We start from the raw sequence: 144,179 nt of genomic DNA on the forward strand, positions 1-144,179 counted from the left end.
ACAATAATAATGTAGTTACTGTAACGCGTTCCTTAATAACGCGTTAGTCCCTACACTGCCTACAGCGTAGGAAGGAGTGCTACCGCAGGTCATTCTTACCAGCAGATGTTGCTGGCATGAATGGTTGTTTATGTATATAGGACCACTTTGTGTCTTCCTTCTATATTTCATAGTCCTCTTGCTATAAGAGCTGTGTAACACCCATATTTCTCATTAGTAGGATAATAAAGGTTTTCTATGCTATTCTATTCTATTGTAACTGAATCTCTCAGGCCTGAATGTGAAAAAAAGGAAGAAAACAACAACAAAAAAACTGGACAGTCTGGGCAATGAGCTGCGAGAGCTTTTTCTGGTAGAGTCATGCTGACAGATTTCAAATTATTAAGTATGTAACTTCCTTACACTGACAGAAAAGGGAGTGTTACTGGTCTGACCCATCAAATGAGTTTGACGCCACTGATCTATACTTCCCGTTTCCACAAAAAGCGAGGAAATGGGTCACATTCAAAGGTGTGAGATGTGTTATAATATTTACATATTAAATTGTATTTATATTTGTATTTATATTTACATTATTTGCTGCTTTATATACATATTGCTATATGACCATGTTTAACAGCAGACACGAGTTATCAAAGTTACTGTTATTAATTGGTAATCAAAAACAAATTTCTATATTGTAACAGAGTTCAAATTAATTTTATTGGAAACACACGAGGCCATATTAGCTTCAAAGATTAGAAAAGGCGGGGTGTCCAAGACTGAACCCATCTAGGGCAAAGGCCGTTAGGCCAATTATATTAATACTAATTCTACACCTTATACTACAACTGCTACACCACTAATAATGATAATATTAGCAATGGGATGCCTGATGTGAAGTAACACTTAAATAAAACCACTTAAAAAAAAACTATCAAATCCACTTTTTATTAAATGTAATATTCTTAAATTTAAGAATTTGGCTAAACTCAGAACTGCACAATCAATGTACAAAGCAGAAAAAAAATCTTTGCCTCACAATATTCAGAACTTGTTCCAAATAAGGCCAAATACTAATAACCCAAGAGGAATCTTTATGTTCAGCAAGCCAGTGGTATGGACAAATGTAAAATATCACAGACTTAGTGTGTGGAACACCTGTACAGATGAAGTTAATGATCATCAATACAAAAATTTGCACGAATATTTAAAAACAATAAATTGCAAGAATATAAGAAATTTTCCTCTCAGGGATTGAGCTGTCTCATTGTATTCTATTGAAGACTTGTCCTCATTTTGATGTATCGACTATATTATGTCAAATTCTGAATACTGACTTGTAAATAATGGAATTTGAAATAAGGGGGCAGGAACAGAAAAAGTGTATACTTCATCCTACTCTTTTTTGAGGATAAACATTTCGTAGACAGTTTTCTCTTCTTATTTGAGTTATATTTACATGTTCAAAATATATTATTCTAATTATCTTACAGCAATATATGTGTAATAAAATAAATAACACAACATTTACGCACAAGGAACAGTTTGTTTAAAAAAGTACACATGGCTTAAACCCCTCCAAAAACCACAGAGATAGGCATTCACAAAATTTAAATCTTTACACATTAGAATAATAATTTTTTATTCAGAGTTTCAAAAATCTACAATATTATAGCTGTAATATTAGCATTTATTCAGAGAGACGAAGTAAATCTCTAACATAAATACAGCCAAACAGCCTACCTTTGCATGTTGCTCAGTCCCTGTTAAAATGATTTTATGCGAAATGAGAATTCGGAGCCCACCTGATGTGACAAAAAGGCAAATGAGTAACCCTGAAGAGGTTTATAGGAAGTTGTTGACATGTAAATTATTTTTTGAATAAAAAAGAGGAAGCATAAGCTGACATAAACCTAAAAATACATATATATCTTCTTCCACTGGGTGTACAGCAAATACAGGCTAACATTAAACTACTGAAAAATATTACACTGAGTTCTAGACACTGTTCTGTTCACACATTAAGCACTAAGTTATCCTTTTATAAACTAGTTTATCCTGAATTTTAAAGAAATTTGTCATTAGAGGCTAAATTGTGGTATGTCACTGCTATGACCAACAGATAGAAGGGGCTTGAGCACTTTTCTCTGGGATGCGCCAAGTGCCCTTTTCTTGAGGCATTTTTTTTATGTGTGTTTTTTTAAGGAGTCCTGCCTGTGCCTGCCTATCTCATTTAACTATTAATCACAATGTTTTGGTTCTGTGTCATTTTTCCATCATTATTTAATTTTGGATTAGGTGTAAGAGTTGTTAAGTGTGGATAATTAAATAATAGATTGACGCAATAGCAAATTGTGCCTTGTTCTTAGATGGATAGCAAGTGGAGAATGATAGATAGAAGGAGAAAGAGATGCAAAGAGTGAGTCACAGGTAGAGCCTAGTTTATGTCTCACAGTTTTTTTAATCTGTTGCCTAATCTGTTTCCAAGTGCTGACATCAATCTTTGCATTTTATTGTTATCTCATAACACTTTAACCCTTTAAGACCTACTATAGAACCAAGGCCGCCAGAGCTTACTTTATATCTTTACATACTGTAGTGCCATTTTTGGGAGCATTTCAAGTTGCTACACAGCAATACAACTGTTATAGCCCATATTTTAATAATATGTATGCATTAAGTCCATAGTAACGACATAAATTGCAAAAAAGTGCAATAAACTACAAAAGAATTGAAAATCGTTTTTGTTTGATGCATGATGCAAATTTGCAAAGAAAACAGCATGTGCATGAAAAAAAACTATTTTAAGCAGTGCAATTTGAGTTCTAAGCATCCCAGCAACTATTCAGAAAAGCATAAAGTCAAACATCACTTATAAAAACACCAGTATGGACTTTTAAGGCCTACAAGTAAAAAACTACATTTCTGCGAAAATGACGTCACTTCCGGTTTCGGGCAGGTAATGGCGGACATGCGATCGTTGGCGCTGATGTGTTTCAATGTGGGAAGTGTTACGAACAGCTGATCGGATCAGCAAAGCGTGTTTCTTGAATATTATGTTTTTGTTGCTGCAAGCGCTTTTTATGCAATATTTGCAAAGCTATATGTGGAAGGAAACCGTGACCTAGGACAAGCTGATGGCATAAGATGTAAGTACAACTCCTCCGGTTTCATATGCAAAAAAAATATTGTGCTAGCTTACGTGGTTCCGGTTCTAGAGGGATTTAAAAATAGTTACGCAAAACGGAGCGTGCCCGCTCCGACCGGCTTTAAGGGGTTAATAAGCTGCCATCTCTTCCATGGACTTTTCAATGTCCACAGTTTCAGATCAACACAGCCCTGCACTCCAGCACTATCAGCAGCAGGAGCAGCAACAGTGTACCCTATCAGTAGTGCATGGTACAGAAATATTCATTCATTCATAAATATTAGAATAAATAGTTAAATATAGAGATATACTGTAGTTATAAATATACATATAAATGTAAAAGAACAAATATGTTTCCAAATATATGTCATGGTGTAAAAAAGTGACAGGGTGCGTAAAGATGTGATCATGATGTTCATGAAGTGGTTCGAACTTTGCCGCGAGATATGACAGCGATATAAACCCCTCAGACTTCATTCAAAATGTGGGTTTTTGATGGAGAGTTGCGGTTAGTGAGAGTTTGGAGGTTTATGAGAGTGAGGAGAGAAAGTCAGGAGAGAATGGAGCCAGCTAAGAAGAGGAGGATGTCCTCCCCTGTGTGGGAACATTTTGATCTTATATCTCCCAAAAAGGTATGTAAATTTCTACAGAAGATGTATTTTCATAATACTGATGGTGCAATACAATTCATGTTAAGCTGTCTTTACTTTTGTACAAGGTGAAGTGTTTGCTATGTGCCAGGGAGCTGGGATATAACAACAACACCTCATCCATGCTTAGGCACTACAGAGCTTTGCATGAGAATAAGGGGAACACCGATTGTTGAGCAAGACCAGGTGAGCCATCAAATGCCATGATAATATAGCATGCAGTAATGTTACTAAATGATATAACAATATTATACAACTGTAATAAGTTACGTGTATGACATTTATATTTGTGCTTTGTCTTTATTGTCTTTCCTCAGGAGAAGAATCTCAAATAGATGAAGACCTGGTTAGCATGGTGATTGAGGACTCCCAGCCATTTAGCATTGTGGAGGACAAAGGATTTAAAAGATTTGTTAAATCATTAAATCCTAGCTATGTTCTCCCCACTAAAAAGGCCATAAAAGCAGTGAAAATTTAGTTTTTACAGAATAAAATGTGAACAGGCAGTGTGTAGCTGTCCATACCTCAACGTTACAAAAGCACAACCACTGTCCACACCCCAACCACACCTCACCTCACAGTAAATGATCATTTCCATTTTAAGCATTTCCAAATAATCATTTTCCATACTGCCAGTATAAATATACAAAGTAGACTGCCATCGCTACAATATACATGTTTTACACACTCCTTTTGTTGTTGACATTTACAGGCTGTGTGCAAAAGGTCACACTTCAAATTCTTGCCAACTAATATTTTTACGTCCAGTAGGTGTCCTGCTAGAGCAAATGAAGCTTCAAGAAGCTTGGCGCTGGGGTGAACCAATTGGATGAAAAGCTTCAGTGCTTCATGAAGCTTCATCTGCCCATCACTACGTAACACTACCTACTAATTGGAAGGTTGGTGGTTCGATCCCTGGCTCCTCCAGTCTGCATGCCAAGTATCCTTGGGCAAGATATTAACCCCAAGTTGCTCTCCAATGCATCCATCAGAGTATGAATGTGTGTGTCAATGTGGTCTCTATGTTTAGAGAAAGTGCTTTTGAGAATGGGTGTGACTGGGTGAATTTGGCAAGTTGTATAGAGCAATTTGAGTACTCTGGGAGAGTAGGAAAGCACTATATCAGAATCAATCAGTCCTCACATAAAAGCAGTAAAACCAGCCTGCCTGACAACACACCTGAACAAGATTCAAATCAATTAACAAAAAGTGGAGGCAGAGGTGCACTGTAAAAAAACAAACTGTAGATTTTACGGTAAAACGCTGGCAGCTGTGGTTGCCAGAAATCTACCGTAAAATTACGGGTGGAACATTTTCTTCTTTAACGGTAAGAAGGTATTGTTATTGTTTATTTTACGGTTAAAAATAGTGCTAGGGTCAATATTTTACCGTAGAAGAAAATGTTTTAACTTGAAGAACAAATGTTTTTCCCTAGAATTAACATGAAAATAACATATAAAATAAAGTTTGTGCCAGAAAACACAACATTCTTTCCCTGTAAAATTAACTATCTAAATATAGAAAAAATACAATTTTATTCTGTAACCGTTTTTAGACTAGAGTGCTTTTAAGTCTTCTACTCTTTAAGTTTAATACACAAACCATGATTTTATTCAAATTACTAAATGTAACACAAAAATGTCCACCTTAAATTTCCAAAAAAGTATTTTATTTAACATCTTTGATGCTTTGAACATCAAACATTTATATTTTTACTCAACAAATCACAAATAGTTACTGGTTATCTCCATGACAGTAACAGTGAGGAATCACAGAATTCTTACAAGTTCTGTTCAAACTGTGCAAAACCAGTGCTGTAAGTTGAGCACACATTATACTTCACATTACCTTTTGCAGACAATTCAGACGCCATTAAGTGTGTTGGTGCTGTTCTCACTACATAAATGTCAGTACACGTAAAATCTTGACTTTTCAAATTATCCAAATACAAATATAGAGAATTAAAAAAATTTTCTATAATTGAAAGAAAGTCTGAATTGAAGAAATTACAGGAACAAGTTTACACCCACATATTTTGCACACAGAACTGAGTAGTAAAGCTGAAAATGTACATCTTAAAACTGCATCAGGTAACAAACGAAAACTTTACACTTGTTTTGAGAACGTCAACTGCAAATTTTTGGATAACTACAAAATGCCAGCAATGTACATGCAGCATACTTTTACACTATTGTAATACAAATATCTTTAAAACTGGGGAAATTAAAATCCAAGAAACAAAATCGCGGGTTTACCACATTTTCACCAGATACATTTTTCAGATATAAAACAGTGAATCAAAAGTAGAACATGTACTTTTACAAATTGTGTCTAGTAAAACTTCACATTGTTAAAAACTTCCCACTCACAATCAGAAATGTAACAATCGTTTCAAAAACATAACATCTGTAGAGTATGTAACATGGTATACCTTTATCACTTCGTCTCAAACAAGAGGGGTAGGACTAGATCCACTCATGGTCAGCAATGTCTGAGATGAGAGTGAGGACTCTGGGATTGACTGAGAACACTTTTTTCTTCTTGGATTCAACCTTGGTGCCTCTCTCAGGATTTATGGAAAAGAAACACCTTCATGAAAAAAGGGCAAGAGAGATTGAGGAAATTAACAACCTGAGGTGGGATATCAAATGGCCAAGTTTGATAAGCACAAAAATAAATCCATAATAAAAGAAATTTTACCGTTGATGGAACTCCAGTGTTGATCGTAGTTCCACAGGGTAGTGTATGTTAAAGCAGTAGTAACTGCCAAACATTAGGCAGATAGCAGAGGTGAAGGCTGTGATGCGGTCGTTGACAATCTTCTTGTCAATGCTCAACATGAATGTCTCAGCAGCGAAGCAGGAGGAATTAAAACAACAACAACAAATCAAAAACTTAAATAACAAGAGCTTTAATGTCAGTCATATATACAAATACAGAGATACTTGTTACATGGATCATAGGATGAGTTATGTTACTAGTTGAACTTACAGTATATGGTTGTGTTATCCAGTGTATTAGTGTGGAAGCAACAGAACATGAAACTAAACAAGTCAAGACTACAAGAACGTGGCAGTTACAACAGAAAAAAAAAGTTGAATTTTGCACTTTCGGCTTACCGCAAACAATGATGACGGGTGTTGGTGGCACTTTCTCCATCTGAACATCTTCTGCAAGGCTTGTCATCTCAACGCAGTGAAACAGAAGCTCTCCCTTCTCGTCAAAATGAGCCAGTAAAAGAAGCATCATCTCAATGACTTCTTGCAAGCAACCACTGGACTGCCCTCTTTCAGTCTGAAGTTTGAGAACAGCATTCAGGACTTGCTTGTGCTTTTGTGCATCAACATATTTGAGGAACTTTAACAGACGTGCACCCTTTTTGTCTACATTGGCAAGGAAGGTCTCCATCAGATTCACACCAGTCAGTTCTTGGAAATGTGCGGTCATACCAACTTCATTGAAGAGAAAGGGCCATTCCTGGCATAGTTTCTGGATGCTTGCCCCTTTGTTGATGTCTTTACGCTGCGTGTAATAGGTGCACTTGACTAGTTCTTTCACAACATCTGTACTGTAGTTATTCTTTTTAAACAGCTTCTTCATTTCTTCTTTTTTTTCAAGCTGACTCCACAGTCTCAGAGAGTGGCAAATGCTTTGGCTCCCAGCTAATACAGCCATATGTGTCTTGAACCCTTGCTTTTTGTTCAGCTGGTATTTCATCTGTGTCGTTGTCGTCATCTGATATTGCTTTGCGTTTTTTTACCTTTGGTGTGTCAGGTCGCTTGACATTTTCAACTCTTGCCTGAAGTTGCTGCAGTGACCTGCCCGTGAGCTCCGCCGGCAGCCAGCTGTGCCTGAGTGACCGAGCCCCAGGCCGAGAGGCCGGGGGCACCCCACCTCCGAAATGGCCCGAGCGAGCCCCAATAAGCGGCCGCCAAGGAGTGAGCCGGTGTGTACCCGGACGCCCACCCCCAGACACAAAGAACCACCAACGCACCGACACCTGAGGGAGTCCGCCACCGGCAGGGGAAGTGGTGGTGGGTGGAGATAGGCCCTCCAAGGTTTGGAGGCCTGAGATGTCCCCAGAGAGGTGGCGTCTGATACCCAACCTGACATATAGACACAGACATACAGGTACACACAGACACAAACATCCATTCCCACCCTCATGCTCTCATATGCACTTACACCACACTCAACCGACGTGGAGACAGACATAAAGAGACGCTGTATACACGATCACACTCCCCACGCGTACTCTACCAACCGGGTCTAGGTACCCTTGCCCCTGGAGGGGGGAACTGCACCCGGACCCAGGTGGTGTTACACTTTTCCCTGCAGTGGGGAGAGGCAGACCGCCCCGACTCCGCAGCAGCAGGGAGGCCCCACACCCCAGACCGCAGTCGGACGGCCAACTCCTCCTAGCCCCCCCGCTCCAGCAGGCCGCAGAGAACGGGGGTGAGAGAAGACTCCAAACCTCCCTCCACCCGCTCATTGTAGTGTTGATGCATGTGTGTTCTAAGGTGCAATTAAAACCCAGAAGGGCATGGAGCTACCTGCCAGAGAGCAGCAGGTAAGCGCATAGTCCCTCCTGCTAGCCCTCAATGTCTACGTAAAGAATTAAATACAGACCTGAACTTTATCCCCTGAACTTCTGACACGTCTTCTCTTTCCAGTTGTTCAGTGGCAGATCTATACGTTTCTGGGGTCCGCTGAGGTCCACACACTGCTGGATCAGCACCCTGAAATTCAGTTCGAGTTAACAGACAATATCTGCATAAGTACACTGATGAACTGAAATTTTCTGTAAAACCCCCAATACAATGAGAGCCCAGGTTGTCTCCAGCAATGCAGTAGAGCGCTCCTTTCACAACAGTTTTGTCTGCCATTGTTATCCCATTCTCCTCTAGGCAAGGCAAGTTTATTTGTATAGCACAATTCAACAACAAGGTGATTCAAAGTGCTTTACAGAGACATTAGAAACAAGAACAAATAAAAAGCATGATTTAAAATTGATTAAAACAAGCAAATAAACTAACTAACTAATTAACAAACAAACAAACAAACAAACAAACAAACAACAGTATATAAAATCAAAACAGATAAAATCAGAACAGTAGATAAAATCAGTAGTTAAATGTAAGTTTTGAAATTTAAGCTTAAAAGTGTGGATTTGGTGCTTTATTCAAATGCAGCTGAGAACAGGTGAGTCTTCAACCTGGATTTAAATAAACTGAGTGTTTCAGCTGATCTGAGGCTTTCTGGGAGTTTGTTCCAGATATAAGGAGCATAAAAGCTGAATGCAGCTTCTCCGTGTCTGGTTCTGACTCTGGGAACTGATAAAAGACCGGATCCAGATGACCTGAGGGATCTGGAAGGTTCATACTGAGTCAGGAGGTTATTGATGTATTTTGGTCCTAAACCATTCAGAGCTTTATAGACCAGCATCAGAACTTTAAAGTCTATCCTCTGACGGACAGGCAGCCAGTGTAAAGACCTCAGAGCTGGACTGATGTGGTCCACTTTTTTGGTCTTAGTGAGGACTCGAGCAGCAGAGTTCTGAATGAGCTGTAGTTGTCTGACTGATTTTTTCGGTAGACCTGTAAAGATGCTGTTACAGTAATCAAGCCTACTAAAGATGAATGCATGGACTAGTTTTTCCAGGTCCTGTTGAGACATCAGATCTTTTATCCTTGAAATATTCTTGAGGTGATAGTAAGCTGACTTTGTTATTGTCTTAATGTGTTTTTCTAAGTTTAGGTCTGCATCCATCACTACACCCAAATTTCTCGCCTGGTTTGTGGTTTTTAGATGTATAGATTGAAGTTCTCTGGTGACCTGTAATCGTTTTTCTTTGGCGCCAAAGACTATTACCTCAGTTTTGTTTTTGTTTAGCTGGAGAAAATTGTGGCACAACCAGTCATTGATTTCCTCAATGCATTTACCAAGAGCCTGCACAGGGCCTTGGTCTCCTGGTGACATTGTGATATATATTTGTGTGTCATCTGAATAGCTGTGATAGTTTATTTTGTTGTTGTTTATAATCTGTGCCAGTGGGAGCATGTAAATGTTAAACAGAAGGGGTCCCAAGATGGAACCTTGGGGAACTCCACATGTGATACTTGTCTGCTCAGATGTGAAGTTACCTATTGATACAAAGTATTTCCTGTTTTCTAAGTATGTTTTGAACCAGTTTAGTACAGTTCCTGAAAGACCTGTCCAGTTCTCCAGTCGTTTGAGTAATATGTTGTGGTCAACTGTATCAAATGCTGCACTGAGATCCAGTAAAACTAAGACTGACATTTTTCCACTGTCTGTATTCAGACATATGTCATTAAACACTTTGGTCAGAGCGGTTTCAGTGCTGTGGTTCTGTCTAAAACCTGACTGGAAGGCATCGTAGCAATTATTCTGTTTTAAGAAGTAATTGAGCTGTTGAGAAACTGCTTTTTCAATGATCTTACTTAAAAATGGGAGATTTGAGATCGGCCTGTAGTTGTTCATTTGTGTCTTGTCAAGATTGTCCTTTTTCAGTATAGGTTTTATTACAGCAGTTTTTAGTGATTCTGGAAACACACCTGATAATAAAGAAAAGTTGACGATCTGTAACAGGTCTGACTCTAAAGTCTTTGAGACCTTTTTGAAAAAACTTGTTGGCAGGACATCTAAACAGCAGGAGGAGGAGTTCAGTTGACCTAAGATGTCCTCCAGGTCTTTGCTGTTAATAGGTTTAAACTGTTTCATGGTATTTAAGCAGTTTTTTGGTGGACACAGTATATATCCTGGATCTGCTGTTGATGTACCAATTGCTTGTCTAATTTTTTGGATTTTATCTGTGAAGAATTTGGCAAAGTCATTGCAGGCCATGGTCGAATGAAGTTCAGCTGCCACTGACACAGGAGGGTTTGTTAGCCTGTCAACTGTAGAAAATAAGACCCGAGCATTATGGCTGTTTTTAGTGATTATGTCAGAGAAGTAGGACCTCCTTGCACTCCTCAGTTGTAAATTATAATTGTGAAGTTTCTCTTTATAGATGTCATAATGAACCTGGAGGTTTGTTTTTCTCCATCTGCGCTCAGCTTTCCTGCACTCTCTTTTTTCATTTTTCACCAGTGTGGAGTTTCTCCATGGAGACTTTTTCCTTCCAGAGATAACCTTCACCTTAATGGGAGCAATAGTGTCCATTACTTTTAACATGTTAGCATTGAAGCTATTGACGAGCTCATTGACTGACCCTCTGGGCAGGTCAGGTGTTAATGGGAAGACCTGGTTAAAAATTGCACTACTGTGTTCAGTTATACACCGTTTTGTGATCACTGTTGTTGATATATTTGTGTGGGCTGAGATTTTACTTTCAAAGAAAACACAGTAATGATCAGACAGGCCCACATCAGACACAGTAATCTTTGAAATGCTCAGGCCTTTGGAGATCAGTAGGTCAAGAGTGTGTCCTCTATTATGTGTGGCCTCTGTTACATGCTGAGTCAGCCCAAAGTTGCCCAGAGTGTTACTCAGGTCTTTAGTCCCTTTGTCCTGAGGGTTGTCCACATGAATGTTAAAATCCCCAGCAATAATTACACAGTCAAAATCAACACAGATCACAGACAACAGTTCACTGAGGTCATTAAAAAAGTCTGTGCAGTATTTGGGAGGCCTGTAAACATTAAGAAACACAACTTTGGATGGGGCCTTCAGCTGCAAAGCCACATATTCAAAAGACTGAAAACTTCCAGGAGATAGCTGCTTACATTGAAATGATTCATTAAATAAGACAGCAACCCCCCCTCCTCTCCTGCTCACCCTGGCCTCACTGATAAAACTGTAGTTAGGAGGGGTCGTCTTGATGAGAACAGCTCCACTGTTACTTTGGTCCAACCAAGTTTCAGTTAAAAACATAAAATCAAGGCTGTGCTCAGTGATTAAATCATTAATTAAAAATGTTTTCCCAGCTAAAGATCTAACGTTTAATAAAGCCAACTTAAGTGTTTTAGAGGTATTACTTGTCCCCTCGTGTTTGGGAGCAGTCTGTGGCACACAAGGTATGTTTACTATATTTAAAGATCTTTTAGAGCGCAGCTCTCTGTGTTTTGACCAGGCCACATGTCTCCTTCTGTCACCTAAAAGTACAGAGATTTTAAAACCTTCTAGTAAACAGGGTCCCAGCTTCTCCTGGGAAAAGTCACCACTGCCATAATCCTCACAGCCCGGACCCTTCACACATCACACATCAGACTGCGGAGACAGAGCATGAAGAGGAACTAAGGGGGGCGAGGCTGGGCAATGTGACTTCGATTGCTCTGTTGAGGGTGGGGCTCGATGGCGAACCTTTGGCCGCTCTGGTGGGGGGTTTATGGGGGACAAAAAGGGATTGGGACGGGGGGTAGATCTGAGCCCAGCATTGACCCGCTCCATCATCTCCTCAGTGAATTTCAGGTGTGGGGAGGAGGGAGAAAGGGAGGGGGAGGAGGGTGATGGCCTGTCAGGGGTTTTGGGGACTGGTCCCTTGTCCTGGTCGTTGGTGTTGTTGAGAGAGTTGGAGGCAAATAGGGACCCCTCTTCTTGCCTTAGATGTCTCTCCTTTCTGAGGCTCTTCCTCAGATGCCTTAGGTGTCTCTCCTTTCTGAGGCTCTTCCCGGGTGGGGGCAAATGGAGCTCCTCCTCAAGGTTTCTGCTGGGCTTTGTCTGTTCTTGGAGTACTGTTTCTTCCTCTTTATGAGATAACTCCTCGTTTATCTCAGCCTTGGCACCAAGCACAGATGGATGACGTATGGAATAAAACAAGTTGGAGGTGAACAGTTTCACCCCTGACTTGTTAAAATTAAATCCATTTGCTTTAAACAGATGCCTGCGTTCCCAAAAAATATTAAAGTTGTCGATAAAATGCACTGAGTGGTCGGCACATGCTGATATAAGCCATTTATTCAGTGTAAACAACCTGCTGAATCTCTCGTCTCCTCCTCTGACCAGCGGTACAGGTCCACTGATGAATACAGCTGCATTCAGAGAGTTTACAGTATTTAATAATCCAGTAAAGTCCCGCTTCAGAACCTCCGACTGTTGTTTGGACACATCGTTTGACCCTGTATGCAGAACAATGTTTGTCACAGTTGGATATTCATCTGCAATTTGAAGAATTCTCTCCTTCAGGTTGTTGACCATATCCTTAGAAAAGCAGAGGACTTTAGTGTTCTTACCGCACATCCTTTGTACATCCTTTACGGCAGAGTCACCCACAATCAGAGTTTCAGTACCTTCAAATCAGTCAGGAGTTCTGAAAAAACATTTTCATGGCCAAATTCTTTGAAATCCTTCTCCCTACACAGTAAGACGGTGGATGTTGAGTAGAGAGAAGTACACAGCCAAAACCTTGTGCTTCTTTTTGGCAGAACCAAGTGGGTTCACTACTTCAAATGCATCCTGGTATAGAACCAGCTTGAGGCAATGTGGATTTTCCTGAAAAAATTTGTTTGACACAAACACGTTACCATCACAACAGTCGCTGAGAACATCTGGGCCCTATTTCAGGAAGCCGGTTTAGTGCAAAGTCTGACTAAGTATACCCTGAGTTAACGAAAACTCTGGGTTTTCGGTTTCACAAAGCGAGTTTAGATTAATCCTGAGTGAGTCACTATGACGACACACTCCGTGAAGCTAACCTGCTCCCTAGCAGGTTTACTTCAACTAACCCTGACGTTCTCCACCTCTTTGTCAGAAACCTGACTGTAGGAAGTGTCAGACATGGCGTGCCCCTTCCTTGAAGAGCCAGTAGATGTTGAAGCCCAAATTCTCCGCAGAGCTCTCCGCCGGGAGAGAGTGATTAGAGCGCGTTTGGACATTTTATCATTTCCTGATGATTTTCTGTGTGAACGTTACCGTTTTTCAGCACAATCTATAATTTATTTGAATAACATCCTCAGGCCTAATATTGCTCATGTGACACATCGTGGACATTCTCTCAGTTCTGTACATATTATTTGTATTGCACTTCGGTTTTTTGCAAACGGGAGCTTTCTGTATAATATTGATGACGCTGAGCACGTTTCCAAGGCTACCGTCTGTCGGGCAGTCAGGAATGTTACAGTTGCACTGAAACGTCTCCTGTACTCGTCTGTGGTGTTCCCCGGTCATAGACCCACAAGATTTATCAAAGAGGGATTCCACAAAATTGCAGGTATCAGGATGAACAAAACTCAATTCATGATGTGGTGATACTTGAACTACTACTTAAATTTTACATTTATTTTCACGGTTCCCAGGCGTGATTGGCTGTATAGATGGCACTCACATTCCAATCATTGCTCCTTCAGTAAATGAAGGAGACTATGTGAACAGGAAGTCTTTCCACAGCATTAATGTACAGGTACATAGTTCCCTGTAGCATTTCAAACTAACAAATTATTTCATTACAGTAATGGATGCTAATTTGTGTTCTCTGCACTGTGAAGATCATATGTGATGCTGCCAACATTATCACAAATGTGGAAGCCAAGTGGCCAGGCTCTGTGAGTGGTGGTGGTGGAGGACCCCCACCTGTTTTTCGGGCCTCCGCTTTTTTTCTAGTGGCCATAACGGGTCACATTTGAGCATACAGAGTAAGCAAATATTTACTTGTAATGTGCTCAGATAATTTCAATAAGTGTTTACAGAAAGAAAATTAATGTAGCCTCTAACTGCAATTGATTTACATAGGACAAACAGACCAAGCACTATGGCTCATAATACAATTACACCTTACCTGTTTGGACTATATTTTTATATTTCATTTTTACTTGCTGCCAGGAACGTTTGGGGCCTGTTGGGTTGCACCTGCGCTCACATCACGTCACAAAATAAAATGTATAAAATAAAAAATGAAATATAATAAATAACGTGTTAAATGGGTGGAAATCCCTAGATCAATGTTTAGATTAACACTCACGCATTGACTCTGTCGGCTATGTTTTGCCATGCATGCTCCCTTTCTTTTGCAACTGAGGCTGTGTTACTTTTTTCCCGCAAAATTTGCATGTTATCGGCATATAACATGCAAACTCTGTCCTCTCACACCTGGACAACAACAACACCTACGCCAGAATGCTGTTTATAGACTTCAGTTCAGCATTCAACACAATCCACCCCTCACAACTCATCAGGAAACTGACAGACCTGGGCATCAGCTCCCTCATCTGCAAATGGTTACTGGACTTCCTGACCAACCGCCCCCAACATGTCCGGCTGGATAACCACTGCTCATCTACCATCACAATGAACACCGGTGTACCACAAGGCTGTGTGATGAGCCCTTTCCTCTACTCCCTCTTCACCCACGACTGCAGACCTGCTGATGGTTCCAACACCATCATTAAGTTTGCAGATGACACCACGGTGATTGGCCTCATCAGTGACAACGATGAGGCCGCCTACAGGGAGGAGGTGGATCGTCTGGCTGAGTGGTGCGACACAAACAACCTGCTGCTTAACACCGAGAAGACCAAGGAGCTCATCGTGGACTACAGGAGGAATGCTGACCCACATCCACCCATCCACATTAAGGGGACGGCTGTGGAGCGTGTGAGCAGCTTCAAGTTCCTGGGAGTCCACATCTCCGAGGATCTCACCTGGACGACCAACTGCTCCAAGCTGGTCAAGAAGGCTCACCAGCGCCTCTTCTTCTTGAGGACCCTGAGGAAGAACCACCTGTCCTCAGACATCCTGGTGAACTTCTATCGTTGCACCATCGAGAGCATCCTGACCAACTGTATAACAGTCTGGTACGGGAACTGCTCTGCCTCGGACCGGAAGGCGTTGCAGAGGGTCGTGAAAACTGCCCAGCGCATCGCCGGAGCACCACTTCCTGCCATAAAAGACATCTACAGGAAGCGGTGTCTGAAAAGGGCTGGGAAAATCATCAAAGACCCCAGTCACCCATCACATGGACTCTTCACCCTCCTGCCCTCTGGGAGGCGCCACAGGAGCCTCCGGACTAAGACCACCAGGTACCGGAACAGCTTCTTCCCCACAGCTGTCAGACTCCTGAACTCTGCCTCCTGACATCTGACCCACGTTAAACTCATGGACTGAACATACACACACCCACAATGGACAACTGTACCCTCAAACACACAATAATAACATGGAGTGAACCACCACTCACAACCACTAGCACTTTATATAGCCTCTGTAGAAACTATCTACACCCTCACTTATCTTAACTGCACTACTGTATAGCTCTGTGTAAATAATCATTCTGTACATTCGATAATCTTTAATCCTACAACTGTTTACAACTTGCATAGTTCCCATTTCTGTATAGCTGTATATCTCAGATTTCTGTTATTTATTTCATATTCTGTATAGTTTTTCATATTTATATCCTGTTCATAGCCTGTACATAGCTTGTACTCACTACAGCCTTTACATACTTAGTTATAGAATATTCACAACATACTTCATACCGTGTACATTATAACATACCATAATAGACCCATTTCTGTAGTATACTTACATATCTATACTATTGCTAATATATATTGTAATATATCTATATCACTAAAGCACTTCTGGATGGATGCAAACTGCATTTCGTTGCCCTGTACCTGTGCATGTGCAATGACAATAAAGTTGAATTCAATTCTATTCTATTCTATATGCTGCCATCAGAATTTCGGCCTCAAGCGCTGTAACATACATTGAAGGCGCCTTCTTTCCCTCCGTCTCCATGGTGACTCGCTTAATCTGTGCTCCACTAATCAGGGCTTTATGTATCCTCGTGCGCGCGCTTAACTTGGGGTTAAAGCAACTCCGCGTTGATTGAACTACTTGTTATCAGCTATTCTGAAACCGGATATTCCGAGTTGGACAGTTCGGGGTTACTCAACCCTGCGTATCATTTTTCACTCTGAGTTTTCTAAACCGGCTTCCTGAAATAGGGCCCTGGTCTTGAAACATTATTAGGATCCACTGATATGAGACCTTGCCAAAAACTTGATTCCAGCATACCCTTCAAAGTATTTAGCAGAGGAACATAATAGGCAAATCTCTCCATCCTGTTCTCGTCCCTGCCCAAAAACACTTTTCTGGGTTCAACATACTTGAACACATCTTTAAAGCACTGAACTCTTGAATAAGCAGTTCTCATGGGCCCTGTGTGACAAGCTGAGAACAAGTCAGATTGTTTTACTGTGTCACAGATTTTTATAATGTCTTCATCTGAAACTGACATACCTTTTAGAAGTGACCTTAGTCTATTCAGTGTATACATCTGTCCCAATTCATGTATATTTTGTATTTCTTCAACAATGGTTTGAATGGTAGATGCTGGCAGAAGATGTTGTCCCTGTAGTTTAATGTAAAACATACATACATTTCTGAGATACAGGTCACTGAAATTAGACCCATCCATTCCAGGGTCTTCTATATCTGATACACTGGCACCTTCCTGTATGGTGGCACTTGTAGATGGACTCTCTGACTGAGTATCTTTGTTTAAACCACAAATCACATTTTCCAAACGTTTGTGTTTTCTAGACATATGGGAGGTAAATGTAGATTTTACAGAGAACACACTTTGGCATCCTCTCACTGGACAAGTTACATGCCGTCCCTCTTCTATGTGTTCCTTTAAGTGAGCAATCAAAGCTTTAGTTCCCTCACATTGGCGTTCACAAAGTGAGACAGTGCAATTCAAACCCATTAAGGTAGCATTCTGAGAAACAGTTGCGGTACCAGTGTGGTGGCGGTAGAAGTGAGACTTTAAAGCAGCATATCCAGAAAACACCTGCTTACAACTTACTTCAACACATTTAAAAATACACCGGGGTTCATTACGATGCAGTCTGCAATGCAAAACATAAGCTTTCACGGACTGAACCGATTCTCCACATATGCTGCAAAAATACATAGTCAATATGACACAGCTGCGAGGCTAGCTAACTTAAAGCTTCAGCCGGATGTTAAACAAGGCGGGAAAATCCAGGCCGCATTTAGACAAAGCATTCAAATATAGCTATACTAATTAGACGGTTTCCATTAATACACCCGTCTCCAAAACACGTCTCAAAACGCGCACTGCTGGTTTTGCAAGGCTCTTTTCAGCCTGATGTAGCTAACACTAATGCTAGAAATTAGCTAAAGCTAACGTAAATTTATCATTTGCGCCTTCACTGCCTGCAACACAATGCTGTCGATAAATAAACCAAGTTGTAGTGATGGCCCGCTTGAAGCTGACGCTCCGGAGCGTGTGTCGAAAAAAACAACACACTGGTTCAGAAGCACTGTGTCGAGGCTTGCTTCGTTTGGCAAAAGTCACGTGACCAGTGACGTCCGAAGCTTCATTACGCACGTAACTGCTTCGGTACCTGATTCAAACGGATATAAGGAAGTGAATCATCCACGGGATTCGTGGAGTGTGTTGATGGTGACAGAGAGCGAAGAGGTGATCATTCCACTGACAGATATGGAGCCAGCGAGGAAGAGAGGACATTCTGGCGTGTGGGAATATTTTGAGTTGATTTTGCTCAATTCATTTTATCTGCCGAAGTGAAAAACTTGAAATGTCCAAAATCATGTTTTCATAATGTAAATATCATTACAGCATATGACTTTAGGAACACTTCCATGTGAATTAAAGCTAATGAAGACTACAACAATGTATTTGACACTATACGTACATTACATTGCTACAGTTTAGAAAATCATTTTGTTTATTGTTTTTAGGTGATAGTCTGCAGGACCCAGGAATACCTGCATATCTACCAGCTTGCAGTGTAGTTCCTGCACTCCACAGCCTCTTCTGTTCCATGCAAGTGGATTTTCTCCAGGGCAGGAGAAACTATTTCTAAGAAAAGAAACAGACTCAGCCAGCGCACAGTAACACTAATCCTCTTTTTAAATGTAAATAACAAAAGGGCTACCTGACATAGAGCATGTTTTTACTTTGCAAGTTCTTGATTAGGGGTGGGTTTTGATTATCGCCTTTCTGATTACAATCCATGCTAAATTGAATAAAGTGATATTGATTCATTAAAATCCCGTGTCGATTTGTAAATTAACGTTATTATGCCTGAAACGCCAGCATCTCAGGTTAAACCTCACAACATGTCGTCAAACACCATGCAGCTAAAACAGTAACTGGGAGCAGGTTTACGGATTCTGCATACAAACGTGAACACAGAGCGCGGACCCGACGCGTCAGAGTCAGATTTTGGTGCGTCGTCGGGTCCGCGCTGTGTTTGCCTCTTTTTTTTCCCGCTGGCTTCTGCAGCTGCAGGTTTCATAACTCTCTGTTTACATCTCTAATTAAGTCTCACATGTGTCAGCTTTCTTTTAATAGATACGAAATTATGGATATATACTGTTAAATGATCAGAATTGTAATATTTCTGACTGAGGCAAAACTTTCCAGATTCCAATCAAATTGAATCGGATCCTGTATCGAATCAAAAATGATTCTACAAATCAGTGACGATGCAGCCGTACTCAGCTCCCTAAGCATTTTCCCTTTCCAGTTCACAATGTTGTTGTGCCTGAAAATGAATAAATAAATGAAATGAAAATGAAATGAACAATCAATCCCACCCCTAGGTCAAAAATATGTATAGGACAATTGGCCTCATCTAATATTTTGTATGAACCTGTCCAGCTGTCCAGTGATTAAACGACAAGTAGATGGAGGCAGGACTTCACAGCAGGGGCATACTCCATAATGTGCTGTGCATTCTCATATGTATATTATATATATTGCTCACTTATTATATTTACCAACATCAAGGAGTTATGAGCAAAGAAAGGCCACACCATAGTGCATGTTTAAATAGGGAAAGTTTATTGATCAAAATGTATTACGCAGATACGCATTACATTTTTTTCAGCCCCCCAATCGAGAAAACAAAACCAATTACATGTTCAAAGCAACGGAACGGTGGCCCAATATCAGAGAGAACTCCACTCTTGAGTGAGCAGTGATAATTGAGCAGTCCGTTTTATTTTGCAGATTCAAGCTGCTCTTCAAAATTTTCACCACCAGATGTCACCGGAGAGGACTGTGTTGAAAAGCTTCGAGTAATGAACCGTTTTTCAATACAAGCTTCAGTGCTTCGGAAAGCTTCATTTGGCCATCACTACCAAGTTGGATTATTTTCTTACCGTAGTAACTGAAGATGAGCTGTGGCAGACGTTAAATTTAAAAAATGAGAAACAAGTCCACGAAAATGAAGATAGCGTGCTGCCGTAGTCCAAAGCAAAACTTGTGTGGAGCTGTACAGACGTTATCTGCGGTGGAGCCTGATGCAGTGCGCTGATTGGCCGGTTTGAAATCAGGCACCTTGATGTGAAACGGTGCTCTAAACATCAGGGGAAAACGCCTAGTTTTGGGAGGAGGTGCTTTTAAAATCTTTTTTCTTCATATGATAATTAACTATGAATAAATAGAATAGACAACAGATTATTGTTTTAACACTTTTGGGATTATATGAATTCACTCAATAATATAGTATGTCTATCATTAGCTGTAGGTCTCTCAAGTTGTTGTTAGCTTTTACATTTTAAACTCATGGTTTATTGAGTTCAACAGAATGTAGATTTAACAGCTACATCCCATATTCTTTACAAAAACTACATCCAAAAATTGCCCTAATACATTTCTAGTACAAAGATCTTGGGACATATGAATATGCTGTATTAAATGTGCAATGAATCAAGAATGGATTTAATGTAAAGTGCTTTGGGCTTCTTGAAAACCGCTATCTAATCCATTATTATTATTATGTGAAATTAATGCAAAAATCACAAAGTCATATTACAGCATGTATCCATTACTAGCACAACCATGCTTACATTCAGCAATTAAAACCTGTATTTTTTTCAATAAATAAATGTAAAAAAAAATTGTGTTTGACTGTTCTAAAGTTTATTGGAATCTTCTGTTAAAAAAAACTATGAAAGAGTGATTTACAGTAGGTTTATGTAATTTTTTCAGAGAAAAAATGTACATATTACGGTTTTTCTACATTTCTTTATTTACGGCAATTTCACATCAAATCAACAGTTTTAAACTGTTTTATAGTTAACAGGTTTTTCCTGTCGTATTTTTCCTGTCTTTCACTGTTAAATATACGGATCTTTTTTACAGTGTGATCCATCCCAGCTTCAAAATGTCCTCTTAACAGCAGTGTTGCAGCTCACTGAAATTTTTAATGACCAACACGTAGGACTAAAATGATGTCCTTTATGTTATCTAAAATGTACAAAATCTTCAATTTTACTTATTAACATTTTCTGGTCATTTCTAAATCAATTTTATCTATCCATTTTCTTATTCATCTTGGGGCTGTAGGGGTACTGGAACTTATTTTTCATGGGACAAGAGAAAGGGAACATAAAAATACAAAATGCTATCATAACTTTATACAACTTTTATTTTATGTACATTTTATTGTAAGTTACTCTTTTGCAGTATTTTCTTCTCACACCACTTTGTGAATCTATATACAGTAGGTATTTCATATTTAATCAACAAATTCAATTTCAATTCAATTTTATTTATATAGCGCCAAATCACAACAACAGTCGCCTCAAGGTGCTTTATATTGTACAGTAGATCCTACAATAATACATACAGAGGAAAAGCCAACAATTATATGACCCCCAATGAGAAAGCACTTTGGCGACAGTGGGAAGGAAAAACTCCCTTTTAAAAGGAAGAAACCTCCGGCAGAACCAGGCTCAGGGAGGGGCGGGGCCATCTGCTGGGACCGGTTGGGGTGAGAGAAGGAAGACAGGATAGAAGACATGCTGTGTGTAGTGAAGTAGATTTTGGGGTAGGATTTTACGTGATGTCCGCAAATGCAGCACTAACATCAACGCCTTCCCAGCTGATAATTAGCAGCCTTATAAGAAACAGCTGCGCTTCACTATCACATGGAGGCATTTGGCAGTCTTTTCCCATCCAAGGTGGCTGAGAGCGTTAGGCAGCTAAGCACTGCAGATCTCCTGAAGAAAGCTGCTCATTAGTATTGCCCTTTAGTAGTGATGGCCAAATGAAGCTTTGTGAAGCACTGAAGCTTGTATTGAAAAACGGTTCATTACTCGAAGCTTTTCAACACAGTCCTCTCTGGTGACATCTGGTGCTGTCCATAGACAGGGAAGTAGCGACAGTGACACTGGAAACAGCCAGAAAGCCCAACCCAGTGGCCGCAGAAACCCGACATGCTGGTAATACCCCAGACAGGGATCCATTGCTGTAGGCTCGAGAACTCACTAGCCGGCTGACATATCAGACACAGCGAGATCCAACTGGTGAGTAAACTGGCGAACCGCGGGCAATAGGCCAGGGGAACACAGCCTGCAGCAGCACAGCCACTGAAAGTGAAGGGCCAACTGGCCCTTCTCTACTTGTCAGATACACAGGATGCCAGTAATTTAATCTTTTACTCTGTGTAATAGACATGAAATTAAATAGAATTAAAAACCAAACGAAAACATGTACAGTTTTGCTATTTGAACTATGATATACAATTTAATAATGATACTGAACAAAACTGAGATCTGGGCTTTAGATTGCCAGTAACTATTCTACAAAAATATCAACCCAAAGGTTCTTTTTTTCCTGGAGTGACAGCTATTTTTTCAGTCATAAACTGGGTTAGCAAGAAAAAAATTGTTTGCAATAACGTCTTTATGATTAAACATTGAAAGGCAGCTATTACAATTATTATTGACACCACAGCCTTCAGTGATTCACAATGTTTTTAATATAAAATAAACCTCGAAACAGTCCAATTACAATAGAACATTAGAATGCTGTTCATGCAATTAACATAACAGCCTCCTAAAACACTAAACTAATGGCAGGTGAGTTTCATTTAAAACCTAGATTTGAGCTGGTATATAGAAATGTGAATGTGTGACTTAAGACAGAAAAATAAAAAGAGCAATTTTCTATTGTTATACCTCTGATCTCTGAAAGTGGGTGCAGAAGAGACACTTCATCTATCATCTGTCTTATTCTGGCCTTTCTTTCCTGCTTCGCTATTTCAATTTTTACTCTCAGAAGTGCTCCAAAAATGAAAAAGGCTCAAATGCGTTATCATCATATGTTACATGATCCGGTGGAACGTTAAACCCCTTGTCGCAAAGACTCTGTCTATTCTAATAACAAGAAAACTTCAAAATAAAGTGGAGCTGTTAAAATCTTCCCACTTAATACATTCATGTACATTTTTTAGTCTCAGTCACTGTCTTATCTGATACATTGTTTTATACATGAACTTAAGAAGAAAGAATGTTTCTAATTTATATTACTTTACACATTTTAAAAGGAAACACATAGGCACTTCTTGGGTTACTGGTAGTTGTGTGTGAGCTAGGTGCTGGTGCTACGTTGTTTCACTGCTTGTATTAGTAACTGAGGTTTTAGCCTTTCTCAGTGACATCATAAACCACAGGAAGATGAAGAAACCTGCATGGAACAAGAAAGAGAGAGAGATAAGCAAATGTTTAGACTTTGTACAGGAGATACAATGAGTATGCACATTTGAAAATAAAAGCAGTAAATCAATGCTCAGTCAGGATCTGCAGGATGGAGACGTGATTAGAGGAATGGAGATAGCTGGGGAGAACAAAACATGGCTGAGAAAAGAATCATAACAGACAAGAAAGGAAGAAGAACTCATGACAACAAACAAACACCACAAAAACAAGAATGAAATAAATACAAGGTGCTCGACACACAAGGAAGGGTACACAGAGGGTGATAGAAACTAACAAGAGGCTAAAAAAAACTAAAGAAGGAAAGCACCCAGGACTATAACCAGGAACAGAACTATATAGTAAAACTAGTAGGGTTCAAAATGCAGGATTACCATAAATGACACATTATAATAACACACTTTAATAACATTGCTGCTCATTATTGACACAATTTTAACTTGTCATTTAATATTTTACACATATGTTAATATTAAACAATCTTTAATCACAAAGACAGTTGCCTCGAAGTGCTTTATATTATAAGGCAAAGACCCTAGCATACTGTAATAGAAAGAAAACAGAGAAAACTCCAATCATATGATCCCCCTATGACCAAGCACTTTAGCAACAGTGGGAAGGGAAAACTCCCTTTTAAGAGGGAGAAACCTATCACATAATCCTGGCAGGTAGAATAGCACTAATATGAGCCCAGAACTGAGCCTAACACATAAAATAGTTATACGGACCTTGAAATGAGTTCAGGATACAGAAGAGGTAGAGGCCAACAGTGGTCAGGTAGCCAAAAGAGAAGAAGACCAGGCCCCAGGTAATGCCAAGCAGAGTCATGACTCCCAGCAGGGTACAAATGTCTTTCTTTGCTCTGTCACAGTTACTCTGCCCAAACTGATTGGCCAAATATACAATTACACACAGATAGATAAATGTGTTTGAAGAAACATTTTTACTTATCAAGGTATGTGTTGCTTTTCCTTTGTAAATAAATGACTACAAATATAATGCATTGCTCAAAATAATTAGAGGAACAACATAACAGCAACAATGGCAAAAGAACATCTCATTGGGAAAAAAATCAATGCTGAAATGGACTGGTTAATGTGTTAGACGCGAAAGGATGCCATGCTATTTGAATAAAAATAATATTATCGACCTACACAGGTCTAAATTCACAGTAAGCCCAAACAATAAATGGAAAAATGATGCAACAGGCTTATTAGTTTTGCTGAAACTTCATTTCAGCCCCTCAAAGTGGTTCTTAGTAGTTTGTAGGCTCCCATGTGCTTATACGTATGTCTGGCAACATGCACATGCTCCTAATGAGATGATGGATGTCTTTGGGGAAATCCTCCCAGATCACCAGGGAATCATTAAACACTTGGACAGTTGAGCTGCAAATTGGCAGCATCGGATGGACCAAAAACACAATGTCCCAGAGGTGTTCTGTTGAATTTAGGTCAGATGTGTGTGGGGGCAGTGAATATTATCAGTTCCTTCATCCGACAGTAACTGTTTGCACACTCTCATCACATGAGGCCAAAATTGTCATGTGCCAGGAGGATCCAAGGGCCCAATGCTCCAGTTTAGGGTTGACAATGGGGCCAAGGATTTCAGTTTTATTTGTCATATGCAAGTTAGCACAGGGTCAACATTGGGTCAACATTTTAATAATAAAATGTATTTGACAAGCAGCAGACAGTCCCTCAGCGACAGATAGAGATCTCTCATTCCTGTAGTGTGTGTGTGTACACCTAATGGCAGTCAGGGTTCCTGTTGTTAATTTCATTAATACAGACGTCGACAAAATTGTTGGTACCCTTCGGTCAATGAAAGAAAAACTCACAATGGTCACAGAAATAACTTTAATTTGCCAAAAGTAATTATCAATAAAAAAAAAATCTATAAATCTTAACCAATGAAAGCCAAACATTGCTTTTCAACCCTGCTTCAACTGAGTTATTTCAAAAATAAATGGATGAAACAGGCCTGGACAAAAATGATGGTACCCACAACTTTATATTTTGTTCCACAACCTTTTGAGGCAATCACTGCAATCAAATGATTCCTGTAACTGTCAATGAGACTTCTGCACCTCTCAACAGGTATTTTGTCCCACTCCTCATGAGCAAACTGCTCCAGTTGTTTCCAGTTTGAAGGGCACCTTTTCCAGATTGCATGTTTCAGCTCCTTCCAAAGATGATCAATAGGAATGAGGTCAGGGCTCATAGAAGGCCACTTTAAAATAGTCCAAAGTTTCCCTCTTAGCCATCCTTGGGTGTTTCTAGCTGTGTGTGTTGTCCCGTTGTAAGACCCATGACCTGCGACTGAGACCAAGCTTTCTGACACTGGCCAGCACATTTCTCTCCAGAAGCCAACCTTTGTGGCTTGTCAACATGTAGTTTGGCATATTCCAGCCTGACTTTTTTATGATTTGTTTTCAACAATTGTGTCCTCCTTGGTTGTCTCCCATGTAGCCCACTTTGGCTCAAACGACAGTGCGATCTGACACTGATGTTCTTTGAGCATGAAGTTCAGCTTGGTTCTCTTTAGAAGTCTTTCTGGGCTCTTTTACCATTCAGGTTATCCGTCTCTTGGACTTGTCATAAAATTTCCTCCTGCGGCCACGTCAAGGGAGGTTGGCTACAGTCGCATGGATCTTAAATTTCTGAATGACATGGGCAACTGTAGTCACAGGAACATCTAGCTGCTTGGAGATGGTCTTATAGTCTTTACCTTTAACATGCTTGTCTATGATTTACTTTCTAATCTCCTGAGACAACTCTTTCTTTTACTTCCTCTGGTCCATGTTGAGTGTGGTACACACCATGTCACCAAACAACACAGTGACAACCTGGAGTCATAGGCACACTGACTGATTACAAGATTGTAGACACCTGCGATGGTGATTAGTGGACACACCTTGGATTAACATGTCCCTTTGGTCACATCATTTTTATTCTTTCCTAGGAGTACCATCATTTTTATCCAGGCCTGTTTCATGCATTTATATGTTAAATAACTCAGTTGAAGCAGGGTTGAAAAGCAATGTTTGGCTTTCATTGGTTAAGATTTATAGATTTTTTTTTTTTATTGATAATTACTTTTGGCAAATTAAAGTTATTTCTGTGACCATTGTGAGTTTTTCTTTCATTGTCCGAAGGGTACCAACAATTTTGTCGACGTCTGTATCAAAGCAGTTGAAACTGATTAAGAACATTTAATAACTTCCTTTCCTACTTAAATGATCAGATCAATATTTTCATAGAATTTACTTTGACTTAAACGCTAACAGACAGCCCATCCTACAGTCTAACCTTTAAAAGGAAGCTATGCATATTAAATAAAAATTAATGGTGGTGACGAGGGATGGTCTTCATTTTTGTTGTTAAATAGACTAATTTCTTGTTGCGTTTTGAGATTTCACAGAACATATTGACATAGAAAACATCAATTTCAATAGCAACATAAAACTGCCTGTACCTCTGTGCTTTTGCGTAGAATCAAGACACGTCTGATTGTCGCTCCAAACATAAACATGTTAAAGAGGAACACCAAGCTGAACAGTCCCACTGTAGTTCCCATCTTTACATAGTTATTGGTTATATAGCATCTAAAAAAAAAAAAAAAGGGAGTGTAGGTGATCCGTGTTTTAGTCTCTTACTCTGTGAAATTAAAAAGTACATTTTGTACTTCATAGAGGTGTTATCGCAGATGATTTAGATACATGTGGTTAAATATACCAGAAACTTCTCAGTATTTTAATTTTGGTGAAACTGGGTTTGCTGCCTAATGTTTATGTTACATTTATGACAAAGGACTACAGTGTGAACATGCCAAGATACAGAAAGTATGATGCATATTTATTTTATGAATAAATATGAATTACATTGCAGTTTTGTTGGAGCTGTCCAGAGGGACTTGGCCATAAAAGCCTCTGTCAATGATCACCACCACTGACACAATGACTGCAGCAACACCTGAAACACAAGAACTGAACAGTTATACAATATAAAGCATCTTGAGGTGACTGTTGTTGTGATTTAGCGCTATATGAATAAAATTGAATTGAATTATTCTGATGATGATTATGATAAACAGCTTCATGCCTAAATTATTCCACTCACCCCATCCCACCACACTGAGTTTGAGCAGGTATCTCTTGATGTAGATGTTGAAGACTTTGACTAAGAGAAGGTAGAGGTGGAATCCCTCCAAGGCCATCCAGATGAAAGTGGCCAGCAGAGAGTAGTGAAGGGCAAGAGCCATGTATAAACAGAGCCCAGAGGAGGACACTGCTGCCGCTGCTTGATTGGGCAGGAAGTGTAGGTTGAGGAGGATAAGTGCAATCACGAGGCTGATGTGAACCCTCATAGAAACATCTTCTCTGACTTTTCTGGCAAATACAGGAGTTGTGATTCATGGTACGTGACAACTTTCAAGCAGATTATTTGGTCATATTTTGTTTGGGAAAAAAATGGAAAATCCAGTAAGGAAGAAAGAAGGAAAGAGAATAAAGACAATACAGATGAGAAACGATGGGATTAGAGGAAAAAGATTAAAATAATGCAAAAAAAAGACAAAAGGATAATTGACAATAAGTGAGAAAATGCTGAAGAGTTGATGGGAGCAGGAGAGGAGGATGCTATTAGAAATAGGGAGGATTAAGTTTTGAAGGATGTCATCAATCAGAAAACAGATAATTACCTATTTGTGATGAAGAGAAAAACAGTGATGACGAGGGTAAAAAGAGACAGACTACAGCCAATCAGAGTGATGTATGTTAAAATCTCCTGGTCTTTAGGTGATGGGGAAGCAGTGACCTGTGGAGAAAATGCACTTTCACATTATTTTGCAGCATCTCCATTGTGAGTTAAAATTCAAAACAAAAAGACACACAAAGTATAAAGAGCTGATGTATATTAGAGAAAAATTACACAGATAAGATGGGGACAAATCAATTAAACAATGAACATTGGATGAGTACAGATGGCACTAACAGAGGAATAAAGATTACAGTCATGAGTTGTAAAGTGAGCATTTGTAGCAGGAAAAGATGACTATGTGGAGATTTTTGTTTTGGCATCTAGTGGTAGTATCAGGAATGATACAGATCAAGGGCATCTTTCTATTTTGACAGAGTATCATTTTAAGCATGCAGTAATGTTAGTATCATGAAAGTCACCCCTCATTTCTTTGTATTTAGCTTCTAAGGATTCTTCTTATAATTTTATTTTAAACTAGTTTGTATCATTGTTACTAGCAGTTTGTTGGAAAACAACAGGTTTTTTTCCCATTTCTTCAGTTCATCCTATGAAAAATGGCAAAAGTAGCACAGGTTTAAGGGCATTGAATAATATATTTGCACCAACAAACTGATTCCAAACAAGCTTTTAGCAAATACACTATTCATGTTCCTAAAGTTAATCTAACTTTCAATTTATGTTTTTTTCCTATGGGTCCCAAACCATATAGTTCTGTGACCTTGATCTACAACATACAAATGAAAAGGAAAAAAGAGATTAGGATGGGTAACAGAAGTAAAGGAAGAAAAGTACTGTAATATCGTTAAAAACACTCCAGGGTTGAAATGTTGAATTTCCAAGTTTTTCAGTAAATGCTCTATAAATCATTAAAATAATCAAAGTTAGTTTAATTTAGGACGTGATTTCTTATGATGGTTAAACTTTGAATTAAAGGACTTAGGAACAGATTAAATTCAGTGAATGTCTTCCAGTGTTGGGCAAGTTACTTTGAAAAAGTAATTAATTATAGTTACTTCTTCAAAAAAGTAACTGAGTTAGTAACTGAGTTACAGTTTGCCTTGAAAAACTATTTACTTTGCCTTGTTTGGTATCATCCTTTTCAGCACAACCTCACGTGTCTGAATTTAAAGTTATGTTTTCATTTCGACATACTGTATTAACACAACTGATCTACAATCAGACAAAAAACAAAATCCGAATAGAAAAAGTTAAATTTTTTACTGTAACAACCACAAACATGTTTAATGAATCGTATTTCATAAATTTAAATGCAAATATAAATGGTCAATTTTAAAATCCTATGCACAAGTTTTGCAAACAACAAAGTTATTTGCAGCCATTTACCTTTTACCTTGATTTTTTTTATAACCATTTCAAACTATTAACATAACAATCAGGTGTTCTGCATTGAATAAGATGCCACACAAATTATTTGTGCCACTCCAAATATTTCTGTCCACTACAAAGGAGAACATCACAGCCTGATACCTGCAGGTCTGACAGCAGCAGGTATATCACTCCTGTTTTCTACCTATATCATTTTTGATTGGTCGACATGGTGCATTTTACACCAACACGAAAGGGCAGGTTTTTTTTTTTTTTTTTGGTAATAAGCAGAGAGTGCTTGCTAGCTCTGTCCTTAGACAGTAAATGTAACAAAACTATTGATGAAAAAAAACAAGCGTATATATTAGACTGTTAGTAACGCCGTTACTTGTAATGCCGTTATTCCCATCACTGATGTCTTCACAAAGACAGAGAAACACATCTGTGTTTTTATGTTTGCCTCTCCACACACACAGTGTCACTACTGGGGGAAAAAGTAACACAGACCAACTTTTTACCGAAGCATGAGAAACATATAGTTAAACTATGTCAAACTCAGCATGAACGTGCTGGATTATTAGTAACACACCTGCCAACTGAAGAAGATCAGAAAATGGTTGTTAAGATAAATGAAGAGAGATTTCACATTTTATTACTGAGGTGTTTGTCAATATTTTGTTGATGAAGTATTATTTAGTCTAAAGACACATAATTCTTGAATTAGACTTTTTATAATGAATATGTTGACTCCTACCAGGAGCACAGCAAAGTATGTGAGATGGTCACAGGAACAGGTGAGATGATTTTCACCACGTGTCCATAGGGTAATGCAGCCATCCTGACTGAAATCTGATAAGTCAAACAAAGAGATCAGTTATGCATAAGATGCTATTACATCCAGGTCATATCAGCGCATCTTTGTGATTTTGAGAAAAACCACAAACAACAATGACTCCGGTTTATAAAATAAATATTCATGTTAGACACTAATGATAATGTGAAGCTTGGTTACTCACTTTTTCTTGACAAGTTAAAGAAGTGGCACAAGGCGTTTTGGGTTTCCTATGTCACAGAAATATTACATGTTAACATGTTTTTTATTATACATACCTAATTTATGTGAATTTGTTGAATATAAAATGTATTTAATAATATAACGCTAACAGGCCAAAATAGAGTAAATGATAAAATTCAGAAGCAGTTACATTTATTTTCTTGGTAAGGTTGATGGTGATGTTGACACGCTGCTGTAGTCCTGATATGTTCTTGCCCTCCACACTCAGGCCAACCAGTGCTTGATCATACACTTCATATTGGGATCCTAAAATCCTCTACAATAAAACACAAATTCATCAGTTGGTTTTCACAAGAAAGATTAATCTAAGCTTTGTCTATTCAGAAATACATCTACTATTATTTGCATCATATTTAAAGGTGTTGTTGATTTTTCCCTTAGGCATAAACCTTCTTACATAAAACTGCATATTAAATTGTATTTACTGTAATCACATTTTATGCATTATTGCAAAGAGCTAAAGAGCATCTATTTCTGCACAGTTGGTTGAATGTGCCACATCCTGTTTTGTAAAATATTACGGCCTGTGTGAAAGCTGAACTCTTAATATCTCCATATTTAAAAACAAAATGTAAAAAAATAATGGTAAATGGATTTGTTCTTATATAGCAATTTTTTACTCTGAATACTTAACGTGCTTTATATTCGCACTTTCATTAATAATTATTTTCATTTACACTCATTAATACTCTGATGGATACATCAGAGAGCAACTTGTGGTTACTATGTGCCCAACGATATTTGGCTCACAGACTGGAGCAGACAGGGATCAAACTGCCAACCTTAGGAGGTGACCTGCTCTACCTCCTGAGCTACAGCCACTGGCCCTGTTGTGTGTTTCTTCTTATCACTAAAATTGGAGCGGCTCCCAAAGGGGTCTTTAAATTTATAAGCTCAACATTAGAAAAGTTTAGAAACTAATGCACTGTTACTCACATCATCAGCATTTTTAAAATAAATAAATGACTGCACTATTATATCACTAAATTAAACATTAAATTAATGTTCCTGTAGTGAAAACGTTGACATATTCCACGTTTTCACCACAGTTTACTTAAACATTAGCTCATTGAGTCATAAGGTATGATGTTGAAAACAAACTTATTATGTCATGAGGGTCCTCTATCTGCATGATTTACAAAAATTTTAAATTCAAAAAAAAAGAAAAAAACCCAAAACACACTGGATATAAAATATTCTGAATACACAGCATACTAAAGGATCAGTACAAAAACAGTTTCTGCACACTAACAATACAATACAGCACCTGTGAAGTTGACTGCAAGTTCATATTTAGAGTGATCATGTTACGTCTGGCATAGCAGACGTGTGGAGTTGGAGAATATGACCCAAGATGCAACTTCTGATGAGAGTGAGCTTTATTTTATAAAGTGTGTGAAAACAAACAGAAACGGCGAGGCGAGAATACAACCTAAACTGGAAAAACTAACAAAACAAACCTGAAACCAAAAACAGAGATGCAGGGAGCCACCGAGAGAAAACATGAGACGGCGGGAGATCACACAGACGAACCAGCAACACACACGAAAACACAGGGCTTAAATACACACAGGGCAATCAGGGAATGGGAAACGCGGCTGGGATTAGTTGGACATAACGAGACAAGGGGAAGCGAAACTAGAAACACTGACAAGAGGCACAGACCTTCAAAATAAAACAGGAACTCACACATGCAAAGCCACAGACTAAGAAACACGGACTTTACACAGAGGAATACACAGGAAGAAATGACTAAACACTAAACTGAGGAAGAACAGAACCAAAATACATCACAATAATAGAAAACACAAAACGCTGGGTCAAAAGACCCAGGATCATGACAGATTATGCAAAATGGAATTGTAACAGAAGTACTCCAAAAGAATTTTTAAGAACAGCATAGAAACTTTTTAAACTGAATTTCAAATTCAATTATTTTCGCACTCATAATAATTTGTTGTGTTTCTCTTACTAGTATGATGTGCAGAGATCAGAGCACAGTCCATTTGAATTCCTTGGTAAAATTATATGATCGTAACATGAAAATGATGACTCTGCTGCTCTACCAGTAATACTAATAACAACAATCCACTAATTTTCATATATTTCCAGGCAAGAGAACATACTCGTTACAGAATAAGATTGACGAACTGTGCGCTCTGAACAACCACAGACTATACCGTGAGTGCAGCTTGTTTATCTTCACGGAGACGTGGCTAACCGAGCTAATGCCGCAGGCTAACGTAGACCTATGCGGTTTCACATCCTTGAGAGCCGATAGGGACACGCAGGCCAGCGGAAAAAGCAGAGGTGGGGGACTCATTGTTTACGTTAACAACAGATACTGTAACCCTGGACACGTCTCCGTTAAAGTTTCGGTATGCCGTCCGGACCTGGAGCTGCTAGCTGTTAGCTTGCGGCCATATTATCTACCTCGGGAGTTCAGTCATGTGATCTGTGTGTGTGTTTACATCCCTCCGAGGGCCGACGCAACAGCTGCCTGTGAGAAAATACACACAGTCACAGCAAGACTTCAGACACAAAACCCCGAGGCTTTCATTATTATATCTGGAGACTTTAACCATGCCACACTGGACTCTACTCTGGCTGCTTTTCACCAGTTTGTGAATTGTCCCACAAGGAGCAACAGGACAATTGACCTACTGTATGCTAATGTGAGAGATGCATACAGAGCCACCCCCCTCCCCCCACTAGGGAAGTCAGACCACAACCTGGTTTACCTACAGCCACAATACACACCCCTCGTCCAAAGGCAGCCTGTCACAACGCGCTCCATCCGGAGATGGACCCCAGAAAAGGAGGATGCTCTGAGAGACTGCTATGACACCACAGACTGGGATGTGCTCCTGAGCCCACATGGTGAGGACATAGAGGGGGCGACACACTGTCTTACAGACTACCTCAACTTTTGTGTGGACACAGTCGCCCCTGCTAAGACGGTACGGTGTTATCCTAATAACAAACCGTGGGTAACACAGGAAGTCAAAGCTGTCCTCAACATGAAGAAGAAGGCTTTCAGGAGCAAAGTGAAGGAGGAGATGAAAGCAGCACAGCGGGAGGTGAAACGCTGCCTGAGGGAAGCAAAGGACACCTACAGGAGGAAGGTGGAGCAGAAGTTGGAGAGGAACAATATGAGGGAGGTCTGGAATGGTGTGAAAACCATCACAGGCCACAACACCAAGAAAAGCACAGTGGGGGGGACTGTGGAGAAGGCAAACGAACTCAACAACTTCTTCAACAGGTTTGACCAGCCCACAACCCCCCCACCCTCACCTTCACTACAGAGTCCTCTCCCCACTCTCCTGCCTCCCTCGCTTCCCCCCCTTCCTGACACCATGACACCCCCCTCCTCCAATCCCTCTCTCAGCAGCAAGACATCTCCCCCCCTCCCCTCCTCCCAAACATCTCACAGTGTCACAGTGGATCAGGTCAGGAGGCAACCGAGGAAGCTTCGCCCCAGAAAGGCAGCAGGCCCAGACAAGGTGTGTCCTAGGATGCTAAAGGCGTGTGCTGCTGAACTTGGGGAGCCGCTACAACGAGTCTTCAACCTCAGTCTGCGACTGGGGAGAGTGCCCGCCCTATGGAAGACATCCTGCATCGTCCCGGTCCCCAAAAAGAACCGGCCCAATGAGCTGAATGACTTCCGACCGGTGGCACTGACGTCACATCTTATGAAGACTCTAGAGCGGCTCTTCCTCAACTTCCTCCGACCACAGGTACAACATGCCCAGGACCCACTACAGTTTGCATACAAGGCGGGTGTCGGAGTGGAGGATGCCATCCTGTACCTCCTACACAGAGCCCACTCACACCTGGATGGGGGAAAAGGCACGGTCAGGATACTGTTTCTTGACTTTTCCAGTGCCTTTAATACCATCCGGCCCTGTATGCTTCAGGAAAAACTGAACAGGATGGAGGTGGACCCCTGCCTGGTGGCTTGGATCTCCGACTACCTCACCGACAGACCACAGTACGTCAGGCTGAAGGACATCACGTCTGGCACTGTGGTCAGCAGCACAGGAGCACCACAGGGAACTGTGCTGTCCCCTCTTCTCTTCACCCTGTACACCTCTGACTTCTGCTACAACTCTGAATTATGCCATATTCAGAAGTTTGCAGATGACACGGCCATCATGGGGTGTATCTGGGATGATCAGGAAGAGGAGTACAGAAGTCTGGTGAGGAACTTTGTCGCATGGAGTCACACAAACCACCTGCAACTCAACACCTCAAAGACTAAGGAACTGGTTGTGGACTTTGGGAGGTCCAGAGAAGGTCCACTGCCGGTTCAGATAGAGGGGGAGGAGGTGGAGGTGGTCAACAAGTACAAGTACCTCGGGCTGTGGGTGGACAATAAACTGGACTGGTCATGCAACACAGAGCACCTGTATAAAAAAGCCCAAAGCCGACTGTACTTCCTCAGGAGGCTGAGGTCTTTTAACATCTGCAGGAAGCGCCTGAGGATGTTTTACCAGTCGGTGGTTGCTGGAGTACTTTTCTATGCTGTGGTGTGCTGGGGGAGCAGCACAGCAAAGAGGGACTCATCCAGGCTGGAGAAACTGATCAGGAAGGCTAGCTCTGTGGTCAGCATGAAGCTGGACACTCTGGTGACAGTGGCAGAGAAAAGGACATTAAAGAAACTGATGGACATTATGAACAATGCCAGGCATCCTCTGCACACGGCCATAAACAATCAGAAGAGTCTGTTCAGTGACAGGTTGCTTCTCCCCAAGACAAGAACTAACAGACTTAAAAACTCCTTTGTCCCACACGCCATCAAACTGTTTAACTCCTCTCTGGAGGGGAGAGGGAGGGGAAACAGGAGGACAAAGGAGGGGGGAACAACTAAGCTGTAGTGCCTCTTCACCTCACTGTACAATACCTTGTGCAATACTTTTTGTAAATAGTCAACAGTGCAATAGACTCAATACTTGAAATGTGCAATTCACTTGTATTTTTATTTTTTATTCCTATTTATTCTATTTATCCCCTTTGTATATTTTATTTATATTTGTCTCTGTATTTATATGTGTGTGTGTGTATGTATGTGTGTGTGTATGTATGTGTGTGTGTGTGTGTGTGTGTGTGTGTATATGTGTATGTGTGTGTGTGTGTGTGTGTGTGTGTGTGTGTGTATATATATATATATATATATATATATATGTATATGTATATATATATATATATATATATATATATATATATATATATATATATATATATATATATATATATATGTATATATATGTATATATATGTATATATATATATATATATATATATATATATATAAATAAAAAACAATTCTGTAACTGTAACTTCGGTCGTTGCTGTGCTTTTTGGAAGTCGAATTTCCCAGAGGAACCCACCCGAGGGATTAATAAAGTTCTATCTTATCTTATCTTATCTCTCTTACTCCAATAAATAGCACTATTAAATCATTGAGACCTGAAGTGTCTACAATTTATTTCAATATAATGCAGAGATTTACTAGAAAACATTGGGGCCTGGCATTCATGTGGACTTGTTACTTGAGCACCTTGGTGTCACGGTCTGCGGAGGGTGGACCGTGTGTGGGAGTGGAAGGATCCAGGTGCAGACACAGACGAGGAGACTGTACTGAACTTGAAATGAAAAGCGAGCCTTAAACCAACCAACAATAAAACCCCAACAAGGACCCCAGACCAAACATGAGCAGAGAAAAAAAAAAAAGAAAAGAAAAAAGGTCAAGAAAGCATAACTTTGAAGGTTCAAGGTACGCAGTTCAAAACAAGATGGTTCTGGAGGTCGACCCAGAGGTCAGCAAGACAAGAGTCCATGAAGCTTCCATTCCAAAGGTCGACCCGACGGCTGACAACACAAGAGTCCAAAGCAAAACTGCTCCTGAGGCTGGCTGCACGAAAAGCACCGGCGACGGAGGCTCAGGAGGATGTCTATGACACCACAGATGGCCTGAAAAGTTGCTACCGACCGTGCGGTGCTGGTACGTGGCCGCCAACCGTGCGATGCTGGACTTGCATGGGCCAGATGGCGACGGATCAGGTGGTGTTGATGGTGGCACTGAGGGCTGAACGAGCCCCACAGACCCTCCAGCATTGGCAGATGGCTGGACAGGCCCCTTGGAACCTCCAGCTGGCGAAACATGAGGCTGGACAGGCCCCTCAGGCCCCCCAGCTGACTTGACCTGATGCTGGCTGGGTTCTCTGGCTGGAGCAGATGCAAGGCCAGACGGTGTGGAAACCTCTGGCTGAGGCGAAGTTAGCTGGATCTCTGTGAAATGGACAGCCAGCTCGGGTTGCCTTTCAGGCTCCGGCAACACATAGTCTATTGTGGGCTGGATTGGCTTGCCTGAGCCCTCGGTGAAAGTTGCTGCAGACTGTGGGGACAGCACGCACGAGGTCTCAGTAGAGACAGAACACTGAGACAGCCCAGCAGAGCTCCCAGGGGAAGCAGCTGAGGTGGGCTGAGAGAATTCAGTAGAGCTCTCAGGCGATAGAAAACGAAACGAGAAACGAGGCAGGCGACAGGTGGTCAGACCGAGACAGTGAGGGCGAGTGGCTGGCCCCTGGCGGAGACGTGGATTCAGAGGACTCCGGGTTGGAGTGCAGCCTCAGCAAGTCGACCCAAATCCCCTTGGGGCCGTGAGGCAGTGATGCTGAGCACTGAGGCAAGGCAGCGCCCCTGACAGCTTGAGCTAGCACGTGGGCACGGAGCCCCTCTTTTAGCGGGGCTAGAGAATCAAAAGTTTCCACAAGTTGCGTCATCTGGCTGAGGCGCGGCTCTTTTAGAGAGGTGGCGTCCGCAGCCACCAATCCAATGCTCACTGCCATAGGATCCCTGGACCCGCAGATGGAATCGCAGATGTGGCGGAGCCTCCCCAGCTCCTCCCCAACCTCCTTTGGATTGTCTACCGGAACTGACATGGTCGAGTCGTACTATCACGGTCTGCGGGAGGCGGGCCGGGTGTGGGAGTGTGAGGATCCAGGTGCAGACACAGACAAGGAGACAGTACTAAACTTGAAATGAAAAGTGAGCCTTGATTTTGGCTGATTAACGTGGCAAACAACAGAAAGCAGGCAAAACAAAACTAAAAGCTGAAATGGGAAAACTAAAAACTGACACAGGGAAGGCTAAGACAAGGTGACAATAATGAATATGACTGAGTCAGCTATAAACAGGACTCTGTGCTGGAACATGAAACCACTATGAAACGTATACATGAAAGCAACAGGACCAGCACGGAGTCCTGAAACCTGACATAACTTGGGGAAGTTAAATAGACGACTCAACCCTGACTGAAAGAAACACAAAGACTAAATACACACAAGGGATGATCAAGGGAAGTGGCCACACATGGGAGCACAGCTGAAACACATGAACCCAATGACAGGACAGCGGAAGTGAAACTAAATACAATGAACAAAGAACACTGGAGTCTTTCAAAATAGAACAGGAAACATGGAGATGTAAACATGACACATGGGGAACCTGATAAACCATGAACTAAACTGCAAACTACGCATGACCGAATAACTAGATAACTGAAAAGAAACTCGAATACAGATGAAATAACAAAATAACATGAAACTCAGAAACACTGGGTCACATGACCCAAGACCATGACACCAGTCATTGATCTAAGCCCACACATTAAAGTCACTGCGCCTCCTCAGCTGATACATTTCAACTGTAAGTTATTGTGATTCATGTTGTGTGGTAATGGAAAACTTGTGGAGAATAAGTTACTGCAGTGCAATTTTACTTTAATTATTTTATTAGTGGTTCAGCATTTAAGATAGTTGTATAGCATGACCCATGACAATTGTAAAATAAAAAATAAAAATGTAATGTTGAGGATAATGTGCACTCAAAGTCAGCATTTCTGGTGCATATGTCTAGTTCATATGGTCTGCAAACAAAGAAGTTGAGTTAGCATTGTGAAATCTATGTACATACACAAAATGTAAATTTTATAACACAAAATCATTTCCCTGACCTGTTTCTTTTCAGGCCACTTGAGCTTGAGGAACACAATCGTGTTGTTCAGTCCAGGATTCAGTTCTTTCGGCAGCTGAACACTAACTGTTCTGCTTGGAAGATGATCATATGATATTTCCTATATTATCAAACAAGAAGAGAAACATTCATTCATGTGAATGCCTGTAATAACACAATGAAACTCTCAACTAAGACTGATGGGTATGATTTCTTTGTTGCAAAAAAACTAAGATAATGTTCTGACAATGAATATTAGGAAAATAATTAAATATATTTAAGCATCTAATCTGGAACTACATAACACATCATTAAGATTCATACTCTTTGAAGCAGCACCAAATTTTAATCTATAAAGTAAATGTTGAGGTGCTACATAGCAAAAGTAATAATATACAACCTGTTTTGTTGCTTATGAAAAATGTAAGCAATATACATGTACACTGTTTGTATCCTATTGATTTCCCAATGTCAAACATTCCATCTTTTTTTTCTTCAGTGATAATAAATATTTTCATATAAAAAAAAATCATAACCAGAAAGTGAATGTATGTATGCACATCCTTTTAAAGCAAGTTAGTTACTGTCACAATCATTTTTAAATTAACATGAAATCAGATTTTTTTTAAATACCTTATCACTCGCATGAATATCAAAGCCGTTGAACATGTCATTGGGTTCATACTGGAGAGCAACAACATGGTCAGAAGTCATTGATAAATGGCTCCCGTTTATTTTTCCTTTCGCTATGAAATCTTCTAGTTCCTCAATTGCGCTTGTGGAAAAGGACAAGAAAATATTAGCGTGACTCATTTTGCTGTCTCTCATTAATTCTTATACTACATACATAAGGTATACTTAAGGTATATACTTAAGGTATATACATACTATATACCTTAAAATCTTAACTCTGTGTTGTACTCCTACGTACATAAAACTCCAAACAATTGAAATAAAAAAGTGTGCTGTGATTTGGAATGAGAGTGTTTACTTGATAGTGTCATCCATGCTTCCAGTTTCCAAAATGTTGTCTACATAGTTCATACAGCAGCAGGAATCATCTGTAAAATAACATCAATTTTCACATTTTTACTACATTCAATATATTAATTTAATATCTAAAAGTCCTACAGGAGTTCTCACATTTTCACCTGTAAACTCTGGTACATTTTTTATTTACTGTATTACCCAAGAACAAAGATGCGTGGGAGAGACACTTCAAACCTAAAGCATAGAAACAAGCATCTTAGTCACAGGTCAGTCACAAGCCCCGAGTTCTTTTTAAAATGTTTAATTCTGTGATTAACACCTGTGCCACTGTTCCCATGGAGACTTCCTCTGCACTTTATTAAAAGAATATCTGCTTTACGGTCTCCACATTCACAGGCAGTGTTTGACCTAGATCTTCTCTCTAAGCACTCAGCTCATTTTCATCAGTTTGAGCCTGTGACTTTTTCTGTCTTAACGGAAGTAATTGATCATTTAAGACCTTCTAATACCCCTCAGGATATTCTTCCTTCTCGCCTTTTCAAGGAAGCTCTTCACATTATTGGGCCTAATGTTTTACTCTTATTAAATTCCTTGTCATTAGGTTGTGTACCAGCTGCTTTCAACATGCTGTTGTGCAACCCATTATTAAGAAGAAAAATCATAATCCAAATGTTCTTTTTTAACTACAGGCCAGTTTCTAAACTCTCTTTTATGTCCAGAATTTTGGAAAAGGTAGTTTTTTAGCAACTTCAGACCTTTTTAGATGATCATGGCATTTGGGAAGGGTTCCAATCTGGTTCTCATCACAGTACTGAAATTGCACTTTTAAGAATTTTTAATGATCTTCTTTTAACTGTCGACACGCACAACGAGAGAGTAAACCTCAAGTAGTCTAAGGAGCTTGGAAAGAAAAGCATCTGGACTTCTTTAAGTTGCTTGAAGACGTTTCAAATGACATCCGAGAAGCTTCTTCAATTCTAAGGTCAAATGGTGGAGAGTTCCAGATTAAAGCCCTATGGGACTCTCCACCATTTGACCTTAGAATTGAAGAAGCTCCAGATGCTTTTCTTTCCAAGCTCCTCAGACTACAATGACCTGGATGACTGAGAACCTTCACAGACAAACCTCAAGTAGGCTACTTCTGAAAGTTTTGGTGTTTTTCTAGAAAGGCAGCTAATTTTGTGTTACTTTTCAAGTACCTTGATGATTTCAAGTGTTAATAATCAAAGACAGTATTTTGGCTGCTGCGTAGACTCACAACTTAGGAATAAAAAAAAATGCATACAGCAGACATAAATTTAATTTAAAAAATGTAATTTATTCAAATCCGACATCTGCGTTGAGATTTAGGTTGTGAGAGCGTCTGTGTTGAATGGAGAAGTTTACTCTGACGCCTCTGTCTTTTTAAATGGAGGGACAGTTACTGTGTTTGTATATGTAAGCATGTAAAAACTAGATTAACAGCAACAGCAATTTGTCTATATCCGCCATTGTAGAAATTAATCTCATGTAAACAATAACCTGGCGCACAGCATAACGTCAAAAAAGGCAAACACCTTTGATGTTGCGTGACTAAAGCGGTGTCTCAAATCAGGGGCTGCATCCTTTAGAGGACCTGGCCTTCGTGGTCTTCACGTGGGCCAGGTCCTCCAAAGACCAACAAGGCCGTAAGTGCGAATCTGTGAAATTGGACAGTGTAGCCTTCAGATTTACGTCACCGCTGTCTCAGCGGAATTTAATAAACTCAGCCATCTACTCCTTGCTATGTAAACTATAACAGGACACTGGAGTAAATTCTCTACCATCTCACACTTCTGTTTAATCAGTTTTCTGTTTGACGTTTATTCAACTGTGTGAAAACTATAACTTTAATCTCAGCCAAACCAGTTTATTCAGGAACAAATAAAATACTGAAAAAAGCTAAACAATAACATTTTTAAGTTATCTAAGTGACTTATATATCATGTTTAACCTGAGTAGCGAGTAGTCTGAAAACAATGTGCCGGGAGTCTGGGGTTCTCGCCTACTCTAGTGAGCCTTGACCTCCCGGTCAGCTATCGAGCTGGTGGGTAACAGATGTCTCCAAAATCGTCAGGGTACTTTTGCAAATATATGATGTCTTGATAAACAGAGCAGATATTTGAAGTTTACACAGCTACATTCTCGCCTGATGTTCAAAGTTTATTTTGTGACCCAGAAAGAGTAATATTTCAAACTTTTTAGTTGCGCTCCTCCGCTATTGCCGCATTTGAAAAGTATTTTTATATTATTGTCCAAATATTATAAATAATAGTTTAAATAATAAATTATTGAAAAGGGTAATACCAGTAATATTACAACTAAGTAGCTGCTGCCATTGTAGAAAGTGGAATTGGCTGGGCTGCGCTATGAATTCTGGAATAATTTGGGCCACGAAGGATACACCCGACTCATCCTTCAAATTTGGGGAAATGAAGGACGCATTTGTTGTCGCATTTGGAGAAGCCTTTGAATTGGGACAGCCTTCGTTGCATCGCTGTGACATAATCGGCCTTCAACTCCAGCCTCCAAAGGAGGCAGCCCTTGAATTGAGACACAGCCCAAATCTCTCACCTAAACACAAAAACTGAGTTTTCGCAAATCTCCACCATGGGAGGAGTTTTTAAAAATCTCCATTTTCAGTGATCGAAAACACAGTAAAACAATAAGACAGCAGTTATTGTTTTTGGAAGTTATGTCCCTTTGGATAAGTTAACTGATACCCTTGGTCCTCTTGGTCCATCATTCTCACACTGTAAGAAATCTCAGAGTGTTTTTAGATGGCTCTTTTAAATTAGAGAAGCAAGTGTCCACAGTTGTGGAAAACAGTTTTTACAAGTTACGTGAAATTGCCAAGCGAAGCCTTATCTTTCTCCTAAGGACCCTATTCATGCCTTCATCACCTCTAGACTGGATTACTGCAGTTCTCTCTATTTGGGTCTTCAACACTCACCTGTCCATTGCTTGCAGTTATTCCAAAATGCTGCTGCATGTCTTTTAACAGTTGTTAGATTGTATGAACACATTGCTCCAGTGAGCAACTTGACACTGGCTCCTTCTCTGTATTCGTATTGATTTTAAGATTCTTTTAAACATTTAAATGGCATGGCACCCAGTTATTTAAGCAAACTCCTCAACATATATAACCCCAAAAGAGCACTGAGATCATCTATCCAGATGCTCTTAGTACAGCTGATGTCTCGACTGAATCATAGAGGAGATCGGGCCTTCGTAGGTGCAGCATTTAGACTCTGGATTAAGTTTCCAGTCAATATTCATATTCAGAGTCTATACAGCCTTTCAGATCCCGTCTTAAAACTCACTTTTTTATGTTGGCTTTTAATTCAATTTAAGTTTGAGTACCATCAAACTTGTTTTATATTTGTTTGTTTTTTCTTATGTTAAATATATTGTCTTTTTCTGTATATGTTTTTCTATTGTTCTTCACTAATTGTGAAGCACTTTGGTCAATTTTGTTGCTTTTAAATGTGCCGCAGAAATACAAATGATATTGATATTGATTAAAACATCCTACCTATATTGTGACACCGATCCTTGCAGGAACCCTGACCTAATGAATTTTCATATTGCGCTGTGTTGCAGGGTGTTTTTGGAGGAGAATGCGTAGAAGTTTGTTGTGACAGAAAAAACACCAGCGACCAGAGAAGCCACCACTTCATCCTGTGAAGTAGAGAGAATTCATTTGAAAGTATCTGTGCTTTACAACCAATCATAAGCTATGTCATGGAAGAAGTTCACCCTTCATCAAAGCAACTTTGAATTTTTATAACTTTTATTAAGATATAGTGGAACATAAGACTTTTGGATTCAAGAGTGAAATTTGTCTGAAGTCTGTGGGTTCTTAGAGCTTTTAAGTCTATGAAGGATGCAGATACTAATACCGGTAGACTTTCTTTGAGGAAAAAACTCTTTATCCTCATCAATACTGATGTGGCAACACCAACAAAAATAATCGATAAATAACTCTTTTTCTGTCAGCTGCTCCCTTTGAGGGTCACCACAGTGGATCATCTTCCTTTAGCTCACCCAATCTGTAGCATCCTCCTTTGTCATACTAACAATCTGCATACCATACTACCGTCTTGTAAATCTTCCCTTATACTACCATCTGAGAGAGAACAAAGGACGCGACCCTAAGCGACGGCCTCGAGGTAAAAGAGCCGGCATCAGGAACAGGCTACGGGCTCGCGCACACCGCGCACACCGCGCACCCATGCCCAGTATCCTGCTAGCCAATGTTCAATCCATCGAGAACAAGCTTGATGACCCCAGAGCCAGAATCAAGTTCCAGAGAGACATTCGGGACTGCAACCTCCTCTGCTTCACCGAGACTTGGCTGAACCCAGCGATACCAGACCACGCCGTGCAGCCGACGGGGTTCTTTTCGGTTTACCGCATGGACAGGACAATGGAGTCGGGGAAGAAAAGAGGTGGTGGAGTGTGTTTGATGGTGAACAACAGATGGTGCGACAGCACAAACATCTCCCCACTCACACGCTCTTGCTCGCCCAATCTGGAGCTTTTGATCGTTAAGTGTCGCCCTTTCTATCTCCCTCGGGAATTCACTGCGGTCATTGCCTGCACTGTTTACATTCCGCCTCACGCGGACTCGGACACTGCCTTATGTGAGCTACATGAGGCTCTCACACATCAACAAACACTTCACCGAGATGCCGCACTCATTGTTATGGGAGATTTTAACAGAGTGAATCTCAAACGGACATTTCACAACCTTCACCAGCACATCAACTGCCCCACCCGGGGCACGAGGACATTAGACCACTGCTACACCCCGTTCAAGAACTGTTACAAGGCTCAACCCCTGCCGGCATTTGGAAAATCGGACCATTCCGCCATCTTCCTCATACCTGCTTACAAACAAAGGCTAAAGCAGCAACCACCAATCAGGAGGGAGGTCGCTCGCTGGACGGACCAATCAGTGGCCGCGCTGCAGGACGCACTGGATGACGCAGACTGGGACATGTTTCGGCGCAGCTCTGATGACATCAACATGTTTACGGAAGCGGTTGTGGGATTTATCGGGAAACTAGCGGACGACACAGCAGAAAGAACTATCATCCGAACGTTTCCCAACCAGAAGCCGTGGGTGGATAAAAACATCCGCGACGCTCTGAGATCACGCACCGCTGCCTACAATGAAGGGCTTGTCTCCGGTAATATGGACCTATACAAGGCTGCGTCCTACAACGTGCGCAGCGCGGTCCGAAAGGCAAAGCGGAGCTACGGGGAAAAACTAGAGTCACAGCTACGACAGTGCGACTCTAGGAGCCTGTGGAAAGGACTGCGGACTATAACGGACTATAAACGACCAGCTTCTTCAATGATGAATGCCGATGCTTCACTGGCTGATGAGCTGAACACGTTTTATGCTCGCTTCGACGCCGCAGCAATTAAAACAACAAACGGCTGTGCGCGCTCGGAGTGCACCAGTGAAGAAAATGCATTCGTCATCACAGAGCATGCCGTGAGGAACACCTTCAGGAGGGTGAACACCAGGAAGGCAGCAGGACCAGATGCAATCCCTGGCCGGGTCCTTAGAGCCTGCGCTGATCAACTAGCACCGGTGTTCACGGAGATCTTCAACCTCTCCCTGGCCCAAGCTGTGGTTCCCACGTGCTTCAAACGGTCCATTATTGTCCCTGTTCCAAAGAAACAACAGCCCACTTGCCACAATGACTACCGTCCAGTAGCACTGACTTCAATTGTGATGAAGTGTTTTGAAAGACTGATGAGAGATCACATCACTTCTTCACTTCCTCCCACCATCGACTCACTTCAGTTTGCTTACCGGACTAATCGTTCCACAGACGATGCCATATCTCACCTGCTCCACACATCCCTGAGTCACCTGGACACTGGCAGAGGGAATTATGTTAGGATGCTGTTCGTGGACTACAGTTCAGCATTCAACACAATAATTCCCTCTAAGCTTTTCACCAAGTTGACGGATCTAGGACTCAGCTCATCACTGTGTCAGTGGATCCTCAACTTCCTCACAGACAGACCCCAATCAGTGAGGGTGGGAAAACAAGTCTCCCCCTCCATCTCACTCAGCACTGGAGTGCCTCAGGGCTGTGTTTTAAGCCCCCTGCTGTACTCACTGTACACTTATGACTGTGTAGCCACATCCGACACCACCTCCATTGTCAAGTTTGCTGACGACACTGCTGTTGTGGGCCTGATCTCCGACAACATCAAGACGGCCTACCTGGAGGAGATTAGGAACCTGGAGACCTGGTGCCAGGAGAATAACCTCCTCCTAAACATCAGCAAGACTAAGGAGCTGATCGTGGACTTCACTACAAAGCAGGCGAGGAATTACAAACCCCTCATCATCAGTGGCACGCCAGTGGAGAGAGTGGACAGTTTCCGATACCTGGGTGTCCACATCACTCAGGACCTGTCATGGTCCTGTCACATCAACACCCTGGTTAAGAAAGCCCGTCAGCGTCTCTTCTTCCTCAGAAGACTTAGAGACTTCCATCTGCCACTGAAGGTGCTCAAGAACTTCTACTCCTGCACCATCGAGAGCGTCCTGACGGCAAACATCTGCACCTGGTTTGGGAACAGCACCAAGCAGGACAGACGAGATCTGCAAAGGGTGGTGCGCTCGGCAGAACGCATCATTCAATCAGAGCTCCCTGACCTGCTGTCCATCTACACCAAGCGGTGCAAGTCCAAAGCTAGGAAGATTATGATGGACCTCTCCCATCCCAACAATGGACTCTTCTCACTGTTGAGGTCTGGGAAGCGCTTCCGCTCCCTTAAGGCCAAAACAGAGCGAATGAAGAGGAGCTTCTTCCCCCAGGCTATTCGGGGCCTGAACCAGGTGTAGGACTGGACTCTCCCAAACACGTCACTATAAGACTGGACTCTCACACACGTCACCACACGCACCACCACACATTTCCTATAATCCTTATCTTTATAATCTCTTCTGCTATTTGCACATTCTTTACTGTAAATTCCTAAGTTAATTTGTAAATTTTTGTAGTAAATGTAAATATTGTAGAACTTTTCTTCTGTCATTTAATGGTCGGGCATTGTACAGCTACAAGCATTTCACCCCCATGTCATAGTGTGTGTGTGTGTGTGTGTGTGTGTGTGTGTGTGTGTGTGTGTGTGTGACAAATAAAATTTGAATTTGAATTTATCTTTCTGGAACATATCACCATGACCCTCAGCTCTTCCTACTCCATCACAGGTACAGTCTCTTTTTCACCTCTGTAGTGAATTGTCCATTGCTTTGAAAGGTTGAAGGTATTACCTTCACTACCTCATCTTCACTGTTACACCTGTCTCCCTCTCACACTGAAACTAAACCATAAAATATTAAAAAATTATTGAATTAGTTTTTGTTTCGGCCGTATCATTCTATTTTGTTGTATTAATCCGCGGAACGTTAAGGCCGTTCTGTGAAAATATTGTCTGACATTAAACCGTTCTGTGGCGCAAAAAGGTTGGGGACCGCTGATCTGAGTGGCTTATATATTATATGTTTAACCCGAGTAGTGAAAGACCACGGGGGTTTGAAAACGATGTGCCGGGAGCCGTGCTTTCACCACCCGGTCAGCTGGTGGGTAACAGGCATCTCCAAGAACGTTAGAGCACTTTTGCAAATATGTGATGTCTTGATTAATCGAGCAGATATTTGAAGTTTACACAGCACCATTCTCGCCTGAAAATATCTTAAAAGTTTATTTTGTGATCCAAAAAGAGTAATATTTCAAACTCCGCCACTCTGCGTTCCTCCAACACTGCCTCGTTTGAGTTTTGGACGAAATGCATTCTGGGATATTGAATTTCGTCATTTCGAGCTGACTGGAGACCAAAACAGCCAATCAAAATTTTTTGCATCCAAGCCTGTGATTGGTTGGTTTTGTGGCACAAATATAAGTGCCACAAATATAAGCAAACCGTTTGTACGTGTTTTGGAGTTCGTACATGTTTTGGAGTTTGTACGTGCTTTCTCTCTAGGGGCCACCGTAAATATATTTTTATTTATTCACTCCACATAAAATAAATCATATAATACAAAAACCAACTATTTACATTCAACTTTTAACTATTTACATTTTTTGCTTTTTCCTTTTAAACAAATTTAAAGTGAAACAACACTAAACACTGCAAACCACAACACAATTAAATAGAAATATGAAAAATGCACATTCTCTGTCATATGGGCCTGCATGAATAAACTTTCTAAATCCTTTAACAACCACATGTTAGGATGCTTGGGTCGTTGACCCAGGGTTTTTGAGTTTATTATATTATTTATTATTTCCAGTCTTTGGTTTCTTGGTTCTGTCTTATGGTTTATGTCTCTGTCTTCTCTAGTTGCTCTGTCTCCCCTGTCAGCTGTATCCCCTTGTCTAGTTCACGTCTCTGTGTATCCTTAGTTGCTATATCCCCGTGTCCAGTCAGTGTCTGTGTCTGCCCTGGTCCCACGTCTCTGTTCCCTCTGTTGTAGTGCCTGCATGTGAGTCTGTGTCTTTTGTTCAGTCTGTGTTATGGGTTTCCTGTTTTACTTTGAAAGTCCATGTCTGATGTCTGTCCATGTTTCGCTTCCCCTTGTCTCGTTAGGCCTGATTTGCCCCAGCTGTGTTTCCCTCCTGTTACCCATTCCCTGATTGCTCCCTCTGTGTATTTAAGCCCTGTGTTTCTCTGTGTCTGTGTCGTGATCTACCGTTTATTTAGCTGTGTGTGTTCTGTCAGTCCTCTGGTTTAAGTTTATTTTGATTTCTTCCAGTTATGTTATGTTACGTTTGAGTTCAGCATTAAAGCTATTTCAGTTTACGTTTGTCTCTGGAGTCTACACCTTGGGTCCTATTCCTGTCTGCACACAGCCGCCACACAACACCGCAACTGAAAATAGTTGTGGATGATTACTATACCTTTCTAATGTGACGCTGTTGTCCCTGGCTCTCTTTCTCTCTCTCTCTCTCTCTCCCTCCTGCTCTGTTCCTATGCTACTGCGAGTGTAACTACCGCCCCTCCCCCCCCACGGCTCGCATTGTTCACTTCAAAGAGAGTTTTAGCCAAATTACATTGGCTCCCTGTTAAATATCATATAGATTTTAAAATTCTTTTGTTCACTTTTAATATTTTGAATAATTTAGCGCCCAGTTATCTTTCTGATTTACTCCATTCATACAATCCCAACAGAGCACTTAGATCGTCCAACCACAGGCTCCTAGCACAACCTAGGACTCGAATGAAGTCGAGAGGCGACCGGGCCTTTGCATCCGTGGCACCCAGACTCTGGAATAACCTCCCTGTTCATATTCACACTGCTGAGTCTATCCAGTCTTTTAAATTACGTCTTAAAACTTATTTTTTTACTTTGGCTTTTGATTCTGTCTAGTTGGCTGTTTTAGCTTGTTGCGTTGTTACCTATTGTTTGTTGTCCTTTTATTGTTTGTTTTAACTGTCTCATGTTTTTATTGACTGTGAAGCACTATGGTCAACACTGTTGTTTTAATATGTGCTATATAAATAAATTTTGATTTGATTTGATTTGAAAGAGTCGGCTCTAAGAGCAGTTTCGTTCGCGACCGGCACATCAATACTAGAAAGAGGAGACCAGCGGATAAACAACAGCAGCACGTTTAAGCTTGATCAGCTGTTGTTAGAATTGATTTAATATTACTTTCTAGTAGCAGTTGATGTTTGTTGGAGCCACAGCTGTAAAAGCTGCTGGTCATGATATCGGTTTGGATATGTGGTGAGAGGGAAACATGAAGATGAAACCAGGAGATGTCCTTACTGAATCATCAGAGCTGAACAGGTGATGGAGAAACAGGTTTAACTTTCAGGTGACATGAATGAGTTGAAGGGAAGTTGTGAACTGTTTCTGAGAGACAAATAACACCAGGATCCTTTTTTAAGTAGCTGACAGCTGGTAACTGTGCAGGGGCGGGTCTAGCAAAGTGTTGCCAGGGGGCCACGCAGGGCATTAGCAGAGAAAGGGGGGGCACAAAAAATACTTTACTTTGTTATTTCATTTAAAATGACTAACTTTTAATAGTTATCTGAATCTTACAACTAAAGTGGTCATCTGACTAAATGTATAGAAATCCATTATTGTATCTGGTAACTATGAAGTCTAACATATAACCCAGTAAGCTATACTACTTTTTCCTTTGGGAAGGCACCATCTGTACAGTCTGCAATTCTGTTGAATAGAGAGTCTATTTAATTATTGTAGAAAAATAATTGATTTCTGGGCATTAGTTTTACACGTGCATTAAATTAAAGTTGATTACGTTAAGCATCGTGAGGGTGGGGGGTGGTTCCCTAATATTTCTGCTGGGAGTTGGCAACCCTATTAGTTAGGTTGCTTAATATTTCTGCTAAGTACTCTTTAAAATACCAGAATAGGGAGGATGGTGCAGGTTTAAGTTTATTAGATTGATCAGTGTTGCTGAACTATAAAATATTTTGGGTGTAGGGTATTTTTTGCATACAGGTATAACAAAGTAGCTTTAGTGTTTTGTTTTTTAAAACTGGAGTATGAACTTATATAAAATGCAGCAAGATATTTATAAAAAACATTTTTATTGATTACAAAACACACTATATCGGATTCATATTGGTATCGGCAGATATCCAAATTTATGATATCGGTATCGGACATAAAAAAGTGGTATCGTGCCATCTCTAGTTTATATATTTTCTAACTGAGAGTTTGTGTCAAATAGCTGGGTTAAAAAGAAGTTTGAATTATTCTGAATGAGTTTTGGGTCACAAAATTGCTTACACAAGTCTGCACATTTTACATCATTTGAAAGAAATAATATGAAGCCTTAATATGTTGTTGAATGCTGAAGCAGCTGATCAGAGCACTGCTGATATTATCTCCATATGCTTCATCGTCCATGATTCATCATGACTGAACCAAAACTGGTAACCTAACAAATTTTATGTGATCTTTGCATCTCTCCATTAAAAAAAAATTAAAGTCTAGACTTTATTTCAGCTTTTCAGCTTTTAGAATCTGACCTCATACAGTGACAACAGACAAAGAATCCTATATGCCCACTGTTTATACTAAATTAATTTATTTGTTTTATTATTGGAGTAAATTTATAATAATTCCCACATTAACTGGGGACATTCTTCCATGGTCACATCCAAGCACATGCACAAACAACCTCCTGTGAGTCAACCATGGGTGACACACAACAGGATGTTATATGTTATTTACATATTATTTGCATAATGTTCCTAGAAAGAGCATTATGGGAATCAGCAGACCTGCCTCTCTATAATATCGACCTCATTGCTGTTAATAATCATTCAAAAAACATTTCTAAATAGTAATAGGGTCGAGAGTTCTTGTCTTAGTGGAAACACATGAAGAAATATTAGTTCCAAAGAATAGATACAGCAGGAAATACAACTACAACAAGACATCTCAGGAAGCTAACCTTCAAAGTAAGGCCTAAAAAAAGCCAAATTTTATAGACTGTGTCCACTTGTGCTACATCTCTTACACTACCACTACTAAAGATTAGAATATTAATTAATGGAATACCTGATGTTAAACATTAACACAATAAATGGACTGGTTCTTATATAACACTTTTCTACTCTCACAAAGCACTGAAAACACACAACATGCCTCATTCATGCAAGCCCTTTTTATATGCCTGCGTGTTGTCTATTGAACAATCAAACTCTGATGGATTCCTCAGAAAGCAACATGGCATTAGTATCTTGCCCAAGGACACTTAGTATGCAGACGTAGCAGCCAGGGATTGAACCACCAACCAAACTTAGCAGATGGCCTCCTCTACCTCCTGAGCTACAGTATTTACATTTATATGTCTTCATATTACCAATTTTTTCTGCAAGAAAAGGACGAAAACCTGAATTAGATCTGTAACATAAAGACAGCCAAAGCATAGCCTACCTTTGCATGTTGCAGAGTCCGTTTTATCTGAGCAGAATCAGGAGCAGAGCTGATGTGCCAGCAGAGAAAAAACAAATGAGTAACTCTGAAAAGATTGTTTGGATCTTGCTGACATTTCATGTAAATTACTTTTAGAATAAAAAAGAGGAAGCATCAGCTGACAGAAAACTAAAAATATATTCATCTCTTCTTCCACAGATGCAGCAGTGTCGAGCAAATACAGGCTTACATTAAATTAGTGAAACTTGCACTTCAAATTGCACTTAGTACTGGACACTGTATTTACATTCTTTAGAAACATTCAACACTAAGTTTTCTTTTTAGATGATAATTTTAATTTGATTTAATTTGAACCAATTTGTCATAAGAGGCCAAGTGTTGTATTTCACTGCTGCGACCCACACCCCTCCTAAAACAGCCAAAAAACCAAACTGAACATAAACTATGAAATTTCCAGTTTTGTGTGTATTGTGATTTTCTTAAGATAAGTATGAAAAAATATTTTGTTTTATTTTATTTTTTACATTGTAAATGATGAATAATAACAAGACACAGACAGATATGTGAGATATATGAGCCTCGTATGAGCCTGTTATCATATAAACTTGAATTCAAGCCACTGTGTCAAATCAGATGTAGATGTATAGACCAACCATAGATTTACTGACTGTTTGTTTGTTACTTCAAGCCCTGTGTCAGGATGGTGACCTGTCCAGGGTGTACCTGACCTCTCGCTCTATGGTAGCTGGGATAGCACCCCCATGTTTAAAATACAGAGGTGATTCTGCGTGGTCCGTGGGAGGTATTTCTTTTAAACAAACATTCTTTATGGGGGCAACATAATGACTGTTTTAACTTTAGCATCAGTCTGCTCTAAACTAGTTGTGTTAACAGGAATATTATTACATCTGAACAACAAACAAAGCAAATTTTTTAGGTTTTATGCAGTTTTTATGAATTAGCAAAGGATTTAGAAATGCATGTAGAAGGTAATAGGTAACCCTTCACTGTTTTGTAAGCTTTAGAAGCATTATATTACAGTTGTTTTGTGCACATAGACACGGCAGTTTTGTGCCTCAGTTTTATACAGTATAATGGCCATTAAGCTAACGGCAGGAGCTACAACCATTTTGTCAGGAAACCTGTTCAGGTATATGTATAGAAAGCACTTTATCATTTTGGTTTATTATTTAGCTTTTCCTTCCACCATGTGACATTAAGCAGTACAGAATGTGAAATATTTATGTTCATTTTGATTGCAATAAACAACTGCATGAGAGAAGCATGTCAAAATCACTCTTGTAATTCTTTTCCCCCTGTTTTCAGGGGTGTAACATGCGCACGTTAACTAGTGACTTTTTGGGCAAATTATGGTTTGCCCATGTTGCATATGATCAGAAGTTTACCTTAACTTTGTTGAAAGGCTAATCCTCATAAGTCCCTTCAACAGAAACACACATAGTGGCAGACTGTACAGACCTTGCAGTGAGTTCAGGATGCAGAAGAGGTACAGGCCAGCAGTGGACAGCTGTCCAAATGAGAAGGAGACCAGGCCCCAGGGAAGGTTAAGCAGAATGCCTACTCCCAGAAGGGGACACATGCTGTGCATGGCTCTATTGCATTCAGTCTGTCCAAAAATGATTTAACAAATATAGAAAGAAACATAATACAGCAGGCTATAGATGACCTGCAGAGTCCTTGAAAAGAAAACTTTCAGTTTGTTTGAAATTTCGTTCTCTTAACAGACGGCTGTTTACTCATACAGTGTGTGTGTAATGGAAACGAAATTTTAAGTCGTGATGGTAAAATATTACAAGTACATAAAATTTTATTTAAAAAAGCCAAATTAGACAACCCATTGTAGAGTATTTTTATCAAGTAAAAAGAGGATAGAAATTTAAAAAAGGTGAATGATCTTGATTGATTGATTGATTGAACGTTATTAATCCCTAAGGAAATTATGGGTTAAAGGCTGCCTTCACTCCTACACCATCTTGATAATATCGGACTTATCTTCAAGATCGTTTTAAAAAGATGAAAAAAATTACCTCTCTGCTTTGGCCAACAGTGAAAACACATCTGATTGTCACCGCAAACTTAATCATGTTAAAGAGAAACACAATGACGAACGGTCCCACTGTAGTCACCATTTTCACTATGCCTTGGGTAATATAGCACCTACAAAGAAAGGAAATAGATGATGATAAAAAATGTTACACATTGAAAAGCAATTAAGGCATTCTGTTACAAATATGTAGGTGAGTCAGTGTATCAACCAAAACAAATTGTATTCTTTTTTCTTCTAACAATGCAAGTAAACAGAAATTCTGATGCACATACAAAAAAGTTAATAAATAAAAATTAGTTAAGATTTTGCATCCAAATTTGTTTCTTAGATTGCAGTTTCATGGAAGCTGGAGATACTGCCAAAAACTGAATGTAAAATATTTCACGAGTTTTTACATGCTGGCAAATTCATTCCTTACATTGCATTTTCATTGGTCTGCCTGATAAAGACGATAATCTGATAAAGAGAACTTCCTGTTTGGAGTACTCGACTCCACCCCATTCCACCACGCTGAGTTTGAGCAGGTATCTGCTGACATTGATGTAAAAGATTTGGACAAAGTAAAGGTAGAGGTGGAATCCCTCCAAAGCCATCCAGCTGAAAGTGGCCAGCAGGGAGTAGTGAAGAGCAAGAGCCATGTGGACCTTCATAGAGACACGTTCTCTGACTTTTCTGGCAAATACAGGAGATGTTATTCATGGTAAGTCACAACTTTCACATAGATTATTTGGTCATATCCTGTTTGGTCAAAATCCAGTCAGAGAAGAAAGAATGTATAATATAAATATAGAAGAAAATCTGAAATTTCTTGCAAGATGAAAAGAGACGATGGGATAAGGAAAAAAGGATAATTAACTGATAAAACATCAGAAGCAGATGCTGGAGAAATCATGGGACCAGGACAGGAGGATGCTACTAAAAATGTGGAGGAAAGGAGGGTTAAAGTTTAAAGAATGTCATCAAGCAAAAAATAATAATAATTACCTATTTGTGATGAAGAGCAAAACAGTGATGATGAGGGCAAAAAGAGAGCGACTGCAGCCAATCAGAGAAATGTATGTTAAAATCTTCTGGTCTGTAGAGAAGAAGGACTCAGTGCCATTTGTGTCAGAGCCAGAAACAGGCACCTGTGGAGAAAATACACTTTCATTTTATTTTGCAGCATTTCCATTAACGGTGGTTTAAATTAAAAACAAAAAAGGAAGTGCATGGCAAAGTCCAGTTTAATAGACCATAATAAGCAGGAGACAGACAGGTGATTGAGGAAACACTGCACTGGTCAAATATTCCAGTTTTTCCATGTTTAATATTTTTTACAGATCATCAGCTGATCTTTGGCAGCAGAAACTTTAAATGAAAACAGACTAAAAAATTTTCAAGTGAGCAACACGAGCGATGTAAAGACCAGATGTAGATTAAAATGGAACATTTAATATGGGCACAAGTTAATGAACCAATGAACATTGAGTGAGAGCAGATGGCAGAACATAGCATGTCCAGCTGAAGAGCTCGGATAACATCCTGAGCAGCACAGGGGTGCCTCGGGGTACTGTCATATCATCCTTCCTCTTCCCCCTCTATACGTCTAACTAAAATAGGAAAATAGGAACATAAACAGTGCCATCATTGCCAGACCTGGCCTACATCTGGTTGACATACACCCTGCCATGACACCAGTCAGCCAGAAGTGGCTTGATGCCGGATCTGGCCCAGACCTGTTTTCTATGAGTCAGGGCCACATAAACCAAACCACAATCTGGCCAGATGTAGCATGCCATCACATAAACAGTGCCATCTATGCCAGACCTGGCCCAAATCTGGATGACATACCACTTACCATGCCAGAAGTCAGCCACCAGTGCTGGTGATACACCAGAGCCGGGCCAGACCTGTCTGCTATGTGGGCATGAGGTTAACTGCACAGCCTCCAGGAGGCACGAGACAGCTGTATCGGTCAACCAGCAAACTTTCTAATGTTAGGTTTTCTACCCTTTTGATGCCCTCTGCTGAGGCAAGCCCACCACAGGTTGATCAATCCTGTGTGTGTATCTCTGGGTTAGTTGACGGCCTTAGCTGCCCAGTTGATGTCAGCCCTTTTTATCCATAGCCAGTGACTGGTCCTCTCAGCATTGTTAGCTAATTCTCTTATAGCCTGCCATAGTGCCTGTCCTCTGATCCCAATCTCTCTAAGCAGTTTCACTGTTGTACTGGCAACAAAGCCCCTGGACCCCACTTCCACCGAGCGCATCTTGATCTTCCAGCCTCTGTCCTCTGCCTCAGCTGCTAAGTTGGCATACTGCAGCTTCTTACGCTCAAATGCTTCCTCAATTGCATCATCCCATGGTACCGTCAGCTCAGTGATGTATGCAAGTTTTTGGGAGTTAGCCCAAAGGACAAGGTCTAGTCGCAGAGTAGTCGTTATGATCTCTGTGGGAAAAATTAGCCTCTGATCCAAGTCCACTTGCATCTGCCAATCCCTGGCAACCTTCAGCGGGCCCAGTTCCAGGGTTGAAGAGCTAGTCCTCAGCTTGTCCCCTTCCCGGACAAATGCTGATGAAAACTGACAGACCTGGTTGTGTCTCCATGTGTATCTGCCCTGAGTAAGGCTAGTCCTATAACCAACCAAGATGTGCTTGAGTGTTGCTGGGACTGTACACAGAGGGCAGGATGGGTCCTTTCCAAACCACAGCTGCAGATTTATTGGGGAATTACATGGGAATCCATTACTGCTGTTTAGACATTTTAATCAAAACGATGTCAAATTTGTGGAATTAGATGACAAGTTATCAAGATTCTTAGATTCCTAAATGTGAAACAGCATCAACTTTAATGCATAAATGTTGTGGTTAAAACAAGGAAACAAGGAATGTTGAGTAAGTAATATACAACATTTTGCGTTGATTAGGGAAAATCAGAGCAAAGGTAATCAAAATACATGTACATTAACAATCCATCTTGTTTTCTTAACAGTGATAGAATAAAAATGTCATCATTTTTTAACCAAATCTATGGATGTCATTTTAAAGCAAGTCATCCAGTGTCATGGTCTTTTGACCCAGTGTTTTCAGTTTTCTTGTGTTTTTTGTCATTTTGTATTATGTTTAAGTCCACTTGTTATTCTTAAAGTTTATATTCTGTTTAGCTTTTGTGATTTAGATTCCTCCTTGTGTGGTTGCCCTCTGTCTCCCTCTGTGCATCTGGGTTTATGTTTCCCCGGCCCGTCATTTTGGCTCTCTCTCCCCCGTGTTCCCTCGCTCCCTCTCGTCTGCCTCTCCTCCACTTCTGCATCATGTTCCTCTGTTTCCTGTCTTATTGTGAAGGTCTCGTGTTTCCATGTTCATTCTGTTCGGTCTTGCTTCCCGCATCTCGTTATGGTTATTTGTGTCAGGTGTGTTCCCCATGTGTTCTCACTTCCTGGTTATCCCTCTGTGTATTTATGTCAGTGTCTTCCAGTGTCTTCCTCAGTTCCATGAGGAACTCCCTTATTGCTGTGTACCTCTCTATGTGTTCCCCTGTGTAAATTATTATTAGATTTTTCCAGTTTAGTTTTGTATTGTTTTGCATCCAGCAATAAAGCTGTGATTTTTGAATTCACGTCCTGCCTTTCAGTCTGCATTTGGATCCTTTTCCTGTCTGCACACAGCCACATTCATGACAATCCAGTAGTTGCCAAGACATTTCAGTCTGGACCAAAATGGTATACAAAACTGATATTTCCAGTTCTGCTTCTTAAAAATGATTAGCAAGTTAAAATATCAGTGTCACAGTAATTCTGAATTACTCTGAAATCATATTTTTTAAAAATACCTCATTATAGCTGGCATAAATGTCGAGGCCTTCAAAGGAACCACTGGGTTTATACACGTTGGTAACAACATTGTCAGAACTCATTGATGAAACAGTTCCTTTTATTTGATCTTCTAGTGGAAACTCTTCCAGCTGCATAATTGCTCTTGTGAAAAAGGACAAGAAAATATTAGGTTGTTGTAAAGACTTTCATTATTTTCATACCACAAACAGTCTTAAATACCTTAAAATCTCAACTCTCTGTCGTTCACTCTTACATACATATTTGATCAAAGAGTTTTCAAAAGTATTAAACTCCAAAAGGGTAAAAACAATCAAAAAAACGATGCTATGATTTGGAACGAATGAGTTTACTTGATAGCGTCATCAAGGCTTCCCTTTTTAAGAATGTTGTCTACATGGTTCATACAGCAACAGGAATCATCTGTAAAATAAAAGAATTAAAATATATGCACATTTTCACTAAATTCAAGTTGATTGAGTCCTACAGAATCTGTCACATTTCCACCTGAAAACTTTGGTACATTCTGATTTACTTGTGTTACAGAAGAACAAAGGTGTAGGTGCGACATTTCACCCTGAAGCATGGAAACAACAGCCTTCGGACAAAATGAAAGCAGCCTACCTTTCTGACACTGATCCTCGCAGGAACCCTGACCTCCTGAACTTTGATCTTCCATTGTGTTCAGTCTGTTTTTGGGGGAGGACATGCAGAGGGTTGGTGTGACACAAAAAACACCAGCCACCAGAGAAGCCAGCACTTCATCCTGTATAGTGGACAGAAATGATTCGAAAAAATTAAAATGGTAGATGATGCCTGATGAGGTTTAAGTTTTATTGAGCTATAATAGAACATAAAACCTTTTAATTTAAGAGACAAATTTGTGGAAGGTCTGTGGGCTTTAAGACCACTCTAAACTCTATGATGCATGCCTCCCCTGAGGTCTTCTTCTTTACTCTCTCCCTAGCAGCTCCATGTTCAACATCCTTTGTGTAACATATCCACTATCCCTCCACATGGCCAAAGTATCCCATCCTTGCCTCTCTAACTTTGTCTCCAAACAGCTCACACTGATCTGTCCCACTGATAGATCTGTTTTTAATCTTGTCTATTCTGGTCACTCCCAATGAAAATCGTAACAGCTTCAGTTTCACTTGGTGCAATCGATCTATCACAAATCCCCCCCTGACAATCTTCCGCACCCATCACTGGACAAAAAAAGAAATAAATAAAAATTGGCCCTGACATTTCTAGTTGGTTAAAACAGCATATGGTCCAGTTAAGTGTGCACACTATTTGTGCAACAAAAAAAATAATTCCATACACATAATATGTATATTGATACTAAAACAGTATTTCTTTCTAATCATGCTGGTACACCTGTTGGGTTAGGACATCTCAGTTTCACTGCAGTGCAGCATGTGACACTTGAAAACTGCACACTTGCTATTAATTTTATTTCCCTTCTTTCTTAGTTATGTCCATATTAATTATACCTTGCCCCGCTGCACTGTTTCTGGGGCTGCTTTCCCTCCTAGAGTACTTCTTGGTAGCACTAGAAACAGCACCCTCTTGTGTCCGCAGGGCTTACTTGGCACATTTTTCTTTGACTATTTCTTTTTTCTTTTTCTATTTCTCTTTCAACATTTTAGCTTTTCTTTGTCCATCTGTCAACCACTTCAATACTAAACGTTGTTCTACAAGGTGCACAAACAAATAGGGAAGGTATGGGAGGGGCCCGTTACATTAAGAGATTTGATTGGACAGTGTCAGCAATGGAAATTAACAAATGGTCTGCTGTCACCGCTCACAGGGCCTGTGTAATAATATTGACAACGAAAAAGAAATATTGGCATATCGGCCCACAGGTACATTAGCAGCCCTCAAGAGTACTGGAAACCTGAGGCCATACATACCACCAGCAACTGCACGTCTATCCCAGCAGAAGTAGGGAGGCCCAAGAAGAAGTCCAAGCAACCCTGGACCACCACCCTGTAATCAAAAAACACTTCTTTGACCACGGGTAAAATATTTTTTGTCATTCTATCTCAGGAATACTTCCTAATACCAATCAGGATACCGATTAACACTGATTTCTATCGGTCACAGTGAAAAGACTTGAACAAACAGCCTGTTGTGAATCAACAAGTGGTTACTTACAACAATAAATTAACATAACATCATGTTATGTTAAAATATAACATATACAATATAATATGTATGTGTAATAAAATGTTTAACAACATACTTTTCACAAACAATGCACAAAAGTATGTTGTTTTAAAAAGTACCTATGGCGGAAAAAAGAAGACTAACACCTACAACATTTACATCTGAACATATTAACAATTATTTTTTAAATGCAGAGTAAAAAGAAAACAACAATAATATTACAGCTGTAATAGGAACTTGTTGCCATTTCATGTAAATTATTTTTTAAATAAAAACGTGCTGTTAGAGATCTATCTATCTATCTATCTGTTTACACATTCAGCACTAAGTTATCTTTTTAGATGCTAATTTATTCTGAAATTTAAGGCAATTTATCGTCACAGGCCAATTGCAGTATGTCACCGCTATGACCAACAGATGGCAGTAGTGCATCAAAACAACCTTAAAAACAACTTCAGCTGGTTGTTTTTCTTTTTCTTTTTTTTATATATTTTTTATACTAAATATTATGAACTTTTTTCATAAATATACAAATGAGTGAACACATCCCACTTTTTCCACTGTGACAACAAAGTTCCTGAGTCTGATGCCAGGCCACAGACGAGGTTGTGAGAGATGCATGAACCTGGTATTGTTATTATATGAAGTAGAATTAAAGCCACCAACTCAAGTCTAATGTAGATTTAGAGGCCATCTATATGTTTGTGTATTTGTGGCACTTCATGTTAGTCTGTTGGCAGCTGTACTGGCTCATCATGCAGGTCTCCATTCTGGCAGGTGGCCCTCACATTATAGAAACGATGAAAAACACTAAAGTGGAATAAACATGATCATACTGAATAAACCAGACTGTTTCTAGACATTTACATTTTACATATACACTGTGTACATTGAGGTCTTACAAGTGCATGTATGGTACGCATATGATGATATATAACCTGTTTTTATTACTGGACTACAGTAAATAGAATAACAGAATTACGCATTCCAGTGTTTCTGATAAATTTCTGTAATCTATACAATAGCATAGCACAAAATAATACATATCCAATACACTATTAGTATGTATTGCAGTGCTTATATGAGCTATTGTGTTTTGCATGATTTCCCTTTTCTTGTTGAGATACAAATGCTGCCCGTAAAATATGGATTTTGTGTGTTTGGTTAGTTGATGTGAACATAGCTCACCTTCAGTCTGTAATGTAAGCAGTATCTAATGGCTGCTCACCTGGAGGAAGATCAAAACCAAAAAAACCAAAAAAAAAGTTGTGATAACACAAAATTTCTATTTGTAAAATCAGAAAAGAGAACTACAAACCATATTAATGTGGATATTCCCAAGATGTGAAATTCCTATTTGTCAAAACATGTTTACTGATTTGCTGTCGCTTATGCTTTTTTTAATTTTTCACAAAGCTGGATGAAAATTCTTTAGCACTAGTTAACCTTTCCCCAAACTTCAATAAAGCGCTTAAGTCTAACAGAGTAAGTTTTTTCAAACACTGTGTTTATTTAAAAAATTTGAAGTACTTGTGCTTTATTTTAGATTATGAATGATGAAACTCTCCTGAGTGGAACTGCTCCAATTTAAATTCACAAACAACAACAACAATAATGTTGTCACAGTTATATAGTTTATCCCAGTGTGTCGATTACATTACTTTTTCTTTTTAATTTATGTGTGTATAAACTGATGTATAAGGTCAAAGAAATCATGCAAAGCCCCTAATTACCACTAATGCCCATGATGAGTGTATGTACTTATGACCACAACTGTAAATACTCAACACACACATGCAACACAGTTTACAATAAAAAGTGTTTGGAACAGTCGACTTTGAATGTACTATATGCTGATTTGTATGTGCTGACATTCAAGTTCTGAAGAAATAATTCTTTACAAACACTGTGCAAACTGATTGAAAACATCACCTCTTCCCAATGACAGACTTCTAGCTCTCGGTTATGGGCAAAAGACCTTTAACTGACAAATAAAGGCTATCTCATCATCGCATCATCATCATCATCATCATCAGCTAAAAGTTCACTGAACTGTTTTGCTGCACTATCCTGCAATATCAAGCACTGCATACATGACATATTCTTAAAACATCAAGACCCCATTAACCCTTATGTTTGGATTTGGAAGCAGTTAAAGGGTTTTATTGTTAAACTGGAGACATTCAGCAGGGAGGTGTTTCCTCTTGTCTTAGATTAGATCCACTGATAGGGACATCTCTGTCTAAGCAACCTCTCTGACTGATGACAAGTGCTTTCATCTCACCCTAATCCATGCTGACTGCCTATCAGCCACCTTCTTAGTTTCTAAACAAAACAAAGTTTGTTCTTTTTTGTTAACTTATAACAATAGCAGAAATTCTGTGGAACAATATTCAAGGAATGTTACTCAAGGGATCTTACAATATCAATGATGTCAAATTGATGACTGAGTTTATAGAAGTATACTCACCTTATACATCGCATATCTTATAATTAGTAGTGTGTGTGTGTGTGTGTGTGTGTGTGTGTGTGTGTGTGTGTGTGTGTGTGTGTGTGTGTGTGTGTGTGTGTGTGTCCAATGTAGTCGATTATCTCGTTTTGGTGGAAAACCACATCGGTCCGACTAATAAAAGCGTCAATTTTGAATCAGATAAGCTAATACCGGAAGTGCATTGCCTTCAAAATATAAAAAAAATCATGTATAGCTATCATTAATAGAAGATAGTGGAGTTATGCTACACTTTCGTTGATGCCTATATCAAATGCTTATCAAGTTTATCAAATAAGTGCACCTTAAAAAAAAGTATTTCCTTACCCAGCAGCACACTTTCTCACTCTTTCACTGCTTAAAACTGAATTCCGTATTTTTATGGACCCAAGTTCTCATGTTAATTAATGTGTGCTATTTGTGCTCCTTTTGGATAAGCCAAAACATTATTTCATCACTTTCCTTCTTAATATTCTTTTTGGTGGTGAGATGAAATATTATAATGAAAATAAATGAGAAAATCTGGAGAATATAAGTTTTGCATCCTCTTTGACTCCTCCCCACAATCAAGCCCGACTATGTGTTTATTTTGAAAGGCACTGCAGGAAAACGCCGTTAGCGTGATCCAGGTGCAGTAACAGCAGGATCCGAGGACCATTGTCCGTCCCGGTCCCGGAGGGTGACAACACGGGACCTGTTTCAGGACAGGACTGAACGCAACTAACAAAGTACCGGGCTCCCGAGAACATTTCCTCCGAGAACAGGGAAAACTGGATATTTAAAGGGCAAAGAAACCGTCTAATATGTGTTTTTAAAGGACAGGTCCCGATCTGAAACATTCATATTCGACTGTTTACTTCTTGCAACTGCTGCTGAAGGAATCGGTCAAGTGTGCTGAACTTTGGACTTTGCAACTTTGCTGCTCTGGTTAAATTCAGCTGCACTATTTTGGGCATTATGATCACGAGACGCGGTTATTAGCTCACCGGATCTGGACATGATCGCAGTAAAATTAATGTCAAGCTTTCCCGTGGTAAACGCAGTTTCCTGATAATGGTCATTGCTGGTTCTTTTTTTGAAGTGCACGTTGGAGGTTACTAATTAAGGAGCGATTTTGATTTAAATTAAATGCGTGCGCTCTCGTGGGCAACTCCCGCTTCTGTTAAGAGCTCAGTCCGCGAAGGAAGGTGACACTCGCTGCCAGCGGAGTAAAAAAGAAAACGAGTGAAGCTGTGTGCACTCACGGGAACATTTTGCTTACTTTTATGTAGAAATTGTAACTGTATCAGGGATGGAGCTGTTTGGCAGTTAGCAGATGCGCTCTTGAAGATTGCTGCAGACTGTAGGGACTAGTTTACTAAAGTTTGGGTTCTTTTTACGGCACAAACCAGCGAGTAAAACACGACTGAGAGATCTTATTTAACCCTTGGGATCGAACTACAACGAAGGAGGTCCCCTCGAGCCCGCACCATGGCCACTAGCTCGCGGGACAGCTGCTTCTGGTTGCTCTGGAGACGCACCCTCCTCGCGCTTTGGCTGTGCGCTGTAGGAGCGCGTGCAGCGGAAGAGAGCGCGTTTAACACAGAGGTAAGACGGCACAGAAGATGTGAGAGGCTTCGGGCGCCTTTAGGCATCGCAAATGATCGAAATGCTTTATTTTAAGCAGTCAACACAAAGCAGGGATTCTCCACTGTTTTGCCATAAAGAATTCTGTTTGACTTGGGTGTATATTTCTATAATATCACGTTAATTAAATTAACCATAGTTGTGCTAAATGTTACTCATCTGTTAAACGGCGTACTGACTTGATAGTTATTCTTGGAAGCGCAATATGTCCATGCCTATCAAAAATAAGGCAGAGCACACGATCCATTTACCGCCTGTTACACGATGATGTTGGTTTTGTATGAGTATTTCGAGGGAACACCTTGAACATTTGACGGTCCATCCCCAGCAAATGTGCATCAGACACTTAATTTTGCTTTTCTCCTCTTTTTAATACTCGTATTTCTGCATTTTTCACAGTTTGAAAACTCTAGCACAGTCGGCGATAATTTGATACTGGAGTGATATATTGGAACACGATTTTGTTTCGCTTTCAAACAAAAATATATCGTTTATTTCTTTCATTTAATCTTAGTGTTTCCCCGCTGAGTTAACACAGATTTAGGCATGGTTTCCTTTTGTGCTCTTTTTTCTGTTTGCTTGGGTGCAGATGTGAGAGTCAAGAGTGCAACAAGCCACTATGTCTATTATCAGGTTTGGGAAAGTCACCTGCTTACATGCGCATGTGTCACCTGTTGATTACAGGTTAATTACACACACTGTAGACTTTTGATAGCAGATAAATGTTTCTGTACACATTTAAAACTTTTCCCTCCATTAAACACACATCACATATATCTGCATATATCTGTGTGCGAAGAGTGGGTGGCAACAACAACAACACTTGGCAATAGTAGTTCTATGTTGTAATTAAAACTTTCTCACAAATAATGTTTTTAGACATTTTGTGAAAAAAAAAAAAGTCCTAGTATTGGACCTCCTCCATGGTTCACCTGGAGTGCACACAGTGCTGGGCAGCTGATGGCTCAGAAATTATGCATCTTTTAGTAAATGTATATATCGTAGTTTTTCTGTTTTTGTTGTCCTCCTTTAATGAGCGCTATGCCTGAATGTAGGAGTGCTGCCAGTTAACTTAAGTAAATGGTTAATCTTATGTACACACATGCAAAGATGCTTTGTGACTAATCATTACCTGAAGAGCCAAAGTTTCATAAACTGTTTTGGAAGCGAGCTCATTTCTCAAATATCCACTGGCTATTTCTTTTTTTGTAGGTTTCGCTTCCTTGTAACCAGTGAAACCATTGGTACACATTTATTCCATGTGTACTTAGGTGTGTCAGTAAATGCCAGAGTATCAAGTTGGAACTTGAACCACTGCTTCTTGTACCCTTACTTCACCAGTCCAGCAGTTCATCCATCACACTTGTTTGTTTTGAGAGACAAAAACAGATAAGAGTTGACAAAAAGTTGACCAGTGCTGGAGTTTCTGTTGTGTGTAGATTGAGAAAGAGAAAGAGACAGACTGACAGACACTGAGACCTCCCAATCATTAGAGGTGAGCTTGCATTACCAAACTCACTGACCTTGGTGTGGGGGTGTTGCTGTCTGGTTGTCGGTCAGTTTACAACATTTCCTGATTAGCTGTTAACATAGTTGTGGTGAATGTGTGTGTGTGTCTGTGTGTGTGCAGGTGTGTGCTTATGCACAAAGGCAGACAAAGAGTTTCCACATTGTGTGGACTGATGAGAAATTCCTAGCCGCTTGTTGCTAAATGTGCATGTGTGTTTGTAACAATTGAACCCATGTTGTCAGTTTAACCTTAGGAGTGCTCCATACATGCAGAGGTTGGTGGTCGGTGCATCCTGGGAACTGTGCTTTTCTAATTTGTTGAGGCACATACGGTTTGAGTATCTGGAGAAATGCTTGACCGCTTCCAACTTAGGATATTTTAAAAAAGAAAAAAAAAACATGGCTCAGAAAAAATTAATATGTATGAAAATCAGGACAGAGATGAGTACTGTTACCCTCCAAATGTTAGGATGCCTGGGTCGTTGACCCAGGGTTTTTGAGTTTATTATATTATTTATACTTTCTAGTCTTTGGTTTCTTTGAGTTCTGTCTTATGGTTTATGTCTCTGTCTTCTCTAGTTGCTCTGTCTCCCCTGTCACCTGTATCCCCTTGTCTAGTTCGCATCTCTGTGTATCCTTAGTTGCTATATCCCCGTGTCCAGTCAGTGTCTGTGTCTGCCCTGGTCCCACGTCTCTGTTCCCTCTGTTGCAGTGCGTGCGAGTCTGTGTCTTTAGTTCAGTCTGTGTCATGTTTCCTGTTTTATTTTGAAGGTCCTTGTCTGAGGTTAATGCATCTGGTTTCGCTTCCCCTTGTCTCGTTAGGCCTGATTTGCCCCAGCTGTGTTTCCCTCCTGTTACCCATTCCCTGATTGCGCCCTCTGTGTATTTAAGCCCTGTGTTTCTCTGTATCTGTGTTGCGATCTACTGGTTACCTAGCTGTGTGTTCTGTCAGTCCACTGGTGTAAGTTTATTTTGATTTTTTCCAGTTATGTTATATTTGAGTTTAACATTAAAGCTGTTTTGAGTTCACATCTGTCTCCGGAGTCTGCACCTTGGGTCCTATTCCTGTCTGCACACAGCCGCTCATAACACCAAGCATATATATATATATTATACAGCTTTCTTGGGCATGATAAAATAACTGCACTTTTGAAGTTGATAAGTTTTAGTGTAATATGTAGACAATTAGAATTATATGAATAATAATAAATTATTGAGAAATCTGCCATTTGATGTAATAACAGCTAATATAGTAAACAGAAATTGCATGTTTATTTGTGGTGTGCAGCACTTACTGAAGAATGACACTATATTTATATAGTCATTTATATATAAACTGGAGTTTCTCTAACAGAGTTGCTCTTGATAGGCAAATAAATGTCACTGATGATCACCACAAATGTGACCTGGTGGGTCTGCTGTCAAGAACTTGGAGATTACCCATTACTTATGTGATCATGCAGTTCTCTCAAACGACTAAAAAAAATATTCCACCCTTTACTTGGCTTTGCCCGCCCAATTAAAGTCAGTATGCAGAAAACAATTGTGCTATGCCATAGGCGCTATGATTCATTTTGCAAATATACAAATGCTGCCTTAAAGTAAATTATAATAGGCACCTGTAGCATCCATCTTTCCACTTGACCAGCTAAGATAATCTTAGTGTTTCGCAGCAACACAAAAAACTGATCGCTTAGTCTAAAAATCAGAAATTGTTCAGTAAATCTTGCAGAGTGGAGACTGTCAGATTACAGTATGTTATTTGACAACCTTAGAAGAAGAGCTGTTGTTTGTTGATGACTCAGCTAATTTTTCACACAATTTAATGGGAGGCAAGAACTTGCTTTAGTGAATAAATGAAGTCTAAGAGCATTCCCCATCACTCACTATAGATTTATGTTTTGGTATTTTCAATGTGTGAGTGCAAAATATGCTTGAATTTCAGTAGTAATAACAGAAGAAAGAAGAAATGAGTGTATATTGTGCAACGTAATCAACATAGAAAATTAAATAATATATATTTTGGTTTGTTTTAAAGAAGCCAATCTGTGTTGTATTGTGTTAAAATTAAATTAAATACCTGTTTTGAAATCTATACACATATTGAAGTACTCTATCTGGAAGTCTGATCCTCTCTTCAGGCTGTGTTTTTAGAATGTGGCCCCAACTCCTACTCTGTCTGGACAAAAAGGATGAAGTGGGAGGTTAAAAGAAAAGAGGGAAAAAGAGAGGGATTATTAGTGTGTGTGACAAGAATCTGAGATATTTTGATTAGCAGAAGGGAAACACAGAGGGGAATTGGATAGATTTGTTTATAAAAGAGGGAAGGAGGGACAAAGATGGAGGGAGTTGATGGGGAAGGTAGCGCTCTGTCTCAGCTGTGCGGCATGTGATGGCTGAATGTGACAGCTGTTCTCTAACTGGGACACACACACACACACACACTGTGCAAATGCATGCTGGGCCTGGGACTCCAGGGCATGTCAGGAAATACAATGGACCCTCTTGTCTGAGGAGAGGGAACTGTGAGCGAAAAGTTTTGAATAAGAGGGAGAGAGAGCGGATGAGGGAGTGCAGACATGGACATGATAAGAAAAGCTTGGTTTATAGAGAGAATGCAAAATGTGTTCAGCAACAATTTGTAGCTGAAACAGTGAGAGTGGTAAGAGGAGGGGGTAATAGGTGACTTATTGCAGCACACAAGTAGACTGCTATTCTCTTTGCAGCCATCCAATCTGCAAACTTCCATCTCTTCAGGTTCTGCACACTGTCCCTCCACTTCCTTGTGATTGACTATCATATTCACACATATATACTACAATGACGGTTGGGGATGTGATGGAAGGGGAATGATATTTCTTATCGTGCATTAGAGACATTGTGCTCTTGTGTATATGTGTTTTTGTGTTTACAAGTATTTGAATATGATAAACGACAGCGACAGCCGTTAATTCTGTGCTATTTTCCACAAGAAGTGTCAAAAATAGTGACGCAACTGTGGACTACTGTAGGCTAAAATAATCAAGGTTTACCTATCATGTGTTTCAATGGTGAGAGAAACCAGTGCAAACTTGTAGATAGTTTGTACGCTTCATTACTCTGAGGTAAAAATGCTAAACATCAGATCATTGCATGATTGACTCCACTGTGGATTAATCTAAACTTTTTATTGCTGTTATTATTTGTCATGTGAACAGCGGGTAATGTTGCTCAGCACTGGACACTCCTTTGAACTGCAGCGCAAGCTTGTCAGTTTTTTATGATTCAAACCACAAGTGTTTAGATCAGCTCACAAAAAGAGAGAAACAGAGAAGTCTAAATGAAATGCAAGTCTTAAGAGTTGACTGCTGAATCCACACCGACGCCACAACAGCTTCTGTCCGACCTCAGCTTTGCTATTGTGTGAGATATGTCTTGGGCTGAATCTAGCCCATAACACTTCTAGCAGCATGAAATAATTTAAAAATTACAATTACATGTCTGGATGTAAAATCAGAGTGTGGTTCATACCTTGATTTTTGATTGAGAATTTCAGTTTGTATTTTTGATCTGGATGGAAGAACGCTGATAACAAGACAAGAAATTCTTAATTATTAAAGCATAGGTGAGAATGAATTAGTTCATATTAACTAGCTAGTTATTGAGCATTGAGCCAACGGTAGTTTGTTTAAGGTCATTACAAGCAGCTGTGATAAGACTAATGTTATGGTTAGAGTTACATCATTTTTCTTTTTAAATCACATAACTTATTTCCATTATGTGTTAAATGAAGCCCCACTGATAGACTGCACTGCTGTACTTCTTGCATTTCTGATCCCTCCAAATTAAACAAATACAAATCTCTTCTGTTTCCTCCTCCTCTGTCGGTCTCACTTTCTCTAACACTTCTCATTTACTTATCCATCCTCTTGGTAGGACGTCAGAAGGTAAAAGATGGCAGCAGACCAAGCCTCGGAATAAAAGCTGTTAGTATCTTGGCTGACATTGTGGTGGGCACACACAAATGCTCTCTCACTTCCACACACACACACACTGCCAGGTTTTACAACTCCCTGTATATCGCTGGGTCTGGTTTTGGCAGGTAAGCTCAAGGACTCTTTGAAAGACCATTTAATAGACGAGGCCCAACGTGTACGCACACACATACACACACGAGGCCTCTCCTATTCCTTACGTTTTGTATTCAGCTCAGCTGACGAGGGAAAGTGAGCAGCCAGGCAGAAGTACTTTACTACTTTAGACGATGGAGGTGAGGGTTCATAAGCCCCCATACGTCTTCCTAATAGCACTGAAACTCTGCCCTTGTACCTGACAACAGCCTGTTGTAAATATACATAGATTTAAAAGCAATGGGACAGAGAAAACACATGTAGAGACAACAGCAGATGCCTTCCACAAAAACACTGAACATAAAGGCATGAAGTAGAGCTGGGCGATATAAGATTTTTTCATATCACGATATGTTTTTTTCATTTCAGGCGATAACGATATCTATCACGATATAAGCCAAATAACTATATTTGTAAGATTTAAATGTGCCGTTGCTCACAAGTAAAATGTGAAATAATCAGCAGCTTGTTTTTATTTAAATATTTATTTCCCATAATAAGTTCAACAGGGTAGATGTACTTAAGGAACATGAGACTTTTTCAGATAAATAAAGGCAAATATTGCAAACTACACAAAAGGCAGCCACTAAAGCGTTTAAGTTTCAAAATAGAACAAACGAATCAGACTCCTAAATTGTCAATTCCACTTAGAAACAAAATATTAATTCTAAAAATAAATCTTAGTTTGTTTTACAGAAGAACAGACAAAATTGACTAACTTTTGTCAATATCAAATAAACTGAGAACTAAAAGGAAATTCTCTATCTCTCCTTGTTGTATAGCTGAGCTTTTCAAACAGTTTTAACAGTTACTTTAGTCTGACAAAAGCCGAATGACGAATTAGCGCTTCCAGTCAGAGACTGAGGCTACGTCCACACGTACACGGGTATTTTTGAAAACGGAGATTTTCCGTTTTCGTTTTAAAAAATAATCCCGTCCACACATAAAGGCAGAAATGAAGGAATGCTATGAACATGCCAAAGCAGCAGGTGGCGCTAGATTCCTAACCGTGCAAAAATGTTGGCCAATCAGAAGTCTAGAAGCCTCGGTGGGAAAAAGTAAACAAAGCTGGGGCATAGAAGCAGAACCCAGTCGTATGTGTGGACGGACAGTAACTGTGTGTATATGTAAGCATTTAAACACTGCAGAGAGTAGAATTAACAGTATTGTAGAAATTCATTTCACCGAAACAATAACGTGGCGCACAGTGTAACGTCAAAAAATGTGCACACCTTTGACGCTGCGTTTTCTCAGTTTTTCTAGTCCACACGTAAATGCAAAAACGGAGTTTTTAAAAATCTTCGTTTTCAGTGACCAAAAACGCCGTTTACGTGTGGACGAAAGGTGCAAACGCATAGAAAAATCTGCGTTTACAAAAATACCCGGGTACGTGTGGACGTAGCGCATGCACCAGTTTATTGTATTTCCAGACTAGCTTTCGGCACAATTTACAGTGCACGCTACTCTGTTTTTTGTCAGACTTGAAATAGCCAAAATACCTTCACACTACGGAACTTCTCTGGCTCTTCCGTTCGACAATCTCTCCGGCATTGGAACCATCATCTGTTTTCTCTTCGGTAACCTTCGGTCACGCTCGGTTGATTTCTCTAGTCGGCTCACTCTTTTCCTTAATTACCCGGGCAGTACGGTGGCTGGCTGCTTCCCAAACAAATACACATGTGCGGCTTGGCACTTACGCTGTACGTAACAAGTCACGTGACGTGACGCTGCGGCTGTGATTGGTTCGGCTCTGCGCTACTTAATTTGGATTGGCTGTTCTTTTTTCTTTTTTTTTAAGAGGACAAGAGGCGAGGTCTATCGCGATAGTTTAATTTTTCTATCGAGAAAGTTATATCGCGATACATATCGTTATCGTTCTATCGCCCAGCTCTAGCATGAAGGCAATTACTGTTTTTATCAGGTATTATTACAGCAACCATGTGGAGATGCTGATCACAGAGGAGAAAAGCAAGTGGCTGACATGACAAAAGATTCTTTAGAAGGCAGACTTTTCTTTGCATTGCAGAGTTTCTATCAGTGCATTGTGCACTCAGTGGGCAGCCTCAGTTAAATCTGGCTGGGCTTAGGCAGCATAGATATGGTAAACTGTTCTGTGATATACAGTGCTGTGAAAAAAATATCTGCCCCTTCCTGGTTTCTTAATTTTTTGCATATTTATCGTCGTTAAATGTCACAAGCAAAAAACGAAGAAATCAGGAAAGCAGCAAATACTTTTTCACAGCACTGTATGTGATGTTACCTGTGATTCAGTCTTCTGCATAGAGGGAAATAAACTCAGGGTCTTTCTCGGCTCACCCACTCTGTGTGTGTGTGTGTGTGTGTGTGTGTGTGTGTGTGTGTGTGTGTGTGTGTGTGTGTGTGTGTGTGTGTGTGTGCATGCTTTTATAGAAATTGATATTTCTCTCCACTGCTCCTTCCTCTGTGCCTGCTCTGGTCAATTGTCCATTGGTTGCTCTATTACAGTGTTGCAAACTGCTTGGTTTGCTTTGATGGGCAGTAGGAAATGTGAAGAGCATTTGCTGAGATGAAGTGAAAAGTAATTCTTTTTACAGATTCTCTGTCATTTGGGTGATGTGTTTTTGACATTTAACATTTAAAAATTGAGAAGTGAAACGTGCAGTCTGGTGTGCATTCTCTAATGGCAACATTTTTTCCGATCTTTGAGTAACTGCAGCTGTAGAAAGTATAAGAGGGGTGTCTGTCTTTGTTAAATAGTAAAAACATACATGCTAAAGTTAATTGAAAGGAAAAGAGCGCCTTTTCAACAACAACACCTGTTTTCTTTGCCTTGACTTTGTAAGAGAGAGAGAGAGTCCTTAGATAAGTCTTTCAGGAAATGTAAGTTAGTTTGTATGTGTGTGTTTGCAACCTCCTTATCTTAAGTCAGAGGTGGGTCAGGGTCACATCCAGTTGACCTCTCTACACTTCTTCCTGCTCCAAAACACGAACGCACACATATGCACACTTAATCACAGTGCTAACAAATGACTCTACTGCCAGAAAAGCTTTTGTTCTGAGGTTTTCTTACCAATGCAAACAAACAACAATGTTATTAGTGTGTAAATGGCAAGTATTAGATCACATAACCTTTGGTTAAAACCTGTAAGGTGGTGAATGAAGAAGCTCCTGGGCCAAAGTGCTTCACTGGCTTAGAGCTGAAATGCGTTGGTTTTTCATGCTTGAACTTCAGCTGGTGATTGAATAGACCGCAGTGTAAATACAAAGCTCTCAGGTGCTGTATAATGATCTGTTTGCCTCACTGTACTTTACCTTTGTGTTACTTGTGTTTTCACTGGGAACCTTTTCATTTGAAAGACCCAGACCAAGCACAGAAATACTGGAGCTTGTGAGGTTTTGGGGAAACTAACTGTGTTTTACTAAAAGATAATCTTTTTTTGGAAGATGAGTTTTCTAAATGATCTGCAGCTGTATAACGTTGGTGAAGCACCTAATAATATGTAGTTTTTTTAACGAAACAAACCTGTTGGCTTCAGGTAAATAGATAGAAGGTGCTGATCCAACAAACACCATAAGTTAAAGGGTGACAGGAGTCATTCACTACCTTAATTGAGCTCATGAAATGCCATGAGAACCTGGAGTGAATAATCAGTCAGGCGTTATGTTCCCTTTATGGTAGTTCATCTCATCTAATCATAGAAGAACACAAACAGGCAAAGTATTTCTTGTTTTGTCCACTGTGAAGTAGTAGCATTTGCCCTTATGGCTTGTTTATTACCATCATCCACTAATCCATCATTCGGTTTTCTTCCCCTTATCCAGCTCAAGCTGCAGGGGGAGGGGTAACAAGCCTATCATGGTTATAAGATGAATGTGAGACAAAAAGAAAAAAACATTGAAAAGGACGAGTCAGTTTATGCCTCTGAAGGAGTGGTCAAGTAAATAAAGGCCTTTATCAGGTAGCATTTTGCATTGTGAAAGATGGGTGTGATCTTGAGAGCTGAGAACAGAGATGTAGCTATAGCACATGCGTTACCAAACGTGCAGACACACGCACACAGTAACAAGTCCCTGAACTACCCCTGGGAATGTGACTATGTGTATGAGTGTCAGTATCACAGACTACCCCAATATGGAGGGGTTTTTCTGTGTGTGCATGTGTGTGCATGTTTGCATGTGTGAGTGTGTGTGCACAAACGCGTGTGATATTGGGTTTCTACATAACAGGTGGAATAGTCTTTGCGTCATCTATGATTGAGACAAGTATCATGTTTTCTCCCTCAAGTCTGTCATTAACCCCCACCCTCCACACTACTGGGCTCATGCTCCACTAATACATCACATGCTGAAGGCCCCACTAAGTTTTCTTCAGTTTGTATACCAAGCATTAAATACAGCACAACTCACAGCAGAATACGTTTTGAAAGAGCAATTTACTTTTTTAAGAGGCAGGGTTTACACAGTAAAAGTTATTAGATCAGGCGGAGAGAAGAGGGAAACAGACACACAGGGGAGTGTACTACCAACTTCCAGCATGGCCTACACAAGCACACTCAGTCACATTTAACCCTGTTTACATACAGTGATGAATGTGTTTAACCTACTTTGAATAGGTGACATAAGTGGACAGTTATCATGTGAACAGGTAAAACAGTACGAGGTATAGCAAATGCCTTTGAGACATTTTTATGCACAGAAACAGGAAAAGTAAGCTAAGAAAATATATTAATTAACACACTTAACCAAAAATATGGTGGGTCAGCTCAGGCTTGGTGGGAAACCAGGATTGTACACTTGCAGAAATAATAAATATGAGCAGCTTTCCCACAAAGATCAAGGCAACATGTCAACATGTTACAGAAGCCAAGTAGAAGTCAGACGTTATGGTTTTTAGCTCTTCAGTGCTTTAACTGCTAATATGCTTATAAAACAGCTGTTGCTGTGTTCTTCTTAAAAGTCTCTTGTTCCACAGGCTCGTCTGTGTAGACTAAGCTGTTAAAATGAAAAGTATGCTATTTTTGATAATATTTAGTTCTTTCTAATGAGCTTAAATTCAAATAAACATGCTCCAGATGATACAGTTTTTGTAATGTTGATTATAGGCATGGCTGAGGATGTACGGTTACCTGCCCCAGGCTAGCAGACAGATGTCAACCATGCGATCAGCTCAGATCCTGTCCGACGCTATCAGCGACATGCAGCGATTCTACGATTTGGAGGTCACTGGACAGATCGACGCTCAAACTCTAAGGTCAGCATGACTTAACTGTAGTGTTTTAGTACAGTATATCCATTAATGAGGCCCAAATAAACTGGCAGTACACACGAGTCCTAAATTTTAACTAAACAATCCATTTTAATCCTTTATTCATTGATTTGTCTCAGAATGCTGGTAAAAAAAAATCCTCTGTAGTGTGAAAGAATAGACAGCTGCTTCAGACAAACTGCTCACGAAAATATAGCAGGACAAGAAGGTTTAATGTAATGCTCCCCTTCATCTCTTCTCTTGGTTGCTTCATCCTCCCAACATAAACACACACACACACCACTTCTTTCATCTCCTACAGTGCTATGAAGAGACCCCGCTGCGGTGTGCCTGACAAGTTTGGAGGCCAGATCAAAACCAACGTTCGGCGGAAACGTTATGCCCTCACTGGACATAAATGGAACAAAAAGCACCTCACTTACAGGTAACAACAAAGATGAGCCGATCTGCCACAAATGTACAGTACAGAGAGGAAGTGAATGTAATCTCTGTCTGTTTGAGGCTTGAGTAAAGTCGGCTTTTATATGTTGCTTTTTTTTTTGTTTTTTGTATTAAGTATACATTTGCCGCAGTGTGCTAGAACTCAAACTTGCCTCGTCTGAAGAACTTTGCTCTCATCTTCTTCAAACTTTCCAGACACTGACAATTTCTAACAGCATATAAATGAAAAACATTAATGCTTAATACATTTTACTTCAAACTTATATTGGCCACTCTCCTTTTTCTATTTCTCTCTTTTTCCCCATAGTATTCAGAACTACACTCCAAAAATTGGAGAGTATAACTCGTTTGAGGCCATCAGGCGGGCCTTTAAAGTCTGGGAGAGGGTCACCCCACTGAGCTTTGACGAAATCCCCTACCAGGACATCAAATATGGACGCCGTAAGGAGCCCGACATCATGATCTTCTTCGCTTCAGGTTTTCATGGAGACAGCTCTCCTTTTGATGGGGAGGGGGGCTTTCTGGCTCATGCCTACTTCCCTGGACCTGGAATGGGTGGAGACACGCATTTTGACTCTGATGAACCATGGACCATAGGGAACCATAATGTACAAGGTAAAAGATTTCTGTCAATCTGTTACATTATGGATTTTATTATTTTTTAGACTTTAAAAATCATCTTGGCTGATAATATAGGAGAACGTTTTATTGCCAAGAGACAGATTGTTTTGTGGCTTTTGTCTTAAGGGTTTGGATATCAACAGTGTGTTATTTGGTTAAATTCTTTGTAGAAGTGGATGATTGAGGCGTTTTTGTGGAGGCCCAGCTGATGAGCAGTTTTCATCACTGGTCGTGTCATGTTGTGCCGGTTGTAATGGATCTATATAACAGCTGTCCCCGTGGATTTCCCCCACAGCTAACTGGAGTTGGCAAGGCTCAGCCACTTACATCATCTCTCATTTGTCAGGCTCGGCTGCTCCACTTACCTTTAAAAGTGGACTCCCTGTGACATCTCTCAGTCTTTATCCTAATGAACTCCCTATAAATTTGAAATATACCCCAGGTGATAATGTTAACATCTTTGTCCTGACTAGAGCCATAGCCATGACTCTCCCCTAAAAACAAAAATCCTTAAAATTCTAAAATAAATTCTCAAAATGTCTTAAAAACGCATTTACTATTAGAAGGTCTTAAAAAAATCAAAACTGTTCATAATTTAACTTGGATCATAAATGTTTTTAGTCATGTAGCCACATTGGTAAACCCATCTGGACAATGTTCTTACACTGAGTCAAAAACTCATAATTTGCCTCACTGTTAAATTTGAGCCAGTACTAGTATGCTTACTTGGAAGGGGTATATTGTCTTTTTATTTAAAATCCCATACAAAAAAGGTTGAATTCTAACTTCCTCATACCTGAAAAGACCCTGAGGTGACCTGCCAAACTTTAAGATAAATTATTACTCACCCTAAAAAGCTACAAAGTATATTTACCCATTCTGTCTTAGTCATTTGTATACTGAATGATTACAACAGATGCAGAACAGATCAGGATGGTGCCGCCCATTTTTATGTGATTTTGAAAATAATACTGTATCAAGAAGTGATCCCATTAGAGGATTCACTAAGGACCGACTTAAACAGGCGTTATGTCCGGAGGAAAAACTATTCTATAAGTCACCATAATGTAATAATTCTGGGTTAATGAGAGAAGAAGCTTCGTTTCTAGCTTGGTCTGGGTGTAGATGCTGCTTCTAGCAGTTATTGGCTTTAAAGACAAATTATTAGACGGATCATATCGAAGTAAGTCAAATATTTTATGCTCATATTTACGCCCTCAGGCATCCTTTGGTAGGATGAGCCCATGTTGACCAGTTAAAAACCTTAACAACAGTGACAAGCACTAAGCTAGTTATATGCAGAAGTGAAGAATGACAAAAATGCTGTTGCTGATTAAATGGGGACTTTACTTTTCAACAAAAGCCTTTTTTGGCCTGTCTGTTATCTGCATATCCAGCTGACACACACAGCTAAGTATTGTGTGTGTGTGCATGTACAAGCCTGTATCTGTGTGATCAGTTGTGTGTGGGATGTGTTGCAGGATCACAGGGATGGATGGAATGCCACTCTAAGTGGGAGTGTGTTCCACTTGGGAGATGTGGAGACTGGTCTTTTTGCTGCACCATGCTACTTACACCGCTTGAAAGCAAAGTGCCGCTAAATTTCATTGTGGTCTTCACTTTAGTTGCCGCGTCTAAGTAGTCAGTCTTGTCAAAAATGTAGCCTTTTATGTGACATGCAAGTTTTTCTTTGTTATTTTCTTTCGGAGGACAGAGGTCATGCAGATTGGTCTAGTACAGGGGTGGTGGAACTCCAGGCCTCAAGGGCCAGTGTCCTGCAGGTTTTAGATGTGTCCTTGATCCAGCATAGCTGATTTAAAGGGTAAATTACCTCCTCAACATGTCTAAAAGATCTCCAGAGGCCTGGCAATGAACTGATCATTTGATTCAGGTGTGTTGACCCAGGGTGAGCTCTAAAACTCGCAAGACACCAGCCCTTGAGGCCTGGAGTTCCCCACCCCTGGTCTAGTATGTGCCTGATGGAGTGACAATTGAAAGTCACAAGTATTTATTTTTAACAGCAACAATTTTCTTTCTCAGTTTTTTAAACCTTTAAATATCATATATGTAGTCCACCCATTTTCTTCCACTTTCAATTGAAGTTCATGTTGGATGGTTAGCAGTCAAAATTGTATAATTTTAATTGTAACTATAATGGATAAATAATAACCGGTTAAAATAGAAATACAATTACAAATACAGGTTTCTAACAATTGAATGGATAGCTGTATGGATAAACCAATTGAATTTTTTTGCATAAGAAAATAATTGAGGCATAATAGTTTCAACTTTTTTTCAAAAAAAAAACGGTCAAAAAATATGTGGATTAGCTGTTAGTAGTAACTAAAGTCAGTGGACTGAAAAAAGGCTGAAATAATAAATCAGTTTGTCTGGTCCCATTTTAGGACGAGTTCAAATGAACACAATGAAACAAAGAAATGATGTTGATGAAGACTTTTAGTCAACATAACAGGGGTTATTTGTCTAACGTGCAGAAAGAAGATTATTCTTAGAGCAGCAGATGTGCTGAAAGAAAAAGCGAGACTTGAAGAGTGACGTTAAAGCCTTAGTCAGCATATGCTTTGCTGAAGGGTCCTCAGAACAAAATGAGCTCTCACCTCTGACCTCTTTTTGAGTTGTATCAGACAAACCAACCCGTTCTCACTCCCAAAGCGTAACATTTTACGCTAGGTGACAAATCGTCACCATATTACGTTTTCGGCTACCCACCACGTTCCTAGATGACGACCTCGGAAAAAAGAGGAAATATGAGAACCGTCTGGACTGAATCTACACATGTTTGCTCTTTTTCTTCAAATCACTTAGAAACACGCTATTTAACATCATTAAAGTCCTGGTTAAGGTCAAGAATAAGGTTATGGTTAGGGCTAGGGATAAGGTTAGGTTTAGGGCTGGAATACAGGGCTGGAACGTCTATTACCGCGGGAGCGTCATTGCACTGGATTCCAGCCATAACCCGCCGCGTACCATAAGAACGCCGAAGGTCTCCTTTCGCGTTCCTCAGGAACGCCGCGGGACGTGACAAAACGTCGACATGTTACACCTCGGGAGTGAGAACGCTCTGGACAAACACAGCTTAGCAATCAATAGAAAAATTATAGACAGCAGCTGACGATAAAGCACAAATGCATTTGATCCACTCATCATGGTGTTTTCTTTCCCTTTCCTTGACCTCAGCTTCAGAAAGAGCTCTTTTACTAGGCTAAAGAGTTTTGGTGTGAACCTTGTGACGCACAGTGTGATTAATCAGGCTTTCTGGCAGGGAAAACAAAAACAGCTTTTACACGTTATCCACAAAACTCAAACACCTTTCGCTCAGATAAAATGTGGTAAGCTGGTAACGGGAAAAGGTCAGAAGCTTTTGTGGTCAGATGAGACTGATGATGATGAGTAAGTTTCTGGCAAAAGGCAGAGCAAACTTGGGTAGTGGATTTTGGTTGTCTAGGTGGTGCTTTAGTCTGCCCTTTTTTACACTGATAGTCTCCCTGTGGCAGATGAATGAGGTGTGAGGCATGATAAACAAGGGAACAAAGCTTTAGGGAGTTGAAATAGGTCAAATGTATGTGTGTGAATTAGCAGTAGAGGAACCGGCTGAACCTAACCAGGCTAAAGCATTTGAAGTGCAATCTTGCTTTTCTCTTTCAAACTGGTAGTCACAGTTACCTCACAAAGGGCTCTTTATCTCTCTTCATTCATCCTGAGCTATCTCTACCACTCTGTCTTACCCTCTTCTATTTTCTCCCCTCGAGTGTTAGCTGGCGCTTAGCATGCCGTGAGGACATTCATGTGACTCTGGACTTACAAGATGAACTGTGTGCATCCTGTGTGTGTTTCAAAGAGGAAATGAGGAGATGCACAAAATAAGGAATCTACAGCACCCCCCCCCCCCCCCCCCCTTCTGTTCCACGTACAGCAGTGACATCACCAGTACACCCAACAGCATGATGTCACTGGCACCAATCTGACCAATCTGTATGGCCAATTATAGGGTGAACAAAATGGGTAGGAAGTTCAAAGGTCGCTCAGGCCGGAGCCTAGGGTGAAAAGCAACAAAGAGGTATTGACTGGAAGGGAAGTACCCAGCTGTGTGCTGGCTTCGCTTTAGAGATGAACTTATAGAATATGACATGAAAAATGTAAACCTGGTTTCTCTCTATTTTTCTTTAAAAAAAAATCTCAAAGTAGTCTTTTGTTCTGAGAGGATGTTGGTCTGCAGTGGTCACTACGTCACAGCTGCACAGAGTGATATTATTGCAGTGGCAGTGGATAACAGGATGTCTTGGTGGGTTAAACGGGACAGAAATGCATACAGATTCATATCCGCAGTCATTAGCATGCCTGTGTGTGATTAATGTTTTAGATCTAAGGAGATTTTTGTGTGATAAATAGAAAAGAATGAACAGACGTTCCTATTCGTTTTATCTGATATGTTACAGATACGTAGACTTGTTATACGTTGTTCTGTCATGTATGTGTAAGATGCTCAAGAATGCATGTTGAATTTTCCATCATTCTGTACAAAGTTATACATCCCCAGTTTTTTCATGAACTTTGATCATCCCTGTATGTCTGTAAACCAACAGTTTTTATGTATTGTTTAATATTTTGGGATTTATTTGGGATTTTTCATCTGTCAAAGACAATGATCAGTTTACCACCAGACAGTCCCCTTGCTCTTAGTTTGAAAGTTGTTAATCACCTACCACAGTACTTCCTTTCTCGTGTTTTGCTGTGGGCTCGCTGGTCAGGTCACAATGTTGTGGCCCTTGATGTCTCTCAGCTTCCTTGATTCTCTTATGGTCTCCTGTGGTCGAACAAACTCCAATTCCACCATCTTGGATTGCAGTTGGATGGATTACTCGAAAGATCGACTGCATGTTTGAGGGTCAATGTTAATAGAACTTGCTGCAAGTTGAAAATTACACTTGGTTGCAGATAAGGATGGGCGGTATGAACGGTATATGGTAGAAACGATACAAATCTGGCGAACGGTAGAGATTTTGACTATACCGCTCTACTGCGATAGCACATGTTGATGGTGTCATCAAGCTGCGCCTGTTTTGGTTGAAAGCATGGCAGCGGCTATAAGCAATATCTTCTGCAAATTATGCCGGGCGACAGTAATAACAAAGAGAAGGAGCACTTTTATCGAGTGGAAAAACGTTAGCGTTCATCCTCCAGCTTCACTGTTTATATTATGCTAATATTATGCTAAGATAGCTGTGTCACTAGCGATCAAGTAGGACACAATTATATACCAGCTAGTCCAACTTCAGTAACCCTACAAAAGTCACTGCTGTTTAGTTTTCTGTCTTCATTTATGTTGGAAGTGATAGCAGCTTTATGTTTTAATGTTTTTTAGAAATCTCTCAGTCAGAACATGGCATATCATGTTTAGGTGGAAACCTGCTTCCTGCTAACTGGATTTAATAAATTCTGTTTTCATGAATGCCTGGATGTTAAACTTAATTGTTACACCTGGTAAAGCAGCAATGCTGATCATTTTATTAAAGATGAAAGAATTTAGCATTAGTTTTTAACTCTCAGTGATGCTGCAGTGTTCGTTTGACTTTGGGACCTGAAGCAGACAGAGTTTTGGACCCAAATTACTCCGCAGGGCTCCTGATTACGGCAGCCGTAATGCTCCGACAATCCAACAAGTGGTGCGGCTTCGTAGCTTACCAAAGTCGTACTAAAACATTTTTGCCAGATTTCTGTGCACTGTATACCACATGAAATCGGTTCAAGGTTAGTAAGCACAACCAGAATTCATAGATAAGGCACATTAAAGGATTTTAAGTGCCCCTTATAATATGGAAAATACGTTATACAGAAGAAAAGAATATATGGCGATATATATCGTTACCCCACATGCTTCAAATTATACCGCGATATGGCTTTTAGACCATATCGCCCAGCCCTAGTTGCAGATGTGCTTGCGAATGCTGTGGAAACTACACATTCTGCCTGGAGGATGTGAAGATGTGTGCACAGCTGGTGCACTGAAGTGTAGTGACTGTGGAGACAAGCTGAGTTTACGACACAGAACTCTGTAAAGAGTGTTGTGTTTACACTTTGATAACAACATTTTCATGACTCTAACAATGACTGAACTCTACAACACCTACACCCCAAGCAAACTGAGCGTTCTGTGAATTTGAGAATCTTGATACATCCACATAATCCAAGAAACTAAAGATCCAGACATCTTTGTTCTTCATGACAAGAAATAAAACCGTCACAACAGGAAAATCTCTATCTTAAAGGCTATTGTGTCTGATATTACCAATTTGTTAAATCCTCTGCCTATAAAAATCTCTCTATGTTTAGGGATAGGGATTGTGGAAACTTTGAGACCGGATTGAACCCACTAAGCAAGCACTGGGTGTGGTTTACTTTGTTGGGGGTTTCCATCTTGCATTTTGTACTGCAGTGCAACTTGAACTCGGTTAGCTTTTGTGAGCCCTTTATTTGTTTGCCTCTCTCCCCTTTTATTCTAACTTATCTCTCATTCATACAGGTAATGACCTCTTCCTGGTAGCAGTCCACGAGCTGGGACACGCCCTGGGCTTAGAGCATTCCAACAATCCTCTAGCCATCATGGCTCCCTTCTACCAGTGGATGGAAACTGAGAACTTCCAGTTGCCAGAGGATGACCGGCGGGGGATACAACAGATCTATGGTAGGAGTTTATTTTTCATCCTCACACGTATCTTTTAAATGATGCAGACATGAAATCTTATTCTTGATATTAAATTGTGACCAGTTATCCACTCAGTTTAAAGTATTGTGTCTGTGACTTCCTGAAGGTCCTCCTGACAGCAGTCCCACCCAGGCCTTGCCTACAGTTGCACCACGTCGCCCAGAGCCCAGACCACCTCAAACACCTCCTCGGCAACCTGATAGGCCCAGGACCACCGAAAGGCCAGATCATTATGGACCCAATATCTGTGAGGGAAACTTTGACACTGTTGCTATGCTCCGAGGAGAGATGTTTGTCTTCAAGGTAAATGGTTTGCGGATTAAGAAATTGAGAGTCTTTGTAAAGTGGTGAACATTAAATTCAATTAAATTCAATTTTATGCATATAACGCCAAATCATAGCAGCTGCTTCAGGGTGCTTCATTAAGCAATACATGGAAAAGTTCTGCCACCATGAGTTTATTTCCAAGTATGACCTTCCTTGGAAATTAAGTCATCTTCCAGGAAAGGAGCTTTCATGACAACTCCACCGTTTCAATATATTAGTTATTATTTTCCTGAGAAACGAGTTACGACAAATGGCGTGTACGCAGCCAACAAGGGGTCTGTTTTCAATCAGGTGCTTGTGGATTGTAAACCCACGGAGCTGGTGTTCTTTTATGAGACTGAGAACAGTTAAAAGGGTTTGAGGGTTGGTCAGGTGTTTAAAGAGCCTCTGGGCCCACACAAAACATTAGCTGCGGCAGCAGTTAGATATTAACTGAGTCTTAACCTTTATGAGATTTGTCTTGTAGATGCTAGTATTTAAACTGATCATGTTATTGGCTGCAGCTCCTCTCTCATTATTTATTATATGGGTATTTTGATATTATTTAATCAGCTTTTCCAGTACTTTTTCACTGTGCAGGTGCTGTGTGTTCAATTGAATTTATTGAACTTTCAGCAGCAAGTAGGGCTCCATTTCCTCCCATCCATTTCAGATCTTCTTTTTGCTGGCGTTGGTTTATACATAGTGCAGCTCTGCAAAGATAAGTAATTACGTGTTTCCATGGGAGAGGCCAGAAAAGGTGTCCAGTGTTGATAGCATTGACTAGTGAAGAGAGCTGCAGATATTATACTGAGTGGGGCAGGGGACATGCAGGCTTTACTTTAAAGAAGCCTCAGTTTCACCTCCAGAAATGTTGCTCTGCTGTTTTGACGTCTGACATTGAACTGAAGCATTAGGGCTCACAGCAGCTGTAGATAGCAAACTTGATCTGGGGTGTTTGCAGAGCTGAAAAAACACACAGATGTGAATATTTCTTGCTTGTGGGATCTTTCATTTGCTTTGTAGTCCACACAGCAGACCACTGCACCCCCCCTCCCTCCCCAAGTACTCAGATCAGTCTATGAATAGCTCCTGTCTTGGACTCTTAAGTGTGTGCGACACTGACCAGTCATTACACACTCTGAAATCTGACTGGCTGGACATATGCTACACATGGTCAAGCAGTTATATTTGTACTCTTGGGTTTCATCGCAGACGTTAATGTCTGTCTTCATGGGTTTCATTAACGTCATGAGACATTATTATTCATTGTCCAAAATTAACCAGTTCTTAATCAGCTTCAAAAATAGAAATTACCTGATCAGAGCAAATGCAGACAAAAAGCAATAAATATATATTCATGGTTAGATTAATGCATGTGGTTATATCAAGGTTTGTTGATTTTGAGCTGTAATTATCATTTATTCAAATTTCTCTCTATCACTCCTCCCCAGCTTGGCCTGAAAGTTAATTGCAAGGTTGTAATATTATAATACAGTCGTCTTTATTTCTTCATTTTTAGCCGAGGACAGTGTGGCTTTATGCGTGGAAACATTTGTCTGTCGGTCAGCTTTCGTCCAAATTCAAATAAATTATATGACATTGGTTTTCTCTGCTATTATTCTGCACAGACAAAATTGCTCCCTGAATGAGTAGGAGTAATTCGGAGCACACCAGTTCCACTCTTTTCTCTATGGAGTCCTGTTCATTAAAGGAAAAAAGGTGCTGTCATTCTTCAGGAAAAGTTTCTTTCTTTTGTCCACTTCACAGCAGAAGGTCTCGACATAAAGAGAGCCAGCACACTGAGCAGTTCTCAGTAATGAAACTCCCACACTGAGATCTGCTCTAATATGGTTAATTCTGTAGGAAAGGAGCTGTCCGACCAGACAAACGGTTGAGCATCCAGTTGGATTCAGCCCTGTTCTGTCTCACTCACCAACACATCTCCAGTGTGTTCTGTTCTGTGCCGCGCCGTGCTGTCTGCGAGTGTGTCCTGCATGAAGGACAAAACTAGCAGTGCTTGCCAGAAAGAAGCAGCACCCAGCATTTTACTGTTATAGCATCCAGGACAAGCAGGGCTACTGACTCACCAGTTATGAATGAGTCGAGGGGCTGCTGGTTAAACTCTGTCTGCTGCTTGTTTGCAGTAGATATGAGTGTTCACTAACCAAAGTGTCATGAAGGGTAAAAATATGCATTTTCTTTTTCTTTGTTTTGTGTCACTGACGTGACGAACAAACACCACAGTTCTTTATTAAAGTGCATCTCATGGCAGACTGATCAACAGAGAGACTGCAGTGAGGGAACATGATAAAACCAGCAGAGCAGAGACTGACTATTATTAGCCTGCTAGTGTTCTGCTATTGTTAGTTTATTGTACATTCTGGACTAATTATCCTGCAGAGCTCAGTTTGCTTGGCATAGAGGACAAAAAAGCAACAGTGTATGTGACCTCAGCTGGGGTGACTGCATGGATGACTTGAGAAAATATTTCTTATTGTGTCTTTTTGCATGTTCTCTGAATAGAATTGTTTTTAAAGCTAAGGATGTGATATGAAGCTTTTCCCCTCCTGCACTCCTGTCATCGATTTACTTCGCAGTCATTGTATTTCCTTGAGTCTCAGCTAGGAGCGAGTTCTTAAAACTAACTGAAAAGATAAGAAACTAAGCCAAACTTTCGTACTGTGTCCCCTCAGGGCCGCTGGTTCTGGCGTGTGCGTAGGAACAGGGTTCTGGATAACTACCCCATGCCAATCGGTCACTTTTGGAGGGGTCTCCCTGGCGACATTGATGCTGCATATGAGAGACATGATGGCAGGTTCGTCTTCTTTAAAGGTAAGCAGATAATACTGGTGCACATACCGATGGATGCATGCTTCCTATTCTGTAAATGATGACTATGATGACTTGTCTTGCACACTCATGCTGTTACTATTCTTACATGTATTCTCTTTTTGTAAAGGATTTATGTCACCTTGATACCAAATATGAGAAGTCAAATGGGATTAATTCAGTTTATTGCTTAGTAACTGTAAAGAAAAATGCATATTAGTGGATGTAAGCTTGCAGTTTTCAGCCTCCAACAATCAGTGGAAACAGCGGAGATGACTGATTAGATTTTGGTAAAAAGAGGTCAAAGGTCAGGGTCCCTTTGACCGCACATCCATCCCAATCACGAATGTGCTAATGAATGACTGGAGGAATTTATTTATTTATTTAATTTGGCACAACCATTCACTTAGACTCAAGGCTGAACTGATCAGATTGTAGAGGTCAAAGGTTAAGGTCAAAATTCATAATAAAAGAATTCATGCATTGGGCATTTATAACAAGGCATCCAGGCTTGAGAAAGTAATTCCAGGTTATGCAGTTTAAAAAATAAAAAGATAAAAGTTAGATAAAGAAGATAAGCGATGTGAGATAAACACATCTGTATCTAGTGTGTAGGTCCAGGTGTTATCATAAATCAGTCTGTCTTGCTAATGTCAAAGTTGAAATATTCTATTTGTTTCACCTTTATAGATCAGGTATTTACTTTTTCTGGACATATGGACCATAAATATATCTCACATAAACATGTGCACTCTCGTGCATAGAAAACAAAAAAACCCTCACATCTGGTTTCTTTTTTACAACCCGAGTACAGTTTCAATCCATCATATGAGCAGTAAAACTGACTGCAGCTTTTTCTATCTTCTACAGATAATGTTGAAGATATCCTTAGTCCCACTTCCTTAAGAAAGCAACAGTACATAATGTGTTCACCATGCTGAGTATTAATCTTTTTTAGAACAGCTCATTATTTTGGCACAGACTCTGAGAGCAGCTTGTCTTTTACAACAGCGAATAAAGTTGAATGAAAAAAGAAGAACTCGGCTGCTTGATTCTGGGTGCTTCGGGCTTTCAGGCAGCTGTTGATAATGAGGAGAATGATGTCATCGGCAAGACTCTGCATGACATTTGGCGAGAAGCCATTAAGCAAAGGAAGAGTGAGACAAAGGAAGAGGAAAGAGGGAGGGAAGAAAGGAAACTGGCAGAGTATAAGATTAAGGGGGACAAGCACAACAATAGGATGCCTATTATGAACACCTGTATTTAAACCCATCGCATCAGTCAATGCATTTACTTTCTCTGGTGGTGACTAAAGCAATCACTCATCACTGTTGTGCACAAGTTCTTGCAGACTTGTGAAATAGAGTTTTCAATCATGGGCCAAGAAACAAGCACAGCTTCAGGCACAACCAGCTGATCTTAAGACAAGCCCACATCAGCTGATACCATTCAACACCTCCAAGTTCCAAACCTCATATTGCCTGCGCTCTTTATGGTGCATCTGCAAGCCACTTCTCAACCCACCTCAACTCAATCCTAAGTTTTCATGATACTTTGACTCAGTGACATATCTTTGTGATTAATGAGCAATATTATGTGCTACTACTTTGAATTGAAATACTAAAACAGGTTTCACTTAAATTGTGTGTCAATGCTGATGAATTTTGTGGCTCCAGCTAAGACATGTTTTGTTATAAACTCTGGATTATAGTAGTCTCGACCGTTGTAGCTACAAATAATGGCCCAAAAGGATTTTCTTCCTTTGGTGATTTTGGGATCTGAAATGTGGTTTTGAGTAATAGTTATGGCAACTGTTTTAATTCAGACACCAAATATTAACACTGTACATGTTTTTACATTAGCAATAAACTGAACTGTTTTTTGTTTATTATTTTATATCCAAACTAGAAACTAGAAGCACAGAAAAGCCAACCTGACAAATCAAACTAAAGCACAATGGAGACAGTAAAGAAACCCTGACACACAGTCTAGAGATCTGCTCATGCAGAAAAATTGCTGTTTCTACCGCTCCACCAGCCCTTCAATCAACCTGTAAGGCTCCTGGGTATATTTTTTCATCACTGCCCAGTTTCTACATTCGAGCTCATCGCTTAAGCCAAAACACAAAGTCTTACGATATTCTGCTGTTGTACAAATATCCTGCATCTGTGCATTCTCTGAAATACAGTAATACATGGATGAATTGATGTTTGTATTGTACTGATTTACTGTAGTGCGGTAAAGTAAATCTTTACTGTAAGCCAGTTGCACAGCTGTTGTGTTACCCAGAGGTTTCCCTGCTGCTCTGGTCCAAAACAAGGCCAGCTGTAATAGAAACAACATTGTTCATCCCTGTAGAAAAAGATTTCCAGGGGAAAAAAAGGCATCGGATTTTTATGTCACTGAAGTGCTCTGGCATTGCCTTGAAAAGCTGTGGAGTAAGTCATGGGATTTTACATGAGGGCTGTGCACCGCAGGAACCCTGGGAAGCATTGCGTCAACCTCTTGTACTATCCAGATGCTGAGTGTAGAGCTTTCTTTTTAAATGAGGAGCAAGGGGCCAGAAGTGGGTGGATGGATGGGCGGGTGAGGGAAAGGCAGAATGAAGCCAAAAGGAGATGTAATGGTGAAACACAGTCCCCCTGTCAGATACTGTGAGAAACAATAAAACGTTGCCTTCAGCAACAAAATGTGCTTTAGCCTGACATGAGACAAGCCACTCCTTGTGCATAATTACAGGCCAAACCCAAACTCTGTAGTCAGGGATGTCGTACTCACATCTGCTGAGTTTTTTTTTGATTGCTTGCCAATAATCCATTATTGCATTCTTATTATTTACAAGTGTGTGTAAATGCTGGCTTGGTTTGTGGGACTGTTCTTATCCGTAATTGCTAGTAAATTAAACATGTGTGCATGAGCATTCTCGAAGGTTTATGATGTGTGGGTAACCATATATATGTCATATACAATGTGATTGTGTGTGGTAACATTTTCCATATAAGGGTAAGAGTGGATAGGGGAATGCTCCAATGTATACATCAGAAAGCATCACATAAAATTTCTCTCCTCTCCTCAGGAAACAGATTCTGGCTTTTCAGAGAGGCTAACCTGGAACCAGGCTACCCACTTGAGCTAGTCGATTATGGTATAGATATTCCCTACGACCGAATAGATACAGCCATCTGGTGGGAGCCATCCGGCTACACTTACTTCTTTCAAGGAGACAGGTAATATAGCCCTATACTCTGTCTGAGTGACACTGAACTGTGAGTATATTGCATTAAAAGGATATCAGTAGTTTGGTTGCTTTTGGCAAGTTCTTGCAGGGTCACTTGACAAATCAAATGTTTAATCTAAGGAGTGTTAAACACAATAGGGTCATGTTTATCACTGTGTAGCATCTCCTTTGTTTAACAACAGTCCACAAATGTGTGGGAACCGACGTTTACAGACTCATGAGAGACCGCTTGCTGAAATTTTCAGAGAGGAATATCGTCCCACTCTTGTGTGACGTGGGATATGAGCTGCTCAACAGTCCTGGGCCTTCTGTGTTGTACTGTTGGTTTCATGATGTGCCAAATGTTTTTAGCTGGTGACTGCAGGCAGCCCAGTTCAACACCCAGACACTTCTACTACAAAACCTCCCTTTGTAAGAGATGCAGTATGCAGTTTAACATTGTCTTCTTGAAATATATAATTTCTTCCCTTAAAAAACAAAAAAAGGGCATCTGGTGGGAACATTTGTTTCTGTAAAAACTGTAGAAAACTTTCAGTGCTAATGGTGCCTTTTGATGCCTTTAGAGGCTCTCCTGGTACACAGTCATGTTACCAATCTGTTGTCCGTTAGCCTAATTAGTTGCTTCACCTGTTTTTTCTTAGTCCTACTTGCATTTCCAGCCCTTTGTTGCTCTCGCTGCATTTTTTCCGAGATATATTAATGTCCTCAAATTCAAAATTTGCTTTTTCATGAAACAGTGAAATGTGTCAATTTAAGAATTTGATACTTTGTGTTCTGTTGTTAATAAAATTAGTGTTTATGAGCAAATTATTGCATTCTGTTTTTATTGAGGGCAGCAATGTCTTGAAAAACCTAGTGATCAACTTGCACTCGTCCCAGCTACAAAGGTCAACAGCAATTTGTTGATTGGTCCAGCTTTGTTCCAGACTGGAATATCTCACCAGTTAGATGCTAAATTGCTACGACATCTAGTACAGACCGTCATGCTCCATAAATGATGAATCTTACTCATTTTGGCAGTCCACAGACTTTTCCTCTGTCACTATCATGATATCAGTATCATGATTGTAGTGAATTCACTCTCATCCTGGCTGATGTGAGATGGATTTCAGACATTGACTCCCTAGATTTTATGACCAAATACCAGCAGAAATAAAACTGTAAGAACAGCCTTTTTTTCACTCATCTGTTTTTATTCTATATAGAATAAAAATCTACTCCTTTTGGAAATCATGTTTCAGTTACTCAGAAGCCATCCATAAACCTTGTTGTGAGCTGATTGATGTAGGAACTATTTTTAACTGAACTACAGCCCGTAACCGTACCACTGTGCAGAAAAGCTCATGTCAAACATACTTTATTTTCACTACCATGAAGTGAGTGGTTTGACTTTGGTGCATGAAAATACACGCCCTGAAGGTTTATGTGTACAGAACGCTCACAGCATATTAACTCACAGAACTACAAGTATTCTGTGGAAGCGGTACTGTGATATGCACTCTGTGCAGACCCAGCATGTAGTGTACTGAGGAAGACGTCTGCTCTGTTCTTGTTTAGACAGTTGATAAACAGTATCAACCTTCTCCCGCTTTCTGTCTTCAGGTACTGGCGCTTCAACGAGCAGTCTCGCTCAGCTGACAGAGGCTACCCGAAGTCAATCAGTGTCTGGGGAACGTCAGTGCCCTCTAATCCCAAGGGGGCCTTCCTCAGCGATGATGGAGGTGAGCGGTGTGGTTTCTGTGTATGTGTTTGTGTTTGGAAAGGGGAGAAGAGGGTTTGTGGCAGACTGAGACATGCCTGAAACAAAGAATCAGGGTGTGGTCAGTCATCAGGAGATGGGGGAGGGTGTGGGTGTGATTTTGAACTGACATGTGAAATGCTTCTGGCTTTACTGTGCATTATTGGAGAGGAGTGATTCAGTGTCTTGACTCCTAGGGACGCAAATTTATAGTTTATGAGTTTCATGTAATTGAATTATTTTGAATTCTATTCTTGTCAATTTGAATTATTTTTTGCTCACTATTTGTTTAACTTGGTAGCTGACTTCTATTAAGAGTTGTTGTGCACACTCTTGTTGAGATAATTTATGAAATCACTGATTTCATAAAACGTGCTGTCTTTAGTGGCTGTTCTTCAGTTGAATGGTGTTCAAAAGCAACATCAATTCATAAATAATAGATGAAAACTAGACCAAAACTGCATACTTTTATAGCATACAGTTTGTACTTCCACCTCTTTGTTGATTAAGAGAGTGCAAACAGGGATTCTTCATCTGATTGCCTCATTGAAGTCCCTCAGCTTGTTAGTTTTATTGATTTTAATACTATAATAATCCAAAAAAGGTGATTTTGAGCTTTGCTATGATTGGATTTATTGAACATTCTGGGTGGGGAGTTCTTTTTCTTTGCAGATATGTTAGAAATAAGCAATTATTGGACTGACAGTAGCCACTTGAGTAATTTTAATTGCCTCAACTGAACACAGAGAGAATTTAGAGTAAAATATTGAAGTTATTAAAGCAACAGTTTGACTTTTTGATAAATATATTAATCTTATTTTTTTGCCAAGAGGCTCAATATAATTTAGATTTTTTTTTTAAATGATCATGTTAGCGTAGCTCAGTATAAACCTTCAAATTATGGAGAAACCACCTACTTCTCTCTAATGGGGAACAAATACAGACTGTTATTCTCTCTAAGATGTACAAATATCTTGTTTAATCACGTACAGCTGTCAGTTATCTGGTAACTCTTTAAAGATCTCTCAAAAACTCTAATTATTCTTTTAGTCATGCTTTAACATTCTTTGTGGGCTCATGTTTTCTCCATTTATATTTCAGCATACACCTACTTCTATAAGGGTTCCAAGTACTGGAAGTTTGACAACCACCGTATGAAAAGCGAACCGGGCTATCCAAAATCCATCCTGAGAGATTTCATGGGCTGCAGCGTGGACCTGGATCCCGACAGAGACACGGACACAGACTCGGGCCGCAAATACCCAGACGTAAGCCGCCCGCCATTTAACCCCGACGCAGGACGTGACGGCGACAAGGGCAAAGACCGGGACGGAACAGATCGCGGGGGAACGGACAAAGACAAAGGCTCAGACGGTGACAAAGATCAAGACTCTCGCGAGGGACGTGAGGAGAAGACCAATGAGGTGGATGTGGTACTGAAGGTGGACGACAGCCAAGAGCGGACCATGAGCATCCTGATGGTAACCATCCCACTGGTCCTGGTGCTGTGCATCCTGGGACTGATCTATGCCATCATCAACACGCTGCAGAGCAAAGGGGCACCACGCCTGCTGGTGCACTGCAAACGCTCACTTCAGGACTGGGTCTGACCCCTGATGTTAGGTCTTTGAACGCTGAACTTGATTTAAACCTTAGATGCCCCCTCCTCCTCTAATCTAGCCCTCTTCCCAGTGATCCATCTGTCTCCAGTCTCTGTGCTCAGTGGCTCCTGCAGCTCTGTGGTAGTAGATCCATGCAAATACTGTAATGATACATACACACAAACTAGACGCGAGCGTAACTTATGTCTTACATTTTCAAACACACACACAGACACACACCTCTCTAACCTCCTCCTGTCTCCCATGGTGCTCTACAATGCAGTGACTGTAGTCTATTTATATGAGAGAAGTTTGCACATAGTTTTGTTCTTTTTGTTTTGGTTCATTTTATGTGACTTTTTTGTTGTTGTTGTTATTATTACTTCTAAAGCAGGAAGGCCGGTCTATTCTCTCTCACATCTCTGCTCCGCCCTCCTCCTTCCCCTAATCTCCGTAGGGGCTTTTTCCTCGCTAATAACCTGACATCAGCTTATGCTATCTCAGTTGCCACAAAAGGAAGAAATTTAAAGCATTAAAAAGATTTGTAGACAGGCCACAGTGCTTCAAGTGGGGTCCAGAAGGGTTCTTTCCTTCCTCTCATCAGCTCCATGTTTCTTGTCTTTCCTTTTCTCTGCAGGAGAATCTGTGAAGAGGTGTTTTGGGACCTGCAACGAGCTCAGATATTATTCTCTTTGACTCTTGTTGATGGTGATTAGGGTGTGATTGTAAGTCTGAAGGTTAATTCAGAGTTCAGATTGTTAGTCAGAGGAGGGCAGGTTTGTTTTTAAACCATTAAATCTTATTGTTGCAGTCTCTCCTATTTATGTTAATAATAACTCTGTATTCACTGTGAGATCTGAGAAGGTTACATGTATATCAGTCAAACAGGGTTTAAACAAACAAGATAATAAAGCCAGAGCTGTGCGGCTATTACATACTTTTAATTTCTTGTAACCTTCTGGTGAACATATTATTTATTTAGACAATGCAAAGTAGTGAAAAAAGACATTTTGCTAGGTATATGATACAGTAGCCTAAGACTGACAATTGGCTGTTTAACTTCATTGACAAACAAATCGATGCACTCTGCAGACACCCAGTGTTGCTCTGTCTATGTCTATATCCACTTTTGTCTCCGGAAAAGATTTAGTTTTCCAGTCCGGCAGCTATAAAAGCTTTTAAGCTTTTCAACCTCACTCATGTTTTTTATGCCAGTAGACAGAATTAACTAGCAACACAGTCACATAATTCTATAGATAATTCTAGATAGAAACACTGGCACTGCAAATAAATTAACCCTTTAAGGTCAGATGACTAATGCCTTCCATATCTTGTGTTCACACTGATGGACAGTAGGTCTGCCTTCTTTCTTTCCCTTATTTGGAAGCTTGTCTTGTTAAAGAGCTCTCTGGCTGAAAGGATAAATAGACTATAAAGGGGACCTCTTCCTTTAGTTCTCAACTGTGGGGCTAATTCTCAGAGATCCTCTTTTATGTCAAAAATAAGACCTGTCCTTTGTGCCGTGAAGGAGACGGACTAATAGTTAATGAACAAAGTCAGCTCACTGTGAAATAACACAGGAGGGAGAGCATCTGGGTGTGCGAGAGACATAAAAGGGGGAAACAAAGCTAAGGCTGTTACAGAGCATTCACGGAGTGCAGCTCGTCTACCATGCAGTACATAATGCATCTTTTACTGCTAGTATTTTTTAAAGAGACTTCTGGGATGATATGCAGTCTTACTGTAAGCACCAGGGTGGGCTCAGGCCATGAGGGCTTATGTGAACACAGACTAATCCTCCTCATCAAATAACAGCAGGTGTGCGCAAATGCCGTTAACCTCTAAACTAAACTTTGACCTTACTGAGTCAAAACAGTCGGCTTTCGTTTCATCTCTCAAGAAGGCATGCACAGAAAATTGCCTCTTTATTACACGGAGTTCTCAGTCTTTGTCAGTGCATTCAGACACACACTGGAAAATTGGTGTAAAACGGTGACTACGCTGATAAAGAGTCATGAAAGGCTAAAACCAGGTGTGGTGACCTTTTAAAGTCAACATTTTTCTTAATGGCAGCAATTTATCTCATCGTGATGAGTTTATGCCTGAAGATAAGGCATAAAATGAGTGTGTGAGTGAAAGTGTTTAGAAGTTTGATTTCAGACATAAATTGGAGGAAGGTTTATCTGAAGTAGCATTTAGAACTAAGCTGCCACTCTGACCTGGGGGGTGGGGGGTTGGCTCAGCTCACCCAGCTCAGGTTACACAAATGGGGAGGGTATCGAGAGTCTGAATTTCTTGCAGCTGAGAAAAGGAAAGGGGGAAGGAGGACTGAGGGAACACGCCTGACCTCGGCTCCCTGAGCTTGCAAAGTTTAGATCTCAGGAATAAGGAAGGGTGGGAAGAAGGAGGAGACAAAGAGAAGAGGGAGAGAGAGTTGGCAACAACCCATGTGACCCAGATTCCCTTGCAAGTTCAGCAGCAGTGCTGGCCAAAGAGGAAACTTTCGCTTAGAGTAGGTGACAGGCCTCGTTTAAGAAAGCTTGTCAAAGTGTTTCACTTGTAGTTTTGTATAAGCACATGCATGCTTTAGAGCCTCCTTATTGGCAGAATTCATACTTATTTTCCATGGATCCAGTGCTCATGTCAGTGCAGGTGCAAAGCCATTTCTGCCTCGGTGCCTTTTAATAAAGCCCACATTTCCACAGGTGAAGAATCAAATATTCTAAAAGATTTTGAATAGTAGTTGGGGTCATTTCTGTGTTGCGGATATTATGGCAGACAGTCATGGGAGAATTTTTCTGTAGAGCATTGTCATATCCAAAACAATGTTTGGTGCCAGCTTTTTGCAGTTCTTGTCATTTTTTGGCTGAAATACATTAAACTTCTAAACTGGACACCAGCACTCTGTCCATGGATAAAGGTGTAAGTGCATTGGCCTAACCTGATACTGCTGTTCTGCTAGGCCTCCCACTAAGAGAAGATAGGGCAAAGTGAGACACCTAAGTAGTCAGACCTGAAGTTAACAGGATACCCATACTGAAAGGAGGAAAAGGAAGAGCAAACTCAGCCGTCACCAGAAGTCTGGAGATTGATCTGAGGCAGGTCGATAGCAGTTGCCAGGAAACGGTGTCCCGTGTCCATCCCTCATCTCCTCATCATGAAGCTTTTGTGGGGAAGGAGGGGTTGGCGGACGCAGCTAATCAGCTTTAAAAGCACTCCCTCCCCCTCTCCTCTACTGTCCTGCTCTTCCATTTGGTCCTTCAGGCACATCAATGAGCGTTCAGACAGCCCAGTGTCTGGACAGGCTCAGAAAGTGCCTACTCATTGCGCTAGACACCCAGTTGTTTATGGAGTTCTTCTTTATTAAGCCTCCTATTCTCCTCTATAACCTCCAAACAGAGAGCCCACAGGGAGTTAACCACTTCAAAGCTAAAGTAACCACTTCAAAAGTCTGAAAGAGAGGTCCAGTGCACCTGAGTTTGCCTCACGCAGAAACACAGTTTTGGTGATTCAGCAGTTTGAGCGATTTTCTGTGAGGGGACACTGGCGGGTTTAATACAGTTTATTTGTCTCAGGACACCAAGCAGAAGAGAAGTATTGAAAGGTTAGGAAAGAGATCTGTAAGATTGATTGATGCCTGTTTGTGTGCATGTAGAGGTGTTGAGTTAATCAGCCCTCCTCTCTATAAGCTAGGCCTGTGTTCTGACTGTAAATCTCCCACACGCCACGTCTCTCCACGCTCGGCCCAGCCCTCAAAGCCCGAGGGGATCATAATAAAAACAATGGCCTTCTCTCTCACTCTCTTTGTCCTCCCCCTATTTTCTGTCTCTCTAATACATACACACTAACACATTATTGTCACACACAACAAAGCTTGCTAGTAGATCCACCTACTTGTTCAGCAACTTTTAACACGATTTGCTTTGATTTTTGTTGATGTCACATTCAGATTCAAAGCTTGCAAAAGCTGAAGTTCATTTTGAAGTGCATACCCTTAATGCAAATTTTAGGTAAGGTTAGGATATGCTGATCTCAGTCTGAGCTTTCATCTCTCTCAGGATGTGTTTCTGTAAAGACTGCACGTTAAGCATTTCTCATTCAACCCTGATGTTTTGTTCTTTTTAATGAACATCTGTTAAAATCTCCACAATCGGTCTGAAGCCAGGTTGTATTGTAGCCGTGTCTTCTCTCTCCACACAGTGTGCTTTTTAGCTTGCAGCTTCCCACTGTCACAGTGTATCTCTGCCCTGCCTAATCACTGCAAGCTTCAAAAAGTCGTTGCATCAGCCCTGTGCAAAACCCAAACTCTAGGAGAAAAAACAGATTAATAAATAACGAACTAAAAAAGATTAAAACAAAATCTGTTGGACTTGACAGACTGTTTTCCTGTTTCAGTTTGTCTTGGGTTAACTTTGTGGCTTACAGTGACCCCAGCCAAGGGGATTGTGGGTTGTCCAGATGCTTCTCTCTTTTCCCAGAGTGCATCTCAGCTTGCTCTCTGAGCCCATCCACTCTGAAACCACTCATCTGAAATCACCACTCGGCAAACCCGACCGCTCAGCTCGGGAATGAAACAAAAACAGCACCTGACAAATGACTTTCAGCATCCGTCTGCAGCGGATCAGCTCTCGTCGTGCTTCAAACAGACACTGAAACTGTTGAGTAACTTAGGAAAACTGTTTCCATCCACTAACTGCAGCTACTATAGAGAAGAGTATATTTTGAAGGATTCAGTCACTTCTGTGCTGACCATCGATAATGAACCATGGCATCTCACAGCATCTCTTTTCATTACTGCCGGAGTAATGTTTCAGTGATTTTCTGAAAAAAAGAAAGAAAAAAAAAAACAAACAGAAAAAAAAACCTTCAACCCTGCGTGGGACTAGATGGAAAAAAAAACTCTGTTTGTCTTTGATCATTTGTCTTATTTTGATTTGATTTGTGCATATTTTTCTCTCCAAACTTGATTTGTTTCTGTTAATAACATTCCAATTATTTTAATTTTGGGGGGTTTGGTTGTGTTTTTATTTTCTTTAGAAAATGTAAGATTTTATACATTTGTGTTGTGTGTTCACCTCTAGTAGAGTGTGTTAACAAGCCATGCTGGACATGTACACATTAAAATTTTCCTCTGAAAATATACAAATTTGTGTCTTTGTTCAGTTTGTGTAGTGACTGCGGCAGCACAACCTACAATCCTGCACAACTGCATACAGTACACACACCCTCTACTTTCTTCCTGCGGTGAGGTCACTGTCCATAGGGCCTTGCTTCCTGTCTCACACGGGACAGGCAGCACAACGGCCTTATGGACCCAGGGAAGGGAGGATGAGAGAGGGGAGGGGGGCATGGCAGATTGCCAGGAAACCATGTGAGCAAGAAGGAAGTTAGCAAGCAGTTTTTAGAGGCCTTATGAAGCAGCACAGGCAATGTTGTCATCACACAGAGAGGAAATTTCATTGTTCAAAGCACCACAACACAAACAGCAGAACTGCAGCCTGACAGCAAACTTTAATGAGATATTTCTGTGCAAGCAAGTTGTCTGCAAGACTAAATAAAGTGACACCTACTCTCATTCATGCAGGTGTAATTGCCCCAAATTCTTGCTACACTCAGAAAATAAAGCACCTTATTGTACCTTTAGGGTTACAAAAGTTTGCCACAGAAGCGGTACTCCCTAAAGGATTGCCATTGTACCTAATGGCAACTTCCAGAGCTGAAAAATAAAACCAACTGTCAAAATCTGCAGTTTCTGGCATTTGACTTGAGTCAGTCCCAACAGACTAAAACACCCAACTAAACAGTATCAAATAGCAAGTTTACGGCCTGTTACAAAGAACATTTGACCTGTATGGATAGTTTCCCACTTTATATCAAATGTGCTATCAACCTTTTGCTATCAACAGTACATTCAATGATGATTAACTTCTTTGTAACTGCTTTGATTAACAGGTGTCCCAAAACAACGAGCTGTACAATAACTTATTGACTATTTGATGGCCCATTGGGAGTTTTTTAAAGGGGAGGTTTGTACTTCAGACAGGGCTGGACCGGGACAAAAGATCAGCCCGGGCATTTTGACTAGAGACCGGCCCACCAGGTATTAAAGCCATAATGACTTTTAATGAAAACAAACGCTGTTGTGACAGTGATGCACAGTCTTGTTGGTATATATATGATTTCTGTACATTTTACATCAGATAAAAACTTTGGTTGTAAGATTCAGATAATTATTTATTAAAAGCTAGAAATTTTAAATGAGAAAAAGAAAGAAAAGTATTTATTTGTGCCCCCCTTTTCCCTACATGGACCCCTGGCAACACTTTGCTAGACCCGCCCCTGCACAGTTACCAGCTGTCAGCTACGTAGAAACAGGATCCTGGTGTTATTTGTCTCTCAGAAACAGTTCATAACTTCCCTTCAACTCATTCATGTCACCTAAAAGGTAAACCTGTTTCTCCATCACCTGTTCAGCTCTGATGATTCAGTAAGGACATCTCCTGGTTTCATCTTCATGTTTCCCTCTCACCACATATCCAAACCGACATCATGACCAGCAGCTTTTACAGCTGTGGCTCCAGCAAACATCAGCTGATACTAGAAATTAATATTAAAAAAATTCTAACAACAGCTGATCGAGCTTAAATGTGCTGCTGTTGTTTAGCGCGACATCCACTGGTTTCCTCTTTCTGGCGCAAAGTGGGCAATAAACAAACAAGAGAGAAAAGCCGATCAGCTGATCATTGATCAGTTTCATGATTGAAGTAGCAACAGGAGAGGGAGGGGAGAGAATGAGAGAAGAAGAGGCAGCTGACAGCGTAAACACACAGAATAACTCCAGCTTTGTGTCTTTTTCATTCTAGCTGAAGTTCGGGACAAACTGTGTTCCTTTTCAGCTCAATACGAACTGCATAATATTTTCTCTGAGTATGGACATTCCTTTTTTACCGGATGGTTGGCAACTCTACTAACCTAATGAATCAAGTTCACTATCAGTAACATCATAGCACCCAGTAAAAAGTCAGCACAACAAAATTAAACTACACCTAAACTTGGTTTACATCTGACCCAGACAGACTGCAGGTCATAACTTCTTACTTGAAGTTCAGTTCACCTGATACTCGGACTGGCAGCCACCTCGGGTCTCTGCTCCTCCTGCCTCCCCTTTCCCTCAACCAGCTCCGCCATATCCACCACCAAACAACTGAGTTATTTTTACATTTTACACATGGACTAGCATCTGGCCAATCCATGACTTTTCGTTGTTTATGCCGTTTGAAAAAAGAAGAAGAAGAAAAAAAAAGACAAAGGCCTATAAAAACAAAAAATCCCCATCGGCCCACCAGGCAAATGCCCGGTATGCCCGATGGCCAGTCCAGCTATGTTCGTACCCTTAACATGACATACTATTTTAACTCTTGTACTTCTAACAAACTACAAGTGTAGGAACCTTTTTGTCATAATTTTGTACCTTAATGTACAAAAAAAAGAGAACCTACTAAAACAGGTAAGTATTTATTCATTCAAACACGAATGAAGTGTTACTGAAATGGGACACTCTTCTCAATTAAAGTTTTATTTATCTCACATCTGTACATAAGAATTTAACCTGACCAATCGACATATTTGCTGTGTTAATTTCTGCACCATTGTGCTTCCAGCATACACAATAGAGCTTACAGTATGCATGAATAAACAAGAAAGCTATAAATTCTAAAAATCGAAGAGTAAATTTGAAATTTTACTAAATTTCTTCTTGGATTTGAAGTTTCTTTAGTTATTTTATCCTAAAATATTGAAGACGTGTCACGGTTGATGCTGGCCAACCGTGGGGGTGTGAGGAAGGAGGACCCAAATGCTGGACTCTTTAATGAAGACAGTGCGTTTATTTACAGTGAAGTAAATAACCAGCACACCCCGTGCGTGCTGTCCTCTTCTGCTCCACGCTCCTCCTGCAGGGAAACAACAGCCGTCAAACACAACTCCCGCGGGCCTGCACGACACTACACTAGACACACACTAACTTGGAGTGTAACTCAATGATCCCGCGTCAAGGAGCTCTCAGCTACACCCCTATGTAGCTCCCCCGACGAACCAGATCAGCTGCAGGTGTGTGAGGTCCTTAGGCGTGGCCAGCCACCTGGCAGGACACACCCACCAGGCATGAAGACTCCTGTAGACCAGTGCTCAGCACACACACACATCCACACACACGAACAAACCCACAAACCAGGAAGTCGAGGAACATCAGCACCAAAAATACATATGTCCATCACTCCTCAGGTACCCTGGGTCGCTCAGTAAGCAGTGTAAATAGGCTATTCAGCTTTCAGTACTGGGTAACGTACATGTGCATTTTCATACTTGAAAAATGACACAGATTGACGTCCTGATCGGTTAGTCAAGGAGGTGTTAGTCAAGATGTTTCAGGTGAACACTGTGTCTCATACAGTAATCCAGAGTGAAAAATCTATCCAACTGTTGGATGTAATGTTACAAATGTGTAAAGATGACATTAAATCCTAAAGGATATAACCAATAAATCACCAAAATATATATCAACATTAGTGTGTATTGTTTGCTTCCCTGTCCTATTATTCTGCACCTGTTTTTCCCTCCTTTGTTGATATAGGCTGTGTTTTCTCCTTAGTGCCATTGTCCACGTACTCAGCACTCCATAGCATAGCACAGTTTCCTCGTAATAGGCTTCTATGACCTTGTTTTCTTGTTATTATTATTATTATTATTATTATTGATTTTCTTCCTCTGTCTGTTTTTTCTGCTTTAGCATGCCAGCCAACTGACTAGTTGTGTAGCAAACCTTGAAATCCTAATGGACCTATTCTGTGACAGATGTTATTTTCCCTGGTCTCCTGAGTTGGGCAGAGTAATTTTTTCTGTGTGAAATGTTTAAAAAAGAAAGGTCACAAATGGGTCCTTTAATTTGTGAAAATGCCAACAAATTCAGTGGAGATGAACACTAGTCTCTACTTTTAAATGGTATATCTACTGAAGTTATCAAACACTCAGACACGCCAGCAGAAAATCAAACAAAAAGTTCCTTTGCACACCCAGACCACAGTGGCTTCATTTGCAGTCATTCTGGCCGCCTGACCGATGCAAAGCTGTAACCGTGTGTGAGAATACAATGTAGTTAGATGTGACAGCCACACTCTTTTCATCGTCAGCTCGCTTCCACAAAGTCTGTGTGATGTCCGATTGCGCCTACATGAAAGCAGAGCGAGTCACTGTCAAAGTGAGGTTATAGGTTGCTCCATCTACTGCACGCTGGATCCAGCAGAACACTCTTTCTTGTGTGCTCCATGTGTCAAAGAGCAACTGTGGAAAAGACTCGGGCCTGATTCATGTGTAAAATCAACTCATTTCAATGCTGAGTGAAATATCTGGCTCTCTAGCTGGTTGTAAGGTCCCTTTTGGTTTTGGAGCATTTTTGATGCATGTTGATCACTGCCTTTAAAAAACAAGGTTGTGGGCAAAGCAAGCTGAAACATATTTTAAAAAATGTGAATAATTTAGTAAGACATCACTTTGTAAACAAGCAGCTTTATTTGTGCATGTCCCGTGTGTACATCATATTTGAGTGTGGCTTGCTTTCTGCTGTGTTTACATGCTTTTAATGCTTTCCTGCTGCGTACATAAAGTCCAAGGATTGCTTGTTAAATCTGTCTGCCACAGTTATCACCTGGTACACCCTGCGGAGTGTCGTAATTACTTACAGTCATCTCTTTCCGCCAGGTGGAAATGTAACTTTCCTTCAGGCCCATGAGACACACATGCTTAAAGGACAGGAACTTAATCAGTAACAGCTACAGTTACTGGCTCTGCTGCAGGAGTCTGACGGTGGTGCCACCTGTTTAAGAGGACTTTTACTGGCATACACCTGTTGGGCATCCTGATCACATTGGCTCATCTGTGTGTCACTGGGCTTTAACAGATTCAAATGTAGTTTATAATTTCAATTATATATTATTTTCCTTAAAGAAAAGGAACATCGATGCTAAAGCAAACTTTTCACAGGGAAAAAAAGCACATTTTCAGCAGCATGACAGGTAAGTGTTTTTTAAGCTTATGCGTAAGTTCCGTGAGGAAGATCTGTAATCACTCTGCCTGCTTTCCTGGGTGTTGGGCTACTTTTCTTTTCTTTACATCACTAACACTTTCCCAAGTTGTCAGTCTCAATACTAACATGTAGTCCAATCACCTTCTCACCTGCCTTGTTTGAGCCGATCAGCCTCTGCTTCGCATGGTTTAAATCTATGCTCTCTGCCATTCACCCTTTCCAACTCTCTTTTATGAAACCCACCTCCTCCTCATCTTCCCCTCAGACACCTCAGCCCGAGCTCTACTTAAGCCTCAGTCTTCATCTTCACCACCACCAGCGTCTAGACTCTGGAGGGGGATTCGGTTCTGCCATGATGGGTCATCGGAGTCTAATCGCCAAACACATTAATTTCTCTACCTCATTAAATCATGTTCAGTTTTCAAAGTGATGTCTCCTTGTTGGAATCTCATCTGTCAGAAGTTTACTGAAGTTTATTGAAGCAACTGTTGTTAAGAGTTGGCACTGTAAAAATAAAACTGAATTGAACTTAAATCTAGGTTTTAGGTGTTTTTACTGGCAGGTGGATGCGGATACAGAGAGCTTTAGCCTCTCACCTCCTCTAAATCGAGTTGCTGAGCTGGACTTCTTGAAGGCTTGCCAGAGTTTTTAAAGGGGGACCTATCATGTCTACTATGCCCAGTTATATTTTTGCATTCTTTTCATTTATTTTCCAGTTTAAAATAATCTTTGTTAATTTGTCATAGATCTTAGTGCAGCCTCTGAGTGTAACCGCAGTCTGTAATGAGCAGGTTTAGCTCCACTTCCTTTTAGGGCCACACTCTCTTTGAGCCAGCTGTCCTCCTATTGGCTGCCCCTCTTAAACAGAATTCTTTAGTAGCAGGTGGGTTGGGCTTCTGACGTGCCATCCTGTCTTCTGATATCCACTCACTGACATGTCACTGATGATGCTTTAGTGTCATGGTCCTAAGGGTTTTCTGATAATTTTGGAGTTATTTGTATTTTTATTGAATATATTTGTGTCTATGATGATCTTAAGGTTTCAGAGTCATTTCAGTTTTGAATTTAGTTAATTACTATATACTTTTATTTCTTTTCTTCACATTTATCTGCACATTTCTTCACATTTATCCCAGGAAAGAAAAATCCTACTATACTCACATACAGCCCTTGTTGTAAAGTATTGTGAAGAAATGTAATATGGGTGTGTAATGCACTAAAAATCCAAAGAACAATGTACTTTGGCTTATTTCTTTAGGTGTGACATAACTTATTTAGATTAGCTGATTAAATAAGATGAAACTTTAATGAGGCTGGGGTAAATCTGCTGCGGTAGATAATGAGATACAGCAGGGGAAGATAAGAGCAGACTGGATGAGCGTCCATAAATTAAGTAAAGCCATTTAAGCAGGCTACAACAAAAGCATCGGGCATGTACAGTATGCAACCATATTAGGAAAACTCCCCCAATAAAATACATTAAGAGAAACACGAGATAGAAAAACACAGCATATGCAATTTCAAGCTAAATGAAGCCGAAAAGAGTTGTATTCATTTTGTTATGCCGAGAGCTTTTTCAGAACATCCACAAAGGATCTCTGTGCATGGATGTGTGATGTAGCAAAAAATGCTTCAGCACAAGAACAGCTTCCACTCCTGCCCTCTGTCACATCTCCTTCCCTTCTTCTCCTTTGATGTTTAACGGTGAAGTAATGTTGAGGTAACATCTGGAGCTGTGATACATCTCTGTGTAGTGTGTTTTGGTGCTGGCTTCACCGCAGGAAAAGGGTACAGAGATTCTGCCAACATTTTGGTCAGTGTGCTCCTGATGCTTGTAAAGCTCTGGTGGAGCGTGAGGTGCAGCTCATAGCTACAGTGTAGGAATGCATTTGAGTGAAAGTGTAAAACAAAAATGTGTTATCTGTTTCTTCTGTGTTGGTTTTTTGGGTTGTTGACACATGCGCAGCATTGAAACCTATCCACCAGACTTCTTCGAACTTCTTTCAGATAAACACAACTCCCTGGAGACACCTGGAGATTCCAGCTGTCACGGGCAGGTCACCATTCTATCACAGTGCCAACGCTGGCAGAGAGAGGCAATCATTAAAACTTTGAAATTACCAGTTAACCTAACATGCAGGTCAGTGTGCTGTGGAAGGAAGCCGTAGCACTCAGAAAGAACCCCATGCATGCTTTGACCTTCTTGTTCTGAGGCTACAGTGCTGCTGACTGCACTGCTAAAATGATGAAACACATTTTTGTTTTTCTTTGAATCATTTTCATTTTTAATAAAACACATTTTCTATCCAATATTCATGTTTTGCCCAACAAAGGCTGCCAACCTATTTCCACAGTGTGCTCTGCTGCCTCTCATCCTATCCCAGTCTTGTTACCATATCCTTTTATTTAATCCTTTTTTTCTCTGCCAGAAATGTTTGTAGCTGTTTTTTCTATTTATTTTTTTTAAAGTGTGTATATAATTTAAAAAAATACTGTACCAGGCCATTAAAAGGAAAACTGAGTATTTTACTCCTAATTTTACTACACATGCAGAAACTGTGGACTCCACCTGAAGGATGCTTACACAGTTGGCGTATTGCTATTTAGTGTCACGCAGATGAATCTGTGCAGTCACAAAATGAAATGAAACTTGGATTGCAATCAAACGGTGGCTCAAGCAGAACACTGGCGGAAGAGTTTAATCTTAAATGTAAACTTATTCAGGAAGCTACTTGGAAACCTATTTCAGTTGTACCTTCTATAACCTAATTATGCTATCAAACCAGTGTTTATTGCATTAAATTTAAAAAAGAAAAGCTTACTTGCCATAAGAGGATCTGTCCTGAATTATCTAAAGCTCGTGATTTTGTATGATTCCCCAAAGGAGTAGTCTGGGTCATATAATTACTGTAATTAAGCCAAAACTAGACTTTGAGCCTAAACTGAGACATTTACTCAGCATGTACCTGTGAAGGATTTTCTATTAAAGCTTTGTGCTTGACATGGTGTGGGGATTTGTCGCTTAGTTTGCTGCTGAGGGAGAACATCTGGACTCCTTCATGAGACCACATACAACACCTGGATGCGCTTATAAACAGGCAAAGAATGTGTGAATTAACATGCTCACACGCAGGTGAATGGGTATTTTAAAAGCACATTTAGCAAAGCAGAGCATGTGGTGTAATGATAGATAATTATACATTACTGATTTTTACTCCTCTATGTATGCCATTTGGGATTTTTTAGTGTAAGGCTACATTTTTCTTCACTGTCCATTACAGAACCATTTTCTCAGCTGTCATCTTCGCACAAAGAGATTATTAAACTAAATTATGACAACCAAAAAAAGATTACAGCCTGTGTTGTTGATGTGAAGTGACATAAAATGCAAGTTAGAATATGCAAAAAGTACATGAAAATCAAGAAAAAGTGAAAAACAATGAGCGTTAGAGATACTGAACATGTAGGTTTGTGTCTTGTGGTGCTGACACTGCTGCAGTTTTCCACAAGATTTCCACCGTTTGTCCATTTTCCTTTCCTGAGAGACATTTTTGACCTCATCTCCACACCAGATGAGTCCAGAAGACAGATGAGCTTCCCACAGTCTCTTGTGTTTTTAACTTTTTTTTAACCTGCACAGAATCAAAGCAGTGAAGAAGAAGAAGAAGCGAAGAAATGATGCTCACTTTAGACGACTAATTTCTTCATAATGACTTAATAGGACAATTAAACTTTGTTTAGATGAAAGAGTAAAATCTTGTGCCTTTCCCACAGGTCATTCTAGTTATTATGGACTTACATCATCGTGTCCTAGATAAACCACAATCTGTCACCCTGTAGGTTTCACTTACAGCTTTAAAAGGGGAGATATCTAACTTTCTACATTCAACTCATGCATAAAAATCCACTGGGAATTACAGCAACAGCCTTGGGAAGACTTACCTGGTCATTGCATTCTCCTGACTTTATATTACTGTCTTTATATAACTGTCAAAACTTTTTATTACATCCCGCATCAACTCTGCAGTGGCTGATGTGAAATTCTGTGCAGAGATGTGCTCTGTGAAGCTGAGATTGCAAAGAGGAGCCAGATGAGGTGGTGAGAGTTGAAGCAAACCTGCTCCTGTGTTTTACTGTGATCTGAAGTTTCCCCATCTGTATAATAAAAACTGCATCTGTGTGAGGATGTGCGCAGCTGATCTCTCTTATGCATAGCATTAGGAAGTGTATGCGGATAATGTGGATGCTATCATAACAACTGGCAGGAAAGCTCATATAATTAAGGAATGCAATAAAGTTAATGAGGAAAACATCACAGGGGAGACAGCCGTATACCTGTGTGAGCGATAGTGCAGCGTGCTTGTATCAAAGAGCAGTCTTCACAATACAAGAGAGGAGTGCTGATGATGAGCAGCAACACATTTCAGTTACATCTAGGGTCTGAAACGATTCATCAAAGCAGCAGTTAGTTTGGCTTCTGTGCTCAAAGCTCATCTCTCCCCACAAATATGATGCACATAGAAATTGGGGAGTGATGAGTACACATCCTCTAGAGCCTAAAAGTGGATGCTGGGGTGGTGGAGGGTTTGAAACAGCAGGCAGCGATGCGGAGCAGCTGCACCACTGAAGTGTGAGAGGAGAGATGGGAGATTCTGCAGCTTAAATAGACTGGGTACCGTGTACAACACAGTCTGTGTGTGTGTAGGTGTGTGTCTGTGCACACTGCTCCTACATTACCAACACTGACTGAGATTTGCTGCAGGCTGGCTTTAAGTCCCAAATCGGCCATGAGTGAGTATGTCTGAACCGGTGTTCTCAAAGTGCGGCCTGCGGGCCAAGGGCAGCCCCGAGTGACGCTTTGTGCAACTTGTGAGTGAATAAAAAATAACTACGTATTTCATTCATGGTTCCCTTCATTCATTCATTCGATTCAGCAATGCAGCATTGTAGATATTCATACATACTAATCTTTCTTATTCCTCAATACAGCTTACGTTACTTTTTTTTTACCCTGAATAAATTACTAGTTTGGGAATAGTTTTGTTTAATGTATGCATACTCAGAGTCAAAAGTGGTTTAATTGGTTCAAATGATCAGAGCAGCAATTTCCAAGTAATCAAATTGCAAAGTAATAAAATAAAAGAAACAACTAAAAAAACTTTTCAATAAAGAACTTTGCATTTTGGAATCTCTTCAGTGTTGGGGTGTAGTTCTAGATCCTTACACATTCAATGCATAAGACATGAGGTGTGAGCATAGCACATAAAATATATGAGTTTCAAGTTTCCCAGTTAATGAACTGGGACACGCAGATTCATACTTGTGGCTGCTTAAAGATCTCTTAACTAAGCTGTAAAGCTGAAACACAGTGGCAGGTTTTGGAACGTATTCACTTCTCTGACAGAAACAGGAACATGAATAGCATCTTTCTGCAATGTTGCTATAAAATACATGTATTAAGATCATTGCTCACTGGAAAATACACCGGATCGTTTTCTGACCCAATATCTATCTTTTTCGTTCTCTTCTTCTGTCTTGTTATTTTTGCGGGATGTTATGGTTAATATGGCTCGATGGGTTGATTGACAGAGTTGATGCCAGTTCACTAATCAATCTCTGTTCCTCAAAACCCAACATGCATGCCGTGCAGCAGTTATAGTCACACCAGGCTGTATGTATGTGAGTGTGAGTCACACAAGTGTTTGTTTAGCTTGTTGAGTCTGAATGTAGTGCAGAAATAAGCCAATCTGCTGTCTAAATTCAGGACTTCTCGACTGACTAGACCAAAGAGTAGCAGAACACCTGCTACACTTGTTTAGTTTTCAGAGTGTTACTGATGGAGTCCTTCTGAATTAATCATATGGGACTATTATCTGTCAGTGTGGAGTTTCCAGCATATCAACAAAAAACAGGTGCTTAATCACTCACTTCAGTTTAGTTGACTTTGAACAGCAGTTAATGTGGTAGGCCCTCCACACAAATGCTTAAACAAAAAGTGCAAAGGGGTCAGATGGGGACTGGGTTATTGAGTCATCCTGGAATACACAATTAACCGAAGAGCTCCAAAAACTATCTCCATCCATAGCCTTCAGAAATGTGTTCGGACCTCTGGATTTCTGTTATTACTCTTTGTTCTTCTGTTGTCACATTAAAACAGCAGCTTCCAATACAGACTGTAAATGCATGCTAGTGTTTGTTGTAAGGGTGTGTATTTATGGCAGCTTATTCAGCTGATATTGCAGAAAACACATTGATGTGGGCACACACAGATACGGTGAGCATCTGGACACAAGATTAGTTTAATGTTTTCTGGGCAGTCTAACAACTGTTAGGGTGGCACCCAGGCAAACACACGCATACACCTTTATCTGGAAAAACACTGCCGCCCATCAGGGCAGGGACATCTGGAGTTTGACGAGTCCATGTTAGTAGGCCACACAACAGGAGTGGGAACCCCTGGTCCTGGAAAGGTATTTGAGATGCTGTCATGTTTTCCAGGCAGCTGGAGCAGGAATAGTGAGGGAAACAAACAGATGCCAAAATGGAGAAAGTAATTAAAGGAGTTTGTAAAGGAGTTTGAGAAAGTCTAATGCACCAAGGAGAAAGGAACTCTGCTTGTTTTAGAAATTTACCAGTTTTTCAAAAATTATTTTCTCTATTTTTTAACTTTCTGGTTTAGGATTAGATGGTTAGATCATTACCCACCACTCAAATACATCTACATCTCTATATATGTATGAATCAACATGTCTCCTGTCTTTCTAATATGCCATTAATATATAGTATTAATGGCATATTTCTGTCAAAATGCTAAATGTAGCACCTGCAGCTATTTTGATCACGAAAGCTTTATTGCAGAGCCACTAACTCATAAAAGAATAGTTTTGTGAAATGTTAATGTTTCTGTTTAGATGAAATAATCAGTTTCATTGTCATTTCTGCATGTTGAGCTGCTGCGAGGCAGCGATTAGCATAGCGCCTGCATCTTTTTCAACCAGCTTGCTGTTTAGCATAAAGGCATCAAGTCTTTATGCTAAACAAAGCTAAGCTAACTGCCAGTGGCTCCAACTTTATACTCGGATTATGCACAAGTTGCTCCATTGGTCACTACTCTAGAAAAAAAACAATGCATCAGCCCAATTGCTCAAGGGGAGCGAGGGCTCAGAACCCATGCATGTCTATAGAGACATGAGCCTACACAACTAGAAATCATAATAATCAGTGATAATGTTACAGCTGTATTATGATACAGGATACGTGACAGCCAAAGACAAATTATTTGGCTCAAAATCTTTTTTTTCTTCAGTGCTTCTGCATATAAGATCTGTAGAAATCTCTATGCACTAAAGATCTGAACAATGCTGTGTACCTTCACTCTCTTCTGGGGCTGTAATTCATAAGTTTGACCTAGATTTCATGATCAAACTAGGTCACTTTATTGCCTCTAAACAGATTTAACGGATTGCACATAATTGAGGACTACTTATATGGTGACATAGCCACTGACAAATCAAATTTTCAATACCGATAATTGTTAAAATGGTACTTTAATTACAGAATGAATAGAGGATTTTGGTGCAGCACTGTGGCACAGAATATATTGCTATGCTGTCATGTTAGATATTAACTAGTGATGTATATATTATTATTATTATTATTAATTTATTTAGATGCATTTAATGGTTGTTTTCTTTCTTAGGATTTAGCTGATTAGACCATTAGCCTACCACTCACAGAGGTGGATCTGGAAGCCGCTAGCTCAGCTCAGTTTAGCATAACTTAAAGCAGGGCAACAAAGACGAACAAGCTTTATGTTAATTACCTCCTTGCAGCAACTCAACACACAGCAATGGCAGGAGTATTGATCTTCTCATCTATGCAGAAATAAGAATATTTCTTCAAACTAGCCTTGTACGAGTTAGCGCCATGCAATAAAGCTTTCACTATCTATAGCTGCAGGTGCTACATTTAGCATTTTGACAGCAATGCCCCATTAATCCAGAGACATGGGTAGACTGGAAACAAAAGAGACCCTTGAGGTGCAGAGTGTCATCAAGTGCCACGCTTGTCATTTCATGCTGTGACTTCCATTGTATCTGATGCTGCACAGTATGAGGCACGATTGCTTGAAGGCACGATAGGACGTACCGTACCTTCAGCAAAAATCCTCAAGAAGCAATCGTTTGGAGGGGATTCAGTTCTATTTTGAGTCACATTAGCATGAGCAATACTGTTTATCAAAACATGATAATGATTTGTTTATGGTAATTAATTAAGATATTAATTTAGAAAGTTAAAAACTTATCTATAAATTTTGTAAGTAAACTTAATCAGAGAATTTGGGCATGGATTTTTCTTTTTTTAAATGCTTTTATGAGATAGTGCTTTATATCATCCTAACAGAGATAGAATAAAACAGTTTGGGCCTCTACATCTCGGCTCCCATTCGCTCCCATTTTCATCTTTTTCAAGGCAGAATCACTTTTCTGCTCACTTCATCTCCCTGTGTGACTCTTGCACATTCATTGTGTGTGACTATTCTGTCTTCTTTTCAGCTTCTCCATCAGTTCCCGCCTCTGGTCAGAAGGATTCCTGTGATAGCATCCTCAAAGTTAAGATATGCCTGCACACTGAAACACATAACAGAGACAGAGTGAGACACTGACTCAGAAAGACCGGTTGAATTTCAGTTGTTGTGCACCTTCAATTTACCTGACTTCCAATTTTAAATTTAAACTTGCAAATTAACCAAACTGCTCCCTTTAAGTAATGTTCTTTTTGACTAGAAATGAAAAAGGAAAGCGGTAATGTAGTTTAGTTTGTGAATTTCAATCATGCTGAATTTTAGCTGAACAGAAAATATGTAGAGCCAGTGCCTCCCTAGCTGTGTTTGATGCCTGTAGCTTCGCTCATTTTCTCTGGGCAGCTGGTTATCAGTCTTTTCTCACCCCCTGCTTCTATTGGTCTAATAACTTCTGTGCCTTTTCGGTCATGTCTGCATCACTATAAAGCATTCTTGTGCAAAGGGAGTGCAGTCTGACTGACTCTTGCCTCTGCATGCATTCAAGCCTCAGGGCAATGGCTTGAGTCTGGATGTACTTCTGACTGGCTGAGTGGGCTGAGTAGGTGGCCGCTTGTCTGTCTGCAATCTGCCTACGACTTCTACCAGGCTAACAGTGTTGATAACCAGTCAAAGGTGGGCGTTATATAGAGCTGCTGAGTTTCTGACATTAAAGCACCATTTTCATTTAAAACATGCAGCGAGCAGGAATCATCCCTGAGTCTGGCCACCAGCAGAATGCATAAGTGTGGCCACAAACAGGAAGAACACAGCCCGGTTTACATTTGTTTCTCATTTTATGGATACATGATTATTGACCAACAACAAATCCTTTTCTGAGGAGTTTTGACGTTGTTTTTTCACAGAGCAAAGAAAGAGAGCAGAGAAATGGATTATCCTACAGTTGTCATGTATATCTCAGTAGCCTTTATACTTTTCTGGCAAGTGGAATCTTATTTGCTTTCATTATTATTATTTCACTGCAATTTGTTGTTACTGATTGATTAAATATATGGGGTGGATAAAGTGTATCATATGAGGTGTAAGCTTCTTTGTGTTCTATCAGGGATATGACAGACAAAGGACCAGGGTGCAGTATCTGCTGGTAAAATGTACTCATTAGAGTATTGTTGCATTGCTAAAAAATAAGCACCAATTTGCAGTTAGCTTGTTTATGTTCATTGTTCAGAGTGCGGTAAGCCTACTAAGTATAATGACTTAACCTAAGTGCATGGGGACTCAATGTTGCTAGCAATGTTGGAGTCGTTACTCAATAAGTAATCTTAAAAGTAAGAAGCACTTAAATGATTAAGTCCTTGCTTAATTACTCCAGCAGGTAAATAAGTCATGAGGACACATATACAATCTTTCTATTAGTGTTTACTTATGAACACAAAGCCGACAATTCAAAACAAAGATGAAAACCGGCCAAAAAGAGACTTGATGACCACAGCGATTCTACGTTAGAAACATCAACCGATAGAAATGGTGGCATCAAACACTTAGCTCAACACTAGTTACTAGCATCCTCTCAACCACATAGCCAGCAACAAGCACCTTTAGTGGAGTTTCTGAGCTGTAGCATCACCATCATTGTCCTCCCCAATGGGGAGTTGAACTGCATTAACGCTTTGCATGCTACAATGAAAATATAGTAAATTAATAACACTTTAACATAATATTAAATGTCTTAATATTAAAATTTTAGCCAATAGTTCAAATGCAAAACTAAAAAACCCCCCAAAAAATAGGATGAACCAAGAAACGCCACCATCTCCAGGAGAAAACATGAAATTTTCATTTTTGTTAAGCATCTAGTTTATAATTAAGCATATACAAAGATGTTTTTAAATCTTTAATATGGTGACATTTCTCCACTTCATGTTTTTGCTTGCTTGTTTATTTGGGGATTTGCAATAATAACAATAATAAGAAGAAATCCATGTACAAGCCAAGATAGATTAAATGTCTCTTCTTCAAATAAACCAACCTGGCACAATTTAGTTTTCATGGTTTAGCACTTAGAACCCCATTTACATTCTCACTGACTGTTTGACGTATAAGATGTCTGCCTAATCTATGTATATCTATACTTCTTTGTCCACTGATGTCAGTCTTTGTCTTCTGTGGTTTATGTAAATTGCATGGAAACATTGTTTATTGTGGACCAAGAGTTTGATTTGATCTTACTGGAATCTTTATGTTTTAATAAAAAAACAAACAAACATATGTTGTGTATTATATGATAAAAAATATATTTTAATAAAAAGTTTCAGTTAAATAACATCTTTCCACTCTTCAAATCTGGGCAAAACATTTTGTTTTCTTGCGTCACAGCCTAAAGCTACTGTATAAAGTCCCACTGTACTCTAACTCTTCTATTTCTGTTCTATTTCATTGGCTCTTTGGTGTTCATACATTTATCCATATTTGTACATATGTAAGTACAATGTGTGAGACGAAGTCTTTTAGTGGTAGGCAGTGTGACGCACTGTAATCCACATTTAGATATGACCACAAATTAAAACTCTCACAGTTATTCTTAGCCAGACTATCTGTGGGTTGAGAAGTCATACCTTCACTGTAGTATATTTGGAGCAGTGGTCTATTCTCAGAGGAAGTAAACAGAGTGATCAAATGCAGTGAAATACAGGTAATCAGAGGGCTTGGCATCACTGGCTGCTCTGGGTAAAAGTAAAACTTTTTAACATAATTACACTGTATTATGATTCTAGGCTGTAAGCCAGAGTTGTGGACCAGAAGCAGAAGTGAGACAAGTGAAAAAAAAGAAAAGAAAGGATGGACGGTGGGTGAATGCTGAATGAGATGCCACAATAAGTACATCTTTATATTCACTTCCACCCAGTTATTCTCTGTGGCATGGTGTGTGTTTGTATTGGTACTGTGTTGTCTTGTTATTGCGTCTGGCTCAGGAATGCAGACAGATAGCGAACTAGCAACCACCACTCATCCGACCACAAACTTACGTCCCCGGGGTGATGCAGACGCTCACATTCACACAGACAGTAGGTAGCTCAGTAGATTTACGGGGCTATTTATTGTGGCAGTCGGCTGTCTGTCTAGTCAACATTTATTCTTGTCATGCAGGTGCGTACGTGTAAATTAAACCTCTTTCTGGATGATGCTCCACGTGTAGATCTCTCTGAATGGAAATATATGCTCTCTAAATGTCTCTCAGACTTTATGAACTTTGTCATGTCACACATGCACATGCCAAAGCAGCTGGATACATTCTATGGGAAACTGTCTGTCTGGGGTCCCCTGGGGCCACAGTAGGTTGCAAGACACATATTGCACTGTCTGCTTTGTGACCTTTTCTGTGTGTCAACTTTTGTACCAACCCCCCAACTACTTTTTCTCCCACCATGTACAATCAAGTGCTGTGAAGCAGTTATCACCCAAAAACAGTTTTGTATTGAGCTCTGAAGCTCTTCCACCAAGTGTGACAGGTACAGCAATTTGCAATAAAGTAAGAGGAAGGATGCTGGAATGGACGATAACATGTTATTTCATCCTTACACTGCTTCAAAACAACTTTTAATGCAAAATGAGAGGGTTAGTTAAGAATGTTAAGAATGAGCCTTTAAATATAATGAAATGAGACCTCAACCACAAGCAGACAAGAAGTTAGGGGCTGATGGGGATACATATAAACAAAGCTAAGTTATAGGTCTCCTGTCTCATAAGGGCAATTACAGTGAGGCTTACATCCCTCGGGACATGAGATATTGTGAAGTGTACACAATGGTTTATGTTTGTGGGACTTGCTGCTTGTGCGGGTGTCTGCATCCTTGCAGAGCTTTGAGGTCTTGTGATGTTTTCCCCACTGGCTACAAGTCGCAGCTATCAGACGGTGACAGATATAGTGCCGCATGAACCAAAAAGTACTGGTGCGACATGTTTCTGACTTCTCTGTGAAACAAGAGACTTGAAGTTTTTGAAAGCAGTTCTTGGCAGTATGAATAGTCCTCCACATGAATAATTCTGTCTGTGTTTTCCTGTGTCTCTGTGTAAGGTAACTCACACTGACAAATGCAAGACATGGAAAGTTAGTTTTCTGGCTTTTTGCAGTTTCAATGAGCAGTCATAGAGGCCACTCTTCATGTCATGCTGCTGCAGATTACGTTGTTTTTGGGGTTTTTTTTAACAAAGTTTGAAATACTTGTTCAGCTTTAGTTGCCCATTTGTCACAATTCAGACATGTAATGAGGCTGCTTCAAACAGGCTGACAAAGACAATATCCCTAAAAATACTTGCGTGCATTTTCGTTTGCTCTTTTAACACAAGTATTTGGGGAATTGTGCATTGAGGCTCTAGGCAGCACTACCTCTCTGTACTCACTGAACATCAATACAGCCATATAGAGGCTGTAACTGTCATAGCAGCCATCAGCAACATGAAGCATTCTGGCATACTGCTGAAGAAATGTAGGCGTTGGTATGCAAAAATTACCCATGTATGCTTGACAATGGAAAAAAAGAGGGTTTTTTTTTATGAAGCACATATCGCTGTAGAACAGCATCCATATATTACTGGCACCAAATGAAAACCTTTGATGCTGAAATAATGATGCATTCAAAAACTGCAGTTACTCAAATAGCCACTTGAGGCTGGGTTCCATAGGGTTTAAAATGGCCAACTTTACATCTGAAATAAGCATATTTAAAATCTGGCCCAAAAAACACATTTTAATTTCTATACATAATTTTTCTTCACCACACCTAAATGTGGGCATTTTTATATAATTCCCTTGTTTAAATTAAATCAAAAGTCTTAAATACATGCCTAAAGGCAGATGAGTGCCCAACAGGCAGCTGTAGATGCTTTAGCTCTCTGCTGGGTGTGACCATGTGCACGTCTTGACATTTTTAATGCAATTATCGGATGAATAGGATGGTTTGCAGTCCAAGAAACCCAGATGTACACAGTCTGGATGCACTTTGCTAACAAAGAAAGCTAGTATTAGCTGATCACATAACACTTACACTGTTTTTCTCTGATATCTGAACTCTCTTTTTAGGTCATTATCAACTAATTTAGCTTTAAAATTGCTAAATGCCTCCATATCTAGGGAAACAGGGTGGGAGATGATCTGCTATGCCAACTCCTAAAAGGAGCAGCCAAAAAAAAAAAAAAAAAAAAGCCTCAAGGGTATCTAATCTTCAAGATCTAATGTCAGTTTTTTGGAGTGCAGATGCATGTCACCAAGGAGATACATTTCTTTTCTTTTTTAATAATTACATTATATGTGCAGAAATCATTTCCCTCCATTATTCAGACACAAAAATTTAATTTGAGCAAACAGTGAACTGATTAAGTCGAAATTGGATGCTCTTCTGAATTTGAGCCCTGGTTCTTGATTTAGGCATGAGTGGCTTTTTAGTTTAAAAAAATGCTTGGTGTGTTTTAAAACCCATTAGCTTCAAGTTAGATTGCTCTGTTTTCAGTTAGGTACATTTACAGATGAGCTGATGCCACAGGCTACGGTTCTTTTACACAACTGGATATTTAATAATAAGCTTTCTAACTTCCACTTTGCTGCTGTAACTAGATGCTTTGAAGACCATATTAGGAAGGGAAACTACAAAACCAGAAAGTACCGTCTCATTGGAACACCTTCTGTGGTTACGGACAGCCAGCTGACTTCATTCTGTGAAACAAAAATACCCTTGTAACTCCATTGCTGAGCCTCTGAAAATATCATCTCATGATCACACATGTAAAACTTTCTTTCCAATTTTTTGCTCCTTTATCCTTTATTTTCATCTCCATGTCCTCTTTGTCAGTTCAGATGTCGTGATTGTAACAATTTTTTGAACCCCTTATTTCTGTACACCTGCACTAAATTATAATTTATCTGTATTGTTTTCTTTGCTGTAAAGTATAATTATGTATATTTGTGTTTTGCATTTTGATAAAAATGATGTTTTAACCATCTTAATTCAGTTGAATTAGAAGGATGTTTTGGGCACTGTTGTTCTATGGATGCATTATCTTCTATCATCTTTTCTTTTTGCCTTCAACGAATAAGGTGCTTTTCTGTCTTTGATCTTTATTTTATGTTTATATTATACCAGCTCTATCCATGTTGTTTCATTCCTGATCATTAAACTGTGATTTGATAATGACAGTTAACAGAAACCTAAATTAGAGGTTTCTGTCAACTTGGATTTGCATGTACCAGGTGACCTGGGAAAATTTCTGAAAATTACTCCAAATTTCTCAAATCTGTCACAAGTCTTACTTAAAATGTCAGTGTTGTGTTCATAATAGCTCATTGTGGTGACATCTGGGTTTAAAGGCCAAGCACACTCACTGCAAACCTACAGGGGTCCTAATTATTTTTGGCTGATTAGTCCTTTTATAGTTTGCGTAAGCAGCTTGTGGTAAATTAACATATTTCTGGTTGTGATGATTATTTTGTTAGGGTGGGGAATTCAGACCTTCGTCATTGTTTGTTAATAAACTGATCTAGTGAGCTCAAGTGATGTCAATGCAAAGCTAACCAGCTCCCCACCTGAGCAGAAAGAGGCGTTTTATAATTCAGCAGTGTTGTTTGTGTGTACATGTTTAGGCATCTTTGTGAGGACAGACAACTGGAATAGCACTATACTTGTGGGGACGAACAGTCACTTATGGGGACAAAATGTCTGTCCCCACGAATTTGAAGGTATTTTTGAGGCTCAAAATGTGCTTTTAGTGTCAGGCTTACAATTAGGTTATGGTTAGGTTTAGGCTAATGGGGTGGGGTAGACATTAACTTTTGATGGGTAGGGTTAGGGTAAGCACTAAGATATGAAAATGAGTGTGTTTGTGTGTGTGTGTGTGTGTGTGTGTGTGTGTGTGTGTGTGTGTGTGTGTGTGTGAGAGAGAGAGCGAGTATGTGTGTTCTCTTAAAGGTTATTTTGTTTTATTATTTAAAAAAAAGGGTTTTGTTTTTTTCAGATTTCCAGAAAACGAGAGAATTTTCTATCATAGTTTCTGTGGAGGAAATGAAACGAGTCACATCATATATTTTTTTTATCAATTGCAGTTAAGCTGGTGAATCAAATAGTTGGTGTTTATTAGGAAGTAGACAGATCAATCTGAAAGATCAATTTGCAGTCGACTTCTTTAAACCCCTGCATACGAAAGCGGTCGTTTTTCCAAACTGCCGAATTTATCTGAGTCTCTGCAGCTTTCTTACCTTCAGTGTTCATATTAGTGCTTTAAGCCATGCAGTATGCTTGCACAACTAATTGCCTGTTTCCATCTAAAGGATTGTTTACTCTGAATATATGATTTAGCACCACTTGAGCAGTACTGCTGGTTGTGTTTGCCAGTGTGTGTGTGTGTGTGTGTGTGTGTGTGTGTGTGTGTGTGTGTGTGTGTGTGTGTGTGTGTGTGTGTGTGTGTGTGTGTTTGAGAAAGAGAGAGAGTCTGCCAAGTCATATAAGAAAAAGAGCGAGCCAATCCGCTGGCACAGATCATTGTGGATGTGAGCCAGAATATCGTCCTTCATGTAAAATGGATAGATATGTGCCTTTGTGAATGATTTTGTCCCTTGCTGCACTCTTTCCAGTAAAACAGACAGAGAGAAGAACTGGACATGATCTATGAGAGACTGGCAGCTTGGTCTTGACCTGCTTCTCACTGGAATGCTCTCTTTTCATGCTGATAGTTTGCAGATATCGCCTCATCTGTCAAGTCCTACTGTGTGAAAGTATTGTTGGCTTGTGACTTCTTCAGTCTCAGCTGACTGCAGGTTTCCCCAATCTTATAAACAGTACATTTGCATAATGTATGTGGAGGAAATAATATCTGTGTAAATGATTAAGATTACTTATTGATATGTGTATGTGGTGATCTGTATTATTCATGGTATGATTAGGTTTCATAATTTATTTTGGGGCAGCTCTGTCACCTCACAATAAAAAATGTCTTAATTTGAACAAGATTCCAAGTGTTACTGGAGCCCAAAGAAACGGCATCCAGAGTAAGTAGTTTTTAAGATTTTTAAGGTCAAGTACAATAACCCCAGTTTTATCTGAGTTTAAACGCAGGAAATTAGAAGTCATCCAAGTATTTATGGTGTGTGTTATCTGGCTTCATTGATAGATAGATAAATCTGGATATTATTTGCATATAAATGTATGTATTTGAATGATGGTGTCTAGGGGAAGCATATATAACGTAAACAGAATTGGTCCTAGGACAGAAACCTGTGGGACTCCATAATTCACCTTAGTGTGTGAAGAAAACTCCACGTTTTTAAATTTAGAAAGACATGATTCAAACCACAGCAGACACACCTTTAATACATTCAATTCAATTTTATTTATACAGCACCAAATCACAACAAAAGTCGCCTCAAACAACCTTTATTATTATAAGACAGACACTACAATAATACATACAGAGAAAACCCCACCAATCATATGACCCCCTATGAGCAAGCACTTTGGTGACAGTGGGAAGGAAAAACTCCCTTTTAACAGGAAAAAACCTCCAGGAGAACCAGGCTCAGGGAGGGGCCGGGCCATCTGCTGCGACCGGTTGGGGTGAGAGAAGGAAGACAGGATAGAAGACATGCTGTGGAAGAGAGACAGAGATTAATAACAAGCATGATTCAGTGCAGGGAGGTCTATTAACACATAGTGAGTGAGAAAGGTTACTAAAGAAGAAATACTCAATGCATCATGGGATGCAGCCTACACCTATTGCAACATAACTAAAGGAGGATTCAGGGTCAGACATATAGGGTCAGATGCTCTAATCTCTTTAATAAAACATTATGGTCAACAGTACTACTGAATGCTGACATCTAGCAGGATAAGGGCAGTGATGAGTTCACTGCGAAAGACCATAGGAAGATCGTTTGTAACCTTCACTAAAGGTGCTTCTGTACTGTGATGAGCTCTGAAACCTGACTGAACTCTTTAAATAAACCATTCCTCTCCAGATGATCAGTTAGCTGTTTTACAACTACTCTTTCTAGAGTTCGTGAGATAAAATGAAGGTTGGGGGATGGTCTACAATTATTTAAGACAGCTAGATCAAGTGATGGCTTTTTAAGTAATGATTTAATTACTCCCATCTTAAAGGCTGGTGGCACCCAGCCCATTAATTGACTGATCATATTTATTGGTGTATTAATTAATGGTAGAACTTCTTTGAGCAGTCTTGTAGGAATGGGGTATAACAGACATATTTTTGGTTTGAGCATCATCTTGCTGTGAGGAAAAAGTGCTAAGCTGTGCTGAGTGGTGTGCTAAGTTATCAACTAAAGTTAGAAAGCTAGCAACACACAGACACAGGTATTGATTATTGGTGCGAGGTAGCATACAAATAAAATACTACACTCATCAAAAACTTGTTTACACAGTTCTTGTACAGTTTGTACAATTAACAAGGCAGCAATTCGTTTTCAGATAAATTCAATAAAACATACTTCAAAAGCCACAAACAGCAGAAACACAATGGAGAGTGACTCTAAGCAGTAGAAGTGAAAACTGGCAGATGACTGCTGGTTTTGCCTCAGTCCATGGGGACTGACTCACATTTGGACCCAGCTTCATCCCAGATGTGCTGAAGGACTGCTGCCCAGGTCCAGAGTCCAGATAAGCAGCAAAAAATAGGTGGATTGATGGATGGATGACAACTTGAGGAACTTGTTTTGATACCTTTATATTGGTTTCATTTTTTAGGTTGTGTACAAGGTTGCACATAAATACTAATAAATGTTTAATTTCAATATGTCATGTTTATTTATTTATTAACTCCCATTTCCTCATTTAGTATCACTTCAATCTAGACAGAGGGCCAGACAGGGTTCATTATAGGAATCCCAAAGGAAACATTGGTGTACTCAAATCACCCAAGCAAGCTAACCAGGAAATGAGCCAGTGTTACCAAGGAGACCACCGGCAGAAGACTACTGCTCTACAAAGTAGTCTCTAAAGAGAATTAGGAAATAGTTGTTCTGTTACCAGTTTATGTGCCCTGTTACCAGATTTACAACTCTGTGAGTACTAACACAAATACCAACAAAGCCTCTCGGTACAAAATGGGCATTGCGGAGGAAGGTGTTCCTGGTCCTAACTCTCAATAGAGGTAGCTTCTTGCTAAATCACTACAGCATTTATGGCTTTTATATGGTTCTGTGCACAGTTTGCTATCGAGATATTCATTTATATTAAATGTCTGTAATTATTACATTGACCCTCTATTGGTGGATGTAGGATGCCATAGTTGCACATGTTAGGTGCTGTGATTTATTTTCCAAAAAACACTAACAAAATTATCATAAAAAGAAGAAAAATGAAGAAAAAATGCTGGACAGCTGTAGATTATAGTTGCTGTAGTAATTTTGAATAATATTGCTGACATAAATGTACCAGTGTTGCTAAGCTGCTTGTGAGTTTTAGACAGTATTTGGGTGAATGTCCATCACTCTTAGTTCATACTACCCACTCTCTTTCTTTGATCCCATAATCATCCCTCCATCTTGATCTCTATCTCTAGTGTAGGCCGGTAATTACTACCTCCTACTGTATCTCTTATACACAAACGCGCATACACACACATTCATGCACAAATCAGACAATAAACACAAGGCATTTCACAGCTCATTTTTATTCTTCCATGTCTGTCATCCCAATTTATGTAAATTACAGGGTTGCATCAGATTGAGTCTGCCTACCCTGCTCAACTGTGGCAATTCTCTTGTGTTTCAGAGGATTTCCATATGAGTTCGGTAATTACGTCTAGCTATTCATCCTACGTGTAGCAACTATGGGTGGTAGACTGACCACAGTTCTTTCAAAGGTCATCAAGTAAACAGTCGTATCGTCTTTCATACACTCCTACTGCTGCCTGCTCTTCTCATGGGTGTGTTTGATACTGTACCATGTGTTTGTGCATGTCGCAATGAAAAGTTGAGCTTTATTTTAAGCCATATTGAGGCACTTTTAAGAGGACTGATCAAATCCCAGGAGTCAAGTGAAGAGTGAAAGCCTTCATCATTGCAAGTGACCTTATGGTTTAATTCAACAGCTATTTCCTCTGGGAGGACCAATGACTCGATTTAGTCTGCATTTATCATTCAGTAAGTGAACTGCAGGAAGAAAGGCTGGCCTTGAGACCCAAAAGTACAGATAAGGAAGATTAGCTGGAAAGTGATGATATATTCAATTATTAGATGCAGTTATTCCTGTAGCGGTAAATAAAAGACGAGCAGATATTTTACCAATCAGTGAGCAATGTGACATTTTCATAAAAATGTATTCATTAGGATAGCGTGTACATGATATAGTGTCTTTTTTACATACCTTATTTCTATTTATTTATATTTAGTTGTGGCAGAGTCCATTAAAAATCTTTCTGTCTCTGTGTTGGCTGGCATCTTTGAAAGAGTGATGTCTTAGTCTCATCACAACAAAAATACCTAAGAAAGTGCTACCGTATGTATATCAGAGCTGTATAAACCAGGTCATCCATTTAAGTATCGATTGGCTTCACTTTAATTCTCATCACCTTTGGAATATCACTGGCTATAATAATCGCTGAGCTTCAGTTGGCTGTTGCTTACTACTGATTACTTTGTTTTTAATGGGCATTGTTATTGGCATATTTAAATAGATTTTTTTAAATTGATATTTAATAAAGAAGGATGGTCTCAATACTCTGACCACACTTCCCACTCTGACAGCCACAAAGGCAAAGAACAAAACCCTGATGGATTAGAGGGTCACAAAGGGAAGAAGCGCCTCGAGGAGATGGTTAGAAAGAGAAGGGAAAGAGGAGAGACCGTGGAGAGGGCGGAAGGGGAAGCAGTGGCTAATTATCCAACCACCATGGTTCCAGACCAGCAGTTTTCAAAGTGGAAGTCCTCCAGCAAAATGAGGAAAGTGTTCAATTAATGTAATGACTACCTATTTGGCGATATGCTCTGGTGATAATCTTTATCTCTGTCTTCTGTTTTGGACTTTATTTTCCTCGCCTTCTTGAAAATCCAGTACAACAGTGATGGATATCTTTTTGTTTGCAGCCCTTACAGCAATGACATCCAGATCTGGACTATTTGAGTTATGAACATGAAAATCTTTGGGCTAGTACAGTCTCGTGTTTCCCAAGAAGTCCAGGGGAGGTGGGGAAGGTAACAGATTATTAGCAGGATCAGAGATAGATGATTTTAATTCAACATGGTTACACGGAATAGGAAACCTATAGTATTACTTTTAATAACTTATGGTATTAAATACTGTGAGTATCTCAAATGTATCACAATGAGTCCAGCTCTCTTTTTTGTCCTGTCTTCCCCCCCTCACCCCCAACTGGTTACGAGAGGTTGCTGCCTCTGCCTGAACCTGGTTCTGCCAGAGGTTTCTTCCTGTTAAAAGGGAGATTTTCCTTCCAAGTGCTTGCTCCTAAAGGATCTGTATTCTCTGTATTATTGTAAGGTCTTTACCTTAAAGTGCCTTGAGGCAAATGTTGTTGTGATATGGCATTATATAAATAAACTGAGTTGAATCTTTTGCCACACTAAAAATAAGGCCATTTGACATTTTTCACATTGAATGAGCCTGTTGTCTTTCCCTTGGTGTGAAATACTAGCACCTTTTTAAAGACATTGGCATAATACAGATCAGTGACATGATGCAATGCATTATGGTAAAAGTGTGACAGGTCTCTACTCGTTGAAAAACACTGCAAAACTTTAAGATGCAGGGTTAAAGTTGCACGTGTATCTATTTTAACAAAAAACACAAGCATTTGGTGAATTTTTATGCAGGAATTTCTTTATGTTGTGCATCAGGGTTTTTTTTTATGTAGCGGAAAAACAATCAAATGAGGCAACACGCTGGAATACATAATGCAATGAGGCACTTTGATATTCGGTATTGATTTAAATAACTGCTGTCAACTTTTCTCATTTAACATTATGAGTCGACACAAGCCACACATATATGAGGTGACAGTTTTACCTGACATCAGCCTAATTTTCTGCCCTTCTGTCTGTGTATTTGTCACCTGTTTGTGAATAATTTATTTGTTTTAATATCTCAGATGCGTTTAACTGAGGTCTCAGCTCATGTTCAAATCTTCTGAACATTAAAAACAAATTTAAAAAGAAATCAGTCATTTCAAATGTGAGAAGTGTGACTGCAGTGAATCAAATGTTTCTATAGTGATATATTTTTCTGTCACACTTGTGGTTTTAGTATTTAGCTTCTGTTCAAATCCCAGAACTTATGCCGTGTCAAACCATTAAAAAGCAGTTTTATTTCATTTTATTTTTTAGCATGATGTAGTAAAAGTCTTTTCTGTAATGCAGTCCCTCCTGCTAAATGATTTAGCTGGCACAGAGACCCATGGGCATAACTCACTATCAGCTATTATAATGGAGGTCAAGGGTCATACTAATTCATCATAGAATTGTGGAGTGGACTAAATGATGGAGCAACACACATATATATGCACACACATACAAAGTGGCTGCTTGTTAATGACAAGCTTGCTCCCTCAGCAAGGAAACTGAATGGGAAATGCTACTTCATAATAATTTGTGACCTCAAAGTTCACACTATCAACGCTTTTATGGTTGGTGTATCTGGTTTTCATGTTATCAGATGATTTTCTTTCTTCTTTCCTCACTCAACATAGGTCATTCAACATAGGCTTAATTCCTTCCTTCCTTTCTTTCAGGAGCATTTTACACTTTTCCTTTACGTAACTACAGACATATCAGAAGAAGTGGTGGAAATGTGGAGCAGAGGTGGAGGAGGAAGAGACTTTGGTGACATCACCTCCTTCCTCTTACAACTACGTTTGTGACTACGTGCTCTTGTTGTGGGAAGTGGTGCTCGTGTGGGTGTGTTTGAGTGAGCGTGAGTGACAAAACGTCACAAAATTGATAGAACACTTTCAAATAAAACCTTTTTTTGCATTTTACATTCATTAAAAAAGTCATTTAAGAGTGTCAGACACACAGACAGAAAGAGACGAGCTCACCTAGAGCTGATGCCTGAGACAAACCTAAGCAAAGGGTTTGTGTGTGAATGGAGTGACTTGAGGATGGGCAGTGGTTAGACAGGATATTGGGCAACATTGCTGGTCACTATACTGCCTCCAGCATTTTCACACCTTTATGATGTCAGATACTGGAAACCACTGAGACGTAACCCCAGTGTCCAGTAAACGTATACTCCCATCAAGCCAAGTTCATGAGAACGTGCGTCATGTGACCAATTTTTTTTCTTGACCTTCTAATCAGTTATAGAGTTATTTAAGAAATAAAATAAATTGAGGTTATAGCGTCTTATTAGTATGTTAACTTGCACAGCTAACTAGCAGATATATGTATGTTCAGATTAGGATCTGTCAACTATAAAAGATAGAACTAAGTGTTTAGCATTTTTTGAAGTTTAGAGAACATTCAGGAATCAGTGAAAAAGTTCTTCCGTCCCTTTAAAAACACTCAGTTTCACATTTCTGGGTAATTTCCCAATCAAGTTTTTGCTTACATGGTTCACTGGCTGTTATTGACAAATAAAGCATCTTTCAAAGGAAGTAAACATATGAAAGAGGATATGAAACAGTTGTGAACGTCACACCACAGACTGCACAGATGGCAGTAGACGACAAGCCGTGCATGATCCCCTTCACCTGGTGCCTGTTTCTTTTCATTTATAATGTATTTGACAAACCTTTGATCCAGAAACCTGTCTCAGTGGTAGTTTGTATTAAAAGGCTAAGATTTACCCAGAAGAGATGCTAGTGAGAAGGAACGATTTTGTGCAGTGTGCTACATGTGAGAAAAGACAGGTGTGTAAGATATCACTTGATTCTCCCGCCTGCTTGGTGTTCCTGTGTTAAAACTAAAAGTTCCCTTTTCTTTACAGAGCCTGCTGTGATATCACTCTCTCCTGAACTGACCATGGCCATGTAAAACATATATCCTTCCTCCCACATGACCCCAGCTGTGTTTACTGTCCTCTGCTGTGTTTGATTCCCAGGACCTGTAGAGACATAAGACCCTGGGAGAATCAACACGCGCAAGCATATGTTGCAGTTTGAAGGCCTGAACACTGAAGGTCGCTTGATTGGTGCAGTGGTGACGATTATAAAGTCTTTGTGCTCTCTCAAACAGCGTACAACAGATTGTTTTGTAACAGTTGGAGAATAACATGTTCTCGCTTTGGGCATCAGCATAATGGAAGCAAAAATATTTAAGAGCCTTGGTGCCTTCAACAACAAAAGCAGTAAAATTTAGTAATTGATGTAATATAGGAAATATTATTCACAGCAGGTACATATTATGTTACTACACATTAACTGACCATTTTTAATACTTCCATCTAGACTGGTAATGATTTTCCTACGCATCGATTTCACAAACTGCTTTGGGAAACAACAGAAACTGAACAAACATTTCAGGTAATTGTAAGGGGGAAGGAGATTGCCTTCATTTTGCACATTTTGCATCTCTAAAATATTCAAAAAGCCTCTGTGATGTCGACCACCGGCTTTTTAACTGTGCACTTTTGAGCTTCCAGTTAAGCTTCATTGCCATTGCCACCTTGATTTTCCGGACCCTGGAAATATGTAAATATATAGCTCAAACTATGTGTGCTAAATTAGCAGCTAAAACTAAGTACCAACTGAAGCTGAAAAGTCAAGTACTGCAGTTCTGCTAATGGTCACTTAAGATTGTATCCAAAAGTGAATAAGAACCAATAAAAAAGAATGCTCAAATGGACAAAATCAATATAAATCACATTTTCCACCATGCGATGCAAAAAGATTTTGGCCTCTGATTTGTTCTTTCCAATTCTTTCCATAGAATTATTTTATCGTTACTCATCCAGTTGGATACTGGTAAAGTTCAGAGTACAGGGGTGCGGCTGCAGCGAAGCAAAACTTTAGCTGATCGCTGCGTGCCAACCTTGACCATCACTAATTCAAATTACTGAACTCAACCTTTCAATTTGTGATGCTTTTTAGAACTTTCACTTGATAATTCAGCTAAATGATCAAATAATATGGCTTAAATGCAGTACACACAATGTAAGAACTAAGCACTTTATTCTATACATATAGCTCACATCCATGGCTAGTTTACATTACCAGTTAACCCAACATGCATGTTGTTTGGAGGAAGCCAGAAAAGAACACAAAAGAAAGCACTCACAACTATGGAGTACATGCAAACTCCACATGGAAAGACCCCAGATAGGATTTGAACAAGGAACTTTCTCGCTATGAGCCAATAGTGGTAACCACCCAGCACTGTGCTGTCCTGTTACAGAGCTCATGTCTATGTGAAGTCACCCTCTTTCAGGGCTCCCTCTAACCGTATGACTCTATTCCTTATATGCATCATATGTGATCACTCCTGTGCTGTTTTCTGTTTAGGAATCCTTTAGTCCAGAAAGTGCTTGTCTCTGTGGGAATCTAGTCAAATGTGGTTGTAAAGCAGATAGTTCTCATGTCAGTGTCAAGGTCCCTCTCGGACTCTATCACCACTCCCATCCGACATATACACAGACATATGGTATGTACGGTTTCAAGGTTTTCTAAAAAAAACTTTTTCTTTGATCTGACTCCCACTGGTGGATCTAAAACCTGTCTCAATAGATATGACCCAGAAGAGCCTCAGTATCTATACATTTGTAGCAAGCGTACAACAGTATACAATTTTAAAATGTATCATTGTTGTATAATTCCAGCTATTTTTTTACAAAGGTCATCGGGTGAAAAGAATGACATATAAGACATTTTTACTACTGTCAAATGTCAAAACAGGTCAATTTGACCCAAACAGTGTTTAAGGGCTATTCTGCATGCTTGACCCTCACTAATCGAAACCACTGAGCTGCATTTTGCAGTCCCCTGTTGACTGTACATGACATTTTATATTGATTGGTTTCTCTTACCCAATTAAATCTGACTGTGGCAGTTTCCATTTACTGCAAATTGTGACAATTGCAAAGCTTGAACTAACAAGTCCTTGAAGCTAAAACGACTCTAGTATGGCTTTTTGATGAAAGTGAGCTTCTGTTATGCAATATCATGGACATGAACCTGCTGTAGGGTCAGGGTTTGAGAGGGTTTCAGCAACATGGGAAAACTATCAAAAACAGCTGACGAGAAGAATATCTGAAACTGTTCTGAAAGAACAAAGGCCGGACTGAACGAGGGAGGAAGAACAAAGAGACTATTTAATTACTGAGACAGATGGTACTAAATGGCTCACATTAACCAATCACAGAGGTTCAACAAATGAGGTAAGCGGTGAGGTCACTACCTGCAGCCTTTGAATTTAATCTCTGTGGTTGGGTGATTTAGAGGTGAGGGGCTGTTCTCTGAAACCATGTGGGAGTGTGTGTTTGCATAAGTGCCGGCAAGTGTGCATGCGTGCATATGAGGTCACCTTCATAAGGATACCACTTATGATAGATGTATATAAATCCTGTTTTAACATAAAATTACAGTTTGACGATGAGTATAATAAAGTCAGATACATTGTGACTGTTGCTGTTAGATGCTGATATTTGTCTAACGCTCACAGCACTCAGCAGAACAGAGAAACCCAATCACTGCCAGAGGTGCATTATGAACAGCGTCTGCACATAGAGACCCGAGTGTCACCTTGGCCAGTTTAAGAGGTATGTTTCCTTACTCAGCCACACACACACACACACACACACACACACACACACACACACACACACACACACACACACACACACACACACACACACACACACACTCTTACATAAAGACAATAGGACACCATACATTAGTTTGTCTGTGACTAAGATAGTCATTATTAGAATAGCTGCTGTTGATGCAGACCTTCATTTAAACCTGGCTAATGGCTCACTGTCGCCTGCACACACCCACATACACACTCATTCACATGCTGTTAATTATACGTTCCAGGGACACATTGTCTCCGTTTAACAGGTCTCCATGCTGGAATGTCTCCATGTGCCCATCTCTTCTCGCTTGGTTCACTGCATCTCTTGTTGTTGCCACATGCTTGCTACTTCGGTTGTTCAGGTGGGCTGACATCCTTGGATGGCTGGAGGTGATCAAGCACAGACATTCTTGCACAAAATACTGCACTTTAACATGGCAGGCCCTGATTAAAGTCATTATCTCAACCCTTAACTCTAACCTTACATCACCTTCAATGTGACCTAAGGTATAAACTATCTTTGGGGACATTATCTTGTTGTTTACTCCGATGTTTGTGCCTGAAACATCATAACGCTCAGTACGTTGTCCAAAGCATTGTTTTAAAGGAAATCTGTTGTGCTTGTTTCCAACCTCATGTTTTTATTTTTGTACTCTACTAGAGTGGCTCAACTCAGGGTCACGGGAGGACTTGAGCCTGTTAAATAATTTCCTGTTTTATTTTATATTTTAATTCTTAGCCTCTTTACACTGTTGTCAGTTAACCTCCTGTCTTTGTTCATGTCCCCACGTCCCCTCCTTGGGATGTGGTAAAATAGCCCAAAAACCTAACACCTACCTCCCTTTCCTGATCACTTTTCCTTGACCTGGATGGAAAGCTTCATAGGGCCGAGGAAAGATATGACGGAGGATGTGCAAGGCTTTTGGAAACATGGTGTTTAGAGAATCCAATACTAGACTGCTTAAAATGTAACGTAGTGACATTACACAATGTTACCTCGCTGCCTTACCTCATCTTCTTACAATATTGTTTCCTGCAGACCGTGCTAAAGACCACCAGTGTTTAAAATGATCACCTTGTGTAAAAGGATTTGAATTGTCAAGAAAAGGAACTGAACTGGACCTGATGTAAAAGTTAATTCATGATAATTCTGAAAGCTGACAGTACAACAGCAGACATTACTAATGCAAACTGAACTATATCATGGATTTGAATTTGGAGAGCTTATGTAAATCTATGTTCTTCACACAACGCAACACTTCAAAAAGAAGCTGTGTAATGTTCATACTTCACTCAGTTAACATGATCTGATGACTGTCATTGTGAATGATGTGAAATATTATTTCCTTTTCTTGCATAAAAGATACTCCAGTGCATCGTCTGTTAAAGGAAGTAGTACTAAGGTAAGCAATGAAGCATCTTGCGTGCTTACTATGACTGCCAGGCGGCTACATCTGGGTCACTTCACTCAGTTAGGACCAGCCCTAGGTATCTGTACTGCTGCTCTAATCAGTGTCACCTGCGTTGTGTAAATTACACTGCTTCCAATTAGCCAATCATCCACCTGTATGCATACTTCATGTGTATCATTTCCAAGTGGCCAGATTGTCTTGTAGTCTTGTTTATTTTGTCGAGCTTTCCAGCCTCCACATGTCCCTTGTGTTTTTGGTATGTTTCATCATGGACTTTTCCTTGTTGCCGCTTGCTTGGATAGTTTGCCTTCACTGAGTGTCTGTAAGTGTGTGACCACTTCCTGTTTTTTTGGTTTAATGATTTGGATGTTTGATTTTAAGATGGCTACATGTGTCCTGAATTTGGGTCTTTTTCATCTTAAGACAGTTACATTGCCATTCCAGCACAGGGCCAAGCTCTGTGTGATTCATGTTTTATAATAACCCTTACCTTGTAACGGTCTGTGGTGAGACCCTTAACCTCATAATGTGAAACAAGTTTGCCTACCCCTCCTTTTAAACCAGCTTTGTCCTGATTGGAAAACAAACAGCCTGGCATGAGGGGGTTTCTGTGCTCACAGCCAGAGTCATTTACATCACAGAAAGCAAAGAGTAGTAAAAACTGTCTAAAATTGACTGTTCTCAGCAGTATGAAGAACAGACTTTTCCCTCACAGGGCCCACTTGCATGCACTTAATTATCTGGAACTGTAAACCAACATTATTTAAGTATCCATCACTGTACATATACATATGACATAAAATAAAAACCATACCCTTAAATCCTACAGAATATAGTGGACTCAAATAATACAATTCACAGCTTTCCAAATGAGCACAACCATCATGCTGTGGATAGAAGGACTGAGATAAAAGGAACATTTGTATTGCAGGCAGATGAAAGGAATGGCAATTGTCTGAAACAGTCCTTTGAATGTGCTGTCTGATACCACACAGTAACAATCCTGCATGAGTAATATTTCAAGAGTAAGACGCAGCTATGTTGTTGGGTCATAGCAGCCCTCTAGCAAGAACAAAGACAATGAGATGTCTTTAGGGGCTTTAATTGCCAGCAGAAACAAAATATTATAATTACTATAATATAACTGTCAACACATTTGGTTTGGAAATTACTTTGGGGAAGTAGTCATCTGCTGAACACAGTGACTTCTAGATATACAAAGTTTTCTGTTATTTAGTGTTTGCGTGCTAAACATCCCCAACAGTCAAACTTAAAAAAAGGTGTCTTTCTAGCAAAAAATATGAAGAGGTGGGAAAAGTGTTCAGATGAAGTAAAAATACCAATCACAGGTGTAACAAGTCTGTCATAGGCCCTCGAGCACATATTTGTTTGAGTCCTTGCTGTGCTGCTGTTGTTGTACTGGGCACACACACAAACACATGAACACACATTAGTAATATCAAAGGCATCATTACAGCTTTTGATCACTTGATTTGATTTTCTTTTCACTGCTTCCGTGTATTATTTGGGTGGATACCAATTAGGTGATCATTATGTATAAGTTTCCTTAAATTCTGGCTGATACTGTAGTAGGAAAAGTAATTCTTCCAGCTAGCTCTTCTTTTTTTTCAGCCTCTTATCCCATTCATAACTGAGTTTATTTTAAAATCACTTGGAGATTTTCACAGTTTTTCTCAAACTCTTTACATTTAGATTTAGCTTTGGGGAATTAGCCTCTTATTTCCAATTTAAGTTTTTTTTCTCATCAATCTTCATTTGTCTAAAGTAATCGATGTGCTTAAGAAAACTTAACTGGCTTATAAATGATTCTGCTTATTACATGAAATCTATCTCAGTCGCTCCTTATCTCAGTGTTTTGTCTGATCATCCTAACTGTTCTGGATCTGTTGGATTTAAAAAAATAAAAATAAAAATAAACAAATAAACAGCAGTGGTATTATCTCTGGGAATCCACACTCCTCCAAATCGTTTTTTTAATCATCTTCCTTTATTCCATATTCATTTTTTGATTTGTACACAAATCTAAACACGATTAGTGGTTTAAAATGAGTTAAATGCAGTAATTGTTTTTATTCTGAAAGACAGATGGATGCAGTCAATGTGCCTGAATCCTGTCGTCACCTTCAAGTTGCCAGACAGTTGGCACACCTCTTAGTCCCAAATGGTTGTTTTCTTTCATTTCTGTTTGTGTAGAAATTAGGTGCAATGCAGTATGCCTAGTAATCCGTGCTTAATGATTGATTACAGACAAAGGCACGAGTGTGGTGTCAACTTACACTAGACTTCAGACTCACTTTCAGAGTTAGATTTGCCAAAACTGAGTTAAAGACAATTGAAATTCATTTTGTTTTTATTGTAATCTACCTTTATGTGATAATAATTCAAGTCCAAAAACATCAAAGTAAGGACCAACATATTTTCCTCACTATGTGCTTTACAGACATCTGCTCTTTAGTTGAGCGCGCACACGCGCACACACACACACACACACACACACACACACACACACACACACACACACACACACACACACACACAGTAGTCGTTTCAGCTCGTCTCTGCTGCATTTTGTCATCAGGCTGCATTAAAGGCTGGCATGTCTGTCAGAGTTGTTAATGGACCAATTCCATTTTAAGCATCCCTGACAATTGAAAAATTCGACTCATCATACACACGAATCCATACGTAACGTGTACGTGCACGCAGACGTACTGGCTCACACACATACTGCAGATACACGTCAGTCGCCAACCTTATGTCTCTCTGTTTACAAGGGTTTGTCCTTTTTCATGTCCACTTTGAGATCATAACTCCACCCTGCACTCGCCCCCTCTCCTCCCAGCCTGCAGAGCCTCCACAAATGAGATAAGAGCGCTAATGTGATTGCGAGAGAGAGAGACAGAGAGAGACAGAGATAGAGAGAGAGAGACTTTCTAATTTAATAGAAACTCCATCAGGCTAATGGAACTGTGGATTGACCGCCCAGCCTCCTACACACACACACACACACACACACACACACACACACACACACACACACAGTCATTTACTAGTCACTGTATTGTACCTTGTGAGCGTGGGAACCTATTAGCATTCACAATACGCCATGCCACAGTCAAATGAATATGTAGAAAGAGGCGACATGGGAGCTTGAAAGAGAAGGATAAAATAGTAAGTGCAATGAATGAAGTGGTACAGAAGAGAAATGAAACGATACTTTTTGGTGGATGTTCAAAGAAAAACAGAAAAACGGTCCAAATTAGACACAACAAAGCACAAAGCGAGGTGGACAGAGGACTGATGTGATAGTCATTCAGTGCAGACAGTTCACCAATTATAGCCATAGAGGTTTTCTGGTCCTTGTTGAGGATGGGACGATGTGAATGGAGACTGAGGGGGTGGAGTCAGGGTGGGGGCAGGAGGGGCAGAAATGACGGATGGTGTTTCACTCACAATTTGTCTGGCCCAAAGGTATTAAATGAGCGTGTACTCTTTTTCTAGCTATCTCACACACAAACATTGCTGATGCCCATTCATGTTCGAGCTGTCTGCTGATTTATTTCCACTTATGCTCTCAAGTGCGGAAATTTGGACGAGTGACAAAAAGTACAAAGAGGACGTGTCCTTGAAGGGTGCACCTCTTTCTCGTCGATTCTCTAATTTCTTCTTCTACTCTCTTTCAGTCACAGACGTCTTTAAGTTCCTGATACAGCAATAACTCTTCTCTCTCACTACTGTACAGGATGTCACAACATGTCCTCTGTTTTGTGACCGAGTGAAATAAATTATCTACTATGAAAAAACTGGAATAAGTATGAATATGACTGCTTGCGCATTTGAGAGATGCACACCTCGATTCAGTCTGAAAGCTGCTATGTGAAAAGAGAAGGAAAAAAAGATTAGAAAACATCAGTCATAGGTTGTGTGTGCCTACACTTAAAAGCAAAAGTAGTGAATGGATGTAGAGGAGAAAATAAATTTTCATGAATTAGGTGCCAGACAGAGCATGAAGTCCTTTGTGGAGGCTCAGGAGGTCAGAAGCAGGCAAGTCAGCTGTAGTTTTGTTCTTTTTTTGATACATTGGACTTTTATCTGTTATACAAAATGATTGGTATCCTTTCAAGTTATTTAAACCATGTTGTGCAGCTTTGGGTCACCGCCAGACCTAACAGAAGGGGCCTGTGCATTACAGGATCAGCAGTCTAGCAAGTTCTAAAATTAATGTAGTTAAAAGAGTAGAAGCAGTGATCTGAGTCCCCCAGAGCGATGCAGATGCACATTACTGAGCTGTTTACATTATGAGGAGACACGGAAAATGCAACATTCCCAAACAAAGATAAGTCATAATCTAATAACCTATTATACTTGTAATGCCTTGTCCACAGGACCACAAAAAATTAAGAAAGAGAGAGAACTGAAATCATCAGGGTAAATCAGAATCCTCTATTTCTCAGAGGCCGGTTTAGCTGATCGACCTACGCATTAATTAACAAATTTTTGCACGTCGTTAAGGTTATGGCTCTTCCAGTTCTTGGAGAAAAACTGATTTATCTACAGTGAAAGTACATTTTATACAAGATACATGAAGATACTTAGCAGCCATTAAATATTCTGTTTCCCAACTTTTACTTTCTATGTGGGGACCTAACAGTGAGCTCCTACTCCTGCTCTAACTGCCAACCAGGATCAACTGCAAGATGGAAACAGGTCAAACCTAAAATCTTATTCTAGATTAATAATTGTCAGTTTATCAGTCATTAATGATAGAAAATAGGAGGTAAGCACATATTTGTGATTTATTTGTTATTTTCCACATACAAATTATATTAATTCCCTTCAGTTTGTTTGCATATATTTTCCCTAGATGCAAAATGTTTAATTGGTGTGCGTGGACACAAATCACATTAATGTTTGTGTTTCATCTTTCTCTTCTCTCTTTGTTAGTTTCTTACAAACTCTCATCAGCCCAAATTATCTATATGTATTTTAAAGCTCAAAAAATGTTCTTACAATTTATCGTTCATTCAGCAACTTGTAATCTGAACACTTCATGCCTTACAGCATAGATTCAGTTTAGATATCATTTATCCTTTGCTGTTTTTGGTGTATCTACCAGAGTCTTATTGTTTCATTATTTCAGTGTACTGGTGAGTAAATGCTAATGTGGCTTTACACAGTGCAACCTGTGCTTGAACAACTGTGGAACAAATGCAAATGTGACAACATAAGTAGCTTCCTAAGCGAATAATTATTAAGGAGGAATGTTATGAGGTGTACAGACATTAAGCACTGGATTAAGTAGCTATAGAATCTTAATCTGGGGAGACAACGTGGACTCAGACATTGTCAGTCTTATCCAGTAATGAAATTAATCTATTAAAGTGAAGAAGGGCCGTCTCTGACTACAGCTGCTGTGCTTCCTCTCCATCAGCTGCAGTTGTTTTTTTGGTCGTCAACAGCCTCTAAAAGAGACGATGGGAAGCTGTTGCACTCACTGGAAGGAGAAGCAGAGCTTTGATTCCCAGACTTATTACTACCAACATTGTTTGTGATGAGATTGTTGCATATTAGATCGTAAAGGGGCCACAACTGATTTCTGCATGTGTGTGTATGTGTGCGTGTTTGCTTCCAACGAGATCCATAGCTGTCATTATGCATTATACATTCCATTTCCACTTAACAGCCAAGGTTTATAAAGGGATTCACCCGCCCACATGCAAACAGACACCGGCACACACACGCAGTAACTCCCACTTGCAGCCACTTCGAGTAATACTCATATGTCACTGTGACTTTGGGATCAAATTTTATTGCTCTTAATCTAGACAGATCTCTTTTCTCTCGCCTCCAAACCCTCTTACAAGGTTTTGGGTTTGTATGTGTGACATGAAAAATAACACACAACATCCAAGATGCTTCATCAAAGGCCCTGAAGAGTCTTGATGGATGCAGCAACCATGGAAAGGAGAGGGGAAATTACAATTTCTCATTTAGCCTTGGAGGCTTATTTCTGTGAGCTTCTGAAGACCAGATACTTCTCTTTGTTTTTTTTTAAATATAGAGACATAATCAAATACTTTAAATACATTGCTGATCCTATGCTGATGTGCAGTCTCCCCTTCAGGGCCCTCTTGTGGTGCACCTCTGAAAATAAGTTTATTTATAAGTTCAGTAAACAAGATCTGATCTACGTACTTTCTTGGGTGTTTGGCCGCTAATTTATTCTTTACATCACTGTCCTGTCAGTCGTAATACTGACATCATTACTCTGGTCTGATCATCCTTTTCTTTGAGCCAATCAGCCTCTGCTCTGAGTGGTTTAAATCGGTGCTCCTCATCAGTCTCGCTTTCAGACTCCCATTCATGCAACCCTTCTCCTCACCATCACCCCTCACCAAAGTCACTCAGAGCTCCATCCAACTCTCAATCTTCATCTTCAGCTCTACCAGCGACTACACTCTAGGCGTCCTATCCTAAATCATATTATCACTGGGATTCATTTTGCCATGACTGATCATCGGAATCAGTTTCTCTTCTCACCAAAATTCTTCCAAATTATCTCTCCTTGCTGACTTTTTTTTTACTGCCGCTTTTTAAGAAAGCTCCTTGCAAGTCCCATAACTGCAGTTACACAGCAATGTTAAATTTGTGCAAATTAAGCAATAACGTTAGTATGACTGAAGCCATGCAACATTTACTTTCATATTTCAAACAGTTTCATAGTTGCACTCTGCCAGTACATGAAGGATGCAACAAAATTCCCTGAACTTTTCATATTTGATTGATTTTATATGGTGTGACTCAGCTTGTTCTGTGGCTATGACCTAGAGACCTAATCGCAGTCTTACATGTAAGATTCCAGTTTGTCTAAATGTGGCCTGTCAGGTTAGAAGTGAAACATGAAGAGCATGCTCATTTTCTTTCATCAAAATAAGGTCATGCATTGGAATTTGCACCCAGTCAACTCTGAGTTTTGGCTTTAACAACCCGAGGGAGACCACTGAAACTGTATTGTGTTCCACTGTGCATTGAAAAGGCTAGACCATTTCAAAATAATCTTGTGCTAGTATTCAGAAAAGGACCTCCACAGAGCAATCTAAACATTATAGGAGCAGTAGGGGTGGACCACAAGTGCACAAGGATCTCAAAGGGAAGATCAGTAAATCAATCAATAAGAGTTTTGTATTCATTATCAGACCTTTTGGATCAATCTTGTATTTCACTGTCCTTTTTTCCCGTTTCAAGCCATTATAAGTACAGTCTTTAAATGCCTCTCTGGAGAACAGTTTTTATTGCTAGTACCCAAACTGGTTTCAAATGGTCTAGATTCTCTGGAAATTACACAGCACACAACAGATGTTAATAACTTTATTTCATTTATATCAGCCTAACGGTTTACAATTCATCCTCCTTGAGCTGCATTAAGTGATTTTCCATTTTCACCCCTGCTGCTCCTCCACATTAAAGTTCAACTGTGGAGCAATGGGATGTTTCTAATTGTGAAAGGCTCAAAATAAAGACAAGGTAGCTGAGGTTAGCACTGATGACAGAGTCAGTTTCAAGTGGACTTGAGTATGAGTGCCATAGTGAGAGAAGTTTACAGGCTGGTAACACTGTGCTGCACATTATACATCTGTGCTGTGTATCTTGCACACCTATCAATGATCAACATGGAGACTGTTTCTTTGCCAGTTAGACTGAATTAGAATTATAAATTTAATTCATGCCCAGCCTTCTGACTTTATCTCTTCTTCATTCATCCAAGCTCCACCCACCAGTCCTTTCCATTAACAGCAAGTTCAGCTAACACTTGTGCGTGTGTGATGTACTATGGCAGTGTGACTGCGTAAATGGGAAACTGTGAGGATGGAGCTGTGTTTGGAACTGGGTGTGGAAATGTGACTGTGTGTGCCAAGGGACTGGTCCTCGACAGGAAGACGTGCATGCACACACACATGTGCGCACACACACACGCAGACTCTATGGACGAGCTGGGAACATAAATGGTAGACAGGATGCAGATGGGCTCAGAGCCAGCTGGCTGGCAGAGAAACTGGTCTGTGTGTGTGTATTTAAGTGTGTATTTGTTTGACAAGGAGATAAAGACTGGGTGAAAGCTCTTTAACATCAATACAAAAACTGCAAACTTGCTATACTATAAAACACGTTCACTTTCTATTGTCTTAACCTTCACCTGTAACATTTCCGGAACGACACTAATCTGGATGTGGATATTGACTATGAGGCCTCATTCAGCTATTCATGGCAGCAGCTGTTTTGGCATTAGCCACATAAATCCAGTGACATTCCCTCCATCTAAAAACAGCTCGCCCACAAAGCCTAGCCGATAGATCACCGTGGCAGCCGCTGATGGGAATCAGCAGCAAGAGGTCTTTTTGCCTTTATAAATACACATACATGAAGCATTTCCTCTTTGGAAGTGTGTATGATTTATGGCTTTACAACACTGACTTAAAGTAGGTTTAATGTGACTTTTATGATCATGAGAAAAACACATTTTAATGTTAAATTGAAACATTTATTTGTTCTTGAGATCACTGAGGGGTAACAAGAAGCAAGAAACAGTAAGTGAAGAAGTGATAAAGTCTATCCAAGGATTAGAGCATTTCTTTTCAGGGCTCTGTAGGTGAAAAAAATAGCAACGAGAATCATTTTTAATTTTGAAAGAGGACCACCAAACCATAAAATACAATGATGTGTACCATTGGCATCAACAGTAATAAACTTAAGGAAGATTAATAGAGGAGTCCAGAAAGCTGAAGAAAATGCATACCGATTAATTAGACTGACATGAAATTTGTCTCATTAACCATTTTCCTAGAAATATTAAATCAGTATTATCTATGTGAAGTGTATTCTATGAGTCATTCAAAGTTCATTCAAAGTATGTTCATGCCCAAAAAATCTGGATCGTTCTATTCATACTGCACTGTACCAAAATACTGTTCTTGATATGTAATGTCTTGAGAAGTCATGAGAATATCTGGTCTTTAATTGTTAAATCCTTACATCCTTATGAATCTCTGTCTCGCTCCCACAGCATGTCTTTATCCTGTCTTCCTTCTCTCCCCACAACCGGTCGCAGCAGATGGCCCCGCCCCTCCCTGAGCCTGGTTCTGCTGAAGGTTTCTTCCTTATAAAAGGGAGTTTTTTCTTCCCACTGTCGTCAAAGTGTTTGCTCATAGGGGGCCCTATGATGGTTGAGGTTTTCTCTGTATGTATTATTGTAGGGTCTACCTTAAAATATAAAGCGCCTCGAGGCAACTGTTGTTGTGATTTGGCGCTATATAAATAAAACTGACTTGAATTAAAAGATTAAAGTTTGTTGTTCTTTTTAGAGAGTCTAGAGAGCAGTATACACTTTTGAAAAGTATAATAATACAAATAAATTCAGCTGTCATACACTTTGAGTGACCACAATATCCAGTTCATACTTGACTAAAGATTAAAGGAGAAAGCAGAACTGTGTCCATCTGATTTCAGTGTAATAGCAGTTTTTCTGTGCCTTGGGGAAAAACATTTACCATGGAGATAAATACGAAAACATTTTCTAAACACTGAAAATCCCCTCTGACTACAGTTAAATTAATCATTAAGAAGTGGGAAAAAATGGCACAGCTGTAAATTTTACTTGAGCTGACGCAAAGCCTGTGTGAACATGCAAAAGGAACTTGTGTGGGAGCTCAGCAAAAGACTAATGGATAATCGAGGGATGGCAACAGCTGCCTATTGTGGTTTTATAAGCAAACAGACCACCCTATGATTGGATTAAGCTACTCTGGAATGACTTATCAAAGAGCATGTCAGTGTCCTGGAGTGGCCTGCAAATCCTGTGCATCCACACAGGAATATGTGCGCGCATCCGTGCACAAACCAATTCAGATAAAACTTTCTGAACTGCAAAAGAGGTAAAGAGAGAATGGAATCAGTGTTTCTTTTCCTGGAGATCAAAACTAAATAAACATAAACACTCACATATTCGTGCGCACACACATAAACACACATGCACACTGACTCTCTGACAGGGAGACCTCTTCGTTCACAGTGCCACTGGCCAAAAAGGAAGAAGGAAGTGGAGAAAGGAAGCACAGAGTGGTTGATGACAATACCTTCAACATCCTACTGCTCTGCTGAACAGCAACGTCCAACTAGGGTGGAAATCCATTCATCCAGCCACTGTTTGTGTGAAAGATTTATAGACTGAAGTTACAACATGAAAAACCTACTGGTAGTTTATTATTGTGAATAAACTAGGTAGTTCGACTTCGACTCAATGTTTAGTATGAGGAAAGAATTTTAATACAGCGTGCCGCTTTGCATCAGGTATTAGCATGCAGACAGCACGATCACTGTAATTAGGAGGGGTTCAAAATATATTAAATTCCCCTCTAAATGTACCCAAGATGACATGAATATTTGATCACCCACACATCCTCTGGCTCCTGTCAGAGATAAAGTTGGCCATAAGGAGCATATAACTCATCAAACAGCACAAATGGAAATAAGATCATCAGGACTCTTGGAAAGCTTAGACAGATATCTGTGAGATCAGTGAGATGTTTAATATAAAGTTTTCACAAGTACAAAAAATATTACAAAAAGACATTTTTCTTCTTAGACAAACAAAGAATACTTGATTTTGTCAAAAATTTCATCTATGATCTATGCTTTCTTCTGGTATCACCACAAAAATCCAGTAAATATGAACAGATGTTTAAAACATTCATGTTTTTTTCCTTTTTTTGCCTGTCCCGTTTGGCTCTTTTAGCCATCAGAATTGTTGTCTGAAGGCCAAGAAAGATGCCAAGCAGATTTACTTTACCAAGTGGATCATCATGGCCTTGCCATATTGGTGCCTTTGATTGACCTTTATTATAATTATGTATTTATTTTTATTTTATTTTCAGTTGTTGCAGACGGGACAGACATGACTGGGGGATAGGACAGGGAGAAAGAATGAAAGAAAGAGAGGGAGAGAAAGAAAAATAGAGGGGAGAAGAGATGGTGAGAAAGGGGGGAAGAAAAAAAAAGAAAAACAAACAAAACACCTGGATCAGCTGTATGGAGATGAGAAAAAAAAAAGAGAAAAGAAACAAAAAAGAGCAACATAATAAATACAACACCATCACAATAAACTAGCTAACAGTAGATAACAGTAGATATTAAATATTACATGTTATTGTGCAGCACGCAAGATCGACAGTGCACAATGTGCTTTGAGGTAGCAGCCAAGAAAGGTGTAGTTTGTGTCTGTGAACACCTGTGTGGATCAGCACGCTTGTATTCAAAAGGTTTCTCCATGTAACGATCTGCTAGGGAGTGTGGGGAGCCATAGCCCCGTCCCCCAGGGCATGAAGCAGGTATGGAGGAGATCCAGGCCCCAGACATCCAGAGGCCCCAGAATATGAGGACTCAAGGAGGACCACCAGGGGGGCAACCATGCCACCCTCCTGGGAAAATGAGGAGAGCCGCAAACGAGAGGTCACCCAGCAGCCACGGAGCAGAGACCAGATGGGGTTGCAGTGATGTGCCCGCGGGCTCTGCCGACAGCCAGCTGTGCCAGAGAGGACAGGGCCTCAGGCCCAGAGGCCAGAGGCCTGAGGGCACCCCACCCCCCGGAAGGGGCCCAGCCGGGCCACAGGCACCAGACCCCGCCAAGCGGCCACCAGGAGTGAGCTGGTACATACATGAGCGCCCAGCCTCAGACACCAAGAACCACCAACACACCAACGTCTGAGGGCATCAGCCACTGGCAGGGAGTGTGGTGAGGGGAGAAAGGCCTCCATACTTCGGAGAGCCTGAGATGTTCCCAGAGAGGTGGAGTCTAAGAACAAACATTCATGTTTTCAAAAGGATAATCTTTTTTAATTTTTTACTTGCTTGTGTTTGGACAGCGTGGTGGTGTGGTGGTCAGCACTGTTGCCTCACAACAAGGAGGTCTGGATTTCAGTTCTAACATCAGGCTGGGGCCTTTCTGTGTGGCATTTTCTCCAGCTGCCTCTTGGAGTCTATGGGCAATAAATTAATAGGTTTGAATGTGAGTTCGAACTGTTGTCTGTCTCTAAGTGTTAGCCCTGTGATACGTGACCTGTCAGGGTGTACCCTGCCTCTCGCCCAATGACAGCTGAGAAAGGCTACAGCCACCCACAACCCTGATAAGGATGAGTGGAAGAGGATGGATGGATAGTTTGTGGTCTATCCTTCTATACTACCCCCATGGCACAATGACTAAATCTGAAAAAGTCAGGTCCCATGTATTAGCATGCATAATACGAAGAACAAGATAAAGCTGCTCATATGGTGGCTCTGTTAAATGCGGTTGCAGGTTTGTAGGTATATTCTCATGTAAACAGCACTTGTAGATCCTACTGGCTTACTTTTAATGCAACTTAAGGTCTGCAGCATGTCTCTAGGGCTGTTAGAGAAGCTAGAATTATCTTCAGTTTAATATGCATGAGTCCTCTGAAGTAACATCAGTACACAGTATCATGTTTACCAGCATCAGTGATCTGTGGTGCTTCATATTTTGGAAAGAGATTCCAAAAAGGAATAAAGCTGAAGAAAAAAAATTCTAATGATCATCTACCTTTTTCTTGAAAGCTTTCTTGTTCTATAAAAGAGGCAGTTTGTACTTTATATTGGTAGTGATTACCAGGCAGAGTAATTGCCAGAAAACTAAATTTCCCCATCATTGCATCATTTTGCTTTGGCTTTTGTATATTCACTTTTTGCAGAGAACTGTTAGTTAAATTTATTTCTTATCACAAAGAAGCTTGAATATGGAATGAATCATATGTAGTCACATTTTCAGAATTTGCAGATGAGCCATACAGCTGTCTGGCAATAAAGTCACCGATTATCAGTAACTCAAAAGATGCTGAGATGGCAGAAAACAAACAAACAAACCATTAGCTGATAAGGACGCCACTCTTTTGACCACGAGGTATCCTTGAGAGTGAAGGGGAGTAGAGGTGACCTAATCATGAATGTGTGATGGTGGGTTCACAGAATTACAAGAACTCAGGAGGAATGATGAAGCATGAGCCTGTAGCTTTTGCAGTAGTCAAAGGAGGCAGGGTTGGGAAGGTCAAATTAAGGGAGGGGATGCGAGCATGTGTTAAGAATTGTCCTGCAGGGTGAAGGTGAAGAAAGAAATGGAAGTAAGGGAGAAGGGATGAGATGGGATGACATGTATGCAGATAGTCTGAACCAAGTGAGAGTTGTAGGGTGTGTGTGTGAGGGGGGCATGTGTGGGGTGAGAGCCCAGCGTGGTTTTATAGTCCCTACAGACCTGTATTCGTGGCTGTATGAGTACAATCCATAGCTGCACTGTTCATAAAATGCAACATGTGTTAGCCCTTTATTTCTGGCTTAGATTCTGGCACAGTGTCTCTGGCTCAGTATCCACACTGGAATTGACACGCAAAGGTCAAAGCTAATAAAGTGGCAAGGAAGAGTGAGGCTCAGCATTAAGATGGGTAGCAGAATATACTGAGTACGGGGAACAGCGTGGTTAATGTGAAACAAAGCTAAAAAACGCAGCTTGACTGCCAACAACAGGCAAGATTGAACGGTTATGAGGCACACGTGTGACCAAAACTGCTGACTTCACACCACGCATTGTGTTCTGTCCAACCTCTGGTTCTACTTGAGACAATTTAAAAGACAACCGATTGAATTGCTGTCATCATGTATAATCTATACAGTGTGGTGTTTTAATGGTGTAAGCCTGTGTGATTGAAGGTAATGGAAGAGTGATTGCATTTGAGATTTATTAAAGAGAAGGCTATTAGGAGCTGTGTGAGGTGCTGCGGCAGACCCAATTATCATTAGATCCAGTTCAGACCAGTCAGCTAATTGGTGAGGGAAAAGTGAAAGGCTCATTCAGCATCTCTTTGTGAGTTCTGCTTTACAAGTTTGGAGCTGTAAGGATTGGTAAGCATTTGGTCTTTACTGATCATTTTTTATTTCCAGCAAGACTTTTCTTCAAACAAGGAAGATGAAAAAAGTTGATTAAATGATGATACTCAGATTGAATTATACATCTGATTTTGGTAAGTGCAGGTAGTTACTTTTCCTTTTTAAGGATCTTTTTTCTTTTAATATAAAAATTAAAAGCATTCTCAAAACAAATTTGCAATGCCATGTACCAAAGCAGGGCGACATTACAGGCTTAAGAACACTGTTGGCTCTTTAGTTTCACATTTTCTCCATGCTATAAAACATCAGAAAATTGTTTTGTAGGTGATATCAGTAGCTATGAAGTGCATATTTAAGAGCTTTTCATGGAGTTGCCGTTTCAAGACTTCAAAACTATCACAAATTTATGGTTTCCAACAAGAAAAGAACAGTGGCTTACAGGTTTCCTTCAGTATTTAGACTAGTAGGCTACAGAATATTTAGAATTTCTATTTTTAAGATCACTTTTAAGCATAAATGGTAAATGGGCTGGTTCTTACAGTATATAGTGCT

The 144,179-nt window shown here is 40.0% G+C and overlaps 3 protein-coding genes across 3 annotated transcripts; 1 reads left to right on the plus strand and 2 right to left on the minus strand.

The window, feature by feature from the left end:
* Positions 1–22,526: 22,526 nt before the first annotated feature.
* LOC308398538 (adhesion G-protein coupled receptor G2-like) lies at positions 22,527–39,440 on the minus strand. Its single transcript, XM_080885216.1, has 12 exons — positions 39,410–39,440; positions 39,052–39,193; positions 38,420–38,539; positions 30,533–30,658; positions 30,344–30,389; positions 30,082–30,176; positions 27,943–28,058; positions 27,363–27,631; positions 27,125–27,215; positions 26,719–26,848; positions 23,970–24,126; positions 22,527–23,212 (listed from the first exon to the last, which is right to left on the minus strand). Exons 1-12 carry the CDS (start codon positions 39,424–39,426, stop codon positions 23,130–23,132), a joined length of 1,392 nt encoding a protein of 463 aa, XP_080741342.1. The 5' UTR covers positions 39,427–39,440; the 3' UTR covers positions 22,527–23,129.
* Positions 39,441–53,537: 14,097 nt separating this feature from the next.
* LOC308398897 (adhesion G protein-coupled receptor G3-like) lies at positions 53,538–61,909 on the minus strand (the record flags this gene model as incomplete). Its single annotated transcript, XM_080885764.1, has 7 exons — positions 53,538–53,560; positions 53,869–54,122; positions 54,435–54,577; positions 57,258–57,402; positions 57,612–57,681; positions 57,883–58,024; positions 61,901–61,909. The coding sequence occupies 7 exons, from the start codon at positions 61,907–61,909 to the stop codon at positions 53,538–53,540; spliced, it is 786 nt and encodes a 261-aa protein (XP_080741890.1).
* Positions 61,910–62,546: 637 nt separating this feature from the next.
* On the plus strand, positions 62,547–97,054 carry LOC308398925 (matrix metalloproteinase-15-like). Its single transcript, XM_080885817.1, has 10 exons — positions 62,547–63,505; positions 74,244–74,392; positions 74,709–74,831; positions 75,156–75,463; positions 82,011–82,172; positions 82,300–82,496; positions 85,196–85,334; positions 88,408–88,558; positions 90,172–90,290; positions 91,409–97,054. Exons 1-10 carry the CDS (start codon positions 63,389–63,391, stop codon positions 91,915–91,917), a joined length of 1,974 nt encoding a protein of 657 aa, XP_080741943.1. The 5' UTR covers positions 62,547–63,388; the 3' UTR covers positions 91,918–97,054.
* The last annotated feature ends 47,125 nt before the right edge of the window (positions 97,055–144,179 follow it).

The sequence above is a fragment of the Rhamphochromis sp. 'chilingali' genome, assembly GCF_963969265.1.
Source record: "Rhamphochromis sp. 'chilingali' genome assembly, chromosome: 6".
Taxonomy (NCBI): Eukaryota; Metazoa; Chordata; class Actinopteri; order Cichliformes; family Cichlidae; genus Rhamphochromis; species Rhamphochromis sp. 'chilingali'.

What these genes read in the sequence shown, in the direction of transcription:
- LOC308398538 (XM_080885216.1), bottom strand. An exon ending in CTTTAACTTGTCAAGAAAAA is followed by an intron (nt 30,177 to 30,343) that starts GTGAGTAACCAA and finishes TTGACTTATCAG; the next exon opens with ATTTCAGTCAGGATGGCTGC. An exon ending in TTTCTCTTCATCACAAATAG is followed by an intron (nt 27,632 to 27,942) that starts GTAATTATCTGT and finishes TGTATTTGCCAG; the next exon opens with AAAAGTCAGAGAAGATGTTT.
- LOC308398925 (XM_080885817.1), top strand. Translation starts at nt 63,389, where the DNA reads ATGGCCACTAGCTCGCGGGACAGCTGCTTCTGGTTGCTCTGGAGACGC. An exon ending in ATCGACGCTCAAACTCTAAG is followed by an intron (nt 74,393 to 74,708) that starts GTCAGCATGACT and finishes CATCTCCTACAG; the next exon opens with TGCTATGAAGAGACCCCGCT. An exon ending in CTTCCTCAGCGATGATGGAG is followed by an intron (nt 90,291 to 91,408) that starts GTGAGCGGTGTG and finishes TTTATATTTCAG; the next exon opens with CATACACCTACTTCTATAAG.